The following is a 129,941-nucleotide window of genomic DNA, read 5'->3' on the forward strand; positions in this document are numbered from 1 at the left end:
GGAACCACACAACGGCATGAATACTGGGAGGCATGTTCATTGGTGGCCATCTTTGGAGACTGACTTGCAGAAGAGGCATCAGGATTTATGAGGATTTTGGAATGATATTAAGTTTTCAACTATAAAATAACTTTTTGGCACTTTCTGATAAAAATTAAAGTGAATGTCAATTTTAGAAAGTATACATCTTGGCAACTAACTACTGTCTAGTTTATTCACTCAACAAATTTTTATTAAGTGGCTACTCTGTGCCAATCACTGTGCAAATCTTGAGGATATATGGATAAATTAAATACGGAACCTGTCCCTTTGGAGCTTAAAGTCTAGAGATTGTATCATGAAAACAAATTAAAAAACAAAAACAAAATTCCTATTTTGCACTATTGGAGTGCAAAAGAAAGAGAGTTGGTTCTCCCTAAAATGGGGTGAAGGAATGTCAGGAAATGCTTCAGAGAGAAAGGACCTATAGGGGAGTCTTGACAAATAAGGAAAAATCCCAAATTCCTTAGCATTTCTTTGGGAGAAGAGTGTGGGTGGGATGGGAGGAGTGTGGGGAAGACAGAGGGCATTCCAAACAGAGCAAGCCAGCAGAAACAAAGGCGAGGAGGTATAAGACACTTTTAGGGCACGGGAAGCAGTTGCATGCAGCTGAGATACAGGATGCAGGGGGAGCTTACAGACAACAGGCATCAATCATGCACCATCTTATACAGGTGTGTTTACTTTGGTCCACAGATGGTTTGTTTTTCTTTTTCACTTTCATAGTGAACTACCACACGATGTTTTTTTAATTTTTAAAATTAGTTTCTAACATTTAATAAACAGAAAGCTGAACACACACACACATAAAAAGTTGATTTGATTTGGCTGTACTGTGCCCAAATTCCCACCTGGCAACAACTGGCTGGAGCCAAAGAGTGTCCCCTCAAAATGGGATTCGAACTCTCTAATTCACAGCACCCCCATCTGGTCCCCACTGTCCCCTCCACTGTAGGCCTCTGGGTCTGAGATTCCCCCAAGAAAGTTAAAATGCATAGTTTAGGCAAGGGAGCCAATTAACAATCTTTTATGCTGTGCTCAAGGGTGGAAAAACGCACAACGTAGGAGCTGTGAGTTCAGTTTTATTTGGGGCTCACTGAGGACTATAGCATGGGAGACAGCCTCTCAGATGGGTCTGAGGAACTGCTCTGAAAAGGTTTGGGGGAGGTCAGGATATATATGATTTTGGTGAAGGGGGGATACGTGCAATCAAGCACATATTTCAGCAGAAGTTTGCTGCTAGTCATGAGGGAGCAGATGTCCCTGTTAATGATTTTGGTGCTCTTCTAGATATGAGAAGATGCAAGAAGTTGGTTCATAAAATTTTCTCCTGAAAATATCTAACTATCTGAAGGCCTGTTCTGCCAGTTTCTCCCAAAGCACAGAGTGCCTCATTCCTGATCTCCACCCTGAATTCCATTCAGGGTGTGTTGGAGGTCAGCAGCTGCAGCGGCTAATGACCTCATCTTTCTTGAGCTGGATGGCGAGTGACTTTCCTTAGTTGAGATTCTCACGAGTGGGGAATAGTAAAGGGTATTCAGTAGGGAAGTGACATGATCAAATTTGCATCTTAAAATGATCCCTCTGGTATCACCAAAAGATCCAGGTGGAGAATGCACTGGTGAAGTGTATGAGCAAGAGGAGGAAGGCAGATGGGAAACTGTCCATGTTACAGGTGAGAAGTGATAAGCTCGGATCCGGGGCAGTGGCAGTGGGGATGGAGAGAAGGGGGCCAAAACAAAAGGTAGTAAGGAGTTGAAAAGGCAACACTTGGCCGCCAATTAAATATGGGGTGAGACGGGGAGAGCTAGAATGACCCTCAGGTGTGTGGCTACAGTGAGATGGAGGAAAAGCAAGTTTGAGGAAGAGATCATAATTCCAGCCCTGTACCTCTTCAGCTTTACTGCCTGAGGGCCATCAAGGTGGAAGGCAACTAAGCACATGAGTCTGAACTCAGAAGAGGTAAGGGCCAGAGGTGGATATTAGGAATTCATGGGCTTATTGGCAGTGGAAGGACCACTAAGGCAGCCAACGGTGAGTATGGGGAGTTAGAAGAAAGCCAAGGAAAGGACCGAGGAAGGCCGAGTTTCCAGGACAGAGGAGGAGGAATTGGAAAAGAGTAGCTAGGAGAACTGACAGCTGCAGAACTGAAGGAAGAGGGACTTTCACAAAGGGATGGGTCATCATAATCAAAGACCACAGAGAAGTCACTGGCGGTGTCCACTGCATGGGACAGGAGGATGTCATCAGGAGGGAACCTGCGCAGAGCACATCAGAAGAACTCCAGAGGTACAGGCTGGCATTCTGAGTGGGGCTGACTTGGAAGGTAATTCTCGAACGAGATACTGTGTTGTGTTTAGGATCCAGGGGAAAAAAACAGAAATTACTTTATAAGGACTCTGTCATGGGAGGAAGAGAGCATTTAGAATTGTTCCCTTTAACCAGGAGGAGTTTATATGGCCTTTCTATACCTTTTTCAATAATGCTCGTCAAGAAAGATTAGCAAACATCCTGCTGGTTCACTCTATTCTTCATCAACTGGTTCAACTGAAAAACCATCATTTCTTTTCACCTAGTCAGTCCCTCAACCTGAAAACAAACTCCAGTACAAGGGCTCCAGATGTGTATTTCCTCTTGGGTTATAAACAAGTTTTACAATAAAAGATTGTTCTTGTATTTTTCTCTTTTGTTGTCAAGGGATTTTGCCAGTGGAAAGTTCTGTGATGACAAAATGCAAGGTGACTTGGGATTTATGCTCTTATCCTAAGAAATCTACCTAGCAAGGAAGAAAAATGTCTGGTTCCATTCTTAAAGGAGAGACATATTTTCTGATTTTGTATCTTCCTTCTGAAAGAACATTTTTTTCTTACTGAATTTTGCAAAGGATAATAGATTAAAAAGAAGTGAGGGCTTCCCTGGTGGCGCAGTGGTTAAGAATCCACCTGCTAATGCAGGGGACACGGGCTCGAGCCCTGGTCCAGGAAGATCCCACACGCCGTGGAGCAACTAAACTCGTGCGTCACAACTACTGAGCCTGCGCTCTAGAGCCCGTGAGCCACAACTACTGAAGCCCACGCCTCGAGCCTGTGCTCCTCAACAAGAGAAGCCACCGCAATGAGAAGCCCGCGCACCGCAACAAAGAGTAGGCCCCGCTCACGTCAACTAGAGAAAGCCGGTGCCCAGCAACAAAGACCCAACGCAGCCAAAAATAAATTAATTAATTAATTAAAAAAAAAAAAAAGAAGTGAGACGGTAGAATCTCTGAATATGGACCTTTCTATTGAAAAACTAGGCTCTAAGGGTAAAAGTGATATGGAGCAAGTTTGGAGGGGCTGGGGAGGGGTATTTGTTTTGGTGTATGGGTGTGTGTGTGTTTGTGTGTGTGTGTGTGTTCACGTGTGTGTGTGTTGTGTGTGTTTTAACACTGGAAAGACTTGAGCTCTTCTATGGGCTCTGCGGAAGTCAATAGTGAGGAGCTGGCAGAAGAGAGGGAATAACTGGTGCTACAAGATTCCACAGAAGGGAAGGAGTCTGTCTTATATAGAAGGGATTCAAACTAGGGGAAAAGAGGCGAGCATTGCCTTGGCCACATAATGTTACAGGTGCAGACAAAGGAAGGCCAGGCCACGTGCTGAGCCAAGAAGCAGGGCTACTTCTAGAGGAGATGGGTGAAGGCTGGGCGAGTAAGGGAGGCAGGAGGGATGAGTGAAAAGATTGACAAGTGCTTACAAGGCCCCCATCAAGGTGGCCATATTTGCTTTCAACTTGCCCCATTTGGTAGAGTAATGCTTTTAAATGCCTTCTGCGTAAACTGAATAAAAACAGAGTGAGAAAACAAAAGAGAGTAAGGAATGGAAAAGATGATATTTACTGTGCAATTAAGAAGAAGGTGGGTGGACTTCTCTGGTGGCACAGTGGTTAAGAATCCGCCTGCCAGTGCAAGGGACATTGGTTCGAGCCCTGGTCTGGGAAGATCCCACATGCCGTGGAGGAGCTAAGCCCGTGCGCCACAACTACTGAGCCCATGCTCCGCAACAAGAGAAGCCACTGCAATGAGAAGCCCGTGCACCGCAACGAAGACCCAACACAGCCAAAAATAAATAAATTAACTTTTAAAAAAAAAGAAGAGGGTGGGCTTATAATTATTTATTCACTTATTTATTCATTCAACAAATATTTACTGGGTGGCTCTTTCGAGCCAGATGTTGGTCTAGATGCTGTTCACAGTCATTGAGAGACAAAAATTCCTGCCTCAGAGAGCACACATTCTCGTCCTCTCCAGATATGCCAAGGTAGTCCTAGATCAAATTCCTAAAAAGTGTTAAGTTTTTGTACCAGCTTCCACTGCTATACAGAACATACCACGCGACAGCCTCTCTTCCTAATAAAGGGCCGCAGCACAAAGAACAAGTGTGAATCAGCTACAGTGGAGGGCAGGTTGGTTAATACTCATACAAATTAAAGTGGAAGGACATTTCAGAAAAAGAACGCCATGACTCAGTTCAGGATTTGGCCAGGACTCCAGATTTAACAGTCTCTGAACAAATTAGCGTTTTCTCATAATCCATCTGACACGTTATGTTCAGAATGTGATTTTCTGATTAAGGCGCTAGGCACGGAACTACTTCTGGATAAATCCGCAGACAGACGCTGTAAAGCACACGCAAGGTCCCCCAGGTGTTTGCTGCAGAAGCTGAAAGGGGCAAGGGATGTGGCCATATCCTTTCCGGTCAGGTTTCAGGATAAATAGATTTAAAGGATAGAACTGTAACCAGGATTTGGCCGTCTTGGGAAGGAGCATGGTGTTTGAACAACATCCTTCCCAGACTGAAAGTTGTTCAGACATGGATCGTCATTCCAGGCGCTTGGCACACTGGTTTACACTAGCATCCAAGTGCATAATTGCCAGGAACTGGCCAAATCCACAGAGACACCAGTCACTTCTGAATGCTGAAAAATGTTTGTAATATACCGTAATGAATGTAAGCCTGACTCATTTAATCAGATCTGAGTCCCACACTGGGGATTTCTGCATGAAAGGAAGATGTTTTCTGAAATCTTACTTTTCTCGCCTGCTATCTCCCATTCCAGGAAGAACAGAACTATAATAGGGTTGGCCTTGCCAATTTCTGTTTTATATTTTAGATCATTAATATGGATGCTTATAACATACCTGTTTCCAACTCATTTTGAATTCACTTCGATGTGATGAAAACAATGCTCTTTCTCCTTATTTTAGATTCTATTTTTCTTTTTTGGACCTTTTTTCTTTTTCTTTTTAAATTTATTTATTTTTGGTTGTGTTGGGTCTTTGTTGCTGCACGCGGGCTTTCTCCAGTAGCGGGAAGCAGCGGTGCGTGGGCTTCTCATTGCAGTGGCTTCTCTTGTTGCACAGCACGGGCTCTAGGTGTGCTGGCTTCAGTAGTTGTAGCGCACGGGTTCAGTAGTTGTGGCTCGCGGGCTCTAGAGTGCAGGCTCAGTAGTTGTGGCACACGGACTTAGTAGCTCCGTGGCATGTGGGATCTTCCCAGACCAGGGATCGAACCCGTGTCCCCTGCATTGGCAGGCGGATTCCTAACCACTGGGCCACCAGGGAAGTCCCTATTTTAGATTCTATTGAAAATGAACTAAGTATTACTGAAAGACAGAAATTTAAGACTCTTCTCCATTCCTGGAAAATTTCTCAAACTGGTTTCCCAGAGAAGATGGGGAAAAGGTGCTAGTGACATTCCCCTGTGAGAAGCTGTCTAATTCAAGGCCTCTCTGGGCTGAAAGCAATTGGGACAGGTGAATAGCCCAGCTTCAGGAGCTGGCCAAACTTTCTCCTAACATGACAATGGAAAATCCAGCCAACTGTTCCAGGCTCTCTTCCCCAGCTTCTTTTTTGTAGAGGCTTGATTCCTCAAGTTCAGAAATCTGACTTCCCAAGAATTATTCCAGCCCCAGATAACTGATTCATAACCAAACAAACTCACTACGAAACCCTCTGCGCTCAGAAGTCAATTCATTCATTTTCAAGTAGCGATTCCATTCCACATGCTACAGATGAAGAGATTGCAATTCAGGTCAGCTGATTAGGTGATTAGTCCAAGGTCACACAGCTCATTGCAGAACTAGGACTTGAAGCCAGGTCTTTTGACTTCAAGGCCCTCTCCCTTCCTGCTAGGACACCCTGCCTTCCTGGTGGGAACCCAGCATGCAAGGGCAACCAGAGGTTACAAAACGGCTTCCAAAGAGCAGAGGACACACTGATGGGGTACAAGCAGGCAACAGGGTAGGACAGGCTGTGTTGAGAAAGCTGGCCGTGGACAGCAGAACCCATGTGACTGAGGGTCAGGAGCCAGAATTCAGGTCCAGGGCAGGCCAGGGACAGGGGAAATGGCAAGAGATCATCAGGGCTCCATTCAGAACTAAGATATGATCGAAATAGAAACTGTCTCAGGAAGACAGCAAAAGCCAGATTAGCAAAATTGGGCCCAGGCCACGCCAGGCAGGCCCCCCACCGCAAGTATTAACCTCCAACTGAGTTTCAGAGCCTTTTATTCCTCTCCTTCTATCTCCCTGTGAAAAGAAGAAACCATGTAAAACCAGAGCAGAAACCAGCCTGCAGGTGGAGCCAAGTGGCTGCCAGCCGTGGGGCTGAGAGGAAAAGCAGGGGCAGCAAACTAGCCGTAGCTGCAATGCCACACCCAGCCTTCGGCATTCAAAACCCTTTCCTCTATATTCTATTTCTTGACTGTTCTAAAATGTGCTGTTGATTCTGTTTTACCTCTGGAAAACTTTCCTAAAGATGGCTGGAGAAAGAATGTCCATATAATTTACTACCCCACCCTGGACACTTTTGAAAGTAAAAGAGAGAGCTGTTAATAATTACATCAGAGCAAGAAACAGTCATAAACCAGGACTAAGGTTTAAAGCGGACATGAGGTCACCCCAGCTTGAGACTAAGCACTCGGCACTCAGACATACCTGAGCACAGCTGGCAGAGGGTGAGATAACCTTGTCAGGATTGCTTCCCGGAGAGGCCAGAGGACTCCTGGGAAGAAACTCACCCTAAAGGAAGAGAAAGTCAAAGTACACAAACTGGGTTCCGTGACATCAAGACAGAGCCAGACGGGAGGGACAATTCTCAGTACTGCCCAGTGTGGGCCACCCCCAACACCCTGTGACACAAGTTCCACGGCTGTAAACAGCCAGTGAAACTAAAAAGAGCTATTTCATTAAAATCTCCAGGGGACATTGAAGATGCAAGTGTTAGCAAAATCCTGTGCCAGCAATTTCAGCAGCGACAGAGAGGGTGCAGTTGGCACTGCAGATGGGGGGGACGCCAGCGGTCAGCGGTGGTCCCAGCACCTTCGGTGGGTGTCAGCATAGTTGCCGCTCCAGGTTTGGGCAGTGACCCAACAAGCAAGGGGCAGCAGGAGCGCCAAAGACAGCAGGTGTCTTGCTCTTGCCTTTCCGAGCATACGGGAGGTCATCCATGAGTACGCCCTGAACTAGCATGAGGAATAAACAGGGGCTGCAATTTCATAGAGTAGAGAGACTAGGAACCAGAGAAATATTATTTCATGAAGGATGGTTATTGTGACTTTAATTTTAGCCCCAAGCTGGGGATGCCTGGGAAACTTAAATACTATTTCTCCCATCACAGGGCGAGGTGCTCACTGATGAGGCCTAAATTTGGGAAGCTTCCTAAATCGAGGGCCGCTCTGTTCATATCAGTAGTTTTATGGTCTAAAGTAGGCATGTACCCTCAAAAATATAGACACTGCAATGACATGGACATTTATAAAATAACGCATAAAATATTTACACATGATAACATAGTACAAAAACATTTTCCAAAAATTCCTAAAAATTATGGAACTTTTGCTACCTCTTAAAGAAAGGCATCTACTGATTCTCTCTGATAGCCAACTGATTAGTGTTAGTCTCTTGACAATTTGAAATTAGCACCCACTGAATGGCTAAAACGAAAAGGCAATACTAAATGTTGGCCAAAATGTTGACTTAGAATTCTAACACAGCCCGTGGGAGTGCGAATTGGTACAACCTCTCTGGAAAACTGGCCATACTGAGGAAGGATGAACATATGCACTTCCACTCCTAATATATACTCAACAGCATTATGTACATATGTTTACCAAAAGACGTGGACAGGATATTTTTAGCAGCACTATTCATAATAGCCCAGCCCTGGAAACTACCCAGTGCCTATCAACAGTAGATGAGATGAATAAATTATAGCACATTCATACAACAGAATACTGCCATGAGAATGAACAAGTACAACCCCACACAACAGCATGAATGAATCTCACAAACACAAAGTTGGGCAACAGAAGCCAGACACAAAAGATTCCATTTATATACAACTTGTAAGCAAGCAAAATTAAGCAATGGTTTCAGGAATCAAACCAGAGCTAACCTTCGGGGTGGCTAGTGGACAAAGGAGACTTCTGGGGGCTGGTAATGTTCCATTACTTGATCTGGGTGCTGGATACATGAGGATGCAATTTTATCAAGCTTATCATTGATCACTTTGGTATATTCTACCAGTCAAACTAGTCACTAAGGCCAGCCCATATTTAAGAGGAGTATTATACTCCGCCTCGTGACAGAGCATGGCAAAGTCACAGGACAGAAGAGTCTGTGGAATGAGCGAAGTTGTTACATCCATTCCCACTATAAAATACAATAGCATTTTAAAATTTAAATAATATTTTAAATATATTTTACAATCTACTCCAGTTATCCAGTGCAAATTAGAACTCATCATCATTCTGGGGTAAAACAGAGACCTTAGGAAGGTAAAGAAGAAAATAATACCAGCAACCAAAGCACACAAGACAAGGAAGGATGCCCCAGTTGGGGTCACATGCATTCCCTGGACCATTAACTGTGACCAGAGGAATAGGGTACATTTATGGATCAGTCCCAGTCACATGCCCCACAAGACTGCATGAAATGAGACAGGAGCAACTCACCAAAGGAAGAAGCAATTGGAAAACAACATATGCCTACTGCAGATGTTATATACTGTAACCAATGGTCAGCACAAGAGAAATTTTTAAACTTGGCATGTCCAGAATGGGGAGGTATGATCTCTCCAAGTTGCAGTCAACTCTAAGATTCCAGTGTTCTCTCCCTAACACACATGTCAAATCCATTAGCATTAATATTAAAATATTTTTAAAATATGGATCTATTTGTAAAACATACATCCAAGTACAACCTCTGATGGCAATCATGTTTCATTTCTCTTTGAGCACCTCTAAAGATACTCATCTGTCTAGGAACATATGTTAACACTTTTCCCTCTGATGGTTTGGATAAATCCTCCACATTGTTTTGACCACACACATTTCTGTTAACAGCCGTGAGTCACGCACCAAAAAATTAACTGAAGACTACAGGTGTGGCAGGCTGAACTTCAGCCCCCACTCCTCCTCTCCAGGGAGAATCTTGGGGATTAGAGAGAAACTAGGTTACTATGATGCCATTTAACCAGATAGTTCAGCCATAGCCCTTGTCAGTTTATCTGGGACCCCCATAATGAAGGGACCAAGCCAAGCAGAGGAGAATGTTTTCGCATAAGGCCAGGATTCTTCCTTTGCAAGAAACAGAGTTAAAATCATGTTACTAGAAGAAATATACATTTCTCTCATAGACTATATCACAGGGGTGGGTGAACTTTTTCTGTAAAGGACCAGAGAGTAAATATTTTAGGTTTTGCAGTTCATACAGTCCCTGCTGCAACTACTCAGCTCTACCACTGTAATGCAAAAGGCAAAAGTAGCCACAGATAATGCTTAAACAATCAGGGGACTTCCCTGGTGGCACAGTGGTTCAGAATCCTCCTGCCAATGCAGGGGACACGGGTTCAAGCCCTGGTCCAGGAAGATCCCACATGCCACGGAGCAACTAAACCCCTGCACCCCAACTACCGAGCCTGCGCTCTAGAGCCCGCGAGCCACAACTACTGAGCCCTCGTGCCACAACTACCAAAGCCCACGCGCCTAGAGCCCGTGCTCTGCAACAAGAGAAGCCACCTCAGTGAGAAGCCCGTGCACAGCAACGAAGACCCAATGCAGCCAAAAATTAATTAATTAATTTTTAAAAAATACTTAAACAATGAGTGTGGCTGTCTTCTAATAAAACTTTTATTTATAAAAACAGGCCTGTGAGATTTGGTCCATGAGCCATAGCTTGCCAAACCCTGGACTAGACAAAAAAGAAAAACAAAGGAAACCCTATATCACAGAGGTGAGATGTATTTGTCTCTGGGTAGAGAGAAAGCCTAGACCGGCCCTGCTAGTGGAGAGAACAAACAGAAATTGTAATACTCCCAGTTTACTCCAGCCCTCCGCCTTCTACCCTCTTCCTACCATGGGACTGGAGCTCATCCTCCCCTCTCTGCAGAATCAGCAGGAGCTAGAACAGATTGAGACTATGTTCACATCCAGCTGAGGCCAAAGGTGGCAGAATTTGTACCACACTCAAAGGGGCTGGGATTTCATTAATTCCAAGGGGGGGAGGTATGTTCTGAGGAAATGGAAGGGACGTCTGATATCGAAGATTAAAGAGATTTGTGGAGACAACACTGGGAGAAGTGGAAAGAAGGAGAGAGTTAGGGAATGAGGGAGTATCAAACATCCTGAAGCCCACCCAGAAAGTACGTACCTGGAGCCCAGATCCCAGTCTTTCCTTGGACCCTCCCTCAATGCTTCAGAAAAGAGGCTCTTAAGCCTCCCACAAGGCCCTGCTTCATTGCCTACCTCTCTCAGCCTCACTCAATCAGCTTCTCCCATACTGGCCTCCCTACTGTTCCTTGAACACACCTAGCACGTTCCCACCCCAGGGACTTTGCACCTCCTTACTCTTCAGGCAGACTGAAAACTCTTCCTCTAAATATTCAAATGGTTCACTGTCTCTCTTCATTTGGGTGCTTCTCAAGTGACAGCTCAAAGATGCCCTCCCTGACTTTTCTATCTAGAATAGCATCCTCATCAGACTCCACTTGTTTTAATTTTTCTTCACAGCGCATATCACTACCTGACAGTCTCCCCCAGCAGCATGTGAGCCCCATAAAGGCAGGGACTTTGTTTAGTTCACTCAGATATTCCTTGCACCTTGAACAGTACCTAGGACACAGATGATACTCAATAAATATTTTCTGAATAAATTAATGAACCAAGTTCAGTGATGATTGGACCTGTCTGATGGCTAATTTTAGGTGCAAACTTAGCTGGGCTATGGTGCCCAGATATTTGCTCAAAATGTATCCTAGATGTTTCTGTGAGGGTGTTTTTGGATGAGATTAACATTCCAGTTGGTGGACTTTGAGGAAAGCAGACTCCCTTCTATAATGTGGGTGGTCCTGATTGAATCAACTGAAGGCCTGAACAAAAAGGCAAGTGGGCATTTTGGAGCAGATGGCCTTTGGACTTCACCCGCAATATCAGGTAGTCCTGGTTCTACAGGAGATTGCATTTGAACTACAACTACAACTTTTTACTGAGTCTCCAGCGCCCCCCTAGTCTCCCCTATCAGCTTTTGACTTGCCAAGCTTAAAATAAATCTCTTCATGTACATATCCTATTGGTTCTTTTCTCTGGAGAACCCTGACTAATACAGTCTCTAAGTCAAACTGTGCTATCTTCTTTACTAAAGAATTCTTCCCATTAGCTCTCTACTCACTGGTTTCCACAACATGAGTCGGGGAGCTGAAAGCTCTGCATATTTTTGTCAGATCTGCAGGTAATATTGCTCCAGGTGACCTTCTTCCCCATGGCCAACTAAATGGGGACTGGAGAATGGGGGAGAGAATAATGAAACATATTTTTTATGTTCAATTACTTAGAAACTGGCACTTAAAACCATCTGGAGACTTTATCTCCTCTTATCTCCTCTTCATAACATACTATTTCATTGATATTTCATTAACTGGAAGGTTGATCTACATCCTAACCTGTATATATCCTGGAATGGTAAGGAACATAAAATATCAAACATACTAGGTATGTTTATATTCTGGATTTTTGGCGGTTCCCATAGTATTTACATGACTAGATTTGACCACAAAGTCTACAGCATGTGGTGTGTTTTCACAAGATGCTCCAGGTCAATGCTTCCCACCATGCCCTTAAAAAATAAAAAATAATTTTAAAAAACAAACAAAATTCCCTACCCTGGTACCACTTCGGATCCTGCCACGAGAAAGTACCGCTTTCCAACATCCCCACAGCGCTAGGGCGGCCTTTAGAAGATATCGCTCCGCCCCTCTCCCCGCCCCACCCCGCTCCCAACCGGGGGTAGGAGGGCGCCCTCCCAGCCAATCAACACTCAGCAGGGCCCTCCTCCCGCGCGTGTTTCGAAGGCCCCCTAGGAACCAATGAGCGGTTAGAGGCCGAGCCAGGGCAACGGAGTAAGAAACAGGGATAGTGTCCGATTGGTTCCAAGAAGAAGCCTCGCCCCACCTCACAGAAGGATGTACCAATGAGCTGAGCGGAGGGGCAGACGGCGCGGGGCGGAGGCTGAGACGCTGGTGCTGCCCGAGGGAGGAGGAAGCCGGTCTGGATGTTGGGCGGCCAGTTATGAAGCCGGTGAGTGGGGCCGGGGATTGGAGGAACAGAGCCGCAGGCATGGGAGCGGTCCCGAGGCCAGTTATTGAGCCCCGGGACAGCCCCAGCCTGGTCGCGACACGACTCGCGCAGTAACCGTCCAGGGAAGGGGAGGTGGCGCTTCCCGGGACCTGCGAGAAGGATGGCAGCGAAGGAACAGGGTCGGAGGCGGGCGAGGGGAAGACGGACATTCGCTGTGCGCCTGTTGTGGGCTGTGAGCTGTCGCATGCGGGGTCTCCTAAGCCTCACGACAGCCCTGCCAGAGAGGGCTGAACCCCGTTTTACGAAGGAACTGAGGCATAGAGAGCTTAAGTGTCTCCGTGCATCATTCAGCCTGATACCCCACCAGCCCCAAAGCATATCCTGGGATGCCCTGGGCCCCCTGGGGAGCAATCCTCTCCGCGGACGGGGAAATCTTCCTGAAAGATGACTAACACCCCCCGCTTGTGGTGTGTCACCACGGCCAACATCCCACGGGGCCACCTGGCACTGCGTCCCTTTCCCTTCGAGTTAAGAATCTCTGGGCTTGGGGAAGCGGAAACATCCAACTCTGTTAGGATTTGTAAAGCTCGCTGGGAGAGCCTGAGTGAATGGGCCACACAAACTGAAACTCTGGAATCATCAAAACTGCCTTAAAGGAAAAGAAAGAAAAAACAGGCTTAAGGAGCTGAAGCCCCACCTGACTCAAATCACCTACCACCAGAGCTGACAACCTGTTGAAGGGACTCCATTTGAGTTGAGTTGATAATAATAATACGGATAGATCCAAAGCAACTCAAATCCATGGCCTAAATTGGCTCTGTAAAGTGATCTGGTAGTTACAAACAAGACCATTATAGAATAGAATATAGCTTCAGAGCTAGAAAAGACATTAGGCGGTTACACTTGCTAATCCCCATATTTCCATGTGGAGGGACATCAGCTGTCCTTCACTCCTGGCCTCTTTCTACACTTGTCCCCAGAAGGGGAAGAGTGAGTGATCTGATCTCTGAGTTTGGGAGGAACTGGACACAAGTAGCTCAGCCCTTCCTTCCCTTCTCTTTGCAGAGAGTACCATCTGGGGTGCTCTCTGCCACAGGGGAGCCATGGGTTGTCCATCACTGCCTGTGCCTGGGTGGATAAGTCCAATTCTGGAGTGAAGAATTGACAAGCCCACTTGACCTCAGCTTTAAAGCCACATCCTCCATCCTCCATCTGACACGCAGTAATAAAACTGATATATTGATCTCCATTTGCCTCTCCATTGTCTCATCCCTCAGTTGGTTCCAACTAGGAAGTAGAAGAAAGGTGTGTTTTTTATTGGTCCTATAACACATCTTCCATGTAGCAATGCTTCCCACGTGATTTTCAACTCCTTAGATCAGCACACAAAGTTCATCTCAGTCTCTCTAGTCCAGTGATTCACAAAGTTAAGGACATGTTATTCTACCTATACTCCCCACTCACCCACCAACCAAATTGCTAGGCTGTTTGGGGGTTATTTATTGAGAAATGGGGTAGAGAAAACTACTTCTTTAGCTTCCTCTTCTCTGCTCTGATGTCACAGTTCCCGGATACAGTCAGCTCTCGGTGTCCGTGGATGCAGAGGACCAACTGTCCCATGTTGGTCCGTTTTATGTAAGGGACTTGAGCATCTGGGGATTTTGGAACCCGCGGTGGGGGGAGAGGTCCTGGAACCAACCAATCCACCCCCCCCCCGCGGACACCAAGGGACTATACTGTACAAAGCCCTTTCTCTTTTTGCCTTAATTGCCTTAACTTCTCTATCTGCTTAAAAACTTCCTGCTCATCGGTCAAAACCCAACTAATGGATCTGTCCTCTGTGAAGCTTTCTCCAGCTCCCTAAGCAGTCAGTCACTCCTTTGTCTGCTCTGAAGGGCATAGTGCCATTTTAGCACTTCTAACTTTTTTGAATCTATTTACACATTGTCTCTCCAATTATACTGAAGGCAGGCTATTTATTTTATGGATCTTTGCATCTCCAGAGCTTGGCAAATGAAGGTGTCCAAGAAGTGTTTGTGAATGAATGAATGAATAAATCTCCTCACTTTATAGTTTTGGAAAACTGAGATCCAGTAGAAACTGACATCGCTTGTCCAAGTTTATACAGTAAGTGGCAGAGCCAAGACCAGAAGACAGGTTTCTTGGTTCCCAATCCAACACTCTTTTCCACTACATGGGGCTGTAATTATTAATAGGACAGTAAACAGCAATAGCTTATTATTGATATCGCTGATCTCTCTGATATTCCAGGTTGAGTAAATTGCAAATATGCATCAGTTTGTCTTTAAGCAAGGATCAGCTATACTAAAACTATATGTAAATATTCTTTACAATTATTTAACATAACTGATTTCTTTTGAAGCCTAGTTCAGTGCAAACAAGTGAGTTTGACTCATCAGACGAAGAGCCTATTGAAGATGAACAGACTCCAATTCAGATATCATGGTATGTTAACCTTTCTGATCAATGATGAGCTAAAATATTTGATGGGTACATAATAATCTTTGTAGAATTTAGTCTACATATTGAAAATGATTCTCTTCTGCTGATTATATAATTCTTATCTTTCTTATCTATGGTAGAATAAAGCTTTTTTGGGGGGGTAGGGGGAGTGTGGTGGGAGTTCCTTCCTTATACATTGAGAAAACCATAGTAGAAACAAGGAGTTAAGATTGGAATGATCTCCCATTTAGTACCAAAACCTTCTTATTCTTTTACGACAAAAGAATAGTGTACCAAACGTAGGATGAGATATCCTATGTTATCATTTATTCCAGTCCTAGAACTACTTGCCACAATGATGCATCTATCAGCAGACCCTGTTTAAGATAAAAGCCACATCACCATAGATACAATAACAAAAACAAATGTTTTTATATAAAATCAACTTCTGAATTTTGGCAGTGACTTACGGTTACAGCAGGTTCTCTACAATCCCTGTAAGTGTAATAATCTCTCTCTTTAAGCACTGACCCTGCCGTAGGAAGAGAAAAAAAGTGTTGTCCCTATAGTTCTTTTGTTCTGCCATCAAATAGCAATTAACTTTCATTTCCCCTTCTAAGCCCCCTTCGAACTCAAAAACTCATCTAATTTTCAAAGTCAGGTGGTATTTATACAATGCCCCATATTTTCCTCTAAATGCATCTTCTGTTTTGCAGACAAGGTGAGCCTCTGCCCGCTTTGTCCCCAAGTACTGCAAATTGGGAATAGGATTTCTTGAAATTATTTCATTTTAACCAAAATCCATTACAACAAAGAATAGGTAGCCTGTGGGTTTTATTCTATGAAATTGTGTCTGTTTAAGGAAGTCCTATAAAGAAATCTTAAAATAGTAATTTCGAATGAATGCTGGAGATGAAATTGTCAGATGGTCATTTGCCAGCTTATTTCCTAAGGTTACTAACACAAAATATCTCAGGTAACAAACCACAGGGTAACTTAAGTACACTTTATACTAGCTGTAAGCAACCTAGGCATTACTATCTTTAAGTTAGTTTAAGTTAGCTTGCCACTTTTAAGACTTAAATTGCAACAAAGCAAATGATAAGTTCCTATTTTAAAACTCCTAGTCTTTCTAAGCCTTTTTGTGACCAATACATTGATATTTCACTATGAATTTTTGTTTTGTGACTGCTGTAAAACTTTAAAACACCTTCATTTAGTGGCAGGCACACACGTTTGTATAAATGTCCATCTATAACTTTAAATTGAACTAAACTTGATAACGTTTTATTCCTTTCAGGCTACCCCTGTCACGAGTGAATTGTTCTCAATTTCTTGGTTTATGTGCTCTTCCAGGTAGGTGACACTATTGATATATTAGAAATTATTTTTTATATAATTCTCTGTACTGAGCAGTAAGAGAATTTCACAGACTATCAGCATAAGAACTCAGTTCTGGAAACCCTCTTGGTGGGCTGTAGATAAAGGCACATAGACCCAGTCTTCAACCCTTCCACATCCACATTCACAGTTCTGCATTTCTGATTTACCTATTTTAATAAAATGTAACACAGGGGTACAATGTGAGGCTAAGGACTACAGCCAGGTACTTGTTACAGAAAGGACACAGAATAAAGAATCCTTGGATTAAGAGTTCCTTCAGCTGGGATCTATGAATCCCTGGAATTATATTCCTAAGAATATAAGAAATTTAAATTCCCATTCAGAATGGAATTGAAGCATATAAATGATCACGTGTAATGACTTTCTACAGTAGCTATATATGTGTTTAATATACTTGTTATTTATGACCAGAAACTGACTCTTTCACTTGCCTTGTTACTACTTACAGGTTGTAAATTTAAAGATGTTAGAAGAAATATCCAAAAAGATACAGGTAGGTGTAATATGACAGAACCATCTTAATAGGTTCTTAAAAAATAATACTAAAAATCTCTTTGTCAAAAAGAACAAACGGTAGTCTCTTCTGAATTTTCCAAAAAAATGTTTGGTATTTCATGAAGTTTCAAGCTATAGACTTATTCTAATATGTGAAGAGGTATTTGTGAAGGGCAAAGAAGACTCATCATTTACTAAACATAGTGTTGCTTTTCACTGATTGTTGTAGTTCTATACATAAAAACTGCATTTGTGTTACAATGTATAAGTTGGAGGGGGAAAAGTATGTAAATAGAAAGCTGACATTGCACTGCCCAGATCTTTGAACATACTGTTCTTTGCAAACTTGACTGTGATACTGGAAATTAAGCCTGAGGTGGGAACCCAGAGGTAGTATTGAAATTGTCCATCCCACATAGAAAATTTACAGAACCAGTGTCTAGGTGGAAAAGATGGAATAGGGTCTGATCTCTACATGCCCAAGGGTGTTCTTAGCCTCAAGTCTAATAATCCTACAAATATCCTGATAATCTGTCCCAATTTGGAATTTATATATTGTATGATACTAACAAATTTAGACTTTCAAAATATTTTATTCTGGTTGGCCTGGAATGTCTCAAGCCTAATAGTCCTACCAATGTCCTTATGATAAACCAATACAAAAATGTATATATTGTTTGATTCTGACCACTATAGATTTTATAAATCTTAAAATTCTGTCCTAGTTATCCTAGAATATCAATTTGCTAATATACTTTCTTTAATTTACCTGCCAGAAAAGACTTAAAAGACTAATAGATTAGTTGACCCTTGCAGTATTTGTAAAGATTTTTTGCTCTAGAGATACCCACCATGGTAGGAATTTCCATCTGGAGAACATTCAGTTATGAGCAAAATATCATTTAAATCATTGGTTCAAGAACCAATCTTGCACATTTTGGAAAGCCCTATTCATTTAGTCTCTTCTGTAAAAGGAGTTTCCAATTTTTTACCAAACCTCTTTTTTCTTCCAATGAAATCTTAAATGGAATCCAATACACAAAATAGATGACAGTGTCTGAAGGGGGAGACCTAGACTCTCCCGGCAGCACTTCCTGTGTCCGTCCTCAGAGTCCTTTCTGGGAAAGTTGAAATCTACTATATAATAGAAATTATTCAATGCGTGCAAGAGGCAAATAGGAAATTACCTACTGTCTTAAAAATGGTTACAGATGTCAACTGCAAGTTAAACCCTTTTACAAGTACAAAAGCATAATAGTATTATCTAGAGCAGCACTGTCCAACAGAAACATATTGGAAGCCACAAATAGAAGCCATATATATACTTTTGACATTTTCTAGGGGCCACATTTAAAAAGTAAAAACAGGTAAAATTAATTTTAGTAACATACTTGATTTAACCTCATATAGGCTAAATAGTATCGTTTCAATGGGTTTTAAGTATAAAACAAATTATTGAGATAGGAGTTTTTTGGTACTTGGTCTTTGAAATCAGATACGTATTTTACATTTACAATACATCTCAGTTTGGACTAGCCATATTTCGAGTACAGGTTTAGAGTTTCATGATGAAAAGTACTTTGTACTTAAATAGCTAAATGTCCTAGGATTTAGTGGGTGGGGAGAGAAAAAGGGGAATCAGATGAGTCAGAATTATTCATTATGAACCAAATGCTCTGTAGTGAATATTGCCCTAAGGAAGCTCCAGTGAACAGAATGGCCTGCAGTACTCTCGCTTGGTTCATGTCATTATACTGAAATTCGCTAAGTCACATAATTTTCATACAGCTAATGCTTTATTTCCTAGAAACCTAGTCCATAACATTAAATACATAATGGTGTGGTACAGTGCAAATATAGGTGACAATACAAGAGCTCTGGCACCATGGCTATGCTGGAGATTTTATATACAGTGCTTAGGGTAAAACAACATAACAGAGACTTGTACACAGCAAACACCATTGATTTGGTGAGAAGAAAATGGGAAAAAATGTGCTATCATTCCTTCTTATTTTGAAATATTAGGTGTTTTACAGTTTATTTTAAAGCAGTATTTACTGTAAAAAAAAAATATTTTTTTCAAAACAGCAATATAATGGATGTCTTAAAATCCAGTAAAAAAACACTTTGACTTATAAAGTCAGGTTTCATTTTAATAACCTTTTGGTTCAGATGTTTCTAATTACTATTTTGTGCTTAGTGACTTGGTTTTTACCCTAGTTTGAAGACAGATCAGTATTGTTTTAGATTATCAATGAGCACTTCAAAGGTTATCGTTTGTTTGGCTTAAGGAACTTAACTCCATATTTTCCCTCCTGACTGTATTTAAATTTGTAATGTTTTGTCCATGTGTGTCCTTGTGTATCTTGGTCTATTGGCAGAAGAACTAAAGAGCTATGGTATACAAGACATATTTGTTTTCTGCACCAGAGGGGAACTGTCAAAATATAGAGTTCCAAACCTTGTGGACCTCTACCATCAGTGTGGAATTATCACTCATCATCATCCGATTCCATTTGGAGGGACTCCTGACATAGCCAGCTGCTGTGACATAATGGAGGAGCTTGAAATCTGCCTTAAAAATAACCGAAAAACCTTAATACAGTATGTTTTCCTTTTCTCCATATATTACATGAAAAACGTCCCAGTCAAAATGATTTCTCAAATTATTGCATCCTTATGCAGTTATTACCTACCTTATAGTTTGTTGCAAGGATCAAAAGGAGATAGTACATGAAAAGTACTAGCACCATGCCTGGCACAGAGCAAGCACTCAGATATTTGCCATTATTACTTTTGAAGAGTAAGGACAATAAATGAGTAGATTAGGAAATTTTTAGGATAGGGTAACAGGCTTTTTTTTTTTCTTTCTTTCCTTTTGTCTTAGACCTTTACTCATAATTTTGGGACCTTCTCCTTCCCAAAAAGGTGAGGGCATCATTCTTGTTATGTAACACCATACCTACTGGTCGGCCTTTCGGTTGTTTAGTTTCTTCCAACAGCAAGAAAGTCCATTTTTTAAAAATTAGCAGCAAAGGAATTATCCCTAAGCAATGAGCAATCCTAAAAACAGGACTTGAAAATTATATTTGATGATATGAATTTGCTACCTGAATGAAGGAGGGACTCTCATCATTTGTCAGTGGCTGTAAATAAGCTGCTGGTATGAAAGTTTAAAACAAAAGAAAACGGATTAAGGGGAGAAAATGAGGAGAAAAGAAAAAAGTAGCTTGGAGAAAGGAAGAAGAAAGTGACAATCAGCAGTAGACAGCAGCATTGGAAAGACTCTTAGTGGTGCCAGGGAAAGGAACATTAGTTACACCAGAAGTGAGACCCACAGAGCAGAGGGGAGCCGGCCACAAGGAGAAAACTGTAGACTTATTCTAATATGTGAGGAGGTATTTGTGAAGAGCAAAGAGAACTCATCATTTACTAAACATAGGTCTTTGTGCTTATTGGGGTTTTTTTGGTTTTTGGGGTGTCTTTTTGTTTGTTTGTTTTTTGCATCCTAATCTTCTTAATCCTTTCTGGAGCAAGATAGAGCATTAAGTAGTGTAATAGCTCAAAAGCTCTAAGGTCATTGCTTGGAGCTAGAAAGTATACAGACTATACCAAATAACTGAGTAGTCTCAGGCACCTAGGAAAAGGGCAAGCCCAGCCAGCTTCTCTCTCCTTAGACCAAGAGCCCCAGGGCTTCATGCCAGTAGCTCATGTTCTGAAAGCAAACCAACCAGTACAAGGGTCTTTGGGGACACATATCTGTTTGTGACCAAAGTAAACTCTGATATAGAGAACTATCACCTGCAAAGTAGGGGAAAAAGAACTAGAAGCCATCCTACATCCTACAGTTTCCAAACTTTATAGAAACACATCATCTCTCATCTAGTACTAATTGTAGAAGCAAAATTTTAGAATAAATAGTTGCCTGTGCTAAATTTTCTGATAAATCTAAGTAAAATAGCATTAGGTGGTTAGATGGAGCTAGTGAAAAATATTTTACAATTTTTGAACCCATTTTCAAACCAATTCTGAGATTTTTTTTTTCAAACGAATCTTTGAAAGCAGGCTCTACTGAAAGATTACTAGAGATCAAACTAGCTCAGTTTAGAAAAGCTGAACAAAATCTACTCTAGCAACTTCTAGCAAACCAAATGCTCTGGTGTTTGAACACAAACAGAATGGAAAGGTGGATGGGCAATCTTGCATATGTCAAATGCTTCAGGCTCCCATAAAATAAAGCATCTGATGACTGGAAATTTTCATTGTCCTAGAGCTTTCAAAGGTGTTCCTACAGTGACTAATGTTTGTTTGGACAAAGACGATTTTCTATCCTTTCTACTATCTTTGGGTGCCCACACTGCTAGACAGCTCTAGAGTTTACCCCTCAGGAACAGGGTCTGGTACATTTTTTTCCCTGTTCTGTTGTCTGTCCTCCCTGGACATTTTTGTTCCTTTATAAAGTCAGTGAACACTGCTCGCCTATTTTGTTACATCATTTCCTGCGGCTGTTGTAACAAAGGACCACAAACTGGGTCGCTTAAAAAACAGAATTTTATTCCCACCCAGTTCTAGTGGCTAGAAGTCCAAAATCAAGGTGTCAGCAGGGCTATCTTCAGTCAGAAACCCTGGATAGAGTCCTTCCTCAAATCTTCCTAGCTTCTGGTGGTGGCCGGCAATCCTTGGCATTCTTTGGCTTATGGCTGCATCACTCCCCTCTGCCTCTGTCATCACATGATTCTCCCTGTGTGTCTGTGTTTTCATATGGTGTTTCCTATTATAAGGACACCAGTCATATTGGATTAGGACCCACCCTAATGACCTCATCTTAACTTGATTATATCTGCAAAGACCCTATTTTCAAATAAGGTCACATGCACAGTACCAGCGATTAGGTACATATCTTTTTAGGGGGGCACAGTTCAACCCATAACACCTACTGTGTATGAAACATTGTGAATATAAAATACACACTCTAGACACAGTCCCCACCCTCAAGGAACCCACAGCCAACGACACTATCATGTAAGTGTAATAATACTCAAAACAGGTGTATACGAGGCAGTACATAGGATGGCAGTGGTTCCTATGGGGGCACAGAGGCATTTCAGAAGTTGAAATTTGAGCTAGGTTTTGAAGGATGAGTAGGAATCAAACAGGGGAGGAAAGATAAAGCTAGCAAGATATAAAGTAGTAAGGCTTCCCTGGTGGCGCAGTGGTTGAGAGTCTGCCTGCCAATGCAGGGGACACGGGTTCGGGCCCTGGTCTGGGAAGATCCCACATGCCGCGGAGCAACTGGGCCTGTGAGCCACAATTACTGAGCCTGCGCGTCTGGAGCCTGTGCTCCGCAACAAGAGGCCACAATAGTGAGAGGCCCGCGCACCGCGATGAAGAGTGGCCCCCGCTCGCCACAACTAGAGAAAGCCCTCGCACAGAAACGAAGACCCAACACAGCCATAAATAAATTAATTAATTAATTTAAAAAAAAGATATAAAGTGGTAATCTTTTTTTTTTTGGCTGCATTGGGTCTTCGTTGCTGCACGTGGGCTTTCTGTAGTTGTGGTGAGCGGGGGCTACTCTTCATTGCGGTGCGTGGGCTTCTCATTGCAGTGGCTTCTCTTGTTGTGGAGCACGGGCTTTAGAGCGCAGGCTCAGTAGTTGTGGCGCACGGGCTTAGTTGCTCCGCGCCACGTGGGATATTCCCAGACCAGGGATCGAACCTATGTCCCCTGCATTGGCAGGCGGATTCTCAACCACTGCGCCACCAGGGAAGTCCCAAAAGTGGTACACCTTAATCTTGAAGAAAGCCACTAAAATGTTCTACCTCTCTCTACCTTTATACAGTAGAGCCTCGTCTCTGAAACAGGCCTACAGCTGGGACACTTTGTAGAAAGCAAGTTCATCAGTTATCCAGGGGTCAGTACCTGTTTGGTCCTCTGTTTCACATCCTATCACAAGACATGTATCTACAGCTCCATCTACAAATACACCACAGTAACTGATACTCATAATGAGTTGTCAGCACTGAATTAGGATCAGTACACCCTCTGAGAAAGGAAGTATGGAATACACTTCTTTAGGATCTTTGAAACTGATTAAAGTGAATGGTTTTATTGCTTAAGAATCAGTCCTTGTTTTTCTAGAAAATCCAGTTATGCAGAACTGCTCATTTCTTCACAATGCTACATAATAGCAGCTAACGTTCATTTACTTCTTACTCTGTGCCAAGCTCTGTTGTGAGCTTTACAAATGTTATCTCATTCAGTCCTCACTGTGACATAGGTACCGTTGCTGGCCCCATCTTATAGGTGAAAAGGCTGAGGCCCAGAGAGGTTAAATAACTTAGGTTCACACATCTAATAAGTGACAGATTCAGGATTCAACCCCAGGCGGTGCGGCTCCAGAGCCCAGGCTTTAAACCTCTAGGATACACTGCCTCTTTACTCTTTCTAGATGAACGAAGAATTATCATACGGACCTGTCCCATAACCACTAAGGTTTCGTTTAGAGAAAAATTAAGTGGCAGTTGGTAAAAGTAGTCTGATTTCTATCAATTTAGTAACATGTTCCACTCCTCAGATGTTTAAAGAGGTCAATAAAAAGGCCCTGCCTTCTTTGTTCCTTATAGGTGTACGGAATACCTCCCAACAAACAAATAAGCACACTTTGCTCTTGATTGATTTATTCGAAAATATTTATTAATCTCTCGGTACAAGGCACTGTGCTAGGCATTAGAGTAGGAATAGAAGGCAGAAAGAGCAAGTCTCTGGTTGTAATTGTTGGGATGGAATGAAAATGTACAAACTTCAAAACTGTACTTCCCTTTCAGCTGTTATGGAGGACTTGGGAGATCTTGTCTTGGTAAGAAATATATTTCTATTATTCAGTTTGTTTTTTTTTAACCTCGAAGTATGAAAACTCGTGTTTCTGGGCCATATGCTCACTTTGTATGAAAATGAGACAAAACACAATATATGTCTGCTAAGACCCAAAGGATTATTTAAGGACCTAAATTTGGTGTTCCCTAGAAAGGCTGGGTGGGAGTCAGAGGTATTTTCAGCACTGTTTTGGAGGATTCTACAAAACATCATTTACAGGTCTTAGCACCTGCATTCTTGTGTTTTGTTTTGTTTTCTAATGTTCTCCCTTTGCAGGTGTTGTTAAGATATTGACAGTAACTTCTAAATAATATCCATGGGTAACATAAGCATAAAAACAAAGTTATATATGTTAACTTTAAACTTTTAAAAAATGTATTGGGGGGAAAGAAAACAGCTAATGAAATACCACAGTGGGAGTAAGAGTTATTCCTTTTAGTGTTGGACAATAGCAAAATTACAAAGTTTTGTGTTTTAAAGACATTATCAAAATGAAAAGACAACCCACAGAATGGAAAAAAAAATACTTGCAAAACCATATATCTGATAAAGGACTTACCCAGACTATATAAAGAACTCTTACAACTCAATAGTAAAAAGACAATTAAAAAATTTAAAAATGGGCAAAGGATATAAATAGACATTTCTCCAAACAAAATATACAAATGACCAATAAGTGCATGGAAGAATGCTCAATATCTTAGTCCTCGGAGAAATGCAAATCAAAACCACAGTGAGATACCACCTAACACCCATTAGGATGGCTGTTACCCAAAACATGGAGAACAAGCTTTGGAGAGGATGTAGAGAAACTGGGAGCTAAATACACTGCTGGTGGGAGTGAAAAAGGTGCAGCTGCTTCGGAAAACAGCCAGGCAGTACTTCCTCAAACAGTTACACACTGAGTGACCATACGATCCAGCCATTTCACTCCTAGCCATACACCCCAAAGAAATGAAAACAGGTCCAGACAAAACCTGTGCACTAACACTTAGAGCCACATTATTCATAATAGCCAAAAAATGGAAACAACCTAAATGTCCATCAGCTGACAAATGGATAAACAAAATGTGTAGCCATACAATGGAATATTATTCACCCATAAAAAGGAATGAAGTACTGATACGTGCCACAATGTGTACGAACCTTAAACACATTATGCTAAGTGAAAGAAGCTAGTCACAAAAGACCACGTATGATTCCATATATATGAAATGTCTAGAACAGGCAAATCCATAAGGACAGAAAGTAAATTAATGGTTGCTTAGGGGAGGGGTGATGGGTGATAGAGGGATGATAACAAAAGTATACAGGGTTTCTTTCTGAGGTGATGAAAATCTTCTAAAACTGACTGTGGTGATGGCTGCATTTAACTGTGAATACACTAAAGTCCACTAAATTGTGCACTTTAAACGAATGAATTGTATGTGAATTATAATAACTCAATAAAGCTGTTTAAAAAAAAAATGAAGCCAGCGTTAAATTTTAATTCAACCACAGTCATTTAAAATCATAATTTGTCAAAAACACATACTAAAAGGCCTCAGTCTTTTAATTCATTTCCCAAACTCAGTCTTCTCCACCAACAGAAGTCTGAATTAAGTATAAGCATATCATTAATTTATAATATAAGAATATATATTACACGTAGTATACAACTTTTGTCTCATGTTCTATTTAGTAGCCGCTTGTCTCCTCCTATACCTGTCTGACACAGTGTCACCGCAGCAAGCCATCGACAGCCTGAGGGAGCTGAGAGGGTCTGGAGCAATACAGACCATAAAGGTAAGGCGGGAGACCGTTCTCGTGAGGCTGTGGAGGGGGGCAGACCGTCACAGTGTTACACCTCATCCAAAGGGTAATGAAAATCCAAAGCATTCTATTTTTCATGTATCACCTGTTTATATTTTGATTTTTTTTTAATTTACATTTAAATATAACCTGGATGTCTGAAAAAGTTCAGTTTTTCAAACAAAATAATGAAAAATTTGAACTTTCCAGTTTACTCTTCCAAGATCCACTACTGTTCAGTGTTTGCCCATTCTGTCCTGGGAATGGATCCTCTCACCTGGAAAAATGAGGCAGTTACTATAAACTTGGTAGTTTCCTGGGTATATTTTTGACCAAAAAGATCTCATGAAGATCCTATTACTGTATCACCAAAACATTTAACAAAGATAGATGAATGACTATAATAGAAAAAAATGTAAAACCATGCTAATTACCCTTTGCTGTGGATAACCTAAGTGACATCGTTCACATTTACTTTCTAACACCAAAACACTGCAGTAGCAAAGCCCCAAGGATATTATTGATTTATAGCTCTGTAAAGCTAACTTGCCTTCCTTTCCCAACTACCCAGTCTCAACTTTAGGACTAAGTCTGAGGAGCGGGTTCTGAAAACAGAAGCAGCTCCCTTTATTACCTGTTTTTAACAAATGCTGCTTCAAATTCAACATGTTTCCAAGTGTCTCTTTGACACAAAACAAAATACATGGTCAGACATATGTATATGCATGTTTTACATCTTTAATCGTAGAGAGAATTAAGCCCACATTAATATGGGCTGTCAATTTATCACCTCAGCATTCTGGGGCAAATGTGCTTTTTCCATCTCTGTGCTGATGTAAGTTAGCAGTATGCAATTTCAATTTCTGAACAGTAATACAAAATGAGATTCTTGGCAGTGAGAATATCCTCTGGGCAGCTATTAAAACTCCAAATGAATTATTTATTTAAAGATTTTATTTTGCTTATCTGTTAAGATTAGTGATTTTATTTTAATATTATCTACTATGAAAATTGTTCCAAATGGATTTTATCATCACAAAAAGCAGAAAACTAAGGCTTCTGTAAATTAAGAAATAGATTTTCTTGAATACGCTGCTGTTAATTGCTGCAGAAAGTGCCCTCTCCCCTGTACTTACTCCCCAGGGGAAAATGCATTAGCAAAAAGAATATCTTCGTGTGTTTTTAATCTTATTTCCTCCTGCCAGTAAAGGGAGAAAGGATTTTAAAGATTTATAAAACATTTCTGTTATTTCATGCTACCTCCTAATTTTTAGAGATTTTTAAAACAAGTTTTTCACACTATATGTAGCTTTATTGAAAGATAAAACTTCCTCAAGATATAAATACCTCCTTATGCAAAAGGATGTAGAACTGTTTTTATCAAGTATTTTTTTGATTCTTGATTCTGACTAGTATGACTACTCTGGTAATTAGCTTTCTACAATGTATTTCAATATATCTTTACTTTTTTCAGCAATATAATTATCTTCATGAGTTCCGGGACAAACTAGCTGCACACCTATTATCAAGAGATTCACTATCAAGATCTGTATCTAGATAAAAGAATTTCAAATAGCATATATATATGACGATGGCAGAAATTTGAGTTCTCTAATATTTGTATTGAAATGAAACTACTATTGTTATCAAATTGAATGTAATGAATGTAGATGTGTATGTGCAGATATTCTTAAAGCTCTTATTGACAAATTTCATTGTGTCTCTTTCATCTTATAGGAGGTAGAAAAACTGCTATACAATTTTCCTTTTAAAAATGCACTAGCTGCTCTGATATATTTTACCTGGAGGCAATGCTGAAAAAAGCATATGGAAAAATATATATATATATTTTTTACCACACTCTTACCTCATATTATCGGTAACTACTGGGTAGCATATGACATAGTAATACATATGAATATTGGTATGAGTAGCCATGCTAAAATTATTTAAATAACTCTTACTTCTCTATTCCTTTGAAAATTTCTCCCACTGTTTTCTCTACTTCATAGACATACAAAATTGTGAGGGATCCTATGAATCATCTCGTCACCTCCCTCCCAATACCAGGTCATCCCAACAGGTGTTTATCCAGCATTTGCTGGAATTTTCCAAGATGAGGAATTCAGTGGTTCAGACAGCTGCTGTTTTTACAGCATTCATTTTTTCACCCTAGGAACTACACAGAATGAATTTAATCCCTCCTCCAAATTTATTTTATAAAAGCACTTATCTACAGATTAAGTCTCCAGTTCTCACACTCCTTCACTTCACTCTATGCTACTGAACATGTCTTTTTGTCTTTAAATTCCATGTTGAGCTACCGAAAGTAGTCATTTGTAGACAATGATCACAGAGTGAGTCAAAGTTAAGAGACCTCAGTGGTTTTACTGCTGCAGAGTGCCATGGCTTGGCTACTGGAAGTCACAAAGGTGACCAACAGTCAGAGGCACTTCCACACAAGACAAAGCAAATTTCACTACATCAAACCTTAATTTTAAATAATCATATAATTACCAAAAGTCTTACTCTCTCACTCTTCTTGCTCTGATGGACTACTTTAATTTCATTAGAGAATAAAACAATTACTAGTGCTGTTTGGGAACTTCAGAGAGCCAGCATGTACCGTAATATAAAATCAATGTTTTAATACTTTTATATACACTGTGCTTCTAGAACTTAAGGTTTTGTAAGACTATTAAGGAAGGTGGGAGAATCGTATATCCCTAGGGATTTCTTACCCAAGGTAATAAATGCCAAAAGTTATAGCTAGAAAGTTATTTATTTTTTTTAAAGTACAGGCTGCAATAATAGACTGACCTTCCTCATGATTTTGGTATTATAACCAAATTCAGTTTAAAAATCACAATATTCCATTAAACTTTAAACAGTCATTGAAATTGACATTACCAAATCTTGTATTAGCTTTCTCCCAGTATAAACATATAGCTTACTCATGAATACTTAAGAAAATGGAAGACAAATATTGGCATGGACTAATCAAATCCTTTAATAATCAACTGAATTTTCAAAGTGCATGCATCTCTTAATTTCCACTGCAAGTGCTTGTTAAGCGTTCCACATTTAAAATGCTTGACTAAACTATTTTAATACTAGGTATAAGGAAAAACATCAATTATTCCATAACAAAGAAACATGGGATGCCACTACTCAAATATAATTATCCAATTAAGTTTAATAACATGTAATTCCAACATTCTTGGAAAAGCATTTTCTCTGGTTAATCTGCAGGACAGCCCCCAAAACAATTGGGGAAGGGAGGCAGAGAGACCAGCTAGAATCCTGGTCATACACAAGCCAGTTAGTTGCTGAAATAGAATCAACACACAAACTCAACTGTTATCCACAAACTACACAAGGAAACATTTGAGACAGTTTTTATTAAATATACAAAAGCAAAATCAAGCAAGCAAGCTCTAAGAAGGCAGGACAACATAAGGGCACTGTCTTTGGATGGTGTACAGCACCATTAAGGTTAACTTAGATTTTAAATCTAACAAACCATGAGCACAGATGGCTAACTATATTCTGTGTTTCCCTTAGTAGTTTTAAGATCTACCTAGTCATCAATTTATTATTTAAGAAATTTTTCTTCTCCAGAATATAAGAACATGATAACCAAAGAAATTTAGGAAAGCACTGTATGATGAACGTTAACTTATTCATTCTTTTCCATGTCAAGGTGTTCTCTACATCTTCCTCAATGTGCATTAATGAAACTAAAGTAGGGTAAAACCTTCACTCCCATCCCACAGATCACCTTAGGTGGTTAATACTATTTTCCAAGAACAAGCAGAACAAGCTACAGAGTTGTTTACTCCTTTTAGACATTTAGCTTTAAAACCATTAATTTTAATCAAAGTAAAATTGTTCTAAGAAAGCTATTCAACATATCCAGAACCCCATTTTCTCTCTTAGCATCGCCCCAGAGTATTAGTTCAGAACCATCTGCTAAGCTATAATACTAGTGCCAGAGACTCATTAGCTGCTGGTCTGACCACAGATCAATGACTGGTTTGAGCAAAAGAGCTTAAATTATTTGACATTACTATCTATCTTTCCCCTTTGAAAAGAGTGTTGTTTTAAAATATTTCCACTGTCAAAACTTCTGATTTACAATTATACTGTACAACTGATTATTGAGAGATGCACATTTTAAATAAGTAACTTAGATGAAAACTTTTAAATAGATTATTTTAATGGGCTTGATGCTGCTATGCTATTTCATACCCGAAATGAAAGCCCACCAGAAGAAATCCACAGAAGTCATTCTTTGTACTATGGCAATAATATTCCATGAACACTGTTCCATAAATATATATAATTGGAGGAAAAGAGAAGTGTTGTATCAACGAAAATAATTTGCTAGTTTCAAAGTGTATCTATATCTCTTATTTCCTTTCTATGCAATTATCTGAAACATTTTCAAAATATGTTGTTGATCTGCAGAGAAGATGAGGGCTATTAACATAAGTGGTCCTCAAGCTGGAAAATACTGAACAGGCTTTAAAAGACACATACTACAAACTGCCATGCACTCTGCTGCTTTGTGTAAGACCATTACCTGGGTATCTAAATTTGACTGGTAGGTCTGGCAATTCATGGTGTAATCCATGAGGCTTCTCAAATGCTTCAGTAATACCTGGTATGTGTCAAAAGTGGATCATCTGGTCATTTCCTATCACTACCCCCTTCCCATGAAAAGTAATTCAAACTTCAAACAAATTAGCAGTTTATGTACAGCCTGTGACCCAACTCTCCTCTATCCTGGGATAGGGAGTGGGTACTATCAGTTAAAATCATCAAACATTGTTAATAAAATTCAGATTCAGGCATTCAAGTAAGTTTCTACCCCTATACCTCCTTAACACTAATAGGACATGATGGCATGATATAGTATTGTTACTAAGAATAAATGCTAAATAGACTACATTTGTTATATAAGATTTTTAATGCAGGAGAATCTGTACCAACAGCAAGGAGTTGCTGATACAGATAAAAACCACAGTGTGTTACACTAATGGTTTCAGAGAGTTGGAATGCTCTTAAAGATAAATCAAAACACACAATAGCAAAAGTAATTGTAACAAGGGAAAAAAGAATTCCTAAATAAACAGCTGTGGCTACACAGGGTGCAGTCTGACTAAAGCTGGAAAGGATTACAAACCCAGGCTAACTACCTTTCAGCTGGGCATGCAGAAGTAGAAATATGGCTAGGGCCACCCAAACCAGATTAATGGGGGGAACAAAGCAAACTCAGAGCAAGGGAAAGAACAAGTGGGATACTATCAAATGCAAATATTATGTTTCTGCTTTCTCTTAGTAAGTGACTTAATTTCATAAAACACTGGAAAAGGTAAAGATGAGTAGATATTATGAGAGCATCCAGGTACCCAATCACATGCCTAGGAACTAACAATCTACCACTGAGATGGGGGAACCTCAATTGTCAGTCATTTTTGAGGAATCAGCTAAGGACTACATATCTAATTTCTGAAGCATGAGAAGGTGGCCTCCACAAATTACAAGCAGTAAACCTTGCATTAATCCTGGAGAGTATTGTGGAATACATTATTAAAAGTATGTTAACTTATAAAGGAAAGTGGTGTTTGCTAAGAGACAGCAAGGGCTCATGAAAATCCTTTGACAGGAATACAAAAGTAACTGCCCCAGGGAACCTATGTGAAGTACAGAAGACTTGGCCAAGTCTCTCATGATCAAAAGTTCTTGTGAACAAGAAAGAAAAATGAGTGCAAGCTGGCAGAATTGGGTGGATTAGAAACTGAATTACTGCTTATACTCAGATCATGAGTCTTCAGTGCCTAGCAAGGGCTCAGTAAACAATTTACTGCATGAACTGATGATCCCTCGAAGCGTGCTCCAGACTACAAAAGACAAGGTCTTTAAAGCGTCTCTCATTATGAAATGGTTGGACTCTCCTCACTCTTCTGGTTCTACGTCCTCTTCTTCAACGTATTCACCCCCATTACCCAATCTCAAAACAGTAACAGCCATTCTCCCAAAGGTGGAGAGGCAGTTTTTCACTAGTAGAGAATAAAACAGTGCAACGTCTAATTCAAGGGGTACTTAGAGTAAGACTTCCACAGACACATCCATAAACTCCCTTGATCATTATGTGGAATTTCTGCCTATGGTTTTCTTTCTTTGATCCTTGAAGAAACCTTGAACCACTTAAACAATTTTCAACTGCCTTAACTTCCTCATCCCAAATAAAGCACAAGAATGCTTACGGAAACAGGCAAGCCATAATTATAATTTACCTGCCTTACAAGCAGCAGCAAAAAAACCAAACTTATAAGTCATTTTACCTTAAAACATGCTGTTTCAAAAAGGAAAAAAATATTTTAAACATTTTAAGCTTCACAATAATTTTTTTTAACCGGTAAGAAAAATGATGGTGCTGTGCCAACAGTGTTTATGAATCTTGTCAAGTGACACAAGAAGGTAACGTGCTTAACCATTTAAAACTCTTCCTTTTTAGATCCAAGCATGGTATTTAAAAAAAAATGTAATACTCTGCTATCTTTTTAAAAAATTGACAGTGATATGTCTTTATTTGGAATAAGCAAGTTTAAGAATAGCTATTTGTAATCTTTAAAACAATGCACTGAAAATAAGTCTTAATTTCAGAGTTTTATTGTATTGCACTAAAGGAACAGCAGGACGGTTATACAATGTTCTCTCTCATTCAGTTTTGAAAATCTAAAGTACTTGCAAACTCTTAAGAATATCTTTACCACCAGATTAGAACACTAAGTATAATAACCAATTTCTTAATAAGTAATGTCTCACAAATTAAAACACATTTAAAATAGCTTTAAATGCATTCTTCACAAGTAAGTCAGCATATATTTTTGTATCATGTTCACTTATGCTTAAGAATTAAAGCAAGTATATTACTCTGGTGGAAATATGGGAAATCTCTCATTCATGCAATATACAGGGATAATATTTCAAGTCAAAGGAAAAAAAAAATCCCACTCATTTTTTTAATGCATCCATATATAATCACCTACATGATAGATGAGGAAACCTATGAAGTTTCCACAGGTCAGATATATATTTTCAATTTATCAGAAGCACCTGATATCTACAGCTAATTTATAATTAAATGGCATTTCAATAAAACCAAAATGAGCCCTACAACTTCTATAAACAAAAGCTTCCAATGGACTAAGGACAGTCAATAATTAATGAAGTCATTCAAGGGATTATGGCTGTTCCTTAAGGAGTGCAAGTTCAAACCTGTCAACACCAGAGGTATCATTTTATATTAATTTATACGTAATTCCATTTAAATTCTTTATCCGAGTATAACATATGAAAACAGTCTTTCCACAAGCAAAAAGTGTGGAAACATTTAAAAAATAAGGAGTCATTTTTTAAAGTAACTGATCAGATTCCATAGGCTACTCTTGGAAACAGGATCTTGCTGGATAGAATCCCTTCGTTTGGTGGCTTTTTGCATGCACTTAACTGGACCAGTTCTTCTGAGTGTTGTTCTAAGAGCTCACCAGAACATAGATCATGCTGAAAAGAAGAAAAAGGCTATTATTAACTCAAACATTCCTAATTATAAAAACTCAGAGCACCAAAAAGTTGAGTCTGCTTTATATAGCAAACTAGTTTGTGATATCACACCATCACAGAAAATGGGAAGACCAATGAATGACAAGTTCACAGTATGATTTTAATCTGCATTTATGGACTTTTGCCTAAGGTAGGATTGGCTCAGTGCATGTGCTGTAGTTGTCCCCTATTTCCTTTCCAATTTTAGCAAGAACAGCACAGCTGAAAGCTTAATGGGGATCAGAGCTTAGAGAAGCAATCCAACAGCACACTGCTCCAGAGCTATGTCTAAGAATAGGAGTGAGCATCTCCAAGGGCTCACTTCATGCCAGGCCTTCTGTTAGGTCCTAGGAAGTAGGGTAGGTACGATTATCCCCATTTTACAGAAAGGAATGATCAATCAAGGCACTTTCCCATTAGAGAAAGGCTCTAGGCAATAGCAGCAAGGTTAAAAAAGAAAAGGGGACCAACAAGCAAAATAAAAAGCAATAACCATTTGATCCTACATGAAGGGCAAGGTGGGAGAGGCATGGTTCAAAAGCATGTGTGTCTAAACGGAAATACAAAGCAAGGAGGTGTGCAAACTTGATAGACTATTTTTTGTTATCATTATTTAATTAATAGACTTTTTAAAAGAGCAGTTTTAGGTTTACAGAAAAATTGAGCTGCAAGTAAAGAGACCTCTCATGGATCTCCTGCTCCCAGCACACAGACAGACATACAGACAGACACACACACACAGTTTCCCTTATTACATTAGTGTGGTATGCTTGTTACAACTGAACCAATATTGATACATCATTATTAACTAGAGTCCAGTGTTTACATTAAAGTTCACTGGCTGTTGTACATTCTACAGGTTTTGACAAACGTATATTTGCTTGACAAACGTACCCACCCTTAGAGTATCATACAGAATAGTTTCACTGCCCTAAAAATTATCTGTGCTCTGTCTATTCATCCCTCCCTCCCTGCTAATCCCTGGTCACCACTGATATTTTTACTGTCTCCATAGTGTTGCCTTTTCCAGAATATCATATATTTGGAATCAGACAGTCTGTAGCCTTTTCAGACTGGCTTCTTTCACTTAGCAACATGCATTTAAGTTTCTTCCATGTATTTTCATGACTTGATAGATTTCTTTTAATCTCTGAATAATATTCCATTGTCTGGATGGACCACAGATTAAATATGATGCTTATCCATTACTATTGCTTTTTTTTTTTTTTTTGGCCCCGTTGCCTGGCATGCGGGATCTTAGTTCCCCAACCAGGGATCAAACCTGTGCTCCCTGCAGTGGAAGCGCAGGCTTAACCACTGGACTGCCAGGGAAGTCTCTACTATTGCTTTTTAAAGAAAGACAATGGGCTTCATTGTAAGGGCTGGGCTCACAGAGGTTCACAGACAGCCTGGGAGGGGGCCCAATGGGTCAGTGGTCTTGGTGCTCGGCCTGAGGACAGATGATGGAGACAGAGTGGACTTGTGGGCTCTCGCGATCTGGGCGATTGTTTCCATTCTCCTCGTGCAGACAGCTGGCTGTCCCTGGCTCTTCTCAGAAAGGCCTTTCAGGTGGGGGGTGATACCCTCCTCCATCAATAGGCCTGGGACTTAGTTTGCTGCTCTTATGGGGGCTCCTGGCTGATATGACCCCCAGACTGGGTGTCTGCCCTTCTCTTTCTCCTCAGCCAAGGCACTGTGTTGGCTGGGCCTCCCGCCTGGACTCGTGTGTGTGTGCATGTGTGTTGATAGACAATTCAAAACAAATGAATGATGTAGTGCCACCATCTCCTGGTGAACATTTTCCCACAACTCTACATCTCCAATTTTATCATTTATTCAAGCATTCATTTATTTTCCTTCTTTCAACAAGTATGTTTTAAGTGCCTACTATATGCCAGCACTGTTCCAGACACTTATTATAGAAACTAAAAACTGAAAATTAACAGAAATTAAAAGGACACATGGAATTTCACTTTTCAGAACTTTTTCATTATCTTTGTTTCATGTATGAACGTCTCTAGGTGTACTACCGGACACTCATTTTTCACAAATATAACATCTAAAAGCATAAAAATACACTTTCCATAAATTTAAGTCTAGCACTTCACCCTTTTCCATAATGGAAACTAGTATGATGTAAACAAGAAATAAGCAAGTTTTCAAGTAACAGAAAGGAGAGGGAAGAGAAACTTAATTACTTCCAAAATTTCATCTAATACAACTAATTTTCTTCATATTTTGACAATCAGGTGGAAATTCCTCTCCAGTTGAATATTTATCAATAAAAAATGGGAAAAGTGTATTTATAAAGCTTAAAGAAAAATTATAACTCCACACTTGCCCGTGTCCATTTCTAGTTTTAATAAGCAGCTGTCTTCCCCCACCTACAGTACACCTAGAACAGTGCCTCCCAACCAGGGCTGATTCTGCCCCACAGAGGGCATGTGGCAAACGTCTAGAGACATTTCTGGTTATTATGACTGGGGCAGAGGGAAGCTACGGCATCCAGTGGGCAGAGGCCGGGGACGCTGCCAAACATCCTACAGTGCACAGGACAGCTCCTCACAGCAGAGATTCATCCTGCCCAAAATACCAACAGTGCCAAGGTCAAGAAACCCTAACCTAGAGGAATGATGATATGAGTCCATCCCAGTACAAAGGGAGGAAAATCAATAACTGCAGCATCGGGACTTCCCTGGGGGTCCAGTGGTTAAGAATCTGCCTTCCAATGCAGGAGGTGCGGGTTCAATCCCTGGTCGGGAAACTAAGATCCCACATGCCTTGGGGCAACTAAGCCCGCGCGCCACAACTACTAAGCCTGTGCGCCTCACATAGAGAGCCCGCTTGCCACAAACTACAGAGCCCTTGCGCTTTGGAGCCCGTGCGCCACAGCTAGAGAGAAGCCCATGTGCCATAACGAAGATCCTGTGTGCCACAACTAAGACCCGATGCAGCCAAAAAAATAAATAGAAAATTAAAAAAAATAAATAACTGCAGCATCCTATATGATAGAACTTTTCTTTCCTTCATCCCATTCGGATCATGCAAACCAGAAAATAAAGGGTAGAGCATACAGTTTATGAAGAATGATAAAGAAAAATTAAACATAATCTTGAGACAGACACTGAAGCCAAGCAGAAACTTTTTTGCAAACGCACACAGCCATATCCTCTTGCTCTGCCATGGAGAATGAGGACTGTCCTTAACTGACTGTCTGAGACTTTGGAAGCGGCATCCCTGACACAACTTTCTGCCTCTGACTGCACATCAGTTGGCTGCCTTGACAAGTACCAGCTTATTCAATGTGTGTGAATTTGCTGGTGTGCACTGTGCCGTTACCAGTACCACCGTTCAAGTCACGAGTTATTCTTCAAGTGGATTTTAAGGTATTCAGACCATAACACCTGCAAATGTTTCTGGCAGCAAAGTGAAATCATATTCTCGTTTTGTTTTTTAAACTTACCCATATAGGTAGTAAAAAAATGCTAGAAGATAAAAAGCTAATTTGCACCATCCTTCTTTCTGACAATATGCTAGAATATCTGCATTCATGATGGTTGTAGGGTCATAGAGTCCTGGTCCACTCATCACTGGTCTACTCATATACCTGTAATAAACACAGTTGATTAGCCACTCAGAATGGAAGCTAACCTTCAGGATGGAAAGGAGCATTCTCCTTCTCAAATAATATTTGTTACAATGAGAGGTGGTCCACATTGGGAAGCATACTTTTAGTTCTAGGTGGAGTTCTTTCCTTTTATCACCTTAATTTTAAAACTGGAGCCCCTACAGAGAACAAGGTTAAACAAGTCATATCTGGTCTCCTCTACACTTTCAGAAATCCAAGAAAATTAAGAATAACTGTAAAAAGGAAATACAATTTTTTCTTTCAACTTTTTATTTTAACATAAAGAACACTTCACCAAGATATTCCAAATGTTCACATTTACCACACAGCTTTGTCCTTCTCTTTTCTGTTCTCTCTCTAAATACACGTACATTTTTTTCTGAGCCATTTCAGAGACAGTTACAGATGTGAAACCACTTTACTCCTAAATACTTCTTCCGTATGTATGTCCTAAAATTAAGGGCAATGAGATTTTGACATGCCTATCTAAAACAAAACACTCTAATGCTATATAGATCAGATATAACATTTAGAAGTTATGAAATATGAATCTTTTATAAATAACCAAATTTAAATTCACAAAGTAAACATGGAGGAAGAAGTTAGACACACACTGTACAATTTGATTTATATGAAGTTCAAAGATGGACAAAACTAATCTAAGCTGCAAGAGATCACTGGTTCTCCTGTGAAAGTACAGGGCTAACTGATTGGAATGGGACACAAGGGACTCTTCTGGGGGCTAGAAGTGCTGTATATCTTGATCTGGGCGGTAGTTTCACAGGCATATACATATGTAAAAATCCATTGAGCTGTACACTTTAGACGTGCACACATTATCGTATGTAAGTTATACCTCACTTTTTAAAAAACCCTTTAAAGAATAATAACATAAGCTCCATAAGAGGTATTAAAACAGTTATTTGTGCATCCATGTGGTTTTAAAAATAAATGCCAACTACTTTTGTTTAGGTGACTAGCACGTAAGATAACCATATCAACCACAGTATAATTAAAATTTAATTAGGAAAAGTATTAGAAGTGTATCTAAATATTACCTCCAAATATGATATGCCAAGAGGGGCATATTGAGACCCAGTGTAAGCCACTCTGCTGCACAAAGAAACATGACACAGAAGAAAGCATGGATGAGGTACTCTGGAAGGACAAGCTGGAAGAAAAACACAAGCCAGTTATCAAAATGCCTTGGCATTAAATCAACTGCTAATTTGGAAAGCAGGTGGCAACTAAGTTTCAATAATGAAAAATCACTGTTTTCCTAGAATCAGAAATGAAAGATGCTACTGAGCTTTATTTCCATATTAAGCTTTTGAACAAAAGCAAGATTATATGCCAACTGACCAGAGGATATAGCTTGCACTAAAAGAATAAGATATAACTTAAAATTTAAAACCCAAACTCTTAGAGCAACAGGTTAAATTATACAAAGTTACCACCCAGATTGTTCACAGTTATTTGCTAATCACTCAGAATATTCTTTCTTTCCACCATTCAAGAATGATGAAAATACAAAAATGAAATATCTGATCACATGCAACATGATATAAAAAAATCCACAAAAACAAAACTCCCCTTTAGAAGTTTACACATTAATGTTTTTAAGCCTTTAAACAGAAACCAGGGATGTTACATATACAATATTTAGCAAACCACATCACATTACCACAAAAGTAATTTTTCAATGGAAAGCCAACAGCCAATAATCTCAGCACAGTCGGGGGGAAAGAACATTAATATGCACAGATGCAAACGATGTGCTTTCTGCAATGTAGGAGGGAAAAGACTAAGATCTGAACCACGAAATTGGAATTCTCCCGGTTCCTGAGCTCCCATTCCTACAAGGCCTTCCTATTTCTTTCAGCCTGCTTTCTCCAATGAAGGACTACAAACACAGCAGACCAGTAGAAGCTCAGAACTCAAAAACAAAATACATCTTTTGATAGCAGGTAGTATTAAGTGAGGAAAAATGAGTTCAAGCAAAACGCTTTTTATAAAATGACCAAGAGTTCATGCTTTACTTTAAATTATCTTTCTCATCCTACAGATTTCAGCCTAATGACTCTGTTAAATATAAATACCAAAACCTTTCATTTCAAGTTTCAGCCAAAGAGCTTCCTACAAGTCACAGCTGCAAAGCCAGTTTCTCAAATGTGCTGCACTGTCCCATCAGATCTTTCCTGAGGGGAAACTATAGCTGTAGAAATAATATATTACTTATTCAAGTCGACTTTCTAGTACTCCCGAATTACTTTTCCCATTCAAAGCTGTAAAGCAAAGTTTTTAATTAATACTATTTTAAATAAAATTCCAGTAAAACCAATTAATCTATACCACTAACCAGATATTTTCTACAAATTTAAGTAATATAATAACAAGATAAACTCTGCACATATATATAAACATGTAAATAACATGGACCGTTAAGCCAGCATTTAATTAAGATCAAAGTTAAACATCTGCAAGAAAACAAGAAAATATCTATAGGAAAATCTTTGGAACACAAAGACTACAACCAGGACAAACCAAGAAAAATATATAATACATTTTATTAGGAGTTCCACTGAAGCTGCTGTTTATAATACTAGTTTAAATTACAAGATTTTTCTTTAAAATATAATGAGCCTATTTCGGCCCTCTAAAACCAAGTGATCTAACAATACAAATCATCATCCAAGTTTTCCAGACTAGGGTATGGGGAGAAAATGATTTTGAAAGCATGATCCCTACTGCTCTTAAACAATATTCTTTAATAAGAGTGATAATAAAGATAATCTGCAACTCTACCAGTTTTAATATGAAACAAATGCCACACTCCCTCCCTTCTCCTCAAAACAGTCCAGATACTTTTACTATGCATCTCTCATAAAGACCAGTCCTCTTCAATCATTCTTTAATCATGAAATTTCCCCATTAGTGGCACAAAATGATTCCATTTAGGAACCCACATTTACACAAAAACTAGTATCCATAAACACCTCATGCAAATATGGCTGAAATGATAGTACTTAAACATGCAAATCATAATATTCTGTAGTTAAGGTTCACATTTTTAAATATAATGGTATTTGTCTTCCCCCATACTTTGGCAGAACTGTCAAAACAAATTTTCAATAGGGAAAACTGTCAGATGCACTGCTATTAAGCCAATTATCGGCACCCTATCCAAAACACAACTTGTGCTGGTGTAGAAACTTCCTTCCAATCCACTAATCCACTGCAGCATTAGGATGTCCCAAGCACAAAGTAAGAATTTCTTTCCATTAAAAAAAAAGCCAAAAATCACACTCTATATTTTAAAATGAAATTAGTCCCTCTTAAGTTTATAGTAAATTAGGAAAATACAAGAATCTGAACCTAAAAAAATCAGGCTGTCTGGGTTTGAATTCTGACTCTATGTTAGCTGTGTGACCCTGGGCAAAGTGCCTGAACCTCACTAAGCCTCAATTTACTCTCCTATTCATGAGTATAATATACTCACCTCTTAGGATTGTCATGAAAACTGAATGAAAAAACCCAGGTAAAGATGCTTAGCACAGAGCCTGGCACCCAGGAAACCCCTCATCTGATTTCAGCTATTATCATCTTCATCATCATTTGGTTATTTGAAGTAATGAAAAGCCAAAGCAGATAGAATACTATTAATAAACAGCCATCAAAAGGAGAAATTTCAGTTTCTTAATTTCTTGGTAACAATTAGTTTAAACAGTAAGTTAAGATGTTTTACAATGAACATTATTACCTTCCAGTGAGAAAGCAGATTCATCTCATATTTTGCTTCATAAGAGTAGAGAAACAGTAAGTTAATACTTTTAATTGTACCTACATCAAGTCTTACTGTAGCAGTTCTTTAAAGACAAACCAGGAATCTATTCCATCATGGCTATTTATCTAGGAAACAATGATAAAAGTAGCAAACCAACTTTATAGACCCTTTCCAAACAAAATCCCTCTAGCATGCTAGTGCTTTACAGTTTTACACAACTAAAGTCTATATATGTTTTCATCTTCGTTAAGTAATTTTTAAAGATGAATTATTACATTCTATTTCTTGAAGACATACTCACTGCTTTCTTACAAAAAACCTTTCAGCTTCTGACCAGTTAGGCAAAAATCAAATCTACAGGCTAAAGGAGAATCTTCCTGTAAACTAAATGAAGTCAAATATATATATAAAACCCCTAAGCACAATGGGGCCACATTATAACTAAATCCAGAAGAGCTCAGAACTTAGTGTAAGACAGGTCTGTTTTAGAAACTTAGAGTGGATATATACTAGAAATAACTATGTAGACATTTGTATACAAATTGTTATCCACAAAATTCTGACAGCATGAATCCAAAGGTAAGCCTTACTGCAAGATTCCAGAGCCTAAGAACAGAGCTATCCACCTAAAAGGCTCTGAATAAACAGCTGCTGAAAGAATAAATAAATTCCAGAATAGACAAAACCAAAGATAAAAATAGATATGGTACTAAAGACTCCACCTACAAACTCCCTCAGAGTAAGTTACAACAAAAGAATAATCTCACCTATTAAAGTCACTTCATGTTAACCAACTTTCAAACACTGCACCTAATAATTTAATATCGAAGTGCCTATGGCTATAACATTTTTTTAAATGCATGAGCATTTAACAGCTTTCCCTACTTGACTGGGCCAGCAAGCAAACATTTGCATAAAATATGAAATTTCATGAAATCATAAACCTCAACAGGCATATGAACAAGCACACTGAACAGAACAGTTTACAAATACAAATGCCCTAACCCTCCCCATGAAATGAATGTAGCATTAAAACATTAAACTAAAAAGCAGTACACACCTTTAATGCAATTTTGACTCTTTTAATCTTTTTGACCTTTTCAACTGTCTTTGGCCGACAATGTAAAAAGCAGATTGGAAGAATGTTAGTATGACAGCTGACAAGATCACCAGCAGATTAATAATAGAATAGTCAAGCAGGACAGGAAAAAGAATATTTTTTAAAATTCTGCCTACTTCAAAAAGTACAAATTTATCATGCTACTGAGAATATTGGCCATTTTCAAATTATATCAAGTTAAAAGCAAAAACAGTTTAAAAATCTAGAGAAATAGCCTATATTATAACTTACAGGATTCAGGGTATTACACTGGTCTATAGGATTCTTGTAATCAGTCTTCAGCTCATCAAATGCTATAATCTAAAATAAAAATAAAGTAGTTAGGATCGCTCACTTTAATAAAAAGCAGCAATAAACCTGCCCCATCAAACATAACTGAATAAAGTTAATAGGACAAAAGCATAAGTGTAGCAACTTTATATGTACCAGTTTACAGTAAACTTAATATATGGTAATTAATAAATAACTAGAATCACATTCAAAGAACTGAAAACACTTGTATATTGTTATCACTAAAATGGTCTGATATCACTGTGATAAATATCTTCAATTTTTAATTTTTTCAATGCCTCCACTAAAGTTATTTTCTCTGCTTGAAATAGTCTTTCCCCCAGCCGTAACTATGTACGGAAGCTCCTCTTTATCCTAAAAAAACACTCTTCCTATGTCAATTCCTCCCTGTAGGTCTCCCTAACTCCCTTGGGCAGAAATAATTGCACGCCTGTCTAATCTCCACATAGCACAAGGCTTTATAACACTATCAGGCTGGCATTTCTCATACTGGAGGACAGGATTTAAGTTCAGGTTTGTGTCCCCCACTAGACTGTGTGCCCCTCAGGGTGAAGTGTTTTTAATCATCTGTGCATGTCCCTCCCTTGTCACAGTGTTCAGCGGGACACTAGAAATGGACTTGTATGCTTCAATTTGTTCCCATTTATACCTAAACACATACATTGCACGGTCCTGCTTCGATTTGGAAGTTCAAGAAATAGCCTCAGAATAAAGGAACACTAAGAGATTACTAAACTTCACAGCCAGGATCACCACATACAGTACTGCAGTTTCTGCACAGAACAAAAGGCCAGGTGGGGGCACAATGCCAGGCACACTTCTGCTGCCAAGCACCCTGGCATGGGCTCTGCACCAGGGGCTATTCAGGAGGGAGGACTTTTCTAATCCTCTGCCTCAAGAGGCATCTTATTCTAATTCGCCTTAAGGCACCACATAGGCAAGAGCAGGCCTGTTTAAGGGCACTGCAAAAATGATCAATCTGACCTCCTTTCATGTCCTCTGTATATTCCTACCACATGCAGGTCCTTTCATTTGGTCACCAAACTAAAGACTGAAGAAGGGTAAAGCCCAGGTAAGGCCAGCTTCTCATGGTGTGATGAGTGAAACAGTTATAAATATGATAAGGGGAGAAAGATCTCATCCACTTAAAATGCATTGCAAGGACTTCCCTGGCGGTCCAGGGGTTAAGACTCCGTGCTTCCACTGCAGGGGACACAGGTTCCATCTCTGGTCGGGGAACTAAGATCCCGCATGCCATGTGGCGTGGCCAATAAATAATAAATAAATAAAATGCATGGCAAGAGTAAATCAACTATACTTTAATATAAGTAAATAAATAAAAATTTTATATCATACCATTAAAAAAAAAACAGCAAGAATCAAGAATGTTTCTGTCCACACTGAGAAGAAATGTGGCTTTAACATTTAATTAATTAATTTATTTATTTATTTTTGGCTGTGTTGGGTCTTCGTTTCTGTGCGAGGGCTTTCTCTGGTTGTGGCAAGTGGGGGCCACTCTTCATCGCGCTGCGCAGGCCTCTCACCATCGCGGCCTCTCCCGCTGCGGAGCACAGGCTCCAGACGCGCAGGCTCAGCAACTGTGGCTCACGGGCCCAGCCGCTCCGCGGCACGTGGGATCTTCCCAGGCCAGGGCCCGAACCTGCGTCTCCTGCATTAGCAGGCAGGTTCTCAACCACTGCGCCACCAGGGAAGCCCGTGGCTTTAACATTTAAGGTCACTGAACACAGAATTTCAAAGTCAAAATGCACTAAAAATCAAATAGGGGTGACACACCCCTTTTTATGTCAAAATAAGAAGCCAAAGGCCCCAAGTTTATGGGAAAGCTATTTTAGTTGCTGCCACCAGTCACCCAGGGGACAAAGAATTTAATCTGCCCTTCCTCTGGTGGGTTAGGACTAGTATTTTTATATGTGAGACAGTGCTACTCAGTATTACCAGCAATCACTGAAGTCATATATTTCTAGCTTTTAATATACTGGCTTACCCTGTTAAAATTCTTAGCTTCATAAAAAGATGAGTTTTTAAAAATTTCTAGAATTTTATAAAATTACCAACCTGGCCTAATAAAAACTGTAATGAAAGCAGAAATAGAAGGAAAATAATTAAAATGTAAGTTCCATGAGAGCAAAGATTTTTGCTGTGTTCACTGCTATGTCCCAGGGCTTAAAATAGTGCCTGGCACCTACATAAGTGTTCAATCAATATTTACTGAATGGGACTTCCCCGGTGGTCCAGTGGTTAAGAATCCGCCTTCCAATGCAGGGGATGCAGGTTCGATCCCTGGTCAGGGAACTAAGATCCCATGTGCCCCGGGCTTCAACTACTGAGCCTGCACGCTCTAGAGCCTATATGCCACAACTACTGAGCCCACACACTTCAACGAAAGACCCCGCATGCCGAAATGAAGATCCCGCCTGCCGCAACTAAGACCTGACGCAGCCAAATAAATTTAAAAAAATATATATTTACTGAATGAAAGGGGGGGAAAAGGAAAAAATAGTCCTATGCTTAAAAAAAAAGTACAGAACTCACCAAAAGGCATTGTCCTTTGCTAATGACGCCTAACACATATAAGTGTTAAAAATATAAATGTACAATTAGAAGATGCTAATTTCTGATTATTTATGGATATAATCAGTCAATCACCTGACATTAGCTGTGATATATTCCCAATGCATTTTAGTAATAACATTTAAGACAAGGCCTGTGATCTCAAATACAATTACTTCCCTATAACAAGATCCAATTTACTAGCAGAGGATGAAACTTGTGCTTTAACTTTTTTCCCACTGGACGGTTTCTTCAGGTGATTTCAAAGGATCTTTTAATGAGTATGTTACTGAATGGGTTTCTGTTTGAGTGCTTTAAGCTAGAGTTGTCAAAACTCTTCTGAAAAGATTCTTAAACTAGTGGTTTTCAAATCTTCTGTGACTGTGGGTCTGGACAAGGACGTTCACAAAGTTTTCCACAAAAGTGCAAAAACAAAACAAACAAACAAACAAAAATCCCTAAAGGTAGCAAACTACACAATTCAGGATACCTTCAAATTCGATGCACATCTCTGGGGAATGACTTCTGCATTTTTAGCTTTCAAACAAATCTATGCTCCCAACTCTATTCTCCAAAAAGCATCAATCACATGAATTAGGACTAAACTGACAGACGTAACCATCAGCATAAAAAAATCCTCCATACAACAATTAACATAAACTGGATTTTCTGAATTTATACTTGAAATTTCCAGATGAGTCTTCTGACAGATACTTAAAACGACCTAAGAAAATAAACCGGGGACTTCCCTGGTGGCGCAGTGGTTAAGAATCCACCTGCCTAATGCAGGGGACACAGGTTGAAGCCCTGGTCTGGGAAGATCCCACATACTACGGAGCAACTAAGCCTGTGCTCCACGACTACTGAGCCCGCGTGCCTAGAACCCATGCTCTGCAACAAGAGAAGCCACCTCAATGAGAAGCCCGCGCACCGCAACGGAGAGTAGCCCCGGATCGCTGCAACTAGAGAAAGCCCGCGCGCAGCAACAAAGACCCAATGCAGCCAAAAATAAATTATTTTAAAAAAATTAAAAATAAAAAAAATAAAAGTTTAAAAAAAAGAAAAGAAACTGAAGGTTACATAGTTAACAGAAAAATTAAAACTATATCTTTATTTAGAATTTTCTATTTTTTCCCAAAGGATGCACAATCCTCTGAAATACTAGAAATCCCTAAGGATATAAGCTCTCCACTAATCTGTGGAGTACAAACAAATTTTTAATTCTGTAACAGGACTTAAAATCATCTACTTCACCCAAACACATATTCATTTAAATTACCCATTTTTTTCTTTAAAGTGCAGTTCAGGTTTTCTTAGCAAAACACAATCTAGTCCAAAATGTAAGCCATCCACAGCTCTCTTCTAAGAATCCTCATCAGCTCAGAAAACAGAGTGCCCATCAAGCAGGAAGTGATTAAGTCCTCATCTACAAATGGCAGGGAACCACACATTTCGGTTTCATCAGAGGCTTACTAAGGCAGAGCTAGTTTGCATCCCCAATTATCTTTACTTATTGTCTTTATTCCACCAAAGAAGAGCCCAAAATGCTCTTCAAGTTATGGGTTCCTACTGACAAAGCATTTTGAGGGAGCAGCCTACATAAGCATTCCCCCACTACACAAGCAGTTGGGTTTCAAATAATTATAAATGTAATTACACTCCTTGGCAAAAGGGAATGGATTTGAGAAACTTTTTTTTTTTTTTTTTTTTTTTTTTGCACAAGACACTGCTGCCACATAAATCACTCTGCCCCTGTATGCTCCATAACAAAGCTCTGCTATGGGCATGATGAAACCTGACTGAAAATTTACATGAGCACGAACATGCCCAATCATTCAAACTAAGACCAATATTCCAGAAGGTACTAGAATATGGAGGGCAGAGCAAAAATAAGATACATTTTTAATGAATGCTGATGTCCAAAAGGCTGCTTCTAATTTTGTGTTAGAGAAACAGGAATCCTTAAAAATCTCTTGTATTTCACAGGGAACTTAACTTGTTCCTTACAGGGACCAGTAAGGATGTGCTTCTGTCCTGTAACATGATGTGAGTAAAAGAAAAAAAAAAAAAAAATTATCCTAGAGAAGCGTAAGGTTTCTGAGCATTTTCAAAATCAAATTAAAACTACCTCTACTAAATCAAGCTACTCCGAACACAGAGGTGGCTAGGAAGTCTCTCGAGAAACTCTTGTCGGTCAAAGTATGATTTAGGGGGAAAGTTCGGAGATAACGGTCAACAAAGTAATCAATTCAACCGGCATCAAAGTTCACCAGGAGACAATGCCGGGGGCGGGGGGGTGATTCTACCTGAAGAGCACCCAACAAGTGCCTGAAAAGTAGAGCTGGAAATTTATCTAAAGTAGGTTATAACTACCTCATTTGGGCCACACTCCTGTGGACACCAGAAAACAAAGGCAATCTGCATTAAATAATAATATTTCGGCAAACTTCATTCCGGCTCAGCACGTAGCACGCCCCTCTGCGCCCTCGACATCTCCCGAGGGACGCGGGAACGCGGGGATGCGGCGCCGGCCAGCGAAGCGCTGTCCCGCAGGGCCCGCTAGGACCGCGGCCGCCCCACCCGGCGAGGGAGGAGTAGCGGCGCGCGCGGCCTGCGCCGGGACACAGCGGGCGCAGCCAGCCAGCCGCCGGACGCCTCGGCTCCTCCGGGACTTGCAGCCCCCGGTTCGCAGACCGAGGGCGCGCAGGGCCCTGGCCGCGCGGCCGGCACCGCCCCGGCCTGGCACCATTCCCGGGCGTGCGGACCTCCGAGGGCCGTGGCCGCCCCGACCACGGGCCCGGGGCGAAAAAAGGCTGCGCCGCCACCTCGCCCTTCTTTCCCCGGCCCCAGCTACTCACATGCCAAATGGCGAAGAAGATGAGTGCGGCGGTGAGCAGCAGCGCCAGCATGTAGCAGAAGGCCGCGAACGTGAACGCCATGGCCGGGGAGGAGGAGCAGGGAGCAGCTCCGGTGCCAGCGGAGAAAGGCGGCGCAGGGCCCTCTGGGTAAAACCATTCACTTCCCGCGACCACAGCCCACACCGCCGCCGCTGCCGCCGCCGGGGCGCCAGCCCTCCCAGCGCGCCTGCGCACCAGCCCCGGTGCAAGGCGCCCTCCGGTGGCCGGAGTCCGCCATGCACTTGTATTGTCTGTATAGAGGATTAATTTATTTTGCCTACTTCGCTCCTTTATTCTTTGAAAAATTATTCATTGACTGAGTGCCAGTATGTTCCAGGTATTGTGCTTCTCCTTTGAGATACAAAGGTGAGTAAAATAGTACTAGCACGGAAAGAAGTTAGAATAGTGCCGGAAATGAATACGTAAATAAATCATTACAGCATTATTACCCTGTTAACGGAAGTCTGCAGAATGTTATGAAAGGTCAGAGCAGGGCGTCGAGCCCACCCTGGAGCGTTCAGGGAAGGATTCCTGGAATAGATGTTTCTTAAACTGAGGCTTACATGATGAGTAGAAGTTGTCCAGGCAAAGAGACGGTAGGATCAGCCGTCCAAGCAGAGGGTTCAACGTGAGCAAAGGCACAAAGATGAAAGAAAGAAAAAAATTTCGGTGTCTTAGGTGAAACCACCTAAGCAGTTCTAAATTAGTGGACAAGACAGTGCTGAGAGTTAGGGGTCATCAAGGGTTTAGATCATAGAAGGCCTTATATGCCTGGTTAAGGAGCTCAGACTTCATATCCCATAAGCCCATGTTTTTCAATCCCTTTTGCTCTCCACACACAATTAGACTTTTTCATTACAACACAGCAGAACATCATACACACGTGGAATTATAGAGACATGGACATCTGGTTACAGAGACAAAGAAATACAGATATAACAAACAAAAATTTCACAAAACTAAATATCCACGAGTACTTGCCATTCTATTCTTTTCTGCTGTCTTGTTTTTGGAGGGTTTTTTGTTTTGTTTAGTTTTTTTGTTTGTTTCTTTTTAAATTATTCTTAGGTGGTTTTTATTTGTTTTTTTAACATCTTTATTGGAGTATAATTGCTTTACAATGGGGTGTTAGTTTCTGCTGTACAACAAAGTGAATCAGCTATACATATACATATATCCCCATATCTCCTCCCTCTTGCGCCTGCCTCCCACCCTCCCTATCCCACCCCTCTAGGTGGACACAAAGCACCAAGCTGATCTCCCTGTGCTATGCTGCTGCTTCCCACTAGCTATCTGTTTTACATTTGGTAGTGTATATATGTGCATGCCACTCTCTCACTTCATCCCAACTTACCCTTCCCCCTCCGGGTGTCCTCAAATCCATTCTCTACGTCAGCATCATTATTCTTGTCCTGCCCCTAGGTTCTTCAGAAACTTTTTTTTTTTTTTAGATTCTATATGTATGTGTTAGCATATGGTATTTGTTTTTCTCTTTCTGACTTACTTCACTCTGTATGACAGACTATGTCCATCCACCTCACTACAAATAACTCAATTTCATTTCTTTTTATGGCTGCGTAATATTTCATTGTATATATGTGCCACATCTTCTTTATCCATTCATCTGTTGATGGATACTTAGGTTGCTTCCATGTCCTGGCTATTGTAAACAGAGCTGCAATGAACATTGTGGTACATGACTCTTCTTGAATTATGGGTTTCTCAGGGTATATGCCCAGTAGTGGGATTGCTGGGTCATATGGTAGGTCTATTTTTAGTTTCTTAAGGAACCTCCATACTGTTCTCCATAGTGGCTGTATCAATTTACATTCCCACCAACAGTGCAAGCGGGTTCCCTTTTCTCCACACCCTCTCCAGCATTTATTGTTTGTAGATTTTTTGATGATGGCCATTCTGACTGGTCTGAGGTGATACCTCATTGTAGTTTTTTTTTTTTTAAAGATTTATTTTATTGATTGATTGATTGATTGATTGATTGCTATGTTGGGTCTTCGTTTCTGTGTGAGGGCTTTCTCTAGTTGCGGCAAGCGGGGGCCACTCTTCATCGCGGTGCGCGGGCCTCTCACTATCGTGGCCTCTCCTCATTGTAGTTTTGATTTGCATTTCTCTAATGATTAGTGATGTTCAGCATCCTTTCATGTGTTTGTTGGCAATCTGTATATCTTCTTTGGAGAAATGTCTATTTAGGTCTTCTGCCCATTTTTGGACTGGGTTGTTTGTTTTTTTGATATTGAGCTGCATGAGCTGCTTGTATATTTTGGAGATTAATACTTTGTCAGTTGCTTCATTTGCAAATATTTTTCCCATTCTGAGGGTTGTCTTTTCATCTTGTTTATGGTTTCCTTTGCTGTGCAAAAGCTTTTAAGTTTCATTAGGTCCCATTTGTTTATTTTTGTTTTCATTTCCATTTCTCTAGGAGGTGGGTCAAAAAGGATCTTGCTGTGATTTATGTCATAGAATGTTCTGCCTATATTTTCCTCTAAGAGTTTTATAGTGTCTGGCCTTACATTTTGTCTTTAATCCATTTTGAGTTTATTTTTGTGTATGGCGTTAGGGAGTGTTCTAATTTCATTCTTTTACATGTAGCTATCCAGTTTTCCCAGCACCACTTATTGAAGAGGCTGTCTTTTCTCCATTGTATATTTGCCTCCTTTATCAAAGATAAAGTGACCATATGTGCATGGGTTTATCTCTGGGCTTTCTGTCCTGTTCCATTGATCTATATTTCTGTTTTTGTACTAGTATCATACTGTCTTGATTACTGTAGCTTTGCAGTATTGTCTGAAGTCAGGGAGCCTGATTCCTCCAGCTCCGTTTTTCTTTCTCAAGATTGCTTTGGCTATTTGGGGTCTTTTGTGTTTGCATACAAATTGTGAAATTTTTTGTTCTAGTTCTGTGAAAAATGCCATTGGTAGTTTGATAGGGATTGCACTGAATCTGTAGATTGCTTTGGATAGTATAGTCATTTTCACAATACTGATTCTTCCAATCCAAACATGATATATCTCTCCATCTGTTTGTATCATCTTTAATTTCTTTCATCAGTGTCTTGAAGTTTTCTGCATACAGGTCTTTTGTCTCCTTAGGTAGATTTATTCCTAAGTACTTTATTCTTTTTGCTGCAGTGGTAAATGGGAGTGTTTCCTTAATTTCTCTTTCATATTTTTCATCATTAGTGTATAGGAATGCAAGAGATTTCTGTGCATTAATTTTGTATCCTGCTACTTTACAAAATTCATTGATTAGCTCTAATAGTTTTCTGGTAGCATCTTTAGGATTCTCTATGTATAGTATCATGTCATCTGCAAACAGTGACAGTTTTACTTCTTTTCTGATTTGAATTCCTTTTATTTCTTTTTCTTCTCTGATTGCTGTGGCTAAAACTTCCAAAACTATGTTTAATAATAGTGGTGAGAGTGGACAGCCTTGTCTTGTTCCTGATCTTAGTGGAAATGGTTTCCATTTTCACCATTGAGAATGATGTTGGCTGTGGGTTTGTCATATATGGCCTTTATTATGTTGAGGTAAGTTCCCTCTATGCCTACTTTCTGCAGGGTTTTTATCATAAATGGGTGTTGAATTTTGTCAAAAGCTTTTTCTGCATCTACTGAGATAATCCTATGGTTTTTCTCCTTCAATTTGTTAATGTGGTGTATCACATTGATTGATTTGCATATATTGAAGAATCCTTGCATTTCTGGGATAAACCCCACTTGATCATGGTGTTTGATCCTTTTAATGTGCTGTTGGATTCTGTTTGCTAGTATTTTGTTGAGGATTTTTGCATCTATGTTCATCAGTGATATTGGCCTGTAGTTTTCTTTCTTTGTGACATCTTTGTCTGGTATTGGTATCAGGGTGATTGTGGCCTCGTAGAATGAGTTTGGGAGTGTTCCTCCCTCTGCTATATTTTGGAAGAGTTTGAGAAAGATAGGTGTTAGCTCTTCTCTAAATGTTTGATAGAATTTGCCTGTGAAGCCATATGGTCCTGGGCTTTTGTTTGTTGGAAGACTTTTAATCACAGTTTCAATTTCAGTGCTTGTGATTGATCTCTTTATATTTTCTATTTCTTCCTGGTTCAGCCTCAGAAAGTTGTGCTTTTCTAAGAATTTGTCCATTTCTTCCAGGTTATCCATTTTATTGGCATATAGTTGCTTGTGGTAATCTCTCATAATCCTTTGTATTTCTGCAATGTCCATTGTTACTTCTCCTTTTTCATTTCCAATTCTATTGATTTGAGTCTTCTCCCTTGTTTTCCTGATGAGTCTGGCTAATGGTTTAACAATTTTGTTTATCTTCTCAAAGAACCAGCTTTTAGTTTTATTGATCTTTGCTATTGTTTCCTTCATTTCTTCTTCATTTATTTCTGATGTGATCTTTATGATTTCTTTCCTTCTGCTAACTTTTTGGGGTTTTTTTGTTCTTCTTTCTCTAGTTGCTTTAGGTGTAAGGTTCAGTTGTTTATTTGAGATGTTTCTTGTTTCTTGAGGTAGGATTGTATTGATATAAACTTCCCTCTTAGAACTGCTTTGGCTGCATCCCATAGGTTTTGGGTCGTTGTGTTTTCATTGTCTTTTGTTCCTAGGTATTTTTTGATTTCCTCTTTGATTTCTTCAGTGATCTCTTGGTTTTTTAGTAGTGTATTGTTTAACCTCCATGTGTTTGTATTTTTTACAGATTTTTTCCTGTAATTGATATCTAGTCTCATAGCGTTGTGGTCGGATATGATTTCAATTTTCTTAAATTTACCAAGGCTTGATTTGTGACCCAAGATATGATCTATCCTGGAGAATGTTCCATGAGCCCTTGAGAAGAAAGTGTATTCTGTTGTTTTTGGATGGAATGTGCTATAAATATCAATTAAGTCCATCTTGTTTAATGTATCATTTAAAGCGTTTGTCCTTATTTATATTCATTTTGGATGATCTGCCCATTGGTGAAAGTGGCATGTTAAAGTCCCCTACTATGATTGTGTTACTGTCGATTTCCCCTTTTGTGGCTGTTAGCATTTGCCTTATGTATTGAGGTTCTCCTATGTTGGGTGCATAAATATTTACAATTGTTATATCTTCTTCTTGGATTGATCCCTTGATCATTATGGAGTGTCCTTCTTTGTCTCTTGTAATAGTCTTTATTTTAAAGTCTATTTTGTCTGATATGAGAATTGTTACTCCAGCTTTCTTTTGATTTCCATTTGCAAGGAATCTCTTTTTTCATTCCCTCACTTTCAGTTTGTATGTGTCCCTAGGTCTGAAGTGGTCTCTTGTAGACAGCATATATACAGGTCTTGTTTTTGTATCCATTCAGCCAGTTTATGTCTTTTGGTTGGAGCATTTAATCCATTTACATTTAAGGTAGTTATCGATATGTATGTTCCTGTTACCATTTTCTTAATTGTTTTGAGTTTGTTATTGTAGGTCTTTTCCTTCTCTTGTGTTTCCTGCATAAAGAAGTTCCTTTAGCATTTGTTGTAAAGCTGGTTTGGTGGTGCTGAATTCTCTTAGCTTTTGCTTGTCTGTAAAGGTTTTAATTTCTCTGTTGAATCTGAATGAGATCCTTGCTGGGTAGAGTAATCTTGGTTGTAGTTTTTTCCCTTTCATCACTTTAAATGTGTCCTGCCACTCCCTTCTGGCTTGCAGAGTTTCTGCTGAAGGATCAGCTGTTAACCTTATGGTGATTCCCTTGTATGTTTTTTGTTGCTTTTCCCTGCTGTCTTGTTTTTAATGTTGGTTGTCACCCACAAAATTGGCTCACCACCTGCTAAATGATCGCTGCTGATGGAAATGGATATCACTGAAGGCTTTTAAGCAAGAGAGGGACATGTTTAGCTTTGTGCTAAAGATCGCTCACACCAGCAAACTGTATAGAGAATGGTTTAGAAGCAGTCTATCCAGTGCTGTCTGACAGAACTTTCTGCAATGGTGGAAATTTTCTTTATCAGCACTGTTTAATATAGTAGCCAATAGCCACTTGTGGCTATTGAGCACTTACAATGTGGCTAGTATGACTGAGAAATTGACCTTTAAATTCTACTTATTTTAATTAATTAAAATTTAAAGAGCCAGGGCTTCCCTGGTGGCGCAGTGATTAAGAATCTGCCTGCTAATGCAGGGGACATGGGTTTGAGCCCTGGCCCAGGAAGATCCCACACACCGCGGAGCAACTAAGCCCATGCGCCACAACTACTGAGCCTGTGCTCTAAAGCCCGCATGCCACAACTACTGAGCCCACTTGCCACAACTACTGAAGCCCGCATGCCTAGAGCCTGTGCTCCGCAACAAGAGAAGCCACCGCAATGAGAAGCCCGCACACTGCAACAAAGAGTAGACCCACTCACCGCAACCAGAGAAAGCCCGCACACAGCACGAAGACCCAATGCAGCCAAAAATTAAAATAAATAAAATAAATAAATTTATTAAAAAAAATTTAAAGAGCCACATGTAGCTAGTGGCTACCATATTGGATAGCCATGAGGATTATGTGGCACCTTTATGCAAATTACAAAGGTACTCTCTCCAGATAAACAGAGCTCCTGTACCAGTGCACAAGAATGCAGGCGATACTTCAGCCCCACTAACCTCCTTGGCCAGCCACATTTTGCAGTATACAAACTGCTCAACTGGACGCGATGACCCCCATTAGAGAAGCATGAGACTGGAAGCAAGGAGCCCATAGCAATGATCCAGGCAAAAGTTGCTGTGGCTCTGACTAAAGCTGTGGAAGCTGGGAGAGAAAGGAGTGAATATATTTGATAATATTTAGGAGATAAGCTCAGTAGGACTTGATTGACTGTATGCAGTGGTGAGAGGAAGGAAGGCATCAAAGAAGACATATACAGTGCTACTGGCCACAGAAGCATGGCAAAATACAGCATTGGGCAATATTGTCCAGGGGAACTCATGATCTAATGAGGGCAGAGGCAGTTTCCTGATGTTGGGGGAAACAAGAGTTTACGTGGAATTGTCCAAGCCAAACCATGAGATCCAGCCACCTTCTTATAAATGAATCCCATCTACACTTTGGAAAATAATGTTTCATCACCATATACCTCGAGGTCCTACCTTTTGGCAAAAAGCTCCTCTCCAGCTTCACTTGTGTAAAAAAATAATAAACAGAAACCTGAATTAAATAGGGCTGGGAGACCAGCAAGGGAGCTCTCATGCCCTGTGATAACAGCAGAGCCCAAAAGGAAGATGAAAGACTCCTCCTCTTTCCTGGCAAGGACTCAGCCAATTAAAAGCCGTGGGCTCTTTGTTGGCCATAGTCCTCCCAACTTCCTTTTCCCCTCTATAGAAGTGTTCTTCTTCCCTTGCCATTTGGGGGACTTGCATGTGGATGCAGATCCCAAATCGCAATTCTCTACTGATCTGGAATAAACCCATCTTTGCTGGAGAAACATCTGGCAATCTATTTCAGGTCAATACTTGAAATGTATCTTTCCCTTGCCTGGTAACTATGTCCAGCACCTTATCACACAAAGGGGAACTGTCTCCCGAGGACCCACTCTCAGTTCTAGAAGGGACGACTCACCTGAGAAAGTAGAAAAAATGGGCGAGAGAAATTTTAAACTTCTTTCAAGGGTAGCATTTTAGGTGTCTCGACAAAGGTTTATTCTACGTCAGATAGAATGCTGACTGATTCGCTCAGAAACTGGGGCAGTGTGAAGCTCCCTTTACATTTTACCAGAGCACACAGGTAAATTTTAGACCTGTGTAGTCTAATACAGGAGCCGTTAGTCACGCGTGGCTGTTTAAATTGATGAAAATTAAATAAAATTAAAAATTTGGTTCCTCAGCTACACTAGCCATATTTCAAGTGCTCAATAGCCTCATGTGGCTTCTGGCTACCCTATTGGACAACGTAGATAAAGACTATTTCCATCATCACAGAAAGTTCTGTTGGACAGCACTGCTTCAGACAATATTACACAACTATAATCAGTTAGAAAATACACCGATTTTAATGAGGGCAAACGGCCAATTAGATGAACCAACCATAGACAAGGCAGTCGTCGAGGAAAAGAATGGGTTTACTTGACATTTTGGAGGACCATTATGAGCAGAAAGTGCAAACAATTCTCAGTATTTTTAAGAAGTTGCATTAACCCTTTTTAGCCCATGGGAGTAATCTTGTAGTAGATGGTGAATTAAGTTCCTGCTTCTAGTTACATATATGGATGGGGCTGGATGATATTGCAAAGAAAGATTAATCCTATGCTCGCTCACTCACTCCTTCTCCCCCCCTTCTCTTCTTCCCCCACCCAAATTTCCTTTGTTCAAGTTGTCTTTCCATCAGTTTGCCTCTACTCCCATGCCTTCAGCCCAGACAGCTAGGCGGAGATCAGCCACCAGAGAGCTGGAAAACAAAGCCCACAAATACAAAGCATGTAGTCTAAGAATTGGATCCAAAAAGTTCAGATACACACCTGAGAGAACTTTCCAGCCCCTTAGACTAGATGAAGAAAGCCAGTGCTGAGGAAGAGGGAAGAGGAGGCGCTGAGCAGTCAGGAGAACGTGAGCTCAAGCAAGCTGCAAGCTTCCCTGGGAACCAGCACCGCCTCGCCAAGCTCCAGCGAGCGCCTAGCAGCTGAGCTCAATTTGCCTTTCCGTTGGTGTCTGTTGAGAACTGCCATTCGACAGCAGGTCGTCTTCACACATCCATCTTCCAAGTGGGAGTGACGCTCACCACTCCGCTCGGCACCACATTCGGTCCCTGCCGAGGAGACGTTCCTCCTTCTTTGGCCCAGGAGGCTCGTAAACCACGCACCCACTCCGTGGAGAGGGAATGAATAGGCTCCTCAAAGACACGGTGGTAACATAAAGGGAGAGTCCCAACACTACTGTGAATTTGTCCTCAACCAACTCAAGGTCTCCCACAGGCATGGAACAAGAGGGGAACATGTCATCCAGATGACATACACCATAAGGAACCTATGCTGTTTTGGGAGGACCTGGGCCCTTACGTTGAGTAATGAGTACAGAAAATGGTAGGCCGGAGGTTCCCAATATTCCAGAAGAGGTTTGCATATCTGGGGGAAAATCAATTTCACCCGGTGATTGCGGGTGGCACATGGATCTGGACATGTGTCTGAGATGTAAGCCTTGGAAAGAATAGCTGTGGAGCTGAGAAGAATGGGAGGTATAGCAGAAAGTATTGGTTGACCCTCAAGCCACTCCCACTTCTTTCTTGTTGGCAGAGTTCAGAGTTTGTTCAAGGGTTCATGACCCTCATCCCATGTGCTTCAAGGAGGAGCCCTTCCCCAGCCCAGGGTTTTAGGGAAAGGCAGCTCCTGCCTTCCAGAGTGATGTCTGACTCCCAGCTGCTCTGTATGGGGCAGAGCTGATGGCTGTTCGTGTTATTTTCTGTTTACCACATATGTTTCTAAATCATTGGGTTAAGGCTGCATACAATTTTTTTTTTTTTTTTTTTTTGTGACTGCTCCATATCTTAGTTCCCCGACCAGGGAGCCAACCCACACCCCCTGCAGTGGAAGCCCGGAGCCTTAACCACTGGACCGCCAGGGAAGTCCCTATATACAAATAGCATCAGGCTGTCCAGCAGGATGTGGTTTCTCACATCAGGTGGCTGTGTTATCCACCTTGCCCTTTGCCCTAGGAGTGCCTGTTATACAACCATTAGGAGAGGAATCAATGTACAAAAATGACTCAACAATCTCATGTGTGCAAAATATCTCTTTACTGGTATTCTTTTTTTAATGTGTGCCTTTTTTTATAAAGCCACATGAAGGTAAAATTTTTAAATGGTGAAAAACACAGATCTTAAGTGTATAAGGAGTTTCAGTACATGCACGCACGCATGTAACAACGACCCGCAAACAAGATAGAGAACTTGGCCATCACCCCACAAAGTTCCCTCATGGCCCACCCCCATAGGCAACTACCGTCCTGCTTCCTAGTAACACAGATTAGCTTCATCTGTTCTTGAACTTCATTAAATGGAATCCTGTGATATGTATTCTTTGTGTCTGGCTGTTTGGGCTCAGCATAATATTTGGGGGTTTTCTTTGAGACTCTTCCACAGGAGTTCTTTTTTTTTTTTTTTTTTTTGGCTGCATTGGGTCTTCGCTGCTGTGCGTGGGCTTTCTCTAGCTGTGGCGAGTGGGGGCTACTCTTCGTTGCGGTGCGTGGGCTTCTCATTGCAGTGGCTTCTCTTGTTGTAGAGCACATGCTCTAGGTGCATGGGCTTCAGTAGTTGTGGCACGTGGGCTCAGTAGTTGTGGCTCGTGGGATCTAGAGCGCAGGCTCAGTAGTTGTGGCGCACAGGCTTAGTTGCTCTGCGGCATGTGGGATCTTCCCGGACCATGGCTCGAACCTGTGTCCCCTGCATTGGCAGGCGCCACCAGGGAAGTCCCAAGTTTACAACTTTAAAAGAACTCATTTTCATCCAGTTCTATTGCACCAGCTCCATTTGTTTCTCAGAGAGAGCCCCAGGTGAGTAGAACAGTAACGAGATTCCACCTCTCACATCCAAGATTATAAGGACTCTCCTTTGGAAGCTGGGCCGCATCCTGGCCAGGCCAGGCCGGGGCAGGTGTCAGCTTGGACACGCACCACGTTGCAGTGCACTGGGCTGTTTGCAGTGCTGTGGGCAGGGCTGAAGGAAACTCACAAGGGGGCGTGCAGTACACTGCAGCTGGAAATAGCCAGGAGCCGCTACCACCCCCAGGCCAAAAAGGTTGTAATAGGAACTGAATCTGAATTCATAATGAGAGTGGCTATGAGGCAGGAAGGGCTAAGATGATCCATGAGTAAAGGGAAGTCTAACTGGTTTTGAGCAAGCCAAAGTGGTGAGATTGAGAAAAGGCTAATAGGGTCCATGGTCAGGCTGTTCAACTGCAGCAACAGTGGAATAGGCAGAGAAGTGCTTTATTACCCTAATGGAAGAGGATCAACAAACTTCTGCATTTGACGTGAAAACCAGAAAATTCAGTCTTGCAGATTGAGCTAGGTGCTTCCAGTTCCTGGGCCATATTCCAGTCTCAATGACACTCCCCTCTTCAACCATCCCTGGGTCAGGTACTTCTGACTGGGAGCAGTTGGGAGGAATCTCACAATTAATCCCATGACTAGAGATGGATTAAAATGAATACCCAGCAGCTTCAACAAGGAATGTGTGCCACCAATATGGAAAAAAAAAAATTTGATACCACTTCACTGAGAAAAATAAAAGAACTAACTGAAAGAGCTTCCTTGATTGAAGTTTAAAACAATGTCATTTTCTCCCAAATTAATTTATGTTACCATGATTGTAATCAAAATGAGATTTTGAACATTATTTTAAAATTCACCTTAAAGAATACTTGAAAATACCAAATAAATATTTGAAAACAAAGGAAGATGAAAAGAAATTAGCTTTATGAGATTTGAAAACATTTTACAAAGCAGTAATAATTATAAGTATGATTGAGGCACAAAAATCAACAAACATATCAATATCTTAGAATAATTATTCCAGAAAAAGACCCAATTCCACATAATAATTGAATGCTTTTTAAAGAAGGCATCCCAAATTATTGGAAAAAATATTTTTCATGATGTTAAAACCTTTGTCGAGGTATATTAATAATTTAAATTCTCTCTTGATATCATATAATTAGGTAAATTCTAGGAATTTAGCCATTTAAAATAAAGGAATGCATAGCGCTGTCAGGTCTCCGGGTGTGGGTGTACTTTTTAAACTAAAACCAGTCTGTTACATCTACATGCACACACACAAAAACCCACCCAATCAACAGAGTCAATTACAAAATAAATTAAAATTTCAATATATAGAAAAACACCAAAATAAAGAAGAAAACTGAAATACTCTCAGTTTAAAAAAAAAGACAAAGGATGAATAAGTACACTGAAAACTCTCTAAAAATGAACTCTAAAACCCCCAGTTGATAAATGGACAAAGGGTAGGATCGCACAGTTTACAGTTGTAGTTGATTAACAAACATATGAGAAAATAAACTCTAGTATCAAAGAAAAAGCCAATTTAAAAATAAAGATTACCATTTTGGTAAATCAAATTAGGTAGTACTTTAAATAAATGAAAGTATTTGGTATCGGCAAGGCTCCCTTGTCCATAGCTTCTCAGTATAATAACCCTGTTGAAAATAATCCGAAACATGGAAAAGCCTTTTGCACAAAAATATCTCTAGCAACAGTATTGGAAACCACCAAAATACCCAACAATAAAAGAATTGTTATGTAAACCGTGACATATGCACTCAGAAAAATATTATAAAATTATCTAATTATGTTTATAAATAGTTCCTTTTTAAATGGAGAATGTATAATTACATTACTCATGAAATTGGATACATACCATATACAATTATCTTTTTAAAATACATGGGAAATGATTGAAAGGAAACTAATATATATTAAAATGCTTTTTCCAGCTTTATTGAGATATTATTGACTTATATGTAAGTTTAAGGTGTACAACATGATGATTTGATACACATATATTGCAAAGTGATTATCACAGTAAGGTTAGTTAACACCTTTATCACCTCACATAATTACCATTTTTTTGGTGTGGTGATAACATTTAAGATTTACTCTCTTAACAGTACAACAATATATCAAAACATTCAAGTACATAATACAGTACTGTTAATTACAGTCACCGTGCTGTACATTAGATCCCCAGAACTTAGTCATCTTATAGCTGGTAGCTGGTATCCTTTGATCAGCATCTCCCCGTTCCCCCCACCACCACCCAACCCCCAGCCCTTGGCAACTAACTTTCTACTCTCTATTTCTATGAATTCAGCTGTTTTAGATTCCACACATAAGTGAGATCATACAGTATTTGTCTTTCTCTGACTTGCTTCACTTAGCATAATGCCCTCAAGGTCCATTCATATTGTTGCAAAAGATAGAATAAGATAGAATTTCCTTCTTTTTTATGGCTGAATAATATTACTCTGTGTGTGTGTTTGTGTGTGTGACATTTTCTTTATCCATTCACCCATCAATGGACACTTAGATGGTTTCCATGTCTTGGCTATTATAAATAATGCTGCAATGAACATGGGGATGTAGATATCTCTTTAGGAAAGTAATTTCATTCCCTTTGGATAAATACACAGAAGTAGGATTGCTGAATCTTACAGTAGTTCTACTTTTAATTTTTTGAGGAACCTCCATACTGTTTTCCATAGTAGCTATACCCATTTACATTTCCACCACCACTACACAAGGGTTCCCTTTTTTCCACTTCCTTGACAATGCTTGTTATCTCTGTCTTTTTGATGATAGCCATTCTAACAGGTTCAAGGTCATATCTCATTGTGGTTTTGATCTACATTTACCAGATGATTAGTAATGTTGAGCATCTTTTCTTGTACCTATTGGCCATTTGTGTGACTTCTTTGGAGAAATGTCTTTCAAGTCCTTTGCCCAATTTTTAATAGAATTGTTTGAGGTTTTTTGCTACTGAGTTGTATGAGTTCCTTATATTGGTTATTAATATATATATTGGTTATTAATCCCTTCTCAGATAGATGGTTTGCAAATATTTTCTCCCATTCTGTAGGTTGCCATTTCATTTTGCTGATTGTTTCTTTTGCTGTGCAGAAGCTTTTCGCTTGATGTAGTTCCTCTTGTTTATTTTTGCTTTTGTTGCTTGCACTTTTGGTGCCATATCCAAAAAATTGTTGCCAAGAGCCAATGTCAAGGAGCTTTTTCTCTATGTTTTCTTCTAGGAGTTTTATAGTTTCAGGTCTTACATTTAAGTCTTTAATCCATTTTGAGTTAATTTTGTGAGTGGTGTAAGATAGGGGTCCAATTTCATTCTTCTGCATGTGAATATCCAGTTTTCCCAACACCATTTATTGAAGAAACTATCCTGTCCTCACTGAGTATTTTTGGCTCTCTTGTCAAGTATTAGTTGACTATATATGCATGGGTTTATTTCTGGGCTCTTGATTCTGTTCCATTGGTCTATGTGTCTGTTTTTATGCTGGTACTATACTATTTTGAATACTATGGCTTAGTGATAAAGTTTGAAATAAGGAATGTGATGCCACCAACTTTGTTCTTCTTTCTCAGGATTGCTTTGGCTCTTTGGAGTCTTCTGTAGTTCTACATGAGTTTCAGGATTGTTTTTATTTCTATTTCTATGAAAAATACCGTTGGAATTTTGATAGAGATTGCATTAAATCCATAGATGTCTTTGGGTAGTATGGACATTTTAACAATATTAATTCCTCTGATCCATGAACATGGGATATGTTTCCACTTACTTGTGTCTTCTTCAGTTTCTTTCATCAATGTCTTAATAGTTTTCAGTGGACAGCTCTTTTACCCCCTTGGTTAAATTTATTCCTAAGTATTTTATTGTTTTTGATGCTACTGTAAATGGGGTTGTTGTTTTTTTAGATAATTTATTTTTAGTGAATTGAAATGCAACTGAATTTTGTATCTTGGTTTTGTATCCTGCAATTTTACTGAATTCCTTCATTAGTTCTAACAGTTTTTTTGTAGAGTCTTTAGGGTTTTCTATGTTTAAGTTCATATCATCTGCAAACAGAGACAATTTTACTTCTTCCTTTCCAATTTGGATGCCTTTTATTTCTTTTTCTTGCCTAATTGCTCTGGCTAGAACAACCAGTCTCAAACAGTCAGCTAGGCTCTTCCAAATAAGGCAACTGCTTAAGTATGTATAACCAGTCAAATAATTTCCTTGCTTTGCTTCAGCCTCTATTCTATAAAAGCCTTTCCCTTAGAAAGCTCCTAATCACTTCCAGTTTCATGCTGCCTGATTTGAATCACCGTTTGCTCAAATAAACTCTTGTCAATTTTAACGTGCCTCTGTTTATCTTTTAATGGGAATATGGAATCCACTTCATATTCCTCACTGGGAACTGATCTGGAGTTTGTTCTAGACTTACAGGGTTCCAGGTTTACAGGTGGTCAAGGATATCACTTCCAGGCAGCCTGGGAACAATGGCAAACTTTGGAGATCTCAGAAAAAGAGAGGTACTTGCACGTTAAGAGATAATGCAGATGAAACTGGAGAAGAGCCACCAATCCTTGGTTCCTGGGCTTACATGAGATGATAAGGGCAATTCAAGGGAGAAAGAAAGCATTAGAATAGCCTTGCCACCTTTTAGGAAATCTCCAGATAGAAGTTAACCCGTTGGCATTTGTAGTCTTATAGCTCTAGTTTAGTTGATCATAGAGCAAGGACAACAACCTCCTATTAATCAACACCTCCTATTACATCTATATAAGTAAAACATGCCACACAGAACAGAACATTCACAATTTAAAAGCTCATATCTAGGGACTTCCCTGCTGGTGCAGTGGTTAAGAATCCGCCTGCCAATGCAGGGAACATGGGTTTGATCCCTGGTCTGGAAAGATCCCACATGCCACGGAGCAACTAAGCCCGTGTGCCACAACTACTGAGCCTGTGCTCTAGAGCCTGTGAGCCACGACTACTGAGCCCACGTGCCACAACTACTGAAGCCCACATGCCTAGAGCCCATGCTCCGCAACAAGAGAAGCCACCACAATGAGAAGCCCATGCATCGCAACGAAGAGTAGCCCCTGCACACCGCTCCCCACCACCGCCAGCCACAAGTTTAGCCTGTGCTGATGGGGAGAAAAGGTTTGAATCAAATCTGAGACGGAATTTTTAAGAGGAACAGAACTGAATCTTAGTAACAGAAAAGGCACTTTTAACAACTAAGCAACTGACGTGTTATGGAAATATATCATTAAGGAAGCTTTCTAACCAGAGGGAAAAAGAGAGGCTTGACAAGGAACAGAGGTAACAGTTTTTAAAAAAACAACCAAAAATTTGTTATAATATTCCGTTTGAGAATCCTTCATCAGACCAGTTACATAAATTAGAAAAATATCAGATGGTGGTTAAGAGCTACGCAGAGAATGAGAACAGATGGGATGTGAGGATCAATGTGTTGCCACCTTAGGAAGGATGATAGGAAAGCCTCTGAGCGGCACCATTTAAGCTCAGTTCAGAATAAAGGAGCCAGCCACAGGAATATTGCAGGGCATGGGATGAGGGGTGTGCAGAGGGGAGAGTGGGCAATCTTCCCAGGAAGAAGCTACAGCTAGTGAGAAAGACTGAGCTTGCTGTTGGAGGAACAAAAATAAGGCAGCTTGGCTCAGGTGTAGTGGGCTAGAATAGGACAAAATGAGATCAGAGAGGTATGCAGGGCTAGATCTAGATGGCAGAACGAGAGAGTTGTACCGTCCCTGACGGCAGCAAGGCAAAGACACGTGTTTCTTGCAGGCCCTGCTCAAAATGCCAGACTGGAGAAACAAAGGGAGGGTAACAGAGTTGACTGCTAGAAGCCAAGACCTGGGAGGGACGGTTGTAAAGTCACCAGCCATAGGGGGCATGACCTGAGTCAAGGGTCTTGCAGCCAAAGCCCCCACTGGGGGAACTGGCAAGGAACCCATGAAATCATTCCATGGGGGAAAAGAGTTGGTATTTGACACTGGCCACGCCAGAGGACACCAACTCCAGGTTACATCTGTACCAGGTTAATAAGTCTTTTCCTGCTCCCTTATGTTGCCCCTTTCCTCCAATCCCCAAGGGCCCAAAGACAACTAGAGAATGGAGGAGCAAAGCAGGGCAATAATGTGGGACAGGCCACACCCCACGTCACACGGTGGGTTTCCCAGCCTGGAACAAGCTTGAAGGAGGTGAAGTAGAGGAAAGGGAGATGGGAGGGAGGGAGCTTTAAAGAAAGTAAGATGTTGAAGTTCTGACATTAGACTAGACTGGAATTTGTATTACCTGAAAAACTGCACATAATTCCATAATTCTTAAGAGCGACCAGAAAAGCTGTGGAGCCAGAGAATTCCTCCAGAGACAAGAAAAGAGATAATCAAAAATGGCACTGGATTTCTCGGAGTGGTTGACCTTTTCTACCTTTTGCTTAGAGTTAGGCGCTTAGTTGGCATTTATGGAACCATACTGCCATCAAGCAGAGATTGTTTCTGTCAGAGCCAGTTACCAGGTCTCAAGGGACGGAGACAGCCACAGGGCTGGAAGGAACTGGCCCCGTGGGGACTGCCGGCAGTGGGGGGGGGGGTTGTTTTGTCCTGAGGGTGCACCTGGGCAATGGGCTCCTGGCCGTATTGTGTGTGTGTGTGTGTGTGTGTGTGTGTGTGTGTGTGTGTGTGTGTGTGTGTGTTTTAAGAAGATGCTATATTTAGTCCAACAAACAGCAGACTTCATGGTTTAAATGGCATTTGAGATACTTTTTGAAGATCACTGATTTTGGCAGGCGGCAGCAGCTTGGGGAAAAGGTGTTTCTGTTGGGGGGGGATAGGGCCAGGGCATGTTTGTATAAAAGCTGGGTTGGAGATAGTGTAAATGTAGGGAATAGGGGCAGATGAAACCAGAGGTAGCACTGGGATTAGGTACTTTATGCAAGTGAACAGACATGTCCATATTGACTTAAGTAATGGAGGGAGGGTTTCTAGTAAGGATAGACACGCAGAGGAACCCAGAAAAAGCTGACCAACCAACCAGGCCTCAGAAAGAGGGGGACTCTGAAGAGTGGCCCTGGATCAAAGGAGGCTCTAGGAACCTAGAAGCCAGGAGGGTGGCCCTTCAATTCAGGGCTCCATCTTTAACATGATTCAGCTGCTCACTGCACACCTGCTTCATTCTATACCTCCCCAGCTGCCATCTTCTTTCCCTCTGCTCTGTAGGTTGCACTTGGCCTCTTCTCCATCTAATAGCATTCTTCCAAGTTCAGCTCCCACTGCTAATGGCCTCATTCAAGAGAATGAGATCATCGTCCCAATATCAGGAATTGAACTATAATTGAATTGTACCTCTTTATAAAGTAACAAGACTGACACTGGGAAAGCAGTTGGCCCAGCTCAGTGTTTGGTACCAGTTAGGCAACATCTTAGAGGCTGGTGGCCCTTGGGAGAGATCCTGTGTGTACTGACGATGGGGAGGGAGCTGCAGACAGGAAAGTACAGCCATGTGGGACAAATCATGGCTGCCTAAAGGCTTGCCCCTTCAGCAAGGAGCAGTGGCCAGGGGTATTTCTACCTAACAAAGGTCTGTGGTGTATTGGGATCCGCCATTCATTACAGGTAAGGAATAGGTCACACTACTGCAGGACTTAATTCCAGGGTAACAGAATCTATACTCAATTGTGTAGGTAACAGTGTCTAGAAACCACCGCCCCCCCCTCGGTGACACACACACACACATGGCCTTCCCCCTGCTTTGTCAGGGCACCACAAGGTGGCTTTTGGATGCAACCTAGACATTCTGCTTTTTCTTTCCTGTAATTGGAAAAGAGGGTTACCTCAGCAGGGAGCTTTCATGTAGCCTAGGGGCAGATCTCAAGCAAAGGATGAGAGAACTCCCTGATGCTCAGCGATAGGATCTTTCATCTAACTGGCTTCCCAACATAGCTAAAAATACACCCCACAAGGAGAGAGTACCCACTCAGGGTGCGCCCTCATGCAAATGAGAGTGGGCCCTCCCTGAGGGTAAGTGATTAGAATGCTTTTTGCTGCTGAAAACTGAAAAGGACAAAAAGACAGTGAAGGTGAAAAAATTTAGGAGCTGGCCGTTTGAGTAGCTAAATGGCTAAATTTGAGAAATAAGGAAGATGTTTCCTCTGGCCAATTCTCCTTGTGAGATTCTTGAATATAGGAAGGCAAAAATAGCTCCTTTCACAACTGTAAACAAACTGTGACTACTACATAGTCAATCACAAGAAGTATATGGTAAAGTCTAAATACTATGTAAGTACTGTTGATTTGTATTCATTCAATAGATACCCACGACACACAAACCACGGACAGTAGTCTGTGATATAGGCAGAATGGGTCTTTAACGGACGTTTAATAAATGGTGATAAACTATATTCAATAAAAGATCCTTCAATTTAATTTGATTTCTTACAAAATACACAGACCCTCTAACTTAGTCTTCCCTTTGAAAGCAAGGGTTCATCATTTGAAATAATGCCCTCTGCCCCTACAAACAAACCATTTTAGTATCAGACCAAGTTTTAGAAATTTTTATAATCTCATTATATTTTCCCTCCCCGCTTCCTACTTTTGCCAAGTGATCCGCTTACTTTGCCTCTTGCTTTTTCCAGATAAAGTAAACAACTGAATCTGTGTGGTTCACACAGATGCCACAATTGAGCCAGGCAGGTAACAGTAACTCCAAAAGGGAAAGGAGGCGAGTAAACAATGAAAAGCTAGAAGTCCTTTCATGTTAACATTTTATTTAAACCAGTACAAGCACCATGCTTAACAGAAGACTGTCCAAAATAAACATGCAATACGAACTCGCACAGACTGAAACCACAGCTTCAGAAGTTGTGCCAGCTGTTGATTTTGTTAAACGATGACAGGAAACTGTTAAAATTCACAAGACTAAACCATTAATGTTTCAAGCCTCCTGAATGAGATTACATTGGACCACCTAAATCAGTGGGAACTACCCTGGCATGTTAGTGATCTCAAACAATATTCAAGTAATTACACATGTATGAACTATACTCCAAAAAGCGAGAAAACAGTTTCTATCACAACCTTAATGTAGTTGTTTTAAATGTCATAGGAAGATGATCACTGATTTGAGATGTCAAATGGCATAATAAGAAACAAGTTTCTCAAGAATATTCAACTTGGGAGCACTGATGTTAAGTGGCCTAAAAGAGTTACATTTTCCCAGAAATACAAAATAAGATTCGTCCAGAAATGTTTGAGACACTTCTTCACATAAGTTGTAAAGGCTCAAATTCTGTAGATTCCAGTATTATCAGTCTATTGAACAAACAGGGAAAGCAACCGTACTAAGAATATTTGAATTGATAGATTACGAGTTACTCTCTACTTCCACCAAATATCAGCATTGCAACTCTTATGAAAATATCTTTTCATCACTAGTCCACATTATGGATTAATGACATTGCTCGTGTTTTAAGGTAGTCCAGACATTTTTAAGAACGCCTTCCTTACTATCTATATGAGTGGGGAACAAAGACAGCCAAATTTAATTTGGCAATAAACTCCTTTAACTGGAAAATTTTTAAAGTGTCAGACCAGGATACAGTTTATGGCTACGTTCGACTCCTGAAAATAGGAGACAAAAAGGGAGAGAAAAGTGCTGACGTTTTGCTACAAAGATCATTTAGTAATGACAATACAAAATTCAGCAACACCCTCTTAAACAAGAGTATGTTTAACTGCACTAGGCATTTAGTAAACTTTTTAGAAATAGACAATTTGAACATTTATTTTAGAAGTCAATTGAACAAAAACAGCCAGTCAAACAACTTTTTTCCTAACATAATTGCTTCAATACCAGAACAAAGTGAATACTATTCAAAACTCTTTGACATTTTGGAATTTCAGCACAGTAACCTGAGAACAGTTTTCTTCATATGTCATTTATGTTGCCACAAAAACCATATAAAAACATGCTGTGATTACGAGTCAGTTCTATTTTGACAACATTAGATGCTATGCAGAACTTATACAAGGCCAACAATTTCAAAACTAATGGTGACTTAGAAGACCATGAAGGAGGTTCCCAGGAAAAAAGCTGCTGCCAAAAAGGAAAGATTAAGTTTGAAGGCTGAATGGGAATGGCTGTACCAGAAATGGAATGTAAAAACTGGAATTACAAAATCTGGAGTTACTATTAGGGAGAAGGCAGAAAAAGAGATTAAATAGGAAATATACTTAGAACAATGCAAAATTTGGTTAGATGAAAGGGAAATATATATAAAAAACAGAGAACACTCTAAGACAAGGAATCTATAACTCTCCCTATAGGACCAAGGAAGTGAAAAAAATGTTCTACTGATCCCCTAACCTCATCTATTGTCTTGCAAAAATATATGTTATCGATAAGGAGTCAGACAAGCTCAAAAAAGCATGGTTTATCACAGCTCTTTGTCCCTGTTAGAGAACAGGGGAACTGAGAGTTCTGTGTATGGAGGTCAATATTATCTGACATTATGGAGGACCTTCCAATTAAATTAAAAAAACAACAACAACAAAAACACCTAAAATGTGAAAGACAAAATAAGGAACCTCACTAAAAAATACATTCTTGCAGCCCTAGATTCTCTTATTGCTGTGAGCCTGATGAAACAAAATCTCATTTCCTTCATTCAAAAACATTAGAAGAAGTGTCCAGTCACTTGGATTACATTTGCATTTCTGCAGAATTATAAGCATTATTCTCCAATATCAAAATAGCTGTTTAAAGAATTCTTAAACTTCCTGGGTGAAGTTCTCTCTCTCTGGAAATTGGAATAAAGAACCTTTCCCATTCCTTAACCAAAACAAATACCCCCTCTAGCACTTCCTCATCTCCAACTAACTTCCTATTGCTTCCTGTTTTTTAGATTAGTGAAGCCAAACAGTGTTGCAACAGAAGATTCAATATTGTGAAAATTCCAACTATCTTCACCTCTTTATTAAAGTTGGCACAGAAACCTTAAAAAAAAAATGCAAAGCACATATGAATGGGAGATACGCCAACATAAAAAAAAAAAGCCTTTGCTAGTTCTGAAATGATTAAGATATTCTTAACATAAGAATTCACTCACCAAATCTGGGTAGTCTTTAGAGTCTCAAGACCTTTTGTCAAATTAATGTCAAGATAATCTTAAACAGTTACTCATATGTTTTTAAAGTACACTATATATCAGAATCCTTGCTTTAAAAATGCCAAGGATGCCATCAAGACAGGTGTCCAGTTTAGAATATCTTCTCACATTTAGGATGTAAGATGAGATTTCTATTGATGTGTTAATGTTATTAACTATGGCCAAGGTTTTAAGATAACCATTTTTTTTTCCTATGGCACAAAACTAATCACAAATATGCCCCAAATTATAACTCTCAACTGCCATATATTCACCAATGCAAGTAGATAGTTGGAATTTTTAAAATATCAAGTTGATTTTATTACAAATTTCAGATACACATATTAGAAAATTGTTTTACTTGGACCCTTTACAAAAGTATTAATTTCACCAAATCTGGAATACTGGCAGTGTAAAAGTCTTAAACTAAATTTAAAGCTAACAAATCAAAGGCACAGTATTAACACACGTAAAATAACTAATAGTCACAGGACAACATTAAGAGGTGCTTTATAAATAAAGTGTTATTAACCTAGATTCAAAACTATCTAGAAATGACACAACCAGGAATGAGGCCTTTAATTAGTTACAATCCATCAATTTCTAAGACTAAAATGCTATTTTCCATAAGAAGAGAACCTAATAGTCATAACTTTATTATAAAATCTAACTTCCAGACCTTAAGAACAAGCGATTGATGAAAAGTTTCTGGACTTGATTAAAAGGATATAGAAAATTAAGAAGGCATGGAATTGATGAAAAAAATGCTTGTAATGCAGATTATACTATAGTAAGTTATTATTCATGGCTCAAAATTGGGTCACTCAAGTCTTCTATCCCAAATTGATTTCAAAGATTTGACAAGTGATAATATGCTATTTTCATATATAAACTAATATCCAGTATTTGTCAAAAGGAGGCAACTGTTGTCTATCACAATCTAATACCCACTTTCCAATGGTGTCTGTAAATAGTAACAAATTCTGAACCGTAAGTTATAGAAATTAGTCACAAGAGTGCAAAAAGTCCCTGGAGAGAAAGTAGTCCACCTAACAATTACAAATATAAGGAAACACTTTACAAAGTTTCATTACTATGAAGATGATTTCCCCTTTGTTCAAACTTTGAACAAATGAAGAATTTTTCTTTACTGCAGGTAACAAACTGTAAATAACAGTGCATTTTTAGGCATAAATAAGTATTTATGTCTGGTTCCAGTATGGTCAGGTTAATACATAAATACTTTAGAAACACAGAAGTTCACATTAGTGGAAAAATCCAAGTTTCTCACGTAACCATTCTTCAGTTAGGTCTTCGGTATTTCTTATTTCAAATACCTTAAGAAAAAAATCAAATATTTTGTATATTTGAGTATTAAATACCAAATTCTCCTTCCTTTCATGTTGGTCATGACTTAATCTGTGTAAATTAGATACACCTTTACGTTTCTTTAAGTGCTAGGGCCTCAGTTACCAAAGTCTAGCAATCAAGACAGCATAAAATCAAAACTCTTAAAAGCACAAATCTACAAATGTTCTAAAAGAGTAGTTTTGTAAATATTACCCACTAAAAGAGAGAGCCAAGTATACACACTTAAAATCAATCCAGTTAGGAACTGGAAGGACCTGTGCTGATCCTCCACAGGTGGAGGAAATACCAGCTGTTTTTATAAGGACAGATTAGTGGTCCACAGCCACAAATCTCTAGCCAGAATCTGAACACACACAGGCCCAAAGTATAACGGCTATAAAAAGACAATGTAACACAGCAGAAAGGATGGGATTTGAGGCCAGATGAAAGTTTGAATCCTAGCCCTGAAATGTACTAATATACAACCCTAGGCAAGTCATTCATCCTCTGAACCTCAGTTTTCCCAGCTAAGAACAGGAGTTTCACCATCAACTTACAGAGTTGTGGTGAGGATTCAATCAGATTATTTGTAAAAGTAACTTGTAAATTGTAATGCCTTAATGCCAGCACTTTAGGGCGTGCCTAGGATTAGAACAGACATGAGCCTGTTAACAGAGCTCCTTCCCAACCACCCAATCCCCTTAGAGCAACTCCAGCATGTTCCCGTGGTACACATGAGGGTAAGTAGTGTCTATAAGTGGGTGGTATCAATGACAATCATGTGGGCTAAAGGGAAAAAGCAGAGGGCACTTAAAAACATCACCTGGGTTGATAATTAAGCACCCAAGGGGAAAACCCTGATGCTCTCCTTAAAATAAAACCTGAAAGGAAATATTATTTAATACCATTCCAGTGATGTAAAATTCTATTTCAAAACATTAAATGTATATACTTTTTCAACTCAAACTAATACATGGAAGTTAAATAAAGTTGGAAAGCAAGTACCACTCTTACCTTTAACCTTCAAAAATGCCATAAAACAATGGGAACATGTTAAATCTTGAAGCAGGTGTCTCATATGAAACAGAATGTTCTAACTTAATAAAGCTAATACATATTCTTAAAAATTTAATTTTAGATTTGGAAACAATAGTTAACTGCACAGTATGGAATTCCTGCACAGAATTTGGTTCATTTAGTCTATGGTAAAGGGCTCAGAGAAGCTTCAAATGCTGCATTTATCTACTAGAAACTACATTATGGAAGATGAAAAATTCTCAATAGATTGAGTAGTTTTCTAAAGCTGCCTATATTTTGAATATGAGTTCTTGTAATCAACTTATAATTTTCATTCCAAAAACACACTTTTGGTTAAAGACTTCTATCATTCTATTTCCAACTAATAAAAAGCTCTAGTTTACTGCTCTGTTCTAAATAACTTTCATCTACATAAAGAAATACTTAACTCTTCAGATTACTTGGATATTGCTCTATTTACAAAGGGAAAAAACTGTCTCAACAAGCTCATCAAATATAAATACCACCTTGGTGAGTTCAGCTGTTTGGACTAGCTTATTCTTACTCCCAGCATACATCATCTGTTGTTCAGGCTTACATCCTGGAAGAGAGAGACCAGAGTAGAAATGAGACTTAAATTTTGAAAAAGTGATGAGTTTTCATTATTTACTTTATAAAAATGACACATTTAGGATCTCCTATGCTATCAAGTTTACAAAAGCTTCCGTCTAAATGTGTGAAGGCTGTATTTTGAGTCTTACACTGCATACTGCCTGCACAAAGAGAAACAGCTATATTACTAATGAACAAGGCTTTAGGTCAGCAAAAATAAATGAGGCTAGATCTCTACAGATCTTGACTTTAAGAGCCTTGCAAATACTTTAAAACTTTTCAGCACTTAGTTTTGACGGTAAATATCAAGATCAATTTTACAGAGGCCTAATATATATAGGTTTTGGGATGTTGTTGGGTCAGTACTGTCAGGAGATTGACTCTGAAAAAAGGTTATGCTGTTTACATATTAATTAAAAAATAGACTGCAGTATATTTTAAGTGCTACATAAATGATACAAATAATAAAGTTCAGGGAGGAGTTCAGTGAGCAGAAACTTTATTGTGGGCTTGAATGGTGGTGGCAGTGGGAGTTCTGGTGATAATGGATACTTTAAATACCAATAAGCCATTTTAATATCCAATGTAGGGCTTCCCTGGTGGCGCAGTGGTTGAGAATCTGCCTGCCAATGCAGGGGACGCGGGTTCGAGCCCTGGTCTGGGAGGATCCCACATGCCGCGGAGCGGCTGGGCCCGTGAGCCACAGCTACTGAGCCTGCGCGTCTGGAGCCTGTGCTCCGCAACAAGAGGGGCCGCGATAGTGAGAGGCCCGCGCACCGCGATGAAGAGTGGCCCCCACTCGCCGCAACTAGAGAAAGCCCTTGCACAGAAACGAAGACCCAACACAGCCATAAATGAATGAATAAATAAATAAATGAATAAATTTTAAAAAAATTAAAAAAAAAAAATCCAATGTAAGCTACTCTGGGACTATTCTCAAGATTATAGGCACATCATTCGTAACTACTATTTTAAAGATAAACACCAAATATATATCATAATCATACACATAGTTCACATACTTATAAATAAAATTAAAATACAGAAGAAAATGTACTTTTGATATTTTAAAATGTCATTACATTTCTACTTCCTTAAAACGTCTGTACAATTTGACCTAACAACACTTCTAGGAATCTATCCTAAGAAAAGCAAGTTCTAAGAGATGATGCTTTACAGTTAACTTCTTTTTAGGGATGCATTTATGTGTGTATGTGCGTGCGCATATACTGCAATTTAGGTTATTCAACACTTTTCCTCCTTAAAACGAGGATAAAATGTTTAGTATAAAAATGGTTTAATTTGATCAGAACCAAATATGCACTATTTAAAGAAATTCACTTACCAACAGGACTGGAGAAAATAAAGCACAGAGGGTATGAAACTCTTCCATCATCATGTTGATACTTATAGCTATATACAATGAAGGTTTTTCTCAAGTTAAGGAAACTAAAATTACTGCTCTGTTTGAGACAAGTACTTATCAACAAATTTCTGAAAGAAAACACGCACCAGGGGAGCTAGTGGGTGGCAAATTTCTATCCTATCCATTTAGGCCACACCTTCATTATTCATTATCTTTCCACAAAATTATAAATGGGCCCCCCAAAAAAGTTATAGCATCTTATACTCTCTCACAAATAAATTTATTAAAAGTATAGATTTAATATGGATTTTTTCCTTCTCAATTTTTATTATAAACATGTAATAATAAAAGGAACTTTTTAAAAATAATATTAATTTTTTGGTTCTTTTCCAATATGAGCATATATTTTATTGAATAATTTGGTCATGGTCATGGTGTAGAAGAAAATTTTGTAAAATATGTCTTTTAAAAGTTGAACAAATGAACTTCATAAATAAAATTGTGACCACTTAAAACAACAAATCTTTCTAAAGCACTATGAGAAAAGGATATCGAGGTTGTCGTTCAGGTAGTTCATCTTTAAGTTCATCTGGTGAAATGCCCTGGAACCATAAAGAAAACAACTTTTAAACATTTTCTTACCCATAAATTCTTAAGAGATATACCAAGCACCTATTCTACTAATAGGTATAAATTCATAACCTTATACCATAAGATTTTATTTTACTAAATTGTACATAAGCTGAGGTTATTAAAACCTCAGTGCGATGAAAGCCTACTCCAGCCCACTCAGTTTAGCTCTGTGTATTAACTAAACATGGGGCTGAGAGGCAGAGTAGTCTATGCTCACGTTCCAATTGTCAGGAAATACTGAGTGAGATAAGCCAACTCCTCAGAGCAACAATATCTGATTTAGGGGAAAAAAGTTAATTTCTTTTCACTCTAAATAAGTTACTTAACTTGACAAACTAAATATTTAGGTTAAAGGGCTTTAGTTTTTAATTACTGGCCAACCAATTTAGAAGCAAGTTATAAAGTTGATTCAGTTTTTACCAGACATACAGCCCTAACTTCTACTACTTATTACCCTGGATTTCATTAATGTTTTATGAAAGGTGATTATATTAGCAAGACAATGCACTACACAATAATTAGCATATGCTTTTCATGCATAATGATCATGTCTAAAGGTTTAGAACTCGCTTTAGAAGTAACTGTAACTAATATAACATCTTTTGGGCAATAATAATTGCTTAATGATAAAACTATATTTAGCTGATCCAACAAACCTCAAGCTCTTCATCCAGCACCACCAGGCGTTTATCCTTATCAATTTTCACTAAAATAAAAATATAATATGAGTAAACTGTGATTCTAATGTGACTTGATCTACCCAACCTGCAGAGTCCTAGCCCTTTTTCTGGCATCCAAAATTAAAACAGGAAGAAACACAAGCATAAAACACAAGCTTGACTCTACAAGCAGTCAGCATTTAAAAGCTTTTACCCAGAATTCCCAGCACCTAATTTGCTAATTTAGAACTTTATGGCAACTCCTTACATTTACTGTGTATGTGAAGAACTTCATAACTCAAATGCACTTCCTAGATGAAAAGAAAAGGTCTGAAAAGGTCACTGTGACTGACATTGGTTTATTGCACGTAGTTAGAATTGCAAGCAAAACGTGGACCAAGGGTCAGGACAGAACAACCGCCAGATTCCCAGCTTCTCCAGAGTCAGGATTTCATGGTGCAGTATGAGTATTCTGAGAAAGTGAATTACCAAATAGTAGTGATATCTCTATTAAAATACATGCAACAGAGCCCAAAGCCAAACTGAAATATGTTTAGATAATCTATGCCTGTATTCTTTTCCATTACTCTGAAAAGTTATCCAATTTTTAATTTTGCACTAATTTCAAAGTAAATCCTGTGAGACACAATATGATCTCAAATAGCTTTACTCTTTGTGGCAAAATGGCACTGACACACATTGTCACTTTTAAGAACTGTATGCCTACGTTGTAGTATTTGTTTGTAAAAGAACCATAATTCAACAAGCTGTTACCACCTCATTAATTCACATCTGCCAGATGCATCTCTGTTAACAGTATACAGAGTTTTACATTCTCACCCCCTCATCCTTCCTTTATCTTTCTAAATCACTATCCACATATTAAATATTATCTAAGAATATAAAAGAAATCTGCATAACATCACATACAGTTCACAGTGGAAGAGGCAATATACAAATCATTCTTTCTACTGTCAAAAGTCAGTGACAATTAAAAGTACTCTCCATGAAACTAGAGCTCAAGTCTAGAATTGAATTAAGACTTCAAATCACTTTGAACACAATGCTGAACTGTAACACTTTAGGTGTAGGCAAAGGTGTCTGTTTGAGGATGAATGGCCAGGCTATTTTTAGTCCCCTGAGAAGTTAAAGGATGGAGTTGGATGGGTCACTACAAATGACCAAGTGGGGGGGAATTAAAAAGTGGGGGGGGGGATTAAAACTGGAGGAGGTAACTTTCTAAAGGTTCAGGTTATTCGATGTAGCTATAGGATAAAGCCAAACTCCAAACTAAGACTATGTAATGGAGACAATCGCTTTTAGCTTACTTATAATGGCAGCATTGTTCGTCTCTTTGCGAAAACGAAACTTTCTCAGCTTTTCCACTAAATCTTCAGCAACATCACAAACTACCAAAGACTCACTCTAGAAAAGAAAAAAATCATGTTATCAAATGCCATGACTTCAATATACATATGTACATGTTAAAGTTATAAAACCTAATACTTTTAAGAAGGTATACTGACACCTACAAATGTCATAATTATGTGAAAGTATTAATGTGAAACACATGAACACTTAAACAGCTTTTAAATCTACCAAGCTTTGTATCTACATTATTAAATTATACACATTTGTTCATCTTACATGTAGGGTACACTTTCTCTTTGGCTACTAAATATCTCAAAGGACTAGACACATAATAATGTGGAATTTCATCAGAACTGTAGAGGAAGGGAAGAATAAGGGAAAAGTCAAGGATCATTGCTGTTAGAAAGTATAATATTTTTGCACTATGCAGCAAGAACAGGAAAATCATCTTATTACACTTAGAGTTGATAAGGCCTTAGTTCATTTTTGAGTCTCACAACTATGAAAAAATAAAAAGAAGCAAAAGTATGAAAAACCATAAAAGACCGATTACATTTTATATCTTAATTAAATGACTACAGGGATCAAAAAAAAAGGAGCTATTAAGAATTATGAAAGCAAAACCAGATGAAACAAATATAAACACTCAAAGAACCTTTTATAAATTATGAAAAAATATTAGAAACTCTTCTCCAGAAATCTGGCAAGGAAATTATCAAAAGCACTCTTCTTTTAGTGGTACAAACGCACTATTGATTGCAAGCATGTGGATGGAAATCTTTTTCTTTAATGTGTAAACTTTGAACACATACAAAAGTAGAGAATAGTATAGTGAAATCCTATGCGCTTAACACTCAGCTTCAACCATTATCAACACATAGATAATCTTATTTCATCCAAAACCCTCAATACTGCCCCCATGGACCATCATATAGGAAAGGCCCAAAATCATTTTAACTATAAATATTTTAATATGTATTAATAAAATGACAGTATGTGCCATTAAAAACATAAGGACAATAACATTATCTCACCTAAAAAAAAGCTAATAATAATTCCAGTGAATTATTCAAGTAGAGTTCAAAGTTCAAATTTCCCTATTGTTTTAATTTTTTTTTTCTTTTTTAACAGTGAGTTTGATTGAATCAGGTTCCAAACAAGGTCCACATTCTTTGGTCTCTTCATATATGGGTCTCCCCCCACCACCCACTTCTTCAGAAAATTAAAAGAGTTTTGAGACCAATGCCAAATACGTGTCTCATTACAATCCGAAAGAATTAATAAGGCTTCAAATTTTAAGTTAAAAGGAAAATTTAATAAAAGCCTGCTTTTTCATACTGTGTTGGTTAAATAAGAGCATATGTTACAACAGTAAATAGCTATCAATTTTAAGTTGTCCTTTAAATTCATAACACTGGTAACATATAAGTTATGATATACCATAGGATGTGCTATTTATACAATTAAAGTACATCCCACCAATACATATTATCCAATAAATTAGGCTCCTGTAGGAGTCATGTATGTCCATCCTTTTACTTCTCTTTAGAGAAAGAAATGCTAAGTCATATGGAGCTTCCTGAAAGCAGTATTCAAGCCTAGTCTATTTTTTCATATCTTTCAAGAAAGAGATATAAATCAGAAAACTAGAATTTCCAATCTTTCATCAACCAAAGACAGAACCCATTAGTAGAAACTAATAAATACTTTAGATTTTTGTAGGCAAAGAACAATTTGTCACGAGTCTTATCTTACAGTTCTGATACCCAGAGCTGCTTGTGCAATCCTGACACTCTAAGAATAGTAAACCAAGTGAAAAACATGCTGTGATTTAATCTATATTGCTTTTTTTTTTTCATTTTCACCCCTCCCAATACCTTAATAAGGCCAAAAATTCCTTCCTACAAGAAAAAGGACCACGGCTCAGCCAACTCTAATGCTTCCAGTCAATAGAAGCATTTAAAAATCAGTATAACACCCTGAAAACAACACTATATGGTAAATATTAACATACAAAGTGGAGAGTTGAACTCAAGTGGTCATTTATTGGATAATCCACACAATGAACATTTAATGAGTGTCAGCACGTGCTAAGTGCTAGGGATACAACGATATAAAATAAATAGATTAAAACTATGGGCCTCTCAAGGAGCTTATAAAGTCTATTAAAAAACAGATGTACATCAAAATCATCAGGTAAAAAAATATACACTTGTTGGTACCTAGGATAAGAGCTAGAAAGGACAGAAACTTGATGCTATGAGAACTTATGACTAATGGACAACAGCATGGTTACAGGAGACTTGCCTGAAAAAGGCATCTAAAGGACCAAAACTGCCTATGTAAAGACCCTTTGATTAAAGTGAGCACAGCACATCTAAGATAACGAAAGGCCAGTGTGACTCAAGCACAGAGAACGAGCTGTAACACATACAAGAGGAGGCTGGCAGGGGCTGGACCACATAGGGCCCAGTGGGTCATACTTAGTATTTTGGTCTCTATCCTATGAGCAAAGGGAAGCCACTAAGGTGTTTTAAGTAGGTGGTGACAGGGAAAGTAATCAGATTGCATGCAGGAAACAGGCAGAGCACCTGGATGAATAGACCAAGACTAGTTAACTGACAAGGCTAGTCCAGGTGAGAGATGAAAAGTAGCTTAGACAGACTGATGAGGATAAAGAGAAGTAGGTGAATTCTGTTAATAATTGTTAACGTGTATTAAACGCTATGAGAAAACACTGTGCTATGTACTTTACATGGATCTCTCTTCATCCTCAAAACAATCCCATTAGATGGGTATTATATTATGCCCAATTTGCAAGAAACTAAGATTTAGAGAGGTTAAGTATATTCCCCAAAGTTACGCAACTAGGGCAGCCAGGATTCAAGCCAGACAGCCTGACTTTAGCACACACTTAACCACCACAAAGGAGCTGGTGACAGACAATACTGGGAGGGGTTGATCAGTAAAAAAGGTGACTCCTAAGCTTTTTGGCTTGTGTAAGACTTAAACAGTGCTACCTTTCACTAAGTTAAGGAACACTGAGGAACTCCAGGTTTGAGGGGAAAGAGATGAGTTCTATTTTGGACAAACTGAGGGGGCTTTGAGGCACTCAAGTGGGGAAAAGCTTCCCAGGGGATGTTAACTAAATAGTAGGATATAAATATCTGTACTGGATCTCAGAAGCAAGGTCTGCACTACAAATTCACAAGTCATCTACATATAGGAAAGTGATAATTGAAGCTCTGAGTGTAGGTAAGAAACGAAGGAGAAAAAAATACAGCATGTTAAATGAAGCATTAGGATGGAGCCTAGGACTCCTACTTGTGATGTACAGGGAAGGAGAAATGCATGGGACACAGACAGACCAACAACAGGAGACGACGTAGGAGAAAAACCAGTTCTGTATCCTAGAAGCCAAGAGGGAAACACGAGGGAAGAAAATGCTTCAAAGAGAGGAGCCTGATCAACACCCAGAATGCAGATGAAAGGTCAGGAAACACGAGAATTGAAGAGTGAGTCCCTTCCATTTAGTGACCAAGACAAGATCTATTCGATGGAAGTGGGTTGAGCAATGAGTGGGAGGTCAGAGACTAGAACAGTGGTTGTTTTGTGTTTTGCTTGTAATTAAAGACACGAGAAGCATATTTAAAAACCCGATGGGAAAGATCCAGGAGACCCTCGTTGGGCAATTAATTTAATTCTCCACTTTATTTTTGAGCGCGGGGTGGAACCCATACGAGACGGAAGCCAGAACCCCCAGACCACGCAAAACTAAGCTTTTGACAGTTACTTTAAGGCCAAGGGCCAAAGCACTGGGTCAAAAGATTTCCAACTGCCATAACTCAAAGAAAGCAAGGATAAGGGGAAATCCTTAGAGGCAGGCCAGGGGAAGGAGAAAAAAGAAACTAAGGCGAGGCCGAGAGAATGGAGTCAGAATTCGAGCCCTCCCCCGCAAAGGCGGCCAGGCCGAAAGTGCTCGGCGTCCGCCGGCCCTTTGGGCCTGGCCCGGGCCCTTGGGGAAAAAGCCGGCGTTTGGGGGAGCCCTCGGCTGGGCCAGACCCCCGGCCCCTCCGACCCTTCAGCGCAGCAGCAGCTAGAGCCCTCCATCCAGAAGGACCCGGTGAGAATCACCCACCCCCGCTGGCCGCACCCTAGTCGCCAAGCCCGCTGGGCGGTTCGACCCCGGGCCCGGCAGGAGGATGCTGCCCTTAGGCGAGGCGGCAGCGTCCGCGGACAGAGGCCAAAACTCAGACTGTGGGTACCCACTAGCAGCCGGGCCGGAAGCGGCCGCCGACCCACCCCAGGAGCTGCCCGCCGAGACCGGTTCTGGCAAACAGGAAAGCCCAGCGGGCTGGCCCAGCCCTCCGGCCGGCCCCCACCCTCCCCGGCAGCAACTCACCATTTTCCTTCCGGCCGTCAGCAGCTTTTCGCCTTCCCTCGGGTCCCTTTAAGAATGGCGCGACGGCCGCCTCCCTTCCTGCCCGGCGCCTGGCAGAGCCGCCCCAACCAAGCTACGCGGCAGCGGCAGACCGGCACGTGACGGCGGACGGCGGGCTGCGCGGCTCAAAATTAGCCGAAACGCGAACGCCCGCTTGCTGTTCAACTACTGTAGGGGAGGATGCCCTGTTTGATTGGGAGTGGGCGACCGTGCCAAAATACACTTAAAGCCAGTTTTTGCTTCCTTTTAACTTTCCTCAAGCTCTGAGATCAATTTCCTGGTGACATGATTAAGTCAACGATTTCAGTGGTAAATGTGTGCGTTAACCCTGGCTTCCCTCCCACCCTCTCCGGAACCCTACCCCCGACTCCCACCAGCTTCTGGGATTTGGTTAATACATTTCTTTTCTCAATGGTGTTTATTTATTGAAGTATGATTGAATGATGATTGATGTCTAGATGAGTGCTCTCATGAGCCGTTGTCTAATCGCGCATTAAGAAGTTTCTGTAGGAGGTGCCGACTTATTGGAGCAAGTTTACTTTTGAATATGGTGGGGAAAGTAGTTTAGAAGAAGTAAGGTTCGAACTCAGAATTCATACAGGTGCCTTCAATGAAAGAAGCTGCGTGAGGCAAGATCTCACGGTGTTTACAGCTTATCCCCCAACTGCTAGCATGATGCCCCGTCCATAGTAGATGCTCAATTCATATTTGCCGAAAGAGTGAAAGAAGCAAAGAAAAAGAAAATTCCAGAACATGCTCCCACTTCCATCCTTCTTCATTAGTATTAGACTGAATTATTAGAGTTTTTAAAGTTTGTGTTTAATATTAAATTTAATGAATTGTTAGCATGTTAATAAGTAGCATTAAATCAGAGTTCAAAATATATAAATTAATTTGATACAATACCTATGGTTTCTCATAAATTAGAAAACTAGAAGGATTAGCTATAAGAAATTCCACAGCTCAACTACATTCTCTTAGTGATCTGCCCCCCTGCCCCAATACTTTTTACTAGGACAAGGGAACTGGTAAATTTGACATGTAGTACCATATAAGAAATGGTGGAAGAGAAAATGATTTTTACCGGTCCGTGATCAGTTATATTAGACTTTAACAAAGATTCTCCCCCACCCCCATCTTTTCCCATCTCTTCTCTCCACCTACAGGAGGAATTGGAGGAAAAAGTGAGAAAATTAACATTTAGATACATGACATTTCGCCTGGTAAATAGTAAAGCCATTGTTTTCCTCTTTCATGTTGTTCTTTTAATGTTTCCCAAATGTTAATGGCTATGAAATGGGCTGGTCTCATGTTAGACCCAGAGAGGTTGGGCAGAGTAGTACACTGACAAGAAAAGGACAATGATGAAAATGTGATTTATTTTATTATGTGGGAGGTGTAAAATGAATATAGACTATGTACAGAAATTTTACTTGAACTCAGTCTGTAGAATATTCTTTGAACCAGGAAAAAAAATTACATCTATTTTAAATGAGGTTTGGGAATGCTGTTTGGACTTGGGTTATTCCGAGGGGGAAAAGTTCAAACTGTTTTCTAGCACTTTTCTGCCTGGGTAGCCCCTGTTAAAAACTCAAGAACCTATAAATACTAAGCTGTGTTGAGGTCACTGAAATGTGTTTTATCTCAGGGAAGCATTTGACATCAAGACAAGATCAGGGTCGAAAGGAAAGGAGTATTCTAATGAAAAATCGAGGGAAGATCAGAATTAGAATAATCTTTTCTGGCCTGAATTTTTCTAAGTCCTCCATTCTCTGTATTGGCAGCCATGCTAAAGTGTTTCTATTATGTACATATTCTTACTTATTCATTCATGCAACAAATAGTTATTGAGGACCCATTGGCTCTGTCCTGGTGCCAAGATCCAAAACAGACTAAAATCCCTACCATCCTAGAACTAACATTCTAATGGGGGGGGGGAGGAGGTAACAGACAATAGCACAGTAAATTAGTAAATATTATAAGTTAGAAGGTGATCAGTGCTGGGGGAAAGAATTGGAAAAGGGAGATTGGGAGTGCAGGGTATGAGGGATTTTTATTTTAAATAGGGAAGTCGTCCTAGTCTTCACTAGGAAGGTCATGTCTGAACAAAGATTTGAAACTGTGGGGATTAAGCATGTTGATATCTGGAGGAACATCCCACACAGAGGGAATAGCACTGCAAAGGCCCTGAGGCAGAAGCATGCATGTTGTTACAGGGGACAAAACAGCGGTCAAATGACTGGAGTGAGTTGTAGATGTGGTCAGAGGGATTAGAGGGCTGGATTCTGTACAGCCTTGTAAATAATCACAAGGACGTGCCATTGGAGAGACTGAGCAGGGGAGTGACGTGACCTGCTATGCATTTTAGCAGAATCATTCTTTTTAACAATTTTTTAAAATTAATTTATATTTTTAATCTATTTTTGGCTGCGTTGGGTCTTCGTTGCTGTGCGCGGGCTTTCTCTAGTTGCGGTGAGCTGGGGCTACTCTTCGTTGCGGTGGCTTCTCTTGTTGCAGAGCACGGGCTCTAAGCACACGGGCTTCAGCAGGTGTGGCACGCGGGCTCAGTAGTTGCGGCTCGCGGGCTCTAGAGCGCAGGCTCAGTAGTTGTGGCGCACGGGCTTAGTTGCTCCGTGGCATGTGGGATCTTCCCGGACCAGAGCTCGAACCCGTGTCCCCTGCGTTGGCAGGCGGATTCTTAAGCACTGCGCCACCAGGGAAGCCCCTAGTAGAATCATTCTGACTTCAGTGTCCTTCTAAAAGGATCCTTCTGTTGTGTTTGTAGGGATAAAGTGACTTCCAGAGCCAGCCAAGATGGAGTAAGTAAGTTGCAGTCTTTCTCTCCCATTGATTACAACTAAAAGCTCTGGAGAGAATATGAAAAACAACTACCAGAGGACTCTGACGAGTAAATAATAGCAAAATAGCTAGTGGATTGAGAAAGGAAGTGTTTTGATCACCTCTTCTTCATCCTGTTTGTGAGGGAGGGATTCTTGCCCTAGGATTATGGAGATGGCTGAACACACAACACCCAATACTGGACAGGTGAAATTGACAGCAGTTTTTTAGTCACATACACTCACAGTCTGGGGGAGGGGAACACCAAATGCTATGCCCTGGGGAACAGAGTGAACAACAAGAGGCTGTGGGAGGCAGGCTTTGTAGCATCAAGAGGGTGAGATGCCCCCTGGTCCTGCGGGAGGATGTGACTGGCTTATTTGAATAATTCCAGGAGCTGGAAGGAAACTGAAACCTGGTACTCAGGGATAAGCAGGCACTGTGCCTGGTCCCCTTGATAAGGAGGGTTGTTTGGCTAGGGGACCTTGTCCGTGGGAGAGGAGTGGGGATAGAAACTAGCAGTTAGGTCATTCCCGATTTCACCAGATATCAAGGCAACACATAATATTACACCTTAATTTTAGGCCTTACACAGCAGGAACTCAGAACTTGACAAATGACTGGTATTGTGCTGGTAAGTTTTCTAGTTCTTTTTCCTCGTTTACTGCCTGACTTGAGAGTGGTCTGAATCAGCGAAGCAGCGACAGCAAAACCTCCAAAAGGAACCCTTCCTTCTAGCCTGGGGATGGTGAAAAGGGGCCCCTGGGAAAGGAGTGTGTGGAAGGAAACTCCTTTTTTTTTCTCCTAGCCCTGCCCTGAGGGCAACACCAATCAACTTGGCACTGTTATAGCAGGGCAGGGGCTCAAGCACCTAAAACCCTGAGAGAAAATCCATTTTTCTGCATAGAGGAATTTGAAAAAAGGTCCCTGTTATACAAAAATTGATGGCGGTATCCCAGTTATTTTTTTTTCTCCCTTTTCTCTTGTCACTTTACCTGAAGGACAGGCTCAGTCACGCAGACTGACACAGCGGTGTAGAGGGCAAATATTCTGGAAGCTCCCCATCTTTCAGGCCAGAAGAACGGGGAAAGGGGCCTCTGGGAGTCAGAGGGTGTAGAGGAAATCCTGAAGAGGAGAGACTGGGATTGACACCGGGCACATACCCAAGTTCCACATGTGCAGAACACACCCACAGGAGCATGGCAAAGACTTTGAGAGCTTAACTGCAATATAAACCACTGCCAAGACTCAGATTAAGCCCAGAGTGGCTCATGTGACGGACAGACCCAAACAGCATAGTAAAGACGTTGAAGATTGAGCTGCCATTCTGTATCCTGGTTGTGGTGATAGGAACTGTACACTGGACATAATGAATTTTTCTGTATTTAAATTAAAACTTAAAATTTTAAAAAGTAAAAAAAAAAAAATGAAGAACCAACTGTGGGAAATAGAGAAGCAAGGAAACCAGCCAGGAGACTATTGTAGTAATCCAGGGAATACATGGCCTGGACCAAGGTGGAAACAGTGATTTGGTGAGAAGTACCCAGAACTAATAAGAATTTTCTGTATAAGGGTTTCTCAACTTCAGAAATATTGACATATGGAGGTGGATAATTCCCTGCAGTGGGTAGGCTGCGCTGGGCATTGGGGAGTGTTTGGCAGCAACCCTGTCCTCTACCCACTAGACACTAGTAGCCCCTCAACCAAAATGTGGCCAGACATTGTCAAATGGTGTCAGGGCCCAAAGGTGAGGATTCACCCCCAGTTGAGAATGGCTGTTCTAGGTGAATGCCTTAAGCTTTGGGCCACAGACTAAGCACCACATTAGTCATCAGTGTTGGCTCAGTTGGAGCAGGCTTCAGGTGGGCTCCTAACACTTAGTACATACAGATGACAGAAGCCTAACATCGAAGACCGTGAAAGTTTTTTTTTACTAGAGGGACTTGGAGGTTCGATGGGCTACAAAAGGTTAGGTTCTGCCAAAGGACTATAAGATTTTTCACAGTTCCTGTCATCTATGAGATCATACCCAAATTGCACATTCATTCAATTCTGTTGTGCAGTGATTGTCTCAAAGTTTGAAACTCAAAGTCATGATGCTTATCATATTCCTCTTGGTGTCTCCAAAACAGAGATAAATTTGACCTTCCAGGAAATAATGTGGGAGATAGAAAGTCCATATAAAATGAATGAAGGGGCTTCCCTGGTGGCGCAGTGGTTGAGAATCTGCCTGCCAATGCAGGGGACACGGGTTCGAGCCCTGGTCTGGGAAGATCCCACATGCTGCGGGGCAGCTGGGCCCGTGAGCCACAACTACTGAGCCTGTGCGTCTGGAGCCTGTGCTCCGCAACAAGAGAGGCCGTGACAGTGAGAGGCCCGCGCACCGCAATGAAGAGTGGCCCCTGCTCGCCGCAACTAGAGAAAGCTCTCACACAGAAATGAAGACCCAACACAGCCAAAAATAAATAAATTAAAAATAAATAAATTTAAAAAAAATGAATGAAGGGATTGGAAGCTCCAAGAAAAATGTATAAAAGAAATAATTTTTAAAAACATGTTGATATTTTTAGCATTTCTAATGAGACCTTCTCCTTGGTCACCCAGAAGTACCTATTAGCCTCAAAAGGATAAACAGAACCGTGATGTCAGGAATGCAAAAGAAAGCAAGCAGCTTTTGACTACTAAAATAGGATTTTTGAATCCGAAGAAACACAGTAGTCTTGAAAAAGCCAGACACTACCAAGGGAGAAAGGTTTTATAAAATTGTAAAGCTCCATTAACATTTGAAACTCCAGACCTTGGCAAAATTAAAAGTGGCATTTGATATACGCCATATGGTAGAGAACACTGAGGCTATGACCTAAGGAAAGTACCTGCTGAGGGTAGGAAGGAGAGAAAGTCTCCCTTCTGATCTGGAGCAGCGTGGGAAGAAGAAGGGGCTTGGGGAAGTATGACAGGCAGCCATAGTCAGCCTGTTCTGGCAGGGCTCCCCGGCTGAAGTTTCAGAATGGGCGGCGGGGAGGGGGTGTAGGAAAGCAGGAGGAGATTGGAATGGGCAGTCCACTTTTCCTATGAGAAAGGAGGAGAGGCCTTGCATTTAGCTTTGCGCCTCCTTGAATATGACTCAGGAGCAACAGTGTTCAATGGCAGAGGGGGCCTAGTTTGGTATCTTGAGGTTCTCAGTGGCCTGCAGGGTACAAGTTGGAGGAGGTGCACATTCATAGTTCCCTAAGGAAGTACCACCGGAAATGGTGAACGGTCTGGTGAACCAGCTAAGCTAGTGCTTGAGGGCTTTACAACCAGAGATAAATGGCTAGAACCCTGGATCTCAGGAGTGGTTGCTAGCCCGTGGCCACAAAAGGCCAGATGAAACCTGCATCACCTTACTGAGGACTCAAAGGTGGGCAGAGTGAGGCCTTGTTTTCCCAACCCTACCGTGAGATCCCCCGAATACCCTGTACAATTGAATACCATCTTAGGGAGAAGCAAGAGAAGAGGGAGGAGGGACTAAGAATTTTCCTGAAAGAGACCAGCTACTCAAAAGGGGCAGTTAAACTTGAAGAGACTAAGATAACTTTAACGGATAAGTTAAAGCTCCCATTGTCCTCTCCCTTTCACCCTTCCACTGTTCAGTGGGGTGGTTATTCTAGAGCAAAATTACATCAGTTATAGATAATAAAGAAGAGCCATTCTTTCCTTTTATGTGAGAATTACCCTTTTTTTAGCCTGATATAGGTATTTTGTGCTGCCAGGTTACCTTCTGGAGAAGAACCCCCTCCCACTATCCCTCTCCCTCTTCTGTAAACAGATGTTGAGTGGCTACAAGACATAAGCTAGGTGCTGGTGTCACACACATCAATTAGGTGTCATTCTTGCCCGCAGGGAGCTGGGGACCTGTAGGCCAGATGGACTAGTGAGCAGATGCTTTCACCAGGGTCAGGGGGACCCCATATAGATCCACACTGGGTGCTATGGGAGAGGCATCTCCCCAAGAGTTGGGCAGTGTCCAGGAAGGCTTCCCAGAGAAGGGAACTTCAGAGCTGAGTCTTAAGAATGGCTAAAATTTCGCCAGGAGAAGGAAGAGGAAAGAAGAAGGGCTTTTCAGGCAAAGGGAGGAGCACATGTACAGAGCTGTGATGACTAATTTGATGTGTTGACTTCTCCACGAATTGCTCAGATTAAACATTACTTCTGGGTGTGTCTGTGAGGGTGTCTCTGGATGAGAAGAGCACTGAATCAGTGCACTTGGCAAAGTAGATATCCCTCCCCAATGTGGGTGGGCATCATCCAATCCATTGAGGGCCTGAAGAGAACAAAAGGCAGAGGAAGGATATCGCCCCCCCATCCCGCCCCCTTTTTCTTCCTGATTGCCTGCTTGAGCTGGCACAGCAGTCTTCTGCCCTTGCATTGGGATTTATACCATTGGCTCCCCTGGTTCTCAGGCCTTCAGGCTTGGACAGGAATTACTCCACCAGCTTCGCTGGCCCTCCAGCTTATAGACGGCTGAGCTGACTGTGGGAATCCCTCTCTCCCTCTCCCTCTCTCCCTCCCTCTCTGGAGAACCCTGACTAATACAATGGCCAATTCTGAAATCTGCAAATGGTTTCTTTCACTGATTTCAAAATTCATTTCCCCCCAACACTTTAACTTCTCTGAAATCAGGATGAACCTAGCAATCGTGGCATCTTACAATTTTGTTCTTGGTGATACATAAAGGAAAGGTGAGGCTTAAAGCACCCTAAAGTGAATGAAGTTTAAGTTTGGGGGCCACTTGCTTGCATAGGCCCCTTCCAAGGCCTTACAGTTAATTTTGTATTTGTGATTTTGTATTCACCCTCCTAGAATGGGCCCCCAAAATGGTATGTGCTTCAGGCCTCACATACCTGCATCTCTAATGTATTTTAGAAGACTGGTAATTCAATAGGTCTAAGATTTATATTTGGAAGGGATGAGGGAAGGGGAACAGGGATGAGTGGTGAGAGATTGGAGATTTAGGGTCTAATTTCAGTGAATGACAGCTACATCCACTCATCTGGTAGAAGAAGCGAGAAACTTCAACTCCTGCTACTCTCATGCCCCATGTCCAATGCATCATTAGGTCCTGTATACTTCTTCTGTGACAAGAGTTCTCTCCTTCAAACTCTGTTTCCTCCTTCTGTAAGTAATAGAGCCTTCTAGTTTTAGCTGGACACACAGCCACCCTGAACAAAGACTGTATTTTCCAGCCTCCCTTCCAGTTAAATTTTGGCCAACAGAATGTGTCGTATATCCTTAGAGTTTCCTTAAATTGAAATGGTGTCTCATTCTTCCTCTTTTTCCTCCCTCTTGCTAGCAGGAATCTGGACATGGTGGCTGGAGCTGCAGCAGGTATCTTGGACCATGAGGTGACCTTAGGAATGGGGGCTACATATAGTAGAGCAAAATAGAAGCCTGGGTCCCTTGCACTGTGAAGCACTATATCAGTCCTGCATTACCTACTTCTGGGCTTTCACCTGAAAGAGAAATAAACTTCTATCTCAAGTAAGATACTGTTATTTATTTATTTATTTATTTATTTATTTATTTATTTAGTCACTCACAGTTGAAATCACTTCTAACTAATAATCCACTTCGCTGCAAGTCCTCATCACTTTCCTAATCAGAGTTACCAATATTTCTTCTCTGGACTTTTGAAAGCATCTATTAATTGGTATCTCCATATTCACTTATATCCATCCCAGCCTCCTTCCAAGTTTTCTACACAATAGCTAAAGTGATTGATTTAAAATGCAAATAGAATGTCGCTCCCTATATTAGTCTGCCTGGGCTGCCATAATAGAATACCACAGACTGGGTGGCTAAAACAATAGAAATTTTCTCATAGTTCTGGAGGCCAGAAGCCCAACATCAAGGTGCCAGCAGTCTTTCTGGAGAGAATTCTCTTCCGTGGTTTTTAGACAGCTGCTTTCTTGCTGTGTCCTCATATGGCCTTTTCTCTGTACACACGTGCACACAGAGAGCAATCTCTGGTGTCTTGTCTATTTTTTTTTTTTTAAAGTAAGTACACCAGTCCTATTAGATTAGGATCCCACCCTTATGACTACACTTAACCTTCATTATTTACTTCAAGGCCCTATCTTCAAATACAGTCACATTGCGGGGTTAAGGCCTCAACATACGAATTTTGAGGGGGGGGGACACAATTCAGTCCATAAAACTCTCTTCTTCAGTCATATCAGTGGCTTCTCATTGCTCTTAGGTTGTTTGAGTAGTTAAAATGGCAAGACTCATGTATGATCTGGGCCCTACCTATGTCTCCATTTTCATCTCATAGCATGTTCCTCCTCCCTCTCCATGCTGGCCTTTCATTTTCTCAGGTATGCTATGATTTTCCCACCACAGGGCCTTTGCACATGCTGTAGCTTCTGTCCTAAATGCTTTTTGTCCCATCCTGTCCCTTTGCCTGGTAAACCTCTCTCCATCAGCTCTCAGGTCAACCATCTGTTCTTTAGGGAAGCCTTCCTTGATGTTCCTTATATTCCCCATTTCCCCATGTACCTATTTTTAATAGCACTTATAATTTTGCCTTTATATTTTGTTCAAGATTCTTTGGTTAATATTTGTCTTTTCCATTAGATGATAAACTTCATGAGAACAGAGATGTGTCACTTTTTGCTTATTATTGTATCCCTATTGCTTTCTACAGTGTCTGGCACATATCTCACCCTCAATAAACATTTTCTGAATGAATAAGTAAGAGGTTAGTGGGAGCTGGGTCATGGAGAGATGGGTATGCTAAATAAGGAAATTGGAACTTCATTCTCAAGGACATATAGCATGACAACCAAGAATTTTTGGCAGTGAAGTGAAATAAGACATGTGTTTAAAAATATATATGTGTGTTAAAAAAAAATGTTTGCCAGCACTGTGTAGAATGTACTAGAAAGAATCTATGTTGGAAATAAAGTTACAAGTTTCAATGGTTTTAGCAGTTATCCAAGTGGAAAATAAGGGCTTGTGTTAAATTTGTGTCAGTTCCTGTTCTTTTTTCTGAGAATTCTTTGGTGTGAGTCGGGTTGGGTCTATTTCTCCACTGCTGGTTTGGGATTTGGCTTTAATAGCCTGGCTAGTGAAATATCCTTGTTCATCTGTTTTCCATCTTCCAATATGTTGCTGCTGTTATTTTATTTCCTGTTCTTCTTGTTTGTGTTGATTTATTTTTAAAATCCCTTTGATGTAGTTTTAGTGGAGTTTGGGAGAGAGCAAACTTATAGGCATATGTTTAATATACCACTTTCACTTGGAACTCCTTACATTTTTGTTTTCATTATGAAAATTCTTTACTGTTTATTGAAATAAAATTGCCTTTCTGGGCTTCCCTGGTGGCGCAGTGGTTAAGAATCCTCCTGCCAATGCAGGGGACACGGGTTCGAGCCCTGGTCTGGGAAGATCCCACATGCCGCGGAGCAACTAAGCCCGTGAGCCACAACTACTGAGCTTGCGCATCTGGAGCTCGTGCTCCGCAACAAGAGAGGCCGCGACAGTGAGAGGCCCGCGCACCGCGATGAAGAGTGGCCCCCGCTCTCCGCAACTGGAGAAAGCCCTCACACAGAAACAAAGACCCAACACAGCCAAAAATAAATAAATAAATAAATTTATTTTTTTTAAAAAATTGCCTTTCACATTAGCCAAGATTTTGTCAAGTGGCAATATAAAATGATGACAAAACCGAGGATAAAAGGGAGGGAACATAAATTGGCACAACATTTCTGGAGAACGGTGTTTCTTCAAAGGCTTAAGACATACATACCTTTTGAACCAAAAGTTCCACCTCTAGAAATTTATCCCAAGGAAATGATTTAGCTTTAAGAATGTCACTGCAGTGTTGTTTGTAATAATAAAAAAAATGTCCAACAATTGAGGGCCGATTAAATAAACTATATACGTTCACAAATCCTATATGTAGCCACTAAAAATTACGTTGGACAAGAGAAGCCTCCGCAATGAGAAGCCCGCGCACCGCAACGAAGAGTAGCCCCCACTCGCCGCAACTAGAGAAAGCCCGTGCATAGCAACGAAGACCCAATGCAGCCAAAAATAAACAAATTAATTAATTAATTTAAAAAATTATGTTGTTGAACCAAGCTTCTCACACAGCACTACTCCAGAGAATACCCAATACATTGTCATTCACCAAAGGATAGGTGAAGCCACAGGACAAATTTAGCTCATCTTCCTCCAGCAGTAATTTTACTGGTGATTTAGGAGTGTGGAGGGACTACTAGTTATCTATCTCTAGGTCCTTTGTCCCTTTCTTCCGTGGTAACAAATCCCTGATCTGTAGCGGGGATGCTGCGTTTCCCTGACTCCGTGGCAGCTAGGTGTGGCCTTGGGACCAAACGCACACCCATGAGATCTCAGTGGAAGTGTTGACAGAGACGGGTATAACTTTAGTTGGTATCTGCGATACCTGAACCACGGATTCAACCAACCACAGACCGTGTAGTATTATAGTATTTACTACTGAAAAATATCCACCTATAAGTGGACCTTGTGCAGTTCAAACCTGCGTTGTTCAAGGGTCAACTGTATATATGTATATGTATATATATGCACATATATACACATACACATAATACATATTTAAAATTATTATTAAAGTGAAAATTAATACAAAAAACATTCAAATATCTAATTCTAATTTGAGGGGTATAGGGGAAGAAAAAGAGAAAGGGATATGGGAGGACAGTTGATTTATTTCTGAGAATCTTGACACCCAATGCTAATTTTCCTCTAGCATTAAATCCAACTTGAAAAGGCTGACAAGGCTCCTATAAACTGCTTGTGAGACTCTTTTTGGTGTTTCGTACAGTGCCTATTTGTAAGTTTTGTAGATAAAACAAGAGTAGGTGTGGGGTTATTTTACTTTGTAGAACTTAAGATGCCGGCCGCCCTCTTCCTCCCACAACCACCTCAGATCTAATAGGCAGGATCTCAGGATTTTGACTCTGTGACGTGGATTTCGGACTGTGCCTCCTCTCTCTGGCATCAGAAAACACTACCTGAGTTTTGGGCGGGGTTGGCACCAACATCTATTCAGACTCTGCCGCAGACAAGCGCGGACCGCCGGGACAAACCACGAAATAAGACGCTCGCTGGACACCAAGCCCGTGAGCCGGGGGCGGTGCGAGTCGGGGCCCTGCCCCTCTGCGAAGCCAATAACTCTGGACGGGAGCGGGAGGGGCGGGGCGAGCCCTGCAGGCCGCCTCGTGATTGGCACGCAGGCTCCCGCAGCCCGCGAGGCTACCCTTATCTAGTCTGCCGGAGCTCCAGGCTAGTGCGGATCTACAAAGTTTGTCCGCTCCGGGGCACCGTAGTGGATTTTACCCTGGCCGAGAGGGCCCGGCTGGGCTAGACTGGGCTCGGCGGCTGGAGCCCGGCTCAGCTTAGGAAACCCAGATGGCTGCGGTGTTTCTAGTAACGCTCTACGAGTACTCGCCGCTTTTCTACATCGCGGTGGTCTTTACCTGCTTCATCGTGACCACTGGCCTGGTGTTGGGATGGTAAGTGCCCCAGGGCCAGGGGCAAGGGACGACGGGGCGGACAGCCAAGGAGTGGGGTCGCGGCGGGCAACAGGGGGCAGAGGAGCTGGGTGGCTGCTGGATTGGGGCACCTGGGGCTGTCGGAGAGCCGGTGCCGAGGACTCCGACTGGCTCCGGGAGGAAAACAAGGTGGACACCGCACCTGCATCACTGCTCCGCATCATCGTACGGTCCCCGTCGCTGCGCGCATCTGGGGGTGGTGCCGGATTGAGGTATTTCACCCAGCTTTGTTTCTAGACGATAAAGCAACCAGTAAGGGCCAGGTCTTGGTGTTAGGATAGAGAGGTTGTACAACAGGCTTCTGTCCGGAATTGGGGCCTACCGTGTGCCCGGAGTGAACCCGTCATCCGCGGTACAGTCCACAGACGTGGACAGTAAACCGAGTTGATCGTTGTTGTTCTGACCTGAACTGAGCACTTGGCCTCAGATCTTCCAGTGTAAGTTATAACTGACTGAACTCTGTTACCGTTTGAGAATTTAATGGTTTCTACACACATTTCACACCTTTTGAAGGAATATTTAGATCGATAGAACCATAAAGACATAATTTTAGAGCTGGAAGAGACCTTAGAGATAAGTTACACTAAGGGGTAAGGGCACTTTACCTATTGGAGACAAGGAGAGTAGACTGTTAGTTCATCCCTGAGCAATTCTAGCTCAGAAATTCTAAAATTTCTCTCTTGAGGAGATGCCATTGTATCATGTTTAGGGAAGCCTTAAAAATACAGCTATTTGAAACCATCTTACAGGCCCCATCCATTGAGGAGAGAGACATGAGCTGGATTTTGAAGAATGAGTATTTTGAAAAATAAATGGAGTTAAAGGTGTATAGTAGAGAATAGAAAGCATTTCAGAGAATACATGAGCAGAGGGTCAGAGAAGACATGCTAGCGAATAGAGCAGGCTGTGTAAAATGAGTTTAAAAATACCCTTTGAGCACATATACGTGATTAGGTTAAAGAAAGGACACAGCCCTGGTCAATTTCTGAAAATATGCCATCTTTAGGAACTAAGTAAAGTTTTAATGTTTTCACACTGCTTTCCACCCTATCAGCAGTAGATCATAAATTCCTTGTTGGTTGGTGGGGGAAGAATAAGACCAGTTTTACACAATTTGATATTCTTGACCCATCAGACTTTCTTGCTATTGTTCATTTCAAGAAAGTTTGTAATTGGAGTTAGGAAGATGTTGCCTAAGTGAGAAAAGCTGTCTTAACACAGGATTTTTATTGACTATAATGTTAGTGTTATTGTCTTCAAGAGTGTTAATTTTCCTCCATTAAGGAAAATAAGTAACTAGTTGATAATTACATTATATCCTTAAATTTTAATTTTCAATAGGCCTAATTATTTTAAAATTAATTTTCAGTTGGCCTAATTCAACTAATTAGGTATCTCAGATGTCCGTCTTTAGTACTGGTAAGAGGAAAATGAGTGAAGACCATATTGATAATGATGGTGGCATCTGTGGGTGAAGGGTAGTTAGGAACCTCATGTTTGTGGTGGTTAAGAGACAGACTTTGGGGTCAGACAGACTTAGGCTCAAATCCTGGCTCTGCCAAATTTGGCTTGGTTTGAAAACTTAATGATTATCTAAACACTCCATTTAAGTATGACTTTTACAAGGGTGGAAACCCAGGTAATTGTAGAACTTTCAAAAGTCTGAACTAAGCACTGCTGAGGACACAAGACCATGTAAGCGCCACTCACTTCCATCCTGATTTGGGCCTAACCAGTTATCTTGAGCCTAACCCACCCATTCTGTCCATCTGGGCTAGCTTTGCCCATCTAGATAACCTTTTTACTAGTGTTTATTTGCTGCCCTAAGCCACGGCTGCAGATTCATTGAGTAGAAACAATGAAAACCATCTAGATCTCATCAAATCAACTATCTAATAGTTCTCTAGGCAGAAGGTAAACCCATTCATCCACTATGCTTTTTCACTATGCTTGTCATTTTTTTTAACCTCCCCAAATATAATTTCAGTTGGTCATCTGTTTTCTCTGTCATGGTTCTTACCTCGGTACTGCTGTGCGTTTCTTTCCACTTTTCCCCTGTCCACTTGCACTGTGTGGGAATGGTGAAAGAACAGGAGCACCTGGTGTTGGAATCCCAGTGGCAATAGCAGAGAATCATGCAGCTGGAAGTATGGTATCTCTATTTAACTATGGGATGGTTTCTGTGAGCTCTAATAGCTCACATTTATTAAGCTCTTGCTATATACCAGGCACTGTGCAGAAAGGAGACCAAAATGCCATATACATCCTTTAATAGTTTCAAATAATCAGGGAACCTGACTCTGCAGCTACTCTCTGCTTCCTCTGGACTGCAGATTATTAAGCTATCATCTCTAGGCTTCATACCACCCTTATATACTCTGCTTTGTGAATCTGGGGCAGAACCTCTAAACCACGTTTCTTCTTTACTGGCTTGCTGCCTCAATGAGGCTTTGCCTATAGGGGAAGGGGAGTGGAAGGCTAGAGGAGGGCAAAAGGACTCGCTGCTTCCTGTTTGATTCTTGTCCTCCTCTGCCTCACCATAGTGATGGTGCCTCACCCTGGCATGAACAGTTGGTCGCAGTTTATAGTTTTCCACTCTCTTAGAACCAGCCTCATTGTACCCCCTCAAAGATTTCAGTATCCCTTCCTCAGATCTGAGTCCCACGTGCATGGGGGTCTTTCCTCCAAATTTCTAAGCTGTAGCAATCCTCTTTGCTCTGTTCCTTGTCCTAGATGTGATAGTTGCTTCCCACTGTTACTACTTCTTTGATGCTCAGTGTCGCCTTTTTGCCTTTGCAGTTCTTCAACATCTGGTTAGCAATATTTTTACATTAAATTATCTGTTAAAATACTGGTGTGGTTTTGGTCTCTTGACTGGACTGATATATAAGAAATCGTTACTCAGAATGGGATCCTGGGTTGGTGGGGGGGACCTTCAAAGATGGGATTTGCGTTTGGTCATTTCTTCAGCTACTTGCCAATGGGAAATAAGATTCTAGTAATCCATGGCATGTGTTGGCCTCATAATCAATCAATTTACTACCTTTGTGTGATTGTGGTTAAACGATTTCTGAAGTGCATGCCTTGGGGGACCAAGCGCCTTAACCCTTACAGAGAGGAAATGACAAGCTCATGTCTTTCAACTCTCAGATCAAGTCTTAGAGAATCAAGAGTTTTTATGGTTTTATAGCACTTTACTTCATATAGCCACAAAGCTAAAAATTGAACACAGTTTTATGTGTGCTGGTGTTAGAATTACATAGCCTTGTCAATGTCTCATTTAGGACACTGACTAGAAAAGAGTAGCCCCTGAAACTAGGAATGGCAACATCTAAATGGACAGAGCTGAGAATCCTGAAACCCCAGTCATTCTGAGCTTTCCTTCTTGGTGGAAGCAGCCCGCTTTCCTGTCTGAGAAAACTAACCTTCTCTTGCTTGAAGATCCTGTAATGACCTCCCCCAGGGCAGTTGCTTTGCAAAGGGTGTTTATACTCAAGACCTACCTCTATTACCTTTTGCCAGGAGGCCCAGATCTCTTCATGTTCCTCAGGACAGGGACAAAACTCTGACCTAGTCGGAAATAGCCTAGCCTCTAAAAGAATTACAAAAGTTTGCTAATTTATATCATTGCGAATTTGGGTAGTATGTGTGAGAATGGAGTGTGAGTAGGTTAGGCCAAGGGGGATAGAATGTAACAATAGAGCGGATTACATTTATTTATCTGGGTGTATTCTCAAAAAACTTCTGACTCTAAAGTGTTAACTCATACTTGATTGACTGAAACTTGGACTCAGAGGTGCTCTATATTTAATAAGGTTGGACTTCCTGTTAACTGTTTGCTTCCTTTTGCTGGTCTACATTCCTGCAGCACTGGCATCACCCTGGCAGTGACAGTTGGCCTGAGTAGCAGCAGTTTATTTTAGTTTACAGTTTTTCCTCATACCTAGAAACAGCCTTATTGCACTCCTTCAGAAATATGAAATATAAGCACCAGCTGGCCAGCACTCCTACTGGAAAAGTCTGGGTCCAGCTCTGGGGGATTCCTTCTCCCAGCTTCTAAACTGTAATAATCCCCACTCTCCCTTTTGTTTCCTTAGCCTTCGGAGGGATAACTGCTTCTTGCTAGGGTACCTCAGTGTCCCCTTCTTGCCTCTTCAGTCCTCCAGTACTTTAATAGTTCTTTATATTAAAATCTTTGTGTCGAAATAGCTGTCTCCTGCCAACCCTTCCTGATACACTGACCTTGACTATTTCTCATCTTACTTGTCGAATGCAGTAGGTTGTGTGTGTGTGATGAGGTACAGATTCCTTCTTCGGGAAAGAATATAACGTTATTTTGTATTTGCTTAGGGTACAAAATATATGACCCTTCTATTGGCAAGAAATTTCTTGGAACAATCTAGAAGAAAACACAAAGCTCTTAGACATGGCATTTCAAACCTTAATAGGGCCTTGAGATAACTTATTCTAACCCTTCTTTTTACAATTAAAGGCACAGAATTTTAGAGATTGAGTAATTTACTCGAAGTCTGTTAGCACATCAGTTTGCGCAGAAACAACCCTCCTTCTCTACCAAGGATTCCCCCAAGAATGTTTTTTATATCCTGATCCAGTCTCAGTATCCAACTAGCCAAATGAGGCCAACTTGGGGAGATTGCACAGGAGAGAAGCTTCCCCCCCATCCCCGCCCCCGCCGAGATTAACAGCTGCCTGTGTGTTTTCTAATTGGCTTTAGAACTCAAGGCTGAAGGGGTGATAAAAGTTGTTTACTGCTGAGCTTGACACTTTAGCCTCAAAGTAAATTTTTTTCAGGAGGGACTCGGTGAGACTCCAACAAGGAAAGGAGGTCAGTTCTTCTGATTCAGCTGCTGGGTGGAAGCTTAGGAAGTGTGTGCAGGGTAAGACAGTGTACAGACAATATGAAAAAGTGTGGACAGAATTGGAAGTCCCCAGGTTACTGCTGTGCTGGAAGTTTAAGCAATATGAACAAGTGCAACAAACACTTTAGAAATGGGAAAAAAACAGAATTATAGAAAATTCCAGGAGGATTAAGTATGAAATTTTAACAGTAAAGAGAAGGGAAAATTCTCTTAATGGAAAAGAAAGGGGTGGGAGGCTGAGTTTATATAAAAGAGAAAGTAATAATGTTAAGAAACGTTTATTTAGTTGGTATTCTATTGCTAACAGTTGCCAAAATGACTTTGAGTAGAAAAAGATAAAAATGGAATTTGATTGAAAAGAAAATTGCTCAATTTTCTATTTTACTGTTTCTTCTAATGTCATATCAGCCATGATCTGATACACAGGGCATCAGTGTCTTTATTCATGCTTTTGACTAAAAATGTGAAAAAGGCCAGATGTAGGATGGTGGCCAGAAGCACATCACAGAGTCTATTTACTAACATTTTATAGAACCATTTGGCAGCACCAATTATGGATTGCTCTTTAGACAGTCTCTAGCATTTAACCTTATTCCAAATCATTTCTGCATATTGGCTTTTGAGTAATACATTAAAGATAGAAATATTGGTCCACATCAAATACATTTAAACTGAAAGTTTTTTTGTGCAAAAAAGGATTTTGTGCAAAAGAGCAAGTTCACGATGGGTCAGGTATGTGAAAAGGTTTAGGGTTATTCTAGGCTGAAAGCTCAACGTGAGTCATCAGTATGTCAGCTGACAAGATCTTAGACTACATTAAGCATGATGTTTAGGACAAGAGGTGTGGTCAGGCTATGATGTCACTCTGCTACACAGTGAACTCTATCCCCCTCACACCCTGTTTTCCCTTCAAAGCATGAGGATATCAAGGGAACAAGGCTGGCAAAGTCAAATAAGGACCCAGAGCCCTGACTGAGTGCTGGCTGCACTAGCCATGCTTGGCTGACTACTCTTAAGAGGACAAGAATACAAAAATGTCTGAGATGGTAATTCAAAAGTGTAGCAGTGTTAGGCCATAATTCACATAAGGCAGTAATGAAAAGCCAAAGAGCAAAAACATTAACCTTAAAGGAAAAGGTTAATAACTTTTGTGTTAAAATTAAGAACCCTGTTCATCAAAAGATACCATTATAGGACTTCCCTGGCGGCGCAGTGGTTAAGAATCTGCCTGCCAGTGCAGGGGACATGGGTTCGAGCCCTGGTCTGGGAAGATCCCACATGCCTCGGAGCAGCTAAGCCCGTGTGCCACAACTACTGAACCTGTGCTGTAGAGCCTGCGAGCCACAACTACTGAGCCCTCGTGCCACAACTACTGAAGCCCGTGTGCCTAGAGCCCGTGCTCCGAAATAAAGAGAAGCCACTGCAATGAGAAGCCCACGCACCGCAACGAAGACCCAACACAGCCAAAAATAAATCACACACAAAAAAAGCATTCTCCATTTATGTAAACAAACAAACAAACAAACAAAAAACCATACTATTATGTACGTGAAAAGGCAAGGTGTAGAAGAGCTGAACATATATCCAATAAAGGGCTTGTATTCAGAACATATAAAGAATTTTCTATAAATAAGAAAAATAAAGACAGACCAGTAGAAAAACAGGGAAGGGATTTCAAAGGGCTTTCACAAAAGAGGATATCCAAGTAGCAATAAACATAAAAAGTGCTCAACCTCATTAGTATTCAGGAAAATAGAAATTAGAACCATAGTGCAGTGCCACCACACACCTACCAGGATGGCTAATAATGTTTTGACAAGGATATGGAGCAAGGGGAACCCTCATTCATTGCTGGTGGAGTGTAAATTGATACTACCACATAGAGCAGTTGTTAAGATTATCCACCAAAGTTGAAGAAGCACAGACCTTATGGCTGAGAAATTCCATTCCTAACAGAAATGCATGTACATGTCTGTGCATTGAGAGCCTCTTATGAAAATGTTCATATAAGCATTATTCATAATGGCCAAGATGTGAGGACAACTTAAATGTCCATTAAGAATAGAATGAGTAAGCAGATTATGGCATGTTTGTACAATAGAATACTATACAGCCACAAAAATGCTTTAAGTATAGATACAAGAATGAATCTTCAACATAATGTGATAAAATAGGAAATAAAAGTATACACAGCATGCTTCCACTTACATGAAAGTTCAAAAGCAGGTAAACTAAATTATAGTAATTGAAATCAAGATAGAGAAGGAAGGGGTAGTACATGGGAGGTGACACAAGGAGACTTTCTGAGGGTATTATTTTGGTTCTTAACCTGAATAACAATTATTTTGTTATTCAGAAAAGTACTTTGTGTACTTTTTTATATGTATGTTATCCTTCACAGTAAAAAGGTTATATAATACAAAAAGGCCAAAGATTGAGCAAGATTCATAACAACAATTTTAAAAGATGTTAAATCGAGGACCTTAGGATATTAGAAAATGTAGACCCAAGATTAAGCATGAGGCAGAGAAATTAAAAATCGAGAGAGAGGAATTTCTTTTAATAACAGATGTGCTTTGCCAGCTGTTGATGTAATGCTGGACCAAGCAGTGTTGGATAAGCACGCTTAAAGAGAAGCAGCACTGCACATGTCAAATTATTTGTTTCACTCTGAGGTGTATCCAAAGCCACAGAGCAGATATGGTATATCCTCCTACAATATTGATTTTATGTAAGGATTTGGAGAAACAATATTTTTATATTAAAACCAAATACATTATGGAGTATAAAAAGCATTTTACAAAGGAATTTTATGCTCACAATGGGCTGCTTCCAGATATTTCCCCAAAGCCTTGCCTTTTGTGGTTTCTGGCTTCTATACCTCAAAGCAGCAGTCCCCAACCTTTTTGGCACCAGGGATGGGTTTTGTGGAAGACAATTCTTCCACGGACGGGGAGGGGTGGGCTGATGGCTCAGGCGGTAATGCGAGCGATGGGGAGTGGCAGATGAAGCTTCTTTCGCTCACCCGTGGCTCACCTCCTGCTGTGTGGCCCAGTTCCTAACAGGCCTCTGACCGGTACCAGGGGTTGGGGACCCCTGCCTTAAAGGATTCTTTAATTGAAATTTTTAGGTACAACATTATAAAGTACCTGAAATACAGTACTTGAACCTACAGTAGAAATGAACACCATGAGATCTAACTTCTAGCTTTTACTGCTGGTACTGTGGGTATAAAGAGTAAGGCAGTATGGGTAAAGAAAGAAAAGGGTGGGGTGAGGTAGGGAGAATTAAATAATGAGGAAAGGACCAGGGAATATAATGAGGAGTATGCATAGAGTGGTGTTTTTTTCTTTGCTTTTTTTCACTCCAAGGGACAAAGGAAAGAAAGGGAAGGTGTTATGGCTGTAACAGGAAGGTTATATCTTGTGTCCTACCACTCCGTATGCCTGACTTGACCTCTAAAGGGCACTGGGGGGCTTCCCTGGTGGCGCAGTGGTTGAGAATCTGCCTGCTAATGCAGGGGACACGGGTTCGAGCCCTGGTCTGGGAAGATCCCACATGCCGCGGAGCAGCTGGGCCCGTGAGCCACAACTACTGAGCCTGCGCGTCTGGAGCCTGTGCCCCGCAACGGGAGGGGCCGCGATAGTGAAAGGCCCGCGCACCGCGATGAAGAGCGGTCCCCGCACCGCGATGAAGAGGGGCCCCCACTTGCCGCAACTAGAGAAAGCCCTCGCACGAACCGAAGACCCAGCACAGCCAAAAATAAAAAAAAAAAAAAAAAAAAAAAAATTAAAGGGCACTGGGGCAGTGGTGAGCAGTGGAGACAAAAGCTGTGGGGTAATTGATTCTGAGAATCAAAGAGGAGAAGTTACTGGATTTGTGTTTTCTCTCTGCCAACCCCTAAGTCCACTCCATCATCAACGTTATCATTGTAGGCACTTACATAGTGCCAAGCCCTGTTACAGACATTTACAGGTGGGGAAACAGTTACATAGAGGTTGAGTGATTGCTCAAGGATACATGGCTGTTAAGTATCTTGTTTCTGACTTTAGGAAGAAAGCAGTTTTTAATTAAGTATGATGTTAGCTATACTTTTTTATTTTTTTTTATTGCCTCCCTTTATCAGGTTGAGTAAGTTCTTTTTTTACATTCCTAGTTTGCCAACAGTTTTTATCAGGACTAGACGTTGGATTTTAGCAAGCACTTTTTCTGCATGTATTGAGAAGATTGTATGGTTTTTCTTTTTTAGTTTGTTAATATGGTGAATTACATTACATTTTTAATGTAATGTTAAGCCAGCCTTGCATTCCCAAGATAAACTTTGCTGGGTCTCGACATATTTTTATATACTGTTGGATTTAATTTGCCAAAATTTTGTTAAGAATTTTTACATTTATGTTCCTGAGTGGTATTGTAATTTTCTTGTATTGTCTCTTCCCCTCCGCTGCAGACTTCAGTCACATGTATGTTAGACTGCTTGAACTTGTCCCTCAGCTCACTGATGTTTTGTTTTTTTGTTCAGTCTTTTTTTCCTTTGTGTTTCATATTGGATACTTTCTGCTGCTATGTCTTCAAATTTACTAATCTTTTGTTCTGTAATATCTAACCTGCTGCTAATCCCATCCAGTGTATTTTTCACCCAAAACATTGTATTTTTCATCTTCAAAAATGGATTGGGGTCTTTTTTATATCATCCATGTCTCTATATTATATGCTTGATCTTTACTTATTTTCTTGACATATGGAATATAGTTATAAAAATTATTTTGGTATCCTTATCTACTAATTCTAGTATCTGTACCATTTCTCTGCTCATTATGGGTTATATTTTCCTGCTGCTTTGCATGCCTGTTAATTTTTTATTGGATGCTAAACATTGTGAATTTTACCTTATTGGGTGCTGGACGTTTTTGTATTCATACAAATATTCCTGAACTTTGTTTTGGGATTCAGTTAACTTACCTGGAATGCTTTGATCTGTTAGAGGCTTGCTTTTCAGCTTTTTAAAGCAGGAACAGAACAGCCTTATCCAACTGTTCTATAAAACTAAAATCACTTAGAGTGAAATTTTATTTCATTTGTTAATTTTATTGGCTTTCTCTTGGCATTAGATTTATTCATGTGTTTTGAAATTTTAGTTTGCAACCTAAATTTTAGTGGAAGTCCCCTGCCCCCCTCCTTTGTCCTCTTCCTTGCTGTTTAACCAGATTTCTAGACCCCCTCATCAGGGAGTAAGTCTTATAATGAAAGTTCTGTCCCATATTGATATAAGCCTAACCCAGCCCCTGGATTCAAGTTGTGAACCTGGCTCTGGCCCTTGTCTTGAGTGGACAACCTGTAAGGCCTCTTACTGTGTGAAGGCTTAGTTGCCACTGCCTGCTGCCAGACTCAGAACCCATCAAACCATGGCATCAGCCTTACTCATTACTTTGTATTTCTTTTCCTTTTCAGATCCATAAAGATTTGTCTTTTAACCCAGCTGTCTCTTTTTTATTACAATTTATTATTAAAATTTTCAAACATACAGAAAACTTAAAAGAATTACATAGTGAACACACATATGCCCATCACTTAAGTTCTACAATCAACATTTCACTATAATGTCTTTATTACATATCTGTCCATCCATCCATTCCTCTACCCATCAATCCATGTTAATTTCTTGATTACTTCAAAGTAAGTTATACTCTTCATCCATAAGTACTAAAGCATTGCATATTTTTAGCTAGAGTTGAATGTTTGTTTTTCTTTGTAGTTATTTTTTTTTTCTTTTGAAGTAAGATTTATATACAGTGAAATGTACAAATCTTAAGTGTTACCAACACATCATCTATACAACTCAAACCTCAGTCAAGGTAAGAACATTACCATCACCAGAGAAAGTTTCTTTGTGCCCTTTCCCAGTCAGTCCATACTCCTGCACCCCTAGAAGAACCATTGTTCTGTATTTTATTTCTACCATAAATTAGTTTTGCTTGCTCTAGAATTTCCTATTGTGGAGTCATAGAGCATGTACTCTTTTATGTGAGGCTTCTTTTGCACAGTATGTTGTTTTTGAGATTTAGCCATGTGGTTGTGGTAATAAGTTACTCCTTCTCATTGCTGAGCAGTACTATTGCTTTGTTTAAACACACCTGCTGTTTGTTTACTCATTTCAGTGCGGTCCTTCTGATTTCTCCTTTTATCTTTTTTTTTGTCTATCACTGCTAAATGTGTGGAGAGAAAAGAGTGCATTAAAGTATGAATCTAACAGTGCTATCTTAACCTAAAGTCCCCTGGTTTAACTAATGTGTTTTCATTTTAAGTTGTTTTGTTTAAACTGAGTAAACTCAGCTGCTTTCTACTTTTATAAGGAATTGAGTTTATCCCTTCCATTTTCCCTCTAAGTCTGTTCATTATCACATTTTTACATGAAATTTAAAAGTAGAGAATATGTTATATTAATGAAGGGCTATATTTGGTGTTTAAAAGTTCTCTTGTCCCATAAATAATATCAAATAGTCTGCACATTAAATATGTATTTGCTTTTCATTTCATTTAAAAAATTCAGTAATTCTATCTTTTTGCCACTGTATTTATTAGGTACATTTTATCTATAATCATGGCACTCCTTTGTAATCAACAATAATTAACAGTAGAACTCTCTGTTTTCAAGAGTATGTTGATTCAGCCAGCCAAACAATATATTGCAATTCTATGGGACCTCTAATATCTATTAATTTTGGATTAATTCTGCAATATAATGTAAAATTTTGAGTAACTGAATCTATTTTTCTGATACGTTAAAAGGAATAACTAATATAGCACAACATTCTTTACACATAAAGTTTCAATATTTATTAAAATTATATCTTATTTTATTTTTACCTTTCTTCAGGTTTGGTTGGGATGTTCCAGTAATTCTGAGAAATTCAGAAGAGACCCAGTTCAACACAAGAGTTTTCAAAAAGCAAATGAGACAAGTCAAGAATCCTTTTGGCTTAGAGATCACCAATCCATCTTCAGCTTCAATTACAAGTTGGTGGCTATTTTCCAAAGATTTTTCTCTCTTTCTATGCCCCTTTCTTAGCCCTTTAATTTTCTTTCTCTACTGCTTTCTCTTCCTCAGACTTAACAAACATTTATTGAGCCCCTATTCTGTTCCAGGAGCTATGCTACATACCAGAGATACAAAGACTAATAATTCACAAACCTTGCTCCTAAGGAGCTTATCAACTAGTAAATAGAGGCATTTGTATGAGAAAAAATAAAGTATCACAGGTGTTAATAAGAAGTCTGTTAGGACACTGCCATTTTCATGGTTCTTCAGTGCAGTGAGAAAAGTAAGGCAGTGTAGTATAAGTATAGCTAATGTAAGGTTGCTACCCTTCTGAAGAACAGCCATCTTTTCATCTGAAATTATGGTATTTTGATATTAAATGGTAATAATAAATGGTGGTTATTTATTTCTGTACTTGGGGAAATAAATTGTCTGCAAGATTATCTAGGAACCACTGGAGTAAAAGGAAGAAGGAAAAGGGTTAAGTTTGGCGAAGCATATACAGGAAAAGCTTCATAAAGAGGAACGTGCTGTGTGTGTCTCTCTCTCTCTGTCTTATTTTTCTCCCCCCCGCACCCCCCCCACTTTTTTTTTGGTGAGTAGAGTTTTGAGATATGTAGGTGTTTATCTTTTGGGATTGGGAGAAATTCTAGGTAGAGAAAGAAGCACGAGCACAGCAATGAGATATAAACAGAATAATACATTAGAGAAACAATAAGTAGTTTGTTATGTATAAAACATAGTGTGGGACAGGTAAGAGAGAAGAATCAAGGAAAATTCAAGTTCTTTGCGTGGGTCCTCCATAGACAGATCCTATTGCCAAGGTAAGGAGTGCAGGAGGAACAACAGGTTTTGGAAGAAAGGTAATGAATTCAGTTTTGAAATTGTGGACTTTGAAATGCTTCTGTGACAGTTAAGTAGAGATATAGAGTAGGCAGTTCTCCACACAGTTCTGTAGCTCTACAACGATTTCTGGTCTAAGACCCTATCGTTTTTCACACTTGCTCACATTTCTGGTACCTTCTAAACAAACAACCCTAAACTTCTTCAACTTGTCATCTTTTTCTAGCCACTGTCCTCTTTCTCCTCCTCCCTTCCCAGCCAGGCTTCTTAAAAGTGGTTTGCATTTGCCTTCTCCTCTTAGCTCTTTCCCTTTTATGCCTCAGATGATTGCAGTCTGATTTTTGCCTGTATCCCTGTACTGAGATGGCCTTCTCCAAGGTCACTAATTACCGCTTCAGCCCCCACCTCTGATCCCCCCAAGTCCTAAAATCCAGGGAACGCATTTCCGGCCTGAGTTAACGCTCTCCCTGCAGTGTTTAGCAGAGTTGGCCAGGCCTTCCTTCTTGACATCTTCTCCCTTGGCCCCTGTGACCTTCTTGTCTAGTTATCTTCCAGCCTCTAACTTCTAGAATCAGTTGTTATCAGTGTACATAGTCTATAGGGATTATCAACCTTAAGTAAATCTTTTTTTTAAATTAATTAATTTATTTATTTGTTTTTTAGTTTTGGCTGCGTTGGGTCTTCATTGTTGTGAGGGGGCTTTCTCTAGTTGCAGTGAGTGGGGGCTACTCTTCGTTGTGGTGCGCAGGCTTCTCATTGCTGTGGCTTCTCTTGCTGCGGAGCATGGGCTCTAGGCGCGCAGGCTTCAGAGTTGCGGCACGCGGGCTCAGTAGTTGTGGCTCGCAGGCTCTAGAGCGCAGGCTCAGTAGTTGTGGCACACGGGCTTAGTTGCTCCGCAGCATACGGGATCTTCCCAGACCAGGGCTTGAACCCGTGTCCCCTGCATTGGCAGGCGGATTCTTAACCACTGTGCTACCAGGGAAGTCCAACCTTAAGTAAATCTTGATTTACATTGAAAAAGTACAAAATTTCTTTTTCTTATTCCTTACCTATAAATATTGTATGATTACCCTATGACTTAAAGGGAACTAAGGACCTCTTTTCCCCCTCATGGTGGATAAGGGGTTCATTCTGACATTTTGCACTTAGGAATAACAAATTTCAAGATAGGACAGAGAAAACTAACTTGTTTAGAAAACATGCCTGATTAAGATGTGCAGAACTGTGGTGGTTTCCTGATCGCTAACCTCTATGGACACGTACTTAGACCTGCTATAATGTCACATCTGGCTCTTGAGCAGGACTGCCAATAAAAAAACTCCACCAGCACAAAGCTGTCCTTCCTGCAGCACAGTTCCACAAGGCTGGAAACACTGAAAAAGAAGAACTGTTACATCATGAGCAAACAAATACAGGACACTTGTGAGCTAGAATGTGTGAGGAAATCCATCAGTCTGTCTTTCATGCAGAAAAAGTCTCAAATAGAGACCGCCCTGTAAATGTTAGAAGCAAATGAAAAGATACCCAGTAAGTAGAAGACCTCTCTGCTATGTCCAACACACTAGATGCTAACAGTAGCATTACTGAAGTACGTGAAAAAAATTTTAAGTGTGCGGACCTGTAGCATGCTTACTGAAGTATTTTAATTTTTCAAATACTAATGCATATCATTCTTTTAAAAAAATTTTGTTTATTTTATTTATTTATTTTTGGTTGCGTTGGGTCTTCGTTGCTACGTGCAGGCTTTCTCTCGTTGCGGCGAGCGGGGGCTACTCTTTGTTGTGGTGCGCGGGCTTCTCAGTGTGGTGGCTTCTCTTGTTGCGGAGCACGGGCTCTAAGTGTGAGGGCTTCAGTAGTTGCAGCACGCGGGCTCAGTAGTTGTGGCTTGTGGCTTAGTTGCTCCGCGGCATGTGGGATCTTCCCAGACCAGGGATTGAACCCGTGTCCCCTGCATTGGCAGGCGGATTCTTAACCACTACGCCACCATGGAAGTCCCTTTTTTTTAAATTGGAGTATAGTTGATTTACCATGTTGTATTAATTACTGCTGTACAGCAAGGTGATTCAGTTACACATATATATACATTTTTAAAAATATTTTTTCCATTATGGTTTATCATAGGATATTGAATATAGTTCTCTGTGCTACACAGTAGGTTTATCCATTCTATGTATAAAAGCTTACATCTGCTAACCGCAACCTCCCACTCCATCCCTCCCCCAACCCCCTCCCCCTTGGCAATCACCAGTCTGTTCTCTGTGTCCGTGATTCTGTTTCTGTTTCATAGATAGGTTCATTTGTGTCGTATTTTAGATTCCACATATAAGTGATATCATATGGTATTTGTCTTTCTCTTTCTGACTTACTTCACTTAGTATCATAATCTCTAGGTCCATCCAAGTTGCTGCAAATGGCATTATTTCGTTCTTTTTTATGGCTGAGTAGTATCCCGTCGTATATATGTACATCTTCTTTATCCATTCATCTGTTGATGGACATTTAGGTTGTTTCCATGTCTTAGCTATTGTGAATAGCGCTGCTGTGAACATAAGGGTGCATGTATCTTTTTGAATTATAGGTTTGTCTGGATATATGCCCAGAAGTGGGATTGCTGGATCATATGGTAATTCTGTTTTTAGTTTTCTGAGGAACGTCCATACTGTTTTCCATGGTGCTTGCAGCAACTTACATTCCCATCAACAGTGTAAAAGGATTCCCTTTTCTCCACACCCTCTCTAGCATTTGTTATTTGTAGACTTTTTAATGATGGCCATTCTGACTGGTGTGAGTTGGTACCTCATTGTAGTTTTGCAATGCATGTCATTCTTTATCTATCTTCTATGGGGAAATAAGAAGAACGTTTTGCTGGGAATTGTACTCAGTAGAATAAAATTCATTTGTTTAAACTCTGGAGTGGTAGATGTCATTAAAGGTGTCTAACCATAACATTGAAATAATATTCTGAGCAATAATTGTGAGATTGTAAAAGGTTATTTCATTTGATGTGTAGATGGGTAGTTTAAAAATGCAAGTCTTTATTTTCACTGCTGTACCTAAGATGCCTGGCACATAGAGGAGGAAGGGTGAACATCTGGAGACCTGATTTACTTGAAAATAAAGCAGAGAATCAGTTTTAATCTTAGTTGTTTAGCTCTGTTTACTAGGCGTGGGTTGTTGGGATTGCTTTGTTGTTATTTAATGTATGTGAGTTTATGATGCTTCCATGTCTCCAGGGTAGAAGCTTTAATGACATTAAAAGTAAGTACTCAGGGACTTCCCTGTTGGCTCAGTGGTTAAGAGTCCACCTGCCATTAGCCTGACACTTGGTATTTTTCTTTGTCTATAATTGAGTAATTAAGAGACTGAGAAGCTGAGCAGAAAACAGTAGCTGAGAGGCTGAGAATTTAAACAGAGCTTTTGAAATTTCTTAGGACAGGTGGAACCAAAATACTGAGTCCCATTCTTCCAAAGAGTAGAGAATTTGACAAGTATCAGATGATTTTTGTTAGGGATTTCTGAAGAACTATACTTCAGGAATAATGATAAAAAAGAGCATTACACACACACACACACACACACACACCATTAGTTCCAGAAGGAAAGCTGAGAGAGAATGTTGTAACAGTAATACTTTAAAATACAATAACCAAGAATTTTCCGAAACAGATAAAGGATCTGATGCCACAGACTCAAGAAACACTACAAACCCCAAGCAGAATAAATACAAAGAAAATCATTATAAGCACATCATAATAAAGCTGCTGAAAAACAAAAACAAAAAACAAAACAACAAAAAGAAAAAAAAAAAGAATCTGCCTGCCAATGCAGGGGACACGGGTTCGAGCCCTGGTCTGGGAAGATCTAACATGGCGCGGAGCAACTAAGCCCGTGCGCCACAACTACCGAGCCTGTGCTCTAGAGTCCGCAAGCCACAACTACTGAGCCCATGTGCCACAATTACTGAAGCCCGCACGCCTAGAGCCCATGCTCTGCAACAAGAGAAGCCACCTCAGTGAGTAGCCCGCGCACCGCAATGAAGACTAGCCCCTGCTCACTGCAACTAGAGAAAGCCTGTGCACAGCAATGAACACCCCACACAGCCAAATAAATAAATAAAATAAATAAATTTATTAAAAAAAAAAAGTAAGTACTCAGGATATATTAGTTGAGTTGAATTGACTTAAAGGGAACTAAGGACCTGTTTTTCCCCCAGTGGTGGATAAGGGGTTCATTCTGACATTTTGCACTTAGGAAGAACAAATTTCAAGATAGGACAGAGAAAACTAACTTGTTTAGAAAACATTCCTGATTAAAATGTGCAGAACCGTGGTGGTTCAGGAATTCTGCTGTCCTTTTGTAAGCAGCTGCCTTGTGCAAGGTGACACACATAGCATTTTTGGAGGAATTTGTGAACCTCTCTTCCCTACAACCTAAAATTTTCAGCTCCCAGTACTCCCTCCGGTTTTATTATCCGCATGCATGATCTCCTTGTATATAGTTCTTCTTTCTCAGGGCTGCTTCTTCAAGGTTTGTGGCTTTTCTGCCCTAGGGTTTCTCTTGTTTTAATGGCTCAACTCATTTGACTGTAGTCCTTTTTTTTTGCAGTTTTTTGCAAGGCTATCTCTTGTGCTGTGCTTTACTTGGCTGTTACAGCTAGGCACGTAAGGGCAGGTTGAGAGAAATCACATCCATGCTGTCTTGCTTAATTTGGCTTCTGAATTTTCTGGTTTATGGCTGTGTCCCAGTTTTGTTAATGATCTGTTATTGATCTGTTAGATCAATAGATATAAGATGCCATTGTGTTCACACTGAATTATAGAAGATTAAGAAAATGTAAGAATGGGAATTCTATTTGCAAAGAAGTGGGAAGAACTAAAGGGAGACATTCTCTTGTCAGTCTATTAATGGAAAAGTTTATGAAAGATTGTAGGGAGTAGAATTTTAGATTCTGTAGTTCTTTTTGTTAACTTACTAATTTCAGAGACATATTATGTTAAAGTATGAGTAATATCCAGTGGTGAGTAGACTCTGACACTCCCTATTGTAGTCAGATGTACAAAGTCTGTACACAAGTCTTGTATGCAGCTCTGAATCCCTGGAACTCTGATTCTTTTTACAAAGCAAACACACTGGGTAGGTTTCTATGTTCTGTAAGTTGAGTTTTTTAATTTTTTTTTAACGTTTATCCTTCCATTGTTCTTTTTTTAGTGTAAGTAAACCCATATATATAGATATTCTCTCCTGTGAGATAAACAGTAACATACTATATATACTTCCCTCCACCTTGCTTTTTTCATTTAACAATATATTCTGAAGATTGTTCCACGATAGTGCATGCAGATATTTTGATATGGCTCAATTCTTTTTTAAGAGTTACAGTACTTCATTATAAAGTATTCCAGAATGGCCATCATCAAAAAATCTACAAACAGTAAATGCTGGAGAGGGTGTGGAGAAAAGGGAACCCTCTTGCACTGTTGGTGGGAATGTAAATTGATACAGCCACTATGGAGAACAGTATGGAGGTTTCTTAAAAAACTAAAAATAGAACTACCATACGACCCAGCAATCCCACTACTGGGCATATACCCTGAGAAAGCCATAATTCAAAAAGACGCATGTACCACAATATTCATTGTAGCTCTATTTACAATAGCCAGGACATGGATGCAACCTAAGTGTCCATCGACAGATGAATGCATAAAGATGTGGCACATATATACAATGGAATATTACTCAACCATAAAAAGAAACGAAATTGAGTTATTTGTAGTGAGGTGGATGGACCTAGAGACTGTCATACAGAGTGAAGCAAGTCCGAAAGAGAAAAACAAATACCGTATGCTAACATATATATGGAATCTAAAAAAAAAAAATGGTTCTGAAGAACCTAGGAGCAGGACAGGAATAAAGAAGCAGACATAGAGAATGGACTTGAGGACACGGGGAGGGGGAAGGGTAAGCTGGGACAAAGTGAGAGAGTGGCATGGACATATATACACTACCAAATGTAAAATAGATAGCTAGTGGGAAGCAGCCGCATAGCACACGGAGATCAGCTCAGTGCTTTGTGACCACCTAGAGGCGTGGGATAGGGAGGGTGGGAGGGAGACGCAAGAGAGAGGATATATGGGGATATATGTATATGTATAGCTGATTCACTCTGTTATAAAGCAGAAACTAACACACCATTGTAAAGCAGTTATTCTCCAATAAAGATGTTAACAAAAATAAAGTATTCCATATTTTATTCATTTAATCCCTTATTGATAGATATTTGGGTGGGTTCCAGCATTTTAATATAAGTAGTGCTCTAAACATACATCTTTTCACATTTTTTTGCATTTTTGCCAGTAATACAATAATATTAAATCATTTTCTGGGTTCCTTTTTCTACTTTTTTTTATATGCCTTGTATATTTTTTCCTGTCCTATCTACTTCCAACTTTTTTTCCTTGCCTCATGTTTTGTGGTTCTTTAGTGACATAGACGAAAAAGTATGTGTGATTTTAATATATATGTATACATATACATATATATATAATTTGTATTAATAGAGTGTTCTTCTTCAGCTATTCAATAGTTAATCAAGAAAAATAGCTAATGAATTTTCCATTCTTGAATTAATACCTGATGTTGGGCACTATTTAAAAATTTGAAATCAAATTCTGTTCCAATTACCTATGTGGAATTCCTGCCAATTAAGATTTTTGCTTAACAATGATTAGAAATTGCTCTATGTTGCTGCTACTGTACATGTTTGGAATCTGAGACTCTGTGTACATACTACTGAATAGTGAGAAGTAAAGTGAAAAGCTCAGCTTTTGGTGTCCTATAGAGCAGCGGTCCCCAACCTTTTTGGCACCAGGGACCTGTTTCATGGAAGACAGTTTTTCCACGGAAGTGGGGGTTGGGGGGGATGGTTCAGGCGGTAATGCGAGCGATGGGGAGCGGCAGATGAAGCTTCTGTCTCTCGCCTGCTGCTCTCCTCCTGCTGTGCAGCCTGGTTCCTAACAGGCTACGGCGGACCGATAGCGGTCCACGGCCCGGGGTTGGGGACCCCTGCTGTAGAGCATCTGCTGGTGTTTATGTATCTCCTTCCAACTCGTACTCTTGATCACCTTTTAAAAAATACATAATGTATCAATAAAAATTCCTATTTGCAAACAACAGAAATCACTCCAAGGACACTGAGTAGCTTACAGAGTTGCCAGTAGGTTTGGAGAGCCAGAATCAGAGACCAAGGCTGTTCAGCCAGGAACAATGACCAAAACCATGCCCTTTTGCTCTGGTAAGTACGCCATGGCCACTGAGCACTAGATGTTGCAGCTTGCACTGCCAGCAGTATGAGACATTGGATACTGCTGCCCTTGAACTTAATATTGCTACAACTGCAATGAGCAAGGGAAAAAATCATATAGGTGGCACATAGTAAGTCCTATGTAAGTGTTAGGTAAATAGGCAAAACTATATAAGATAATTTGAATGTCTGCTTATAACTTATATATCCACTTAATCAGGTTTACTTAGATTGTAATATATTTTAGTATGCTGAAAGCAAACAAATGAATGAGGGCTTCACTATTAAACCCTCCATGTTTTGGAATCTCCACTCTTTCCTTAGGATATTTTGCATATTACATGGGACATTAACTGTGTGACAAGAGTATATCAGTGTTGTCAATGAGTATGCTAATGTTAGTAAGGCTCAATTTCTTTTTAATATTTTTCCTGCTCCACTGATCATCTTCTGGACCGCATGGGTTGTATGCATCCACTTTTAGAGACAGCTGTATTACTTCTTGTAGTTAGGATTATATACACTGTTAGAGTGGTAGGTTATCAATAGTGAACTGTATTTCAGTTTTTTAAACTTATGTGGGAAGAGTCTTGAAGTCACCAAAAAAAAAATCTTTATAACTTCCAAGAATAAATATAAAATAATGTAAATTAGAGTTTACTGACAGTGCTTCAAAATTGTGTAGACATTGAAGTTTGTATATCTTTTGTTTTAGAGACCATTTCCTTCATTTATAGGCACATATCCTTTAATGAGTTCCTTTAACTGTCGTCAGCCTGGCCAGCATCCAAAAGGAAGCTTTTATTACTGGCTATGTATAATAGTAGTAGAAATAGCATTAGGTAATTTTCTTCTCTTTGTCTCGTTTGTTTTCCACAGCTGGCATAACTTTGACAACAGATTGCCTTGAAGATAGCCTCCTTACTTGCTACTGGGGGTGTAGTGTTCAAAAATTATATGAAGCTCTGCAAAAGCACTTTTATTGCTTCCGAATAAGCACTCCTCAAGCATTAGAAGATGCTCTGTATAGTGAATATCTCTATCAAGAGCAGTATTTGTATCCTTTTATCTGATATATCCTTTAGCACATGAAAATTTTAGATATTAGCCTTTTTATGGATAAAATAGTGTTGCTAAGTTATTATTTATCCCCTTTGGTATATTGTTGTATTTTTGCTTATAGTGGCAATTTATCTTTACATCTTCAAAAAGTATTAAAAAGGACAGCAAAGAAGAATTATATTGCCAGTTACCAAAAGATACTAAAATTGAAGACTTTGGTACAGTGCCCAGATCTCGCTATCCATTGGTAGCGCTGTTGACCCTAGCTGATGAAGATAACCGAGAAATTTATGATATTGTAAGTAATTTTAAAATTCTGGAAACATTACTTTTAAGTGATTTGGATGATGGGTCTTAATTATTTGGTGAAATAGAAAAAGGTTTATTTTAATTTCTGAGGATATACATTTGGCCTGGACACATTTTTTTTTTTTGGAAAATGAATACATGGGAAGTACACCTGTATGCGTTTTATATGTGTAATGCTCCTTCAGAGCATGACTTGTTTTTTTTCCATATGGATTGCAAGAATATGATTTTATTTAGAAAATGAAAGATAGAGTTGAATTACATTAATTTCATCATCCTATATTCTGTCATTTTTGCCACATAGAAGAAGGTCTGTTAGGAAGCATGTTTATTCCTAGCATTTTTAGCACTGAATAAATAAGCATTGTAATGATCTGAAGGGCTTGATTTTAAGACAGTATCCACTCTTTTCTTTGCATGCTTGCAGTCATCTTGTTTCTATCATAGCCCCTGCTGCACCTACATCTTATATGTGTTTGGTCCCTATATTTTCAGTAATTATTGTAATCTCCTTTTCTCATTATGTGCTAATTATTTCTTTAGTCTGGTAGTTTATCCCAATTAGGAAGATAAAAGCATGTTAGAGATCTAAAAGGCCCTGAGCCTGACATTCCTATAAGTATGGTAGAAGCTTGTACATGAAATAAACTTTTGGTGAAATCCTATCATGATATGAATGGCTTTATATACAATTTACTACTTTTCTGAAGTGCATGAAATAGATATGTTGATGAATAAAGATATGGTAACATTTTTATGACACTTTGTAATATACAAAGTACATTCGCTACCATTAACATATTTATTCCTTCCAACAACTTTGTGTGTTAGGGCATCTGTCTTATAAACACTGAAAGAGACTAAAGAAAACTCCCAGGCATTCAGGAAATAAGAGATGGAACCAGGGCTCGATTCTGAGCCTTTGTAGTCCTGTGGCAGTATGCTTTGTTTTTAACAGGAGTATCTCACCAAAACCAGCACACACTGAGCTTTGGAAGGTGCACACCCTGATTGGGAGATCTAGACCCTGCTCAATAAGTTATGCCTCTGTAGTTTTTTTGGGAGCAGGGTTAATTTTATCAAATTGAAGTTCCATTGAGCTGAAGTCAGTTTGTTTTTTCCAAATAAAAGTCATACTAACAGCAGTGTATTTCCAGAACCTAACAGAGTGCCTGAAACACAATAGGTGCTCAGTGAATTTGATAAGTGAAAAAAAAGTCATACCAAGCAATGTTAGTGAGCCACATAGAGCCTCACAGCCAAGCTGCTGAATAGTCCATAGGAGAGCTCTTCTGGCTGTCTCCCTTCTCCCTCCCTTTGGCCCTCCCACTCTTTTCAGCTGAAGATAAATAAGACCTATTAAGTTGGTGTTTGATATGTCCAGCCTTTCTGTCCTTCACTCTGCCTACCTGGGCAAGATAGCCCTTCTCTCACCACTGTGTCCCCCATCTCTTCTAAGCTCCCCTACTTCTTTCCTTTCATTCGAAACAGAAAGGGTCAGATCTGTCACCTTCCTCTCAGCTTCCCCTGTGGTTCCTTTCCCTCTCGCTGCTGGTGCTCTTTGTCAACTTGAGTACTCAGACTCTTCCTTATTTTCTAACTTTCCTCCTCAGTCTAAACAGAGAAGGAGTGTGAGAGTGTGTGTGTGTGTGTGTGTGTGTGTGTGTGTGTTTGGTGTTGGGGGGTGTAAAATACATAAAGTTGACCATTTTAACCACTTTTCAGTGTACAGTTCAGTGGCATTCTAAACAGCGAAAGATTTGCTCTCAGGTCCCTGATGCAACTGGAATGAAGTCTACTGGCCCAGCTGTGGTTGGGGGAGGCTTATTCCCACAGGGCAGACAAAGTACCTGGTTCTCAGGTCCTTTGTATACACCTCCCTGCCTGGGTCCTTCTCTGTATCTTCTGTTCTTATCAGTAGGTTCCCTTCTTTTTTTCCTGTTAATCCTTGCTTCTCGCTCTCTTATCTCTCAGGTGGGGCCTAACATTGGCACTAAAGCATATTAGTATATTTTGTATGAATGTTCTCTGTTCTTAATTTTAAAAGCAAATTGGGCATTTGGTTTTTCAGTATTTTATCTGGGGTCAGAAATTCTAAATCTAAAAAAGAAATTTTTTAACTCTCTCACTCCTATCGTAACAGTGATAAATTACATTCAGATTGTGTAGTTAGGAACCAGTTTGTTATTTTAGGTAGATAAGGAAAGTAGGGATTGTCACTGCAAGATCTTGAGTTAAATTTTTTTTCATTTTTACTAAATTATACTAGTTTGTTTTCTGTACTACTCAAATGATACATGTTTGTGGCAGGAAATAGAAGTAGAAAATCTAGATAAGCCAAAAGGGAAAAAAGGAAAATCACCTGTATTCTATCATCCAAAGATAACCACTGTGAATATTTGTATCTTTCTAGACCTCTATGTATGTAATTTTGAAACAAAAATAGGATCAAATTGTCCATACTATTTTGGGATCTGCTTTCATTTAATAGTATGTTTTAAACATCTTTTCCATATCAAATGTAAATCTACAACTATATATATATTCATAACTAGCATGATAGTAGCTTCAGAGGCTTTTAATGTTAAATTAAATGGCAGGATTGTTAGTAGTAGGTGATAACATTACTATCTTTTACCAATCCTGTCGTTTTGATTTAGTATTAAAAGCCTCTGAAGTCACTGCCAAATTAATAAATCCTTATGAGGCTGTAAAGGATATTGTATGTTTACAGCCATAATAGGGTTGTTGTTTTTTTTTTAACTTTCTTTATGGACATAATTTCAAAAATTTGCAAAAATAAAAAAGTAGAAGAACATCCATATACCCTTTACCCTGATCTCCTATTGTTAATTGTTAACATTTGCACCATTTTCACTATTTGCCCACATATATATTTATGGGTGTATGTGTATATATATTTTTTAATGAATTGAGAATAAGTTGTATACATGATGATTCTTTACACCCAAACACTTCAGTGTGTATTTCCTAATAATAAGGATATTCTCTTGTGTAACTACAATATGGTTATCTACTTTATAAATCTAACATTGGTATAATATTTTATCTAATCTATTATAATATATATTCCAATTTGTCAGTCTGTCTAACAGTATTCTTTACAACATGTTTTCCCCTCCAGTACAGATTCTAGTCTAGAGTCAGGTGTTGTATATGTCATGTATCTTTAACCTCCTTTAATCTGAAACATTTCCATAGCCTTTCTTTTGTCTTTTATGACATTAGCATTTTTGAAGAATAGAGTCACATGCACACACTGTTTTTGTAAAGTAGAGCATTTCTCATTTTGTCTGATGTTTCATCATGATTAGGTTGGAGTTGAGCATTCTCAGCCAGTGTACAACGCAGGTGATTATGTGTGCGTTTCAGGGCATCGCCTATAGAAGAATGGGAGGTTCTTTACCCTCATTGGTGATGTAAATTTTGATCTCTCAGTCAAGGTGTTATCCAATTTTCCACTGTTGCCTTTTTTTCCCTCCCTTGCAAGTAATAAGCAGTGTGTGGGGAGGCACTTGAAGACCATACAAATACCCTGTTCTTTAGTAAAATTTCCCCCTGGATTTAATATCCATTAATGATTCTTACCAGATTTCATCTTTACCATGATGGTTGCAAAATGATTATTTTCCAACTCCAGCCCTCCAGTCAGCCCTCAGCATTCTATTACAAGCAAGAGTCCTCCGATTTACCTCTTTGTTTATCTATTTGTTATCCTCATGGCCTCATGAATTCCTTTTTCCCCCAGTGGTTTATAATTCATTACTGAATATGATTATTTTGGTCCTCAAACTGCCCTTTCCTTATTTCCTGCCCCAAACTGAGGATTTATAGTCAAAAACTATGTCCATAAATTACTCAGATTAGTTCTCTCAAAAGTCAAAAAACTATATAAAGTGGTATACTCAGATGTTTCTTTCATCCCTTACCCCCATTCTCATACACCCCAATTCTTGTACAGATAATCAAGTTCATTGTTTTCTGGTTTATCCTTCCTATGTTTGTTATTGTAATGATAAGAAAATACAGATATCTTTCTATTTCTTCTTATTTTTCCTTCTTTCTTACACAAAAGGTAGCACCCTATATATACTATACATGTTCTTGCTTTTTTCACTTACAGCGGCCTAGCACTTTATTGTATGTAGGGTATCCATGTATGACAGTTATTCAGCCAATCTCCTGTGGTTGGACATTCAGGTAGTTTCCAGTATTCTGCAATAACAGATAATCTTGCACTGAATAACCTGTGTGTCCGTATTTTAACGTTGTTGAGGTTATGTGGTTGAAGGCTAAGTAAATACATTTCTTTCTGTTATATACTGCCAAATTCCCCTCCATTGGAATTGGACCTTTGGAGTTGTATTTTTTTTTTTAACACATTTCCACCAGCAGTATATGAGAGTGATGATTTCTCCATAGAGTGTACTGACAAGCTTTTCAATTTTTGTTAACCTGATGGGAAAGAAATTATATCTCAGTCAAGTTTTAATTTGCATTTATCATATTGTGAGTGAAATTGAACATCTTTTAATATGGCTAAAGACCATGTTTTTATCTTTTTATATATTATCTGTTCATGTCTTTTGCCCATTTCTCTATAGGATTTTTATTCACTTTTTCTTCAATTTTTAAAAGTTCTTTATAAATTAGAGATATTAACCCCTAGTCTGTGATATACATTGTGAATATATATTTCAGCTTGTCATATGTCTTTTGGCTTTACTTATAGTGCTTTTTGTCATGCAAATTTTACATTTTTATGTAGTTAGGTTTGTCAAATTTATCTGCCTCTGGGTTTGGGTCATAGTTTGAAAGTCTTTTTCTACACTAAAACTAAAAAGAAATTCACATGTTTTTCCTAGTACTTGTATAGTTTTATTTTTCACAATTAGATCTCTTATGCTTTTGGAGTTTATTCTTATGTATGGAATGAGGAATGCATCTAATTTTATATTTTTCCAAACAGCTATCCAGTTGCCCCAATACTTTTTATTATTAAGAAGGCTCTCTTTGTTTAGTGATTTGAGATGCTACCTTTGTCATATTTGTATATATAGTTATGTCTGTTCCTGGACTGTTTATTCTGTTCCATCCATCTGTCTATTCATGTGCCAGTACCACACTGTTTTAATTTTAGAGGCTTTGTAGTATGCTTTAATATCTGACTGAGCTTAGTCCCTCTCATAGCTTTCTTTTCAATATTTCCCTAGCTATTCTTTTTTTTTTAATTAATTTATTTTATTTATTCATTTTTGGCTGCATCGGGTCTTCGTTGCTGCACGTGGGCTTTCTCTAGTTGAAACGAGGGGGGCTACTCTTCGTTGTGGTGCGGGCTTCACATTGCAGTGGATTCTCTTGTTGCATAGCACAGTCTCTAGGCACGTGGGCTGCAGTAGTTGTGGTGTGCGGGCTCAGTAGTTGTGGCTCGTGGGCTCTAGAGGGCAGGCTCAGTAGTTGTGGCTTATGGGCTCAGTAGTTGTGGTGCACGGGCTTAGCTGCTCTGTGGCATGTGAGATCTTCCTGGACCAGGGCTCGAACCTGTGTCCCCCACATTAGCAGGAGGATTCTTAACCACTGCGCCACCAGGGAAGCCCCTTTCCTAGCTGTTCTTATGTTTTATTTTTCCATATGAAAATTTTAGTCAACTTATACAGCTGTATAAAAACTAATTGCTATTTTTGTTGAGATGACATTGAATTTGTAAATTTGAGTATAAATAAAATAATTCTGGCAAAAATATGTAACTGGGTCCTCTTTTGTGACTGTGATTTAAGGAACTTATTATAAGTTTTCTAATTTATCAACCTCTTATTTTTATTTGAGAAGTATTTTTCACATATCTGTGAAATAATATAAGGAGGTATGTACTGACTGTTGTTCAATTTTTATCTTAGATTTCCATGGTGTCAGTAATTCATATTCCTGATAAGACTTATAAACTCTCCTGTAGAATATTATATCAATATTTACTCCTGGCTCAAGGTCAATTTCATGATCTTAAGGTAAGTTGTACCCTCTAGTCTTTATCCTGTGTCTTTTTTGTTTGCAGAGTTTCAAAGAATGACTATCTATAAAGAGATAATATTTTTCAGTTAGTTATCATAGAAGTTAGCTATTATTTGTTATTGGATTTGCTAGCTCATAAATTTTTAGCACGTCTTATGACCCCCGGATTTGAAGCGTAATTGTCATTTGTAATATCTTTACATTTGTTTCTTTGATTTTCAGCAACTTTTCATGTCGGCAAATAATAATTCCACTCCCTCCAGCAGTTCCTCTCCAGAGGAAAAAAACACAGACCAAAGTTTGCTGGAAAAGGCTGGACTATCTGAAAGTGAAGTGGAGCCTCCAGAAGAGAATAGCAAGGACTGCGTGGTTTGCCAGAATGGGACTGTGAACTGGGTGCTCTTGCCATGTAGACACACGTGCTTGTGTGATGGCTGTGTTAAGTATTTTCAGCAGTGCCCAATGTGCAGGCAATTTGTTCGGGAATCTTTTGCACTTTGCAGTCAAAAAGATCAAGGTAAAGACAAACTGAAAAGTCTCTGAGGATGTTGTTACAACTGAGAAGTACACTTCCCACTGAAGATGCAGTGTTCTTGTGTTCTTGGAATTAATCATAACATGGAATCTACAGTGTTAACCGTCAGTGAAAATTCTATTTTAACTTCATATTTGTACGGTACATGGATGGTGAAAATTAATTATTCCTTGCTGTTCACTATGGCAAATACTGGAATCCCATTCTGGGTCAATGCATAAAAATTCATTCAGCCTCTTGAGAAGAATGTAAACATTTGGCCTTTTATCAGCTAGAGGATTTCACGTAATGTTGATTAGAAAAATTCTGAAAAGCAATCCATCTAAAATTCAAGGAAGTAAAAGTCTTAAGATTTCTGGATGTTTTTCCTTTGACAAAATCTAGAATGCAGTTGGGTAAAAATGAAATCCTTCTTAAAATAATTGTATGTTCCCTGGTTTACAAAAGAGTTGGAAAGGGCTTCTAACTTTAAATCCTTTCCTGAAATATCCGTTTTTATAAATATCCAGCTGTTCGGTTTCTAATTTTCCTTATAATTATAGTCACATAAACACGTCTTAATTTTTAAATATAACGTCTTAAATCATAAATGCAAGAAACAATTCTTGACTGTTCTCAGTGTATCATAGACTTAAATGATACTCATTTATAGGAAGCAGATATACAAAACATGGATAATAAAATTTATTGGATAATTAAATGTATTGTCCAATATGATTAGAGTAGCTGGATGTGACCTACCAGGGAAGATCTGCGAGGCTCTCAATGCCTTACCTTAGAGTTCCTCCTGCACACGAACCCATCCAAAACTGAAGGGGTTTAGAGCCAGAAAAATCACTAAAAGAAACAAGCGACTCTTTTTTTCTAGGGTGTTTTTTATTCTAAGTAAACCCCGTGTCATTCTGAATAGTAAATCACTTTGTTCATCCCTTGTTACATCCTCTTAAGAGTAACCTGATAGTCAAAAAAGCCCCATTCCCCACTTTTCCCAAGATGACTAAGAAGAAAAAAGTAAATCAGAGCTTCCTGTTTCTTCAGTGGAAATTACCTTTAACTCACTAAGAAATTAGATCATGGCAAATAAGCTGTGACATGCAGGGAGATTTCCAAGCCTCATTTGTCCTGTTTGTATTAAGAATAATGCTTTGGGGCTTCCCTGGTGGCGCAGTGGTTGAGAGTCTGCCTGCCGATGCAGGGGACACGGGTTCGAGCCCGGGTCTGGGAAGATCCCACATGCCGCGGAGCAGCTGGGCCTGTGAGCCACAATTACTGAGCCTGCGCCTCTGGAGCCTGTGCTCTGCAACAAGAGAGGCCGCGATAGTGAGAGGCCCGCGCACCGCGATGAAGAGTGGCCCCCGCTTGCCACAATTAAGAGAAAGCCCTCGCACAGAAACGAAGACCCAACACAGCCATAAATAAATAAATAAATAAATAAAAATTAAAAAAAAAAAGAATAATGCCTTATCTTTGTATCAGTGTGTTTATGTAATATTATTTCATTCCCATCAAATATAGCACTTTCAAAAAGAAATTACCTATTCTCCATTTTATAAACCAAATCAAATTTCATCTATGTTCAATAACTATGTAATAAATACCTTTGAGGGGCCAGATACCTTTTGGGAGTCTGGGCTACAAAGAATCAGACAAGGCTCCTGATCTCAAAGTATCTGTCCCTAACAGAAGCATTGATGGCTTATTAGAAGTACATCCCTATCTTAGTAATTCCTAAGGCCCTGTTCTAATTCTATCCCTGGAAGCAGGGCGGTCAAAAGCTACAGTCCCTGCTGCAGTTGGCTAGCTGTATAGCAGTTCATCTGGGAAATTCACTTTGTAGGTCAGTTGGGGGAATACTCAGGGATCATTTTGCCCATCCTATCCATCCAGCTTCCCTTTACAGATCTATTTGTACCTAAACTGTCCTAGATACTTGGTTGCTTTCTCATCTGAGATAGATTCCACCTGCAATCTTATTCCATTTTTCATAACTTTTTTTTATTGTAGTAAAATATACATAACATAAAATTTACCATTTTAACCATTCTTAAGTATACAATTTGGTGGCATTAAGTACTTTAACATTGTTATGTGACCACCACCAGTATCCGTCTTCAGAATTTTTCCATCATCCCAGACTGAAACTCTATACCCATCAAACAGTAACTCCCCATTACCCCTCCCTTCAGCCCCTGGGCAACCACCATTCTACTTTCTGTCTCTATGAATTTGACTATTCTAGGTACTTCATATACATGGAATCATACAATATTTGTCCTTTTGTGTCTGGCTTATTTCATTGAGTATAATGTTTTCAAGGTTCCTCTGTGTTGCAGCATGTATCAGAATTTCCTGCCTTTTTAAGGCTGAATAATATTCCATTATATGTATATACCACATTTTGTTTATCCATTCACCCATTATTTTTCATAACTCTTAAACATGATTTGCCCTTAGCTCCCCTTGCTGCAACTAAAGGAATTGTTTTTCCTGACCTCAGTAGTAATAAATATGAGGAATTTGGTAAGTAATCAAGTAAAAACAAGTACAGTGTCTCTTAGAGGCTTATGGCAGAATTTGCCAATAGCAGTGAATAAGGGACATCTTGTGAGAACATCTACAAAAGCATTTTATTTATTTTATGGATCATTAGATAAAACATTTGCTTTATGTAGAGTAGTTGATACTTTCCAAAAATCTCAACCAAGGATACATTAAGCAGACCTGATAGGTGAGTAGCCACCTCCTCCTTCAGTGACCCTTTCTTCCCAACTTGGTACCTATGAGGGTTCTTAATGTCGAAACCAGCTCTAAGGGAGGAACTTAAAAACTTGCTTAAGGACACAACACAAATCATCTCATCACAGCACAGATAATCATGAATTGTCTCCCACTGGGTCTATTGTATTTTTTAAGCCTTCTCGTTAATTGTGGAATGAAATTTTGTCTTGGCTTCTGGGAATTTGTAGCATCAATATAGGTAATCTGGGGTTTAGGAAGGGTGGGTGGAGGTGATTTCAGCCTCTTCTACTCAATCCTGCCTCAGATGGCCCCTATTCCACTGGGTAATTCCCTAACTCCATTACCTAGATTCTGAACACTGAATTCCCCTCTCTTTTCATATCTCCCTATATTATATTTCCCCTGAATCGTTTCTCTCTTGTCATCATGACCTCTAGTTCCTGGGTCCCTGAGTCTATTCTAATAATTCATGAACTTGCTCCTGGGTTGCTGGCTCAACTGTTTCAAATGTGTTGCCATGTTGGCTTGCTTTCTTGGCCTCTCCACTCTACCTGCCCCAGCAACCCACACACTTGGCTTACCTCAACTATGTTTCCTTCCTGCTGTTACCACAGAAGATCAAGCGGTCTAACCAATTTATGGAGTCCACCATGAAGCCTCTCTGCTTAGTTGCTTCCAGGTCGTCACTGCTGCTCAACAATCCTTTTATTGTTTTCCTAATGGACCCCCTACCGAACTCCCAATAGCTATTTCTCTTCCACTCTTGTCAAGTTTTGTACCCCACCACTGCTGTCTCACTTTCAGAAAAGAAGCTTCAAAAGGTAGGTTAAGATGATAGACCCCCAAAGTCATATATCTTGGGCTTTTTCCCAGCTCTGCCACTTGTCCCTTGGACAAATTATTTAACCTCACTCACTCTGATCAGTTTCCTCATCTATAAAAATAGTGATAATAGAACCTAACTATAGGCTGTTGAGAGTTTTATACCAGTTAATATATGTGAAGTGCTTAGACCTGGGCATAGCATATAGTAAGCTCTATGTGTGACAGGTATTACTGTTATTACTTTGTTTAGATGTTCAAAGCCAGTAGACATTCTTTTCTCTCTTCCTCAAAAGAGGAGGTATATTATATATATTGATACTTATGAGGCCAACACTGCTTGTGTTATTGGTCTCATCTCTGTTTGCTCCCTAAACTCATTTAATCATTTAGTAATTGAATAATTACCGAGTGCCAAAGACATTACACGTTGTGTGGGCATGAGAATACGGCAGTAAAAAAAAAAAATAGGCAAAAACCCATGCCTTCATAGGCCTTATATTCTAGTAGAGAGAGAGACAAATTAGTGAGCAATATCATATATCAGGTGGAGATTAAGTGCTATGGAGAAAATCAAAGCTGGGATGAATGAGTCGGGAATGTGAAGGATGGAAGTGAGGAATCTACTTCAAATACGATGGTCAAGGAAGGCCTCACCAGGATAATAGAGACCTGTAGAAGGCCAGGAAGTGAGCTATGTATATCTAGACAAAGACATCTTAACCACTGCAAGGCTGAGAGGTGCAGTTTACTGAGATGGAAACAATTGGGAAAAGGTAGGTTTGGAGGAAAAGAGCAATTTTGTTTTTGTTCCATTTTGGATGCCAATTGGAAATCCAAGTAGGGATCTCAAATAAGCAGGTGAATATAGTACTCTTAAGTTCAGGGGAAAGATCTGGCTGATAGATTTCATCTTTTCTTGATGCCATGTCATCAGCATGGCATTTAAAGCCATGAGTCTGCATGAGATCACTGACGACGTGAGCACAGGAGTAGAAGTGGTCCATGGACTGAGGGGATACTCCAGCATTCACGGAGATTGGGAGGAACAAGTACACTGAGAAGTAGATAGTGAGGTAGGAGGAAAACCAGAAGCGTGGGCTTTACAAACCATCCCAAAATGGAGTTGTATAAAACCATCACCATTTTATTATGCTCACAGATTGTGTAGTCAGGTATTGGGACAGGATATGGCAGGGATGGGCCTGTCTGGGACCTTAGTTGAGAAGACCCAAATGACTAAAGTGACTCAAAGTCCAGAGGACTAAAATCATCTGAAGGCTCTTCATTTATATATTTGGTGCCTGGGCTGTGATGACTTGAAAGCCGGGCCAAGCTAGGACACTTGTGGCCTCTCCGTGTGGCCTGGACTTTGTCACAGCCAGGTGGCTTTAGGATAGTCATTTCTTAAATGGGGGCTCAGGATTCCAAGAGTAAGTGTTTTTAGTGAACAAGGAAAAAACTGCATGACCTTTTTTGTTTTTGCCTTTTTTTTCTTTTTAACAGTTTAATAGAGATATAGTTTAAATATCATATCAATACAATTCCCCCATTCAAGGGTTTAATGTACTCAGAAAGTTTTCCAACCACCCCTACAGTCAATTTTAGAACATTTTGATTACCCACACAAAAAACCCTGTGTGCATTAACCATCACCCCCAATCCCTGCCATGTTTCCCCAACCCTATGCAACCACCGATTTACTTTCTTTATAGTATAGATTTGCCTGTCCTGGACATTGCATGGAATGGAATCACATGTAGAATCACAAATGGAATCACACACAATATGTGGCCTTTTGTGACTGGCCACAGAATATTACTTAGCATAATGTTTTTAAGGTTCATCCATGTTATAGCATAAATCAGTATTTTATTTCTTCTTATTGCCAAATAATATTCCATTGCATAGATATACCACACTGTGTTTATCCATTCATCAGTTTATGGACATTTAGATTTTTTTCACTTTTTGGCTATTATGAAAAATGCTGCTGTGGACATTGGCTACAAGTTTTTATGTGGACATATGTTTTCATTAATCTTGGGTATATACCTACAAGTGGAAGTGCTGGTTCATATCAAAATTCTACAGTGAACATTTTGAGGAACTTCCCAACTGTTTTCAAAGCAGCTGCACCATTTTACATTCTTACCAGCAATGTATAGTGTTCCAGTTTTCCCACATCCTCACCAACACTTGTTATTATCTTTTTTATTATTGCCATCCTAGTGGGTGTGAAGTGGTATCAAAATTTTTTAACTGGGTAAAAAATACATATCATAAAATTTACCATCCTAACCCTTTAAAAATGTATAGTTTAGTAGTGTTAAGTACATCACATTGTCGCACAGTAGATCTCCAGAATTTTTCAACTTGCAAAACTGAAACTCTACTCTCATTAAATAACAACTCCTTATTTCCCCCTCACCCCAGTCCCTGGCAACTACCATTCTACAGTGTAACTGTGGTTTTAATTTGCACTTGCCTAATGGCTAATGATGTTGAGCATCTTTTCATGTGCTTATTAGCCATTTGTATATTTATTCAGATCTTTGACCCATTTTAAAATTGAGTTGACTTTTTGTTATTGATTTGTAAGTGTTTGTATTCTAGATACAAAGCCTTTAGCAGATATATGATTTACAAATATTTGCTCCCATGCTGCGGGCTGTCTTTTCACTTTCTCAGTGGTGCCCTTTGAAGCATAAAAGTTTTTAATATTGATGAAGTCCAACTTACCTATTTTTTCTTTGGTTACTGTCCTTTTGTTGTCATGCGTAAGAAGGCTTTGCCTAACTCAAGGTCACAAAGATTTACTTTTATGTTTTTTCTAAGAGTTTTATCATTTAGGTCTATAGTCAATTTTGAGTTAAATGTTGTATATGGTGTGAGGAAGGGGGTTCAACTTCATTCTTTTACATGTGGAAATCCTCAACAAAATATTAGCAAACCAAATTCAACAATACATTAAAAGAATCATACACCACGATCAAGTGGAACTTTTCCAGGGATGCAAGGATGGTTCAACAGATGTACATCTATCAATGTGCTACACCATATTAACAAAACAAAGGATAAAATTCATATGATCAAATCTTAAAGGTACTGAAGAATTGCTGCAGTAATTTAAAACAGAGCAATATAATCAGATATGCATTTTGGAAATGTCAGTATTGGAGGTGCTTTGAATGTAGCAGTCTACAAAGTGGAATGTGGGGGAAATACTGGAACTCATGTTTATTTTTATCTGCATGAGAAATCACATTTTACTAATCTTGGATTAGCTGGAGAAAATGCCAATCACTTATAAATAAATATATAAGTTTGGAAGATGGTCTGGAGTTTGAAATGTGGGGAAGACTAAATGTGGAAAAATCAGGATCAAGATACTATTACAGTAATCCAGCTGAGAAACAATAAGGACCAAAGGACTTCATCAAATTGGATCATGGAGAGGAGGAGTCCAGGATAGCTCTTAGGCGTCTGGCTTGGGTAAAGTGAGTCAGGAAAACTGGTAAGACTCTGTCTTATTCATGTTTGTACCCCCAGAACACCATTCATTCATTCAACAAATACTTAGAAGGTCTTATATGGATCAGCTGCTGTGCTTGGTGCTAGAGGTAGAGGATGAACAAGGCATGTGAGATCTTTGCGCTCGTGGAACTCACTTGGATGAGTGGAGAAGACTAACAATAAACAGTAAATTTAAAAAATAAGATGATACTGTTTATGCTGCATACTCTGAAGAAAAAAAGCAAGTTAGCAGGTAACTAGATAGGACGGTGTCTGTGGAGGTCTCTCTGAAGAGCCTACAATTGAGCTGAGTCCTGAGGGTTGAGGAAACAAACCTTGTCAAAAGCCTGGGCACAGGGAGACCTTCAAGATGGCAGAGGAGTAAGACGTGGAGATCACCTTCCTCCCCACAAATACATCAGAAATACATCTACATGTGGAACAACTCCTACAGAACACACTGAACGCTGGCAGAAGACCTCAGACTTCCCAAAAGGCAAGAAACTCCCCACGTACCTGGGTAGGATGAAAGAAAAAAGAAGAAACGGAGACAAAAGAATAGGGACAGGACCTGCACCTCGGGGAGAGAGCTGTGAAGGAGGAAAGGTTTCCACACACTAGGAAGCCCCTTCGCGGGCAGAGACTGCGGGTGGCAGAGGGGGGAAGCTTCGGAGCCACGGAGGAGAGCGCAGCCACAGGGGTGCGGAGGGCAAAGCGGAGAGATTCCCACACAGAGGATCGGTGCTGAGCAGCACTCACCAGCCCGAGAGGCTTGTCTGCTCACCCGCCGGGATGGGAGGGGGCTGGGAGCTGAGGATCCAGCTTCAGAGGTCAGATTCCAGGGAGAGGATTGGGGTTGGTTGCGTGAACACAGCCCGAAGGGGGCTAGTGCGCCACAGCTAGCCGGGAGGGAGTCCGGGAAAAGGTCTGGACCTGCCTAAGAGGCCAGAGACCATTGTTTCAGGGTGCGCGAGGAGAGGGGATTCAGAGCACTGCCTAAACGAGCTCCAGAGACCGACGCAAGCCATGGCTATCAGCACGGACACCAGAGACAGGCATGAAATGCTAAGGCTGCTGCTGCAGCCACCAAGAAGCCTGTGTGCGAGCACAGGTCACTCTCCACACCGCCCCTCCCGGGAGCCTGTGCAGCCCGCCACTGCCAGGGTCCCGTGATCCAGGGACAACTTCCCCGGGAGAACACACAGTGCGCCTCAGGCTGGTGTAATGTCACGCAGGCCTCTGCCGCCGCAGGCTCGCCCTGCATTCCGTACCCCTCCCTCCCCCTGGCCTGAGTGAGCCAGAGCCCCGGAATCAGCTGCTCCTTTAACCCCTTCCTGTCTGGGCGGGGAACAGACGCCCTCAGGTGACCTACACACAGAGGCGGGGCCAAATCCAAAACTGAACCCCAGGAGCTGTGCAAACAAAGAAGAGAAAGGGAAATCTCTCCCAGCAGCCTCAGGAGCAGCGGATTAAGTCTCCACAGTCAACTTGATGTATGCTGCAACTGTGGAATACCTGAATAGACAACAAATCTTCCCAAAATTGAGGCAATGGACTTTGGGAGCAACTGTAGACTTGGGGTTTGCTTTCTGCATCTAATTTGTTATGGGCTTTATGTTTATCTTAGTTTACTATTTACAGTTTATTATCATTGGTAGATTTGTTTATTGATTTGGTTGCTCTCTTCCTCCTTTTTTTTTATATATAGATAAATATATTTTTTTCCTTTTTCTCTTTTTGTGAGTGTGTATGTGTATGCTTC

General features: G+C 39.9%; 4 protein-coding genes across 5 annotated transcripts; 2 read left to right on the top strand and 2 right to left on the bottom strand.

Annotated features, from left to right (window-relative positions):
* The first annotated feature begins 12,530 nt into the window (after positions 1–12,530).
* Positions 12,531–27,383, top strand: CDKN3 (cyclin dependent kinase inhibitor 3). The gene is made up of 8 exons (XM_007192880.2): positions 12,531–12,644; positions 15,028–15,110; positions 16,408–16,463; positions 16,960–17,004; positions 19,388–19,610; positions 23,834–23,865; positions 25,564–25,667; positions 27,148–27,383. Exons 1-8 carry the CDS (start codon positions 12,636–12,638, stop codon positions 27,232–27,234), a joined length of 639 nt encoding a protein of 212 aa, XP_007192942.1. The 5' UTR covers positions 12,531–12,635; the 3' UTR covers positions 27,235–27,383.
* Positions 27,384–28,849: 1,466 nt separating this feature from the next.
* Positions 28,850–47,726, bottom strand: CNIH1 (cornichon family AMPA receptor auxiliary protein 1). The gene is made up of 5 exons (XM_007192881.2): positions 47,537–47,726; positions 42,048–42,116; positions 37,971–38,083; positions 36,748–36,891; positions 28,850–33,245 (listed from the first exon to the last, which is right to left on the bottom strand). Exons 1-5 carry the CDS (start codon positions 47,615–47,617, stop codon positions 33,218–33,220), a joined length of 435 nt encoding a protein of 144 aa, XP_007192943.1. The 5' UTR covers positions 47,618–47,726; the 3' UTR covers positions 28,850–33,217.
* A 19,111-nt stretch (positions 47,727–66,837) lies between these two features.
* GMFB (glia maturation factor beta) lies at positions 66,838–80,782 on the bottom strand. Of its 2 annotated transcripts, XM_007192883.2 has the most exons (7): positions 80,647–80,782; positions 76,202–76,298; positions 74,871–74,920; positions 74,134–74,183; positions 73,561–73,643; positions 72,131–72,204; positions 66,838–70,573 (listed from the first exon to the last, which is right to left on the bottom strand). In XM_007192883.2, the coding sequence occupies exons 1-7, from the start codon at positions 80,647–80,649 to the stop codon at positions 70,502–70,504; spliced, it is 429 nt and encodes a 142-aa protein (XP_007192945.1). In that variant the 5' UTR covers positions 80,650–80,782; the 3' UTR covers positions 66,838–70,501. The 2 variants fall into 2 exon arrangements, with proteins under 2 accessions (XP_007192945.1, XP_057400416.1); XM_057544433.1 differs by lacking the exon at positions 66,838–70,573 and having other exon boundaries at positions 72,150–72,204; positions 73,561–73,644; positions 74,133–74,183.
* A 12,048-nt stretch (positions 80,783–92,830) lies between these two features.
* CGRRF1 (cell growth regulator with ring finger domain 1) lies at positions 92,831–121,457 on the top strand. The gene is made up of 6 exons (XM_007192884.3): positions 92,831–93,065; positions 104,862–105,001; positions 114,046–114,223; positions 114,379–114,526; positions 120,456–120,563; positions 120,790–121,457. The coding sequence occupies exons 1-6, from the start codon at positions 92,962–92,964 to the stop codon at positions 121,108–121,110; spliced, it is 999 nt and encodes a 332-aa protein (XP_007192946.2). The 5' UTR covers positions 92,831–92,961; the 3' UTR covers positions 121,111–121,457.
* Positions 121,458–129,941: the final 8,484 nt, after the last annotated feature.

Source organism: Balaenoptera acutorostrata, chromosome 3 (assembly GCF_949987535.1).
Source record: "Balaenoptera acutorostrata chromosome 3, mBalAcu1.1, whole genome shotgun sequence".
NCBI lineage: Eukaryota > Metazoa > Chordata > Mammalia > Artiodactyla > Balaenopteridae > Balaenoptera > Balaenoptera acutorostrata.

Bases quoted from the DNA above. Each gene is read 5' to 3' on its own strand.
- CDKN3 (XM_007192880.2), top strand. The intron at 15,111-16,407 runs GTATGTTAACCT...TATTCCTTTCAG, and splicing joins ACTCCAATTCAGATATCATG to GCTACCCCTGTCACGAGTGA. The intron at 16,464-16,959 runs GTAGGTGACACT...TACTACTTACAG, and splicing joins TGGTTTATGTGCTCTTCCAG to GTTGTAAATTTAAAGATGTT.
- CNIH1 (XM_007192881.2), bottom strand. From the start codon at position 47,617: ATGGCGTTCACGTTCGCGGCCTTCTGCTACATGCTGGCGCTGCTGCTC. The intron at 38,084-42,047 runs GTAAGTTATAAT...TTTTTCTTCCAG, and splicing joins AGTGTAATACCCTGAATCCT to CTTGTCCTTCCAGAGTACCT. The intron at 33,246-36,747 runs GTAAGTTTAAAA...TCTTCTTTTCAG, and splicing joins TTTTTTTACTACCTATATGG to CATGATCTATGTTCTGGTGA.
- GMFB (XM_007192883.2), bottom strand. The intron at 73,644-74,133 runs ATATCCTTTTCT...CTTGAGAAAAAC, and splicing joins CTACCTGAACGACAACCTCG to CTTCATTGTATATAGCTATA. The intron at 72,205-73,560 runs GTAAGTGAATTT...TCTCTCTTCCAG, and splicing joins TATTTTCTCCAGTCCTGTTG to GATGTAAGCCTGAACAACAG.
- CGRRF1 (XM_007192884.3), top strand. From the start codon at position 92,962: ATGGCTGCGGTGTTTCTAGTAACGCTCTACGAGTACTCGCCGCTTTTC. The intron at 105,002-114,045 runs GTTGGTGGCTAT...TGTTTTCCACAG, and splicing joins ATCTTCAGCTTCAATTACAA to CTGGCATAACTTTGACAACA. The intron at 120,564-120,789 runs GTAAGTTGTACC...TTTGATTTTCAG, and splicing joins GTCAATTTCATGATCTTAAG to CAACTTTTCATGTCGGCAAA.